The following is a 119,317-nucleotide window of genomic DNA, read 5'->3' on the forward strand; positions in this document are numbered from 1 at the left end:
AAGTTTAGTAAACTTAAATAACATATGTTATATGAGTAATACGCTCATTTACAAGAAAACGGAGAACGTTTGGATAGAGTGTTATTTGAAATATTATAAAATAACTATTATTATATTTTTTACGATATGATGTGTGTGACATAAAAAAATATTTGAAAGATTAAAAAAATTTGATTGAAAAACTCATTTGTAATGCAAGCACGAATATTTATTTCAGATAATGACTTATCCATTAATGTTTTTATACAACTATATGACTACACCATATAGATACTTGTTCTCAAATCGACCATTTGACTCCCCATTTGTCAAAAAGACCAGAAATTTTGAAAGAACAATCTAGGCAGGGACCATTTTCAATTCCTTTCATTGCTCAATTCTCAAGCTAAAGACAAATTCTAACATCCCTACTTGAACAATACGTGGTGTTTTCTTAGCTGCCTGCCCAAATGTGCTAAACTCGTACTGTCCCAAGCCTCTCAATTAATGACCTCACCTGCATGTCCCCAATTATATATATATGATTAATCTTTCCTACACTGATAGTTATATATATACATATAGATCAATCATCATTTCCAATTATCTTTTTTCGAGCATTCTTTTTACATCAAAAACACCAATAAATAAAAGTCTTTGTTACCATATTGTCATTTCTTCTTGTCTTGCATATAATGGCCTCTTTTATCTTTTTTGCCTCTTTATTTTTTTTTTTTCCATTTTCTTTCTCCCATTGGCATGTTCCCTCTTGCAATCTCTTAATTTGTATGTCACATAAGTGAATTATTGGCCAGCATTTCTTCAATTTGTCAACCAAAAAAATGCCTGTTCAAATTCTATGTCTGTGCATTATTAATTGAGTTGAGTATGACATGTCATGATTTATTAATTAATTAAATGTTCCTTCTCTATATCAACTTATTGCATGCCAACCAAAACCACAAATTTGTACAAAGTCAGCCAATCTTCTTGTGAGTAATGTTCATCAAAGTCACATGTCATGACTGGCAAGTTGATCACATTTCCTTTCTTCCTTTTTTTTATTCAAACAAATGACATAAGGTAAAGAAATAGGTTGAAGAAATACCAATTAAACTAACTAATATGGTTAATTAGGACTTTGGTGCTTGATGGAATGAATATGGCAATTTATGTAGCTTTGTTATTCCAAGAGTGCTTGTGTTTTTTTCTAATCATGACTAATTTTCTTGACAAGTTCATCATACAAAGCAAAGTGCACCAAGGCAAAGATTTTTAGATGGCACAAGGGTTTGAAAAAAAACTTGCGTGAAAGACTGAAAGTACAAATTGAAACTTTCTCCTAAAAATCCATTTTGGAACTTGTCAAGCAGCATACATGATGAGGTAATGAACTAAGATTAGATTAAATTACACCATACATAATAGTACTGAAACTGATTTATCTTGGACATCATTTGGATGAATACATTGGAAGAATTCAAGTTTAAGTAAAATTTTCTCGTTTGGATTGTCATTTTCTAGATTCTTTGTAGAAAAATATATTATAACGACTTAACGCATACGAAATAAAAAGCTGTTTGACTAAATGATCACGAAAAACGTAAAATTTTTTCTGAAAAAACCTTCAATCCGAACAGATATTTCCTAGAAGGAAGGTAGAAGCTTGGGTGCAAGTAAAGATGATCAGTCAATTATGATGTTACACTTGTTACAACCAAACTTCGAATACAGAATACAGACTGAGCACCACACACCAAAAACTCTTTTGACTTTCATTTCATAGGTCATTCATTAATACTGCGACGGATATCTTAGGACAAAATTCTTTTACTTTTCCTCGGGAATTGACCATAATCTTCTCAAAGCAAAGATTTTATCCTCAAGCAAGAACAAAAACCTTTACTTTTTCCCCCTAGGCCTTGGCAATTGTCATGGGATTTGGGATACATTTTTGTTGTTGACATTTTCTCTCTCTTTTGGCATTTTTGTTTTACGAATTTTTGTCGATTTTATCTCTCTTTTAGCATTCTAACAGATACACTTAACCCAAGAAAAAGAAAAAAGAAGGCAAGTGTAACACTAAGGACCTTATATAGGGTGGCAAGTGAAATTCTCAAAAACCCCATATAAGATTTGTGGAATTATCCCTAGAAATTGACAGGCAAAAGCATAGAGCCTGAAATTTTGACTTGAGGTGTCTTGAATCAGGGGATATGGTTGCTCGTTGGCAATTTGGTGGGCCTTCAAGTTCAATATGATTATTATCTTTTTCTTTTTCTTTAATTTTTTTCCTCACTACCCTTTCCTTCTCCATGGAATTATCATCAGGAAAGATGCAAATTGAATCCCTCTTTCTTTAAGAGAGTGTCTAAATAAAAATTAAAAGCAGCTGATGATTATCACTCCAATATTTCACAAACAGAACCCAAGTATAGAAAAAAAAAAAAGGAAAGAGTTAAATAACAAAAGGAGAACAGGTTAATTGTCTGTAGGAACATTTCTTGGAAGCATTATTGTATTAAACTTGCCATTCTGAAAATAGAAAGTTATTGCCTGATATGTTGGTTTCTTCTTCTTTCAAAATTTTTTATCCTGATATGCATAGGACAAAAATCTTTGTGAAGGGATTTGATGTAGGAAGAGGAATAACTGATAACTTGTGGGGAGTGTCCAAGAAATTATTGCAAGGAACCTGTAAAACAGCAGACATCTTGGCATAATCAGTGGGAAGAAGATTTGAACATTTGAACAAGATTCTTGGGATTATATTAAGAGGGATAAGGGGTTGTCTCCTGGCATTATTGGTGAGTGGGGACTCATCGAAACATAAATATTCTTTCAACTACTTTTGATTATAGCAGTCAGTACTACTCGCAAGTTTGTAACTTGAGCTGTTTGATCCAAAGGATGAAGATGATGATTAGAGCAAGGAACAAAAATGAATTGAAAATCCTTAGTAGTATATTGCTTTTTTACAAAGTTGGTGGAGAGAATGATTAGGGACCCAACTTTAGTACAAAATGGACCTAAAACATGAGATGTACCATAATAAACAACCAAAGGCAATTTCTGAAAGACAGCTAAGAATCTAATAAGTTTACTGCAATGTTCAAAAAGACACAACTTGACATTAACAGAAGATCAGTTGCTTTCTCTTTTTTCACAAAGTGCTTTCACATCCTTTGCCCTACTCAAGCTTTTACCACTGTTCTTAACTTATTGCTCTTTTAAACATGTTTTGTTTAGTCTTTTTGGCAGAAAGAGAACTGACAGATGTTTTCCCTCACACTCTTTTTGTTTTCAAAGTGAACATTTTGAAACCCAAAAAGAGTATTCTTTCTTCTTCCAATTGTTTGTCCATTCTGCCTTTCTCATATGTATCACTCTCCCTCCTTTTTTTCCGACTACCAACTTTTTAGAATTGGAAGAACAAATTGTTGTTGTTTTTGGTTTTGTTCCTTCTCTAATCTAATCACATTTCAATTTTGTTTTTAGTGAGATTCTTCATTTGGCATTGGACTACTTGAAAGAACAAAGAGATGCATACTACTATCATTTTGACCAAAAGAATAAAGAGTGCGCTTGGAAACAATTTTTGCGTAGGTTTTTAAGGTTATATTAAAAAGATAGTTAAAAAAATAAAGAAAAATATTTAAAAAACGTGTTTACGATGCATTTAATAGTGCATGCTCCGAAAACAACTCTTTTACGATGCATTTAATAGGGCATGCTCCGAAAACAACTCTTCAGCTCACGTAATTCAATTGAAAATTGAATAAAAAAACTTTTTTGTGAAAATGTAAGTAATGTAAACTAAAATTATCACTAATGAACCAGAAGAAATTGAACCACAAGGAAAACATAGTGATTAACTCAAGAAAAACATATAGCATCAACCAACGTATACTCCATCAAAGACCATTTAACACTACTATCGCTTTCAGACACCAACGGTTCCAAACCGGTCTGCAAACCATTCCTAGAAGTGGATGAAAAGAAGAAGAAAAAAACCACAAGACATCAAAACCTTCTCTGAACCAAACTGACACAAATAGTACTAAACCAAGTGGTAGGACAGCGTACGTGGGAGCGGTCACCATGTTTGAATACAAAAGCAGGCATGCACTTGATTGAATTTTTTTTTTTTTTTTTTTACATGCAATGGAAGTGACATTATTAATTCAGAGACCATTTGGATCATTCACAGCAACACATATAGGACTAGAGGTCTTTTCGTTTTCCATAACGCAAGGCCGCATAGAAAAACACCAAATCCAAAGAGAATGAATGCATTTAAAAGCGAAAGGACAAATGTTGTAGTACCAAGGAAATGTCTAACAAGCACCAAAGTTGGCAGTAGCATTTAACATCCATAGGAAGAAAAAGCCAGAGACGAAGCAAAATGTACACATTGTAGTTTACAGGAAGAAAGTATTGACAAAAATATTCATAAATAACAGCTGTCCGCATTGCACACTTTCAATCCCCTTTCAGTATGTATCTTTCTAACGCCTCTCCCCCAATTGTCTCACAAGATATTTAGAACAATCCAACCACAAAAGTTTAAAAAGAACCCAGAAAGAAAAAATCCAACAAATATGAATAATAACAAAATCCCAGAACTTTTGAACTCATTATCCAATGCTACTATCAACCAAGAAAAGAAAAATGATTGTATGGATGAACTAAAAAAAAAAAGAACCCTCCTTGATCCCACTTATTATGCATTGCAGTCTCCTTGTGAATTTGGTCCAAACACCTCAAGAATTTGCAATGCTATTCCTCACTCTGACTTGATCTTGGACCTACAGAGAAGCTTCTTCTTCCTGGAAGTTTGATTATCAAATGTAAGCACAATCTTGCCTGGTTCCCCAATTTTATAGCTTCCACTGATCACTGGTTCATCTGTTGGTCCAGACTTTCTTGACTTTTGTACAATCACAGTGTAGCCACCCTCAGCACTCGGTACAAATTCAGCTCCATGAGTTACTTCCCATCCTACTACTCTTACCTCCCACACAAGAGTGCTGCCAGCCTGCGTATCCAACAATCCCAAGAAATCATTAGTTAAAAATCATTGCTTTATCATATCTACAATTAACCGAAAATGTTATAGAAGACAAGCACTAATTATTACCTCAGTAGCTGGGAATTCAACGGTTTGCTTAGATGATGGCTTGATAATTTCCTCTGTTGCAGCTTCAGCAATAGTAAATTCTTGTTCGCCTCCTCTGCTAAGACCACCATACTGTACAGGTACTTGTTCAGGTGCTATGTACCTGATATTTCACCAATCCAAAAAAAGTACATGTTACATTGATATCAGGCATGTATTCAGAATTGGGAAAATTAATTAACCAAGCAGAGAGAAACGGGCAAAGACTGCTGCTTACTTGAATAGGGTCTCAGCAGTTTTGGAAGGACCGGCAAATACAAACTTGCTCTTGGTCCTTGTGGTCAAGAATGGACTGATCATCCTATTGTAGGCCACGTACCACCATGGAACATTGATGAACACCTACACAGAGATCACCAACATCATCCCACATGCGAATCAATTCCAAATTTAACAACCAACCCTTGATTCATTAATATTAATAAATCAAATTATCAAACTCAATAACAATTCACAACAAATTTAGGATCTGAAGAACAAAGTCAAAAATGGATATGAACCTGTTTGGCAACAAATTCAGGATAATTGTCCTGCAACAATTGGAGGGCTTGATTGGTGGCCTGTCTCAACTCCTTCTTGAAGAGGAAGAGTCCAGGGGAATTCTTGAGATCATTGACTTGAACGATTGTGTTGATCCCATCAGGATGGAAGTCCAGCTTCCTGATACTCTTCTCCAAGAACTGAATTCGCCACCTCAGGAACTTAGAACGCTTGTCAGCATCAGCAAAAGCGTTCTGATACAATTCCTTATCCTGAAATTCACCAAAAGCGTTGTAACAAACGGGGTGTCCTTCTTTATCCACTCCATGCATGTAAACAACCTTTTCCAGTCCACTCCCAACACCTTCTTCCTCCAACAGTCCCTCAATTCCAAATTCTTTTCGCCAGGCGACAACGCTTTTGAGCATGGAAAAAGCATCCTTGACCTTGAAGTCTCTTGCCCTGAGGAACTTGAGAAGGATCACGTCACTTCTCTCATCGGCCAAGAGAGGAATTCCCCATATGGATACTTCCTCCGGGCCCTTTGGTTCCTCCACGACTTCCTCTTTTGGTTCCTCCTTTGGCTGCTCCTCCACCTGAGCAGCTGCCTCAGGAGCGGGGGCGGCAGGCGGGGTGGTTTCTTCAACTATGGTTTCCTTGATTTCTTCAGTCTCAGCCTTTTCCTCCACCTTCGCAGCCACAACAGGGGCAGGCTGTGGCTCTGCTGATGGTAGTGTGATGACTTCCTTCTTTTCTTCAACAACGGGCTCGGCCTCAGGCTTTGGTGGTTCCTCCGATACAGGTGGAGTGACTTGAGCAGCAGGCGCCTCGGCTTCAGCTTCCTTCTTCTCTTCAGTTTTCGTTTCTTCAACACCTTCCTTCTTCTCCACCTCTTCAGTCGGTTTTACCTCCTCGGTGGCAGCCGCCGACGCCGCGGTTTCAGCCTCCGGTTCTGGCTTCTTCTCCTCCTCCGGTTCTGGCTTCTTCTCCTCCTCCTTAGCCGGAGCAGCAGGAGGCGGCGGAGGCGGGGCAGTGAATTCATGCTTGTCAAGCGCCTCCCGAATCAACTTTTTGAACTCATCAATAGCCTTCTTCTGCGGGTCAGGCAATTCTTCAACAACGTTGGTTTCTTCCTTAAATGAAGCAGATTCAGCAATCTTCTCCTCAGCCTTCTCAGCCTCAGCCTCGAGGGTCTCCACGGCAGCCTCTTCCGCCGGCTTCTCCATTGCCGCCTCCGACTTTGGAACCGGATCAGGCTCCGGTTTTGGGCCCACCGTTGATTCCTTCTCAACAACAGCCTGAACATCGGATACCACCACCTCCGCTGGTGCCTCTGCTGCTGTATTCTTTGTTTCCTCCGCCATGTCTAACAAGTTTCTTTAGTAAAAGAAAAAAAACACAATCAAAAACCCAAGTTTCTTCAGTAAGAGAGAATTTTCTGGAAAGCAAGGAAGTTGTGAGGGGAGAGGGAAGAGGGAAGAGAGGAGGGGTTGATGGGCTTGAATTTGGGAAGGATTTGAGGGGTTATCAGGTTATGGGAAATGAGGAGGAGGCTAAATATGAGAAGCGGGGAGGGGACTAGGGGAGGGGGTTTAGAAGGGGAAACTAGTGTGTGAGTGTGTGAGAGAGAAAAAGGAAAGGGAACAGACTGTCAAGAGGGGAAACGTCTGTCTTGACGGGAGAGAGGGAGGGGCCGAAGTGGGATTGCCAGCTCGTTACCACTCTTGTCGTGGGGTCCACACCACTCATACCACTCTCTTAACCGTTGATATAGCTATGATTCATTCGTTCGTTCAGCTTACAAGTCTACAACTACAACTACTACGGAGTAGGCAGCGGTTTTGCGTATAATTGTGGGTAAATTACACCAATAGTCCCTCGAGCTTTTTTAAATTAGGGCAAAAAAAAAATTGGGCAGCCGTTAAACTATTTTCTGTGTCTGCTTCGATCATTAAACTATTTTTTGATTCAAAATGGCCACTGAAAAAATACTTTAGTGGCCAAAAATGTACAAGCAAAATAGTTTAGTAGCCATAGGAGATTTTAGGTTTGGATTGAGAAGTACAATAGACATATTTACCCTAAAAATTTGACATGTGATTTGCACTTTTTGGTTTGTTTTTAAATTAAGAACAAAATCAGATGAAATGATCATGGAAATGTTTTAATTAGTTAGTTGAGTAGTTGAATTGAAACGAAAAATAATTTGATAGTCAAAAGTAAAATTACGAAATAATTTAATAGCTGTCTGCTATGTTTTGCTCTTTGAATTATGTGCATAGACAAAAATTGTTTGGAACTTTTCAAAAATAATATTAAAGTATTTTTATTATGTAATGAGATAAAAAAAAAGTTGTTGGAAGGATAAAAAATTGATTATAAAAAAGTTATATAATGCAAGCAAAAGTTTTTTTTCCAAATAATAACATATCCGAACAATTGAAATGTTTCTTATATTTGAAATTTTTTTGCTTTGTGGTTTTCTAAGCATAGTATTTTGATCCCAAGTTGTATTTCGGTTTATTTCTACCTCAAAAGGACATGGACACATGCAAGAGAAAGATTTCAACTGATAAAAAAGGAAAAATGAGTTTTTTTGGCTTCATCTGTCATCGTAGTTCCTTCTTGCCCTTGAGGTGTTGGATGTGGTGCGCGTTGTGTTTGAAATTGGTTACGGAGTTCGTGATTAAAATACAGTGTTGTGAAAATATATGTAGGACTAAAGTATCTCATTTCAAATATTGTGGGTTAAATTTGCAGAAGATGAAAATGTTAGGGACTATTATGAGAACTTTACATAATTGCGGTGTATATACCTGTACTGTATATGATAGAAAATAATTAATTAATTTTTTGTCAAAAATAATTAATTAATAATTGTGTAGAATCTTGTGAATTCTGTGATACATATCTGTCTCGACATCCATAAATGGATCTTTCGAATTTATCAAACTTATGCTTGCTATTTTTGGCTTGTAACGCTTAATTTGAATCTGTTTCAGTTCGAGGACGGCGGTTAGAAAAGAGTTTTTCTTTTTTTGGACGGAAGTAGAGGTGACAATTTGTCCCAACTTTCAATGGACTATCCATGCCAAAGGAACTTTGGACGGAATGAATATTATAATTTGATATTGGGTTTAAAATAAAATATATCTTAATTGTACCCATTAATTGATGAAAAATATTAGAAAATGTTGAGGTTGACAAAATTTCTACATGGTAGATCTCAATAAATTTTTCTTCAGTCATTTTCTTTGTATTTTAAATGTTCCAATATTGTACAAAGAAATCGAAGCAGCGTTCGCATAGGCTTAACTTACATCTAGGAATGCCAATTTCTCTTTGGGTGATCAAAGAGAAGGATCCCTTCTCGCTGTGAGCTTATCTTGTAATTTTCTATTCAATTGCATAACTTTAATCAAATGTTTTATGTTATCGAATATCAAGGCAGCTGAGTAGTTGTCCTAAGAACTTTGCATAGAGTGTAAAATGAATTCATGAAAATATAAATTTAAAGAAATTTAATAAATAAAAAATATTAAAGTTATTTAAAAAATAAAAAATGAATTAAAAGAAAAAAATATGTAGAAAATAGATTTGGGTATTGGGCGGGATCAATCTAAACCCATCCCAAAGTGATCCCGCCCAAGTTAGTTTCAAAACACATATAGGTAAGGTTGAGCCCAAACCCATATGACTCGGTTCCATCTCAAACCCAAGCAAATCCCGCCCATTTTGTCACCTCTAGGCAGAAGGGACAAGACATATACCTCAATGAAGCAAAAATATTTTGTACTCAAAAGAATAAAACTTATAATCCGACCATCCAAGAAAGGTTACACGAATGTCATCTCCATATTTTGGTTAATTGTACGTTTTAAAATCACTAGACTAACGTCTTCTCGACTTGATAAGAAAAAAAAATTTAGCAATTTATCACTCTGAATCAATAATATACGTTCATTTTCAGCCGAAAATGAATATTCTATTAAGTAGAAAACAAATCCAAACTGTTGCGAAGCTTGATTCGAAGTTTTGCTTTCACATTTAGTAAGATTTTAAAATTTAATTTCGAACTCAACTCGATCATAAATTTGATAGGTTGGAGCTCGATATGTGCAAGTTTATTTTATTTTGAATTTTTTTAGAAATAATACATAGATAAAGTATTAGTATATCAAATGAAAATAAAAAAAGTTCTTTTGAGCCTTATTGAGTCAAATGTTTATAAGCTCAAATTTTGGGTCGATAATCTAATCCACTCGTAATAATTGTTTGAGCTCTGTTCAAGCTCATCATACTCTGATTCAAGTCAAGCCCAAAACAATTGAAATAAATGGTTGCTTTATTTACAGCCCTAGAGCCAAGAAAATGAAATGTGGACTTCTGTTGTAATAACTCCATAAAAATAAAATATTAGCTCGTGAATTGGATATTGAAACCTAAAAAATGATATTTCCAATTAACCGAGTGTTGTATGAGCTAAAATGCAAATCAAGCAGAGGAGACAAACAATTTTAGTAGTTATTCTTGTACCTTGTGTAAGTGAAGTATATTTTACATGCAATCTTACAATGGCTTCTTTCAAAATTGAGAATTTTTTTCCTCTAAGAAACAAATATTGAATTAATATAAAAAACGGAAAAAGTACTCTTTCTTCTTCTTCTTTTTTTTTTTTTGTGAAAAAGATAATTATCATTAGGTAATTGCAGTCACATATTGCTTCGACTAATGGAATCTACAAAGTCAAAACAAGTAATTCATTGTTTAGCTTTCATAAGTAAGGTAGTTGTAGCAGAATCCCTTGCGCTATTATTATGCAAATTTCTCTTATTTGTATGGATCTGTTTAACAGAAGAATGAGGACCAAAATATTGAACGTTAGGCTGTTAAGGGACCTATAAGCAATAAATGTAGAAGGACCAATTCTCACGAATTATAGAATGATGATGTGCCGCTTTAATCTTCACTTAACCACCAATTAAGTAACTAATGCAGACAAAGAAAAACTAATATACACAAAGAAAAATTGGAAGAACTTGTTGACATATATATAGTCTTCTAGAGGCTTAAGTGTACTCTTGGGCGATGACACTAGTGAAGTTCCATCTTGTGAGGTTCATATTCATCAAAGAAAATTTGCAGAAGTGATCAGAGTTTCATGAGATGGTACATTTACTAAAGATGCCAAATATTTTAAAAAGCACTAATTAACGAAGAATTTAGAGAAGTTGGTAGTTTTTCTGATGTTCTTATGCTTTTTATTTTGTTCAGATTGCAATTTTTCAAAGGAAAATTTTTACATTTTTCATGATTACGTTTTTCAATCATTTTTTAATTTCACAAATATGAAATCGCTATAATACATTTTCCTACAGAAACTCCAAAAAATTGCAATTCAAATGGCAGCATTTTGACGTAAAAGGAGGGAATATTATGGTTAGAAAATTCACTTTCCATGTTAACTGAAGAATTATTTACATTCAAGAGAATTTGACAATAAACTAGGGAATATCATGAAAAAAAATATTACTTTTCAGACATTTTTATAAGCTTCTACGTCATTTGTCACTATCAACATATGAAAATTTTAATTGGAAGTTTCATACTGTATAATCAAGGATCTTCTAGAGAAGATATACTTTTCAATTGATTACCGGATAAGATTTGGTGAAAACCCCATTAGTTTACTTAAGGAATAAATACCGTCAACTTTCAAAACAATGGGCAAAAGTTTTGTGGTCGATGCTCAAATTTTCTAAACCTCATGGGTCAACCCCTCAATCAAGCTCGTTGAAGAAAAATTGTTACCTCGAGTTGCCGCTAAATTCTTTGAAGCTTAAAAGCTCTATTTCTCAATTTGAATTTCCGAAATAAGAACACTTAAACTTGCGTTTTTTTCTTGAATCTAGGCTTAAGACATTTTGATAAGTTTATGAAAAAAACATATATGGTTTTTAAAAATTTTTTTAGCAGGTGAAAGATAGGATTTAAAAATCGAAGATATTTCAATAAGTTTATGAAAAAAGCAAATATTATTTTTTAAATTCTTTTTTTTTTGATAGAAAAGAAGTGAGATTTAAAAAGCAACGAAGGAAAAAAAAAGAATTTAAATTGAGGACCTTTAATTTCAGATGTCTCAGACTAATTAAGACATCCTCGGCCATATATGGTTATTTTATCTGTGAAGATAACATTTTATTTGTGTATACTAAATTTTTTTGGCCATAATTGATGTGGCTGTTGTTTTTGATTAACTTTTTATGCACAGAATGTATAGTAATTTTTTTATAATAACAATTTTGGATGTATATCACATATATGTATGATTTAAATTTTAAATTTGAATTTATATTATACAGTATGATCTAAACTTGCTAGCGAAAAAAAAAACTAACAATAATGTATAAAAAAGTATAAGTTATCCTTTTTTTTTATTTTTTATTACCCACTTTTGGGTCGAGAAATCTGTGAGCGAGTCTAGAGATCAGCCTATTGTGGTACGTACATGTGATGGACCTTTCAGCATGCCAAAATGTAATCTGACAGAAAACGGTGGTGCAATGTACTTTGGAACATGTTGGCGTCAAACATTAGAGATTAGAGGGAACAAAAAAGAAAGCAAGAAAGAAACGGAACAAGTCGGACATTCCTTGGTACCCTGACACGTTTTGTCCGGAGATGCATATCCTTTTACGCAACAGGCTGGCAATTGATCCAACGTTGCTTCAAAGATTTAACAACTAAAAATGCCGGCTTATTAGACCATTGTGTCAACGTAATTATTAAACAAAACATTATTCTTATCTTCTTTAATTAAAAAAATTGTTTGATATCTGTGTATGATTGATAAATGTAATTTCTGTCATTACTGCAGATTTTAATGAAATTATGATATTTTATTAAAAAGAATTAACAAAATTGTTTGCACAAAATCCCAAAAAAAAAAAAGAAGGAAAAGCTGTCTTTTTACTCAAAAGAAGAGAAAAAAGAAAATAGTTGTAATTCTTAAGAAAATGGTTAACCACTAAATTAACGCTACATCGAAGAAAAAATTGCACTAGGTGACATATGATATCTACGTGGCTAAATATTTTGTTCTTCTCAAGTAGCTTAAATTTTTTTTTTTAATATAGAAATTAGAAGTCTCTATTAAGAAATTATTTGTATTATCTATCCAAAATAAAGATAGGAAATACAGAAAATATGTCTATTACATATTACTACATCCCATTTACTAATTTCCTCATATCTTTGTATTAATTACCATCACATACTTACCACACACATTTGGCTTTTTCTGAATTGTTTTTTAATTTAAAAATCAATCAGAATCCAAAAGCACCTATTACTGCTTTTGCTGTTTTAGCTTTTTCTTTAAAAAAAAAATTTAAGAAAAGCTGTAAACATATTTTGACAAGCAATTTAAAACAAAAAAAAAGTACTAATTTTTTAGAATCAAAAACTAAAATTAATTACTCGAAATCATTTGAAAACAGACCCAATATCTACAATTTTTTTTTTTTTTTTTGGAAAGACACCATATCAAATATATATATATATATATATATATATATATATATATATAATATTTATGCATGTATCTGCAACGGTTATGAACTGTGAAGTTGAGGACTCGTCCGTGGGTGTGGTGTGGTGTGGTGGACCATTAGCCCTCCTCCGTCTTTCATGCGCTAAAGGAATGGAAAGCTGTTGACTGCTTCTTCTTTGCTGTCTTCAAATCTTTTGCAGATTAAATATAACTACAAAATCTAAAAACCTGTCTTTATTTTATTTTTTTTTTGAATTTTGTATCTGAGTGGAGAATATGTACAACCAACAAGAGTTTACATGAAGGGGTCCAGCTTGTCTGGATGGATCCGTTGGGAATATGTTTTCCTGTTTTCGCTTTTGTTCTTTTTTTTTTTTGTTTTTGCTTTTCATTCATGAAAAGTTTTTTTTTTTTTTTTTAAAAATAAGTTCTTGAATGAAAAAAGACGAAACTGTTTGATGATTCATATACAAAAGTATGGTTGAAAGCTGTGTCATGATAAGTGATTAGGAAAGACATGAAAAAAGCATTCTCGTGTTGGGTGAACACCTTTTTGTTTCTTTCTTTTGCATTTTTAACAAGAATATCGAAGGGGCAAAGTTTGTGGGGCAAAAAAAAGAAAGATAAACAATAGATGATGAAAGTAAAAGCAAAGAATAACGTAAGGGTTTTGAGCAAATTATAAGTAATTACTGCTTTTCTTTTCTTTTTTTGTATACGATTCGATTCTAAGGATATCTCAGAATCCAAATCTTTGGAGAGAAAAATATGCACTTATTCTTTTTGGTTAATTGGGATATGCACCCCTCAATTTTCATCATTTTCTAGTTTGCGCTCTAAATTATCAGTTGTAGCGATTTAGTACCTTATACGATCAATTTGTGGCACATTGTTCAAGTTATTTTGAATTGAATGAATTTTTTGTAATTATTCTTTTAGTAGAAACAATTTAGCACTCATAATTTGCATTAGTTGGCAGTTGTTCTCTTATCCATTTAGGAGTACTAAAGTTTATTCAGTAAAAAATACTTATCAAATTTATCATTTTTGATCGGTTTTTAGCAGTGTGCTAGAAATTGATTGTATAAAGCACTCCAATACTATAATTGATAATTTGGAATACAAGCTACTAATCACTGATACTTTAGGGATGCAAATTACAACCATGTAGTTAAAATTCAGTCCAAGATAAAAACATTCATCGAATTTGAGGCTGATTCGAACTCGACAAAATTGAATCGAGGCTCGATTCGAGTCGTTTGCAGTCCTAAATGATGTTACTACTGATCTTTTGAATGATGTTATAAAATGGAAATTTAACTGACAGGTATAAGACATAACTAAATGCGCGTCAATTCATCTTATTTGATTGTCAAAAGGAAAATTCATGGGAATTAAGAGAATGATGAACTTCAATTACCACAATACTACCAAAGCTGTTTGTTTCATTTCAAGGTTCAAGTTAGTCAAGCTGCAAGTATTTTATATTTTTCAAAATATTTTTAGAATTTTATAGTGTAATCTTTATCTTTTGTTTAGATTTGTAGTATCTATTCTTTAAATTTTTGATATCTGTGTATGTTTGATGATTTTAATTTCTGCCATTAATCTAGATTTTAATGAAAATATGATGTTTTATACCCAAAAAAAAAAAAAAAATATCGAGCCTACCTGATTTGATGGTACTTAGCCGGCCACTTAAGCCATGGGGACATCAAGGCATCAATTACATGAAAACAGATAGAGATTAATTTTGGGTCTGCCATCAATTTCTAATTGAGGTAGTCCCCTATCTGACAATTGTGTTGGAACCACCCAGTTTTTCACATGTATCATACATTAAGCATCAGTCAGCAGAAATTCTTGGTCTTTCTAATTTCATCAGGATCTACCATTTGTACCCCCAATTCATTTGATAATTTCTTATGTTCTTCTACTTCTCTTAAATAAATGGGTTTTCTAATCAAATTAAGACGAAATACAAGCGCGATAAAAAGTATATATTAAAGCTACTAATTAGTTATCGATTTTGCCCTGCAAAAAAAAGGAAAAAAAATTAATTGTTCTCAGTTTTCTTTCACATTTTTTAAAAAAAATAAACCACTAGTCAATGGAAGTTAATTGTAACTTTATATTTATTCAAAATCAGAAATTGCAAGACAGAAATTAAAATTTTTAGTCATTTAATATCTTATAATTTGCAGGCTATTTGTCTAATTATATGTTCATATCTTATGATTCTAGAAAAATAATGTCCTTACACATTAAAAGTCTATTACATATTTCCTTGTAAAATTTACCAGTTTAAATTGTTATTTTTAAGAGTGTTTATAGAAAAATATACTATAATAAATTAATGCATGTAAAATAAAAAAAAATTAAAAAATTTACTCGCAGAAAACGTGAAAATTTTTCTACAGAGAATCACGGTCCAACCTATCCCACTAAAAGTCTCCTAATATATGTTGTCATACACGGGTCATGCTTTCTGATGCTTAATTCGTGGCAGTTTTTGGCTCTTGTATGGATTATAAAACACGAAAAAAAGACGGCGTGTTCACTCTGATATGACATGTTTGTAAAAATCAAAATCTGAAACCCTGTTGATGAATAACTGGATAGAATTTTTTTTTGTACCACAGAATAGTTTTTTTTTCTGGGGTCAATCTGCACTCATCTATCACAGTCTATTTTTACTCTTATTCTAGTCTATGTAAGAGAAAGGACGCAGTTGGGCTATTGGAGAATCAAAAGAGACTGAACCATCATCGAACTAGATGGATGCACTATGCACTCTTATGAAGTTACGCCACTTAAGTGACAATTACATATAATGACAAGTGACCTCTCACCCTATCAAGTCTTATAGATTACGGTGGTGGTGACTAATAGTTCAAAGAGCCGTTAGTTTTGTACATAGTACAGTTTTATATAGTCAACTGCGATAAAAAGGATAACCTGATTTCTTTGTATCGGTTGTCCTAAGCACCAAAATTCAGGCTGAATTGAAAGACACATGTTGGAAGGCCAACTGCCGGTGCTCGTTTGTTGTGGCAAAGACAATCGACACGCTTAGTTAGGAGAATCCACTTCAAAATTGATGAATTAATTTTCATGCATGACTACAGTCTTGGATAGAGAAGTGGAATAGGACACATCTCATTCATCTTGAGAGACAAATTTTTTGTTTTAATCATGCATACAAGAGACAAATGCATGGAAAAATTGGAAGATCATAATTTACTGGTTGAGAAAATACAATTAGTTTTGGTAATATGTGGCCTGCCAATTCTTTTAATGAATTGCAACTGCCGGCAATATAGTTGGATTATCAATATTTCAAGTATTATACTGCTTTGAAATGGATTAAACCATTAAGTTTAATATATGTCATGCATTCAATGGTAAAAGTGTATACACCATCAGGGTATAAAAGATTAATTTTTTAGAGTAAATCTTATATAGACTGACGTGGTAAATCATACTAAGATATTTTACACTTTATCATTCATTACTAAGATATTTTAGGGATGAGTAAATCTTTTATATATATATATATATTGTATATATATAGACACACACACACTTTATCATTCATTACTAAAATATATATATATATAGACACACACACTTTATCATTCATTACTAAGATATTTAACTGGATTATGTGAGTTTGAATTCACCGAGAATCAGATCATTCGGAGATGTTTGGATAATACTTGGATCATTTTGTTTACAAAATTCTAAGATATGTAATCAAAGTCCAATTTTCACCTACCAAACACATGCAACTAACGCGGCTCTTGGAAAAATTTCATAAAGACTGCAGCCGCAACATACCTAAGTTTTCCTTAATCTGAGGACGAATCATTTCATGATTGGCTAACAGTCAATTGGATGATATCTGCTAAGTACCAAGAAGACATGTCCAAACTCCAAATCCAAAACAAGGTCGAACTAGACAAAAATACAGTGCTGCAAAAGCATGGTTTTGCCATTTTCATAATGTTGGAAGGCAGTGTGAAGTATCAAATGAAAAGTGAAAAAAGCAGTGTTTTCTGTGGCATATTTCTATGGATGACATATAGAACACCTCAGACAAAGAACGGTCTTTATTTTTAGGTATAGGGTGAAGGACCAAAATAGTCCATCACCTTTTTAAAAAAATGCTTTTGTGGTCCCTGATCACACATAAAATAATAGAAAATAGTCCCTTACATATCACAATCACAAGCGTCCCAATTTGATCCCAAACCCTATTTCTGATAAAAAACTTTTTTTGACCAAAAAAATGCACATCAAACTATCAAGGATAAAATAAGAACAAGAATAACACATTTTCCTTAGAAAAGCCTTCTTACCACCACTTCTGGAGGAGGAAGAAAGGAGGGAGGGCTTTTTGAGGAAAACTCACTCTGTTTGGATTAGCTGTTTTTGGGGTGTTTTTGAAATATTTTACTGTAACAGTGTATATGAAAAACTTTTACTATAGATGTTTTTTGAAATATTTGATATATTGTATGGATGAAATATTTTTTGAGTTATTTTTGTTTGTGTATTATTGTAGCAATGTATTTGAAAATTTTGTTTTTGAAAAATAGGGCAATCCAAATAGACTTTGCTCCTATTTTTCTCCTGAAAGTATGAGCATATGACTGAGACGTGTATTTTTTCGCTAGAAATTTGGTCGGAATTATGTCATGGGCTTAAATTGATACGTGAGGAACTATTTGGCACCATTTTACATGTGTGTGTGTGTGAGAGAGAGAGAAAGAGAGAGAGAGAGAGAGAGGAACCATTTTGGTCATTTTCCCTTTTTGGGTATTCTAACTCGATTCACTTGTAACTACAAAGAAGCTATTTTAGGGGTAAGAATTTTGATATTGTAAAGTTGATCCTATTGACAAATTTGCCTCTAACTTGTTTTCTTGTAAAACCAGTATTATACCATAGACCTACAACATATACATTAGGCTAATCAAGAGAATTTATACACGAAGAGAATAGACACCAATTCAAGCCAAACATGCAATACATACACGTATGTGCATGTACAGAGTTGCCTAGATAATGAATTGAAAAACTTCCCACTTTTTGTTGGATTTCTTGGATGACAGGTATACTACAATATTTTACGTCCCGCTAATATTTGACGATTATCCTACACTTATAGCAGCATTGTTGAGGCAGTCCGGTAATTAATTTCTTAACTTGAGAAACTATATATATATATACTCCTCATGACAACATCCCATGAACAATTCCTAAGTCGGATTTCCTTCAACTCAACGGCAAGAATCAAACAATACCGTCCGTGGTACAAATGAAAGTGACCATCAACGGACTTTCTGTGGATAAGTTTCCCAATATTATGTCAAAAGGAATAAAGCTAGTAGTGCCATCCAGGACATAGATACTTTTCAATTTTGTCTTTGTGCCATGTAGTGTTTTTTTTTTTTTATGTTTAGTTCAGATTACAAGCTTCAACCTATAGAGCATATGTAGAATAATGACCCCTGCGGAGTGCGGACCAGGGATGGACCTTTGGCAACTAGGGAATACCATGAAAATAATCCCTGATATGGACAGGATAGTTTGTAGATTGGAAAATATATCTTTCACGTGGTGATAATAAAGAAAGGCTCTAGGATTAGATCTTTCGTTACATTTTTAGTGTTACATTTTCTGTCATACCATTTATTAAAATGATACATGTTCCTTCATTTCATATGCATCAATTGATTGATGATTAATGGAGAATAAGCATATTAATGGGTTAGATTTTATCCAAATTTAATCCATACCCAATATATTTGGGAAAGATTTAGATTTAACTTTTCAAAACCAAACCTTACTGAGACCTAGACCCTATAAGAGAATCATGGGTTCGGATAGGATCTGATTTTTTATAATTTATATCCGAACCCGAATCCAAATCAAACCCTGCTTAAATCCATATCTGTGTTGTGTGTGTGTGTGTGTCTATATAAATATAAAAGTCAAAGTAAATGCAAATAAATGAAAGTGATGTAGATGAAATTTTGAAACTAAGTAGAAGTAATTAATAATAGTTTTTTCCTTAAATTCATAATATTGCATTCAACTTCTTGAATGTTAATTTTATTGTTCGAAAACAAAAATTGGATGATATTTATGTTATTTTTTTTAACTCTATGTATTTTAAAAATATTTTTACTTTATTTTTTACTGTATATTTAAAAAATACGAACGGATAACTGTTGAATATTTAAACCCATGAGGGTGCGGGTCTCAGTTTACTTTTTCATACTCATGAGAGTCTGGGTCTAATCGTGGGTCTAACTAAAATAATTATCCTTGTTGATAATCATTGAACCAGCTCTTCTGTGGATTTTTCTATTGTGAAATCATTCTGGCGCAAAACTTTACATTTATATTTCCTTAAATAGTCCAAAATACCAAACAATGCTTTAAGGAAAAAACAAATACATACCAGTCGATTTCTTAAGGCGTAGAGCTGGAAATGGCGATGATTAAGGAACAGTTGCTCAAAAGATATATGGTCCAACTGCCAGTTGTAATAATCGAATCATTAGATGCCACCAACAACACCAATTGTCCATTCTCCCAAAAATGCACGTTACCTTAAGTACTTATCAATTGATTGAAATGTTTATACAACTTCTTAGTATCTACGTTCTTTCAAGAAAATGGAATTTTTTTTTCTAAATTATCTACGTTGGATAATAGCCAAGTCCACATATCCACGTGGAATAATTGTGGTTTCGATGAATATTTATTCAATATATAAAGGGAGAGCAATGTAGTGCTGCGAAAGCACACAGTGTCACTTTTTAAAATTATTGATTTACCCTTCATTATAAGTGCAAATTAGCCCCAATATATTCTAGAAAAAGAAAACCCTCCACAATCAGAAAAATTTATCTTTTTGAGCTCAAAGTACAACTCCTTGACACTAACTCCCTCGTATCCTATTTTTTTCTCCATGATTTTTTTAAAGAATTAATCTTCTATACATTGACAGTGTATATACTTTCATCATTGAATGCATGACACATGATTCGAATTTGAATTTAAAACCCAAATTCTGTACATGTATCGTGCATCAAATCGTGATATTGTGTACACTGTCAGTGTATATAAGATTTACTCTTTTTTAAATACAAAATCTTTCTCTAAATCAATAACTAGATTTTTAAGATAAATATGTATATGTCTATCACGATATGCAATTTAATATGAAAAAAATAATCATACGTTTTCTTGAAATTATAAGCACAAATTTTCTGATGTGCCAAAAGCACTAGTACACATAAAAGATTGAACTCGAACGAAAGAACACTAAGAAAAGCATACCACGGCTTCAAAGAACCATGCATAAAATGCAAGAGACAATTTCTACATATGGCCGTATTACAAATTTGATCCTTCCAATTTTTATGTTAATTTTCACTAGACGTTGTTTTCAATGCTAATTGTAGGAGTTAAAGCGGAATATTGTCAAGCCATAATCAATAGATAGGCAAATGGGTCTACAATGTTTGGATTGAAAATTATTTGGAAAAGTTCTTTAGATTAATACCGTTACATGTGTGTTTGGATAGCAATATTTTTCCCAAATGTTATGTTGCTTGTATCACAATTATATTTTTCAATCAACTTTTTTATTTTTCTAACAACATTTTTTTCTCACATATATCACATTACAAAAAGCGCTATAGTAATTATTATAAATAATATATTTCTAATAATCTCCGATCAAAACAAACTCATTAATTTGATGTGTATAAGATAAGAAGATGATTCATAAAATAAAATGATGATTAAAAAATATGTTTATGATGCAACCGACAATTTTTTTCTAGTTAATATTAGTTCATTTGAAAAGGGTTATTTGGAAATAAAAGAAAGGACAAAAGGGAAAAATAGTATCAAGGCCCAAAGTCATCACACAAACCCCATGTTTGATTATGTCTTTAGACTGAAGCTCAAAGGGAGCAGATCCAACGTTGCTTACCATTGGATCTAGGCCATGAAGTAAAATGATAGCCCAGTGTAAATTTGTATTTTGACACCAATAACTAGACTAGATTGGGGAGTAAGTTTAGGTGTCTGCCTGTAAAAAATGATTCTAAATTCCAATATTTTAAAATGATATACGCGAATATGAAAATCTCTAAAATTAAGAAGCTGAGTTACTGATTAGATTATTTTTGTGGCTTAAATCGTACGTCATTTAATATAGGATTTTTCTAAGTTTAGGTTCCTCTTTGAGTTCTGAATTTGACTAACCAAAAACCAATTGAAATGCACTACAACAACATTAGAAAGTACTGATTTTGTCTTTTCAGACAAATAGACAAAACATTCTTCAAATCACGTGGCTTTTGGTATCAATTGTTTGGATACATTATTTTTTTAAATAATAATATTTCATTTACGTCATAAACACGTTTGTTAACTCACCTTTTTATATTTTCAATCACCTTTTTATTTCACATACATCACATCATAAAAAGTGTTACAGTAATTATTTCAAATAATGCTCTATCCAAACAAACTAAAAATTTAATTTCCGTTAATAGAGATTGGCAATCATCATGCTGTTTTTGTATATTCTGCTAATGATTGGACTAAAGTGGGACAGAGTTTAAACCTTTAGAAAGCAAAATGTCCCGAACTTTAGTTTGAAAGGGATCAAAGTGAGAATTGAGGTATAATACAAAGGTGCAAAATGAAATTAACCCAATTGCTAAAGATGCAAAATTTGCATAATCATATTGTCTGATTAATTTAACAACCTATTTAAAAAACCTTATTGGATAACATAAATTTTGGATTAAAGATTTTCTGAATATAAATCATTATTGCCACGATGTAAGATTTTTATTAAATAGTTATGAAGCTTTTTCTCAATGGGCAAAAGTTAAAAGTATTTTTCTTTGCGAAGGTTTAAAAGGTCTTACAGTTAACATATCCTATGAGACAAAGAAGGCAACGCAATTTTGGGCATTTTTAATAATGAAGCCCAAACTTAATCTAATCACATAAAATAGTTAGTTCAAGTAGGTATTAAATTTTTCAAAAATTATTTTACTTATATTATAAACACGTTTTCCAATCATTTTTTTTTATATTTTTAAATATTTTTTATGTCACATACATCACATCGTAACAGATAATTATTACAGTAATTATTCCAAATGACATTTCAAATAATACTCTATCCAACCACATTCATTGTGATTACAATGCTGGATCATGTTGTACCCTGGTGATCCACTACTTTTGACCCGTTAAAGTACACTCTCAAAATCCAGGATTGAACCATCCTAGACAAACAATTTTTAGGCCAACTATGAATTCTTTGGGTAATAATTAAATAGAGCCTGTAAAATTTGAGACCTACAAGAGCTCAAAAATACACACAAAATTCCATTATGTTGCTATACAATTCTAAAATAACCCCAAACGTGGCTAGGTTCCATTTCCTCCTCCATCCTTCTCAGATTCTTCCATGAGGCAGCTATATATCAAGTAGCTTTGGGAAGAGTATTCACAATTGCCTAAGCAGAGCAATGTCCGGTGCTGCAAATACAAAAAAATCCTTGATCTCCATAGCTCATCCATAGCTGCAAATCATGCCAACCTTTTTGATGTGGTTAAAATATGTATTTGTTGAAGACTGATCACTACACCATTGAACCTCTGCATGTAGACAAACTTCTGTACATACAAACTTTAATGCATCCCATATTGCTGCTATACACAAACTTCTGTACATACAAACTTTAATGCACCCCATATTGCTGCCAAGTTTATAGGATTAATCTTCTATACACCGACAACGTATGCACTTTCACCGTTAGATGCATGATATATAATCTGAATTTGAACTCCTACAAGTCACCAATGGATCTATCAGCTAAACGTCCTTGAGAACAGTTCTGGTCATCTCTTTGCTCTACATATTTGTATAATTTTGATAGATACACAAAGAAGATTAAACCCACAGTACCTATTCCAGCAAGCAGCCAGTAGAAGTAATCGATATGTGCATGATTTAAGTTATCTAAGAACCAACTTTCTCTATCCCCTTGACTTGTAGCTTTGTCAATGATTGAGACTAGAAAACTGCTCAAGAAATTCCCTATGCCCATGGCACCATAGTAAAATGATAGGCCTACGCTTCTTAACTCAGTAGGAACCTGATCATAGAAAAACTCTTGCATTCCTACTTGATTGAAAACATCTGTGAGTCCAAATAATATGTATTGAGGCACCAACCACCAGAAGCTCATAGGAAGTGTTGCATTGGGAATATCTACCAAACCACAATCTTGAGCAGTTTTGAGTCTTCTCATTTCTACTAGAGCTGCAACAACCATGTTGATGACTGAAATGGCCATCCCTGCTCCTATTCTTTGCAGCGTTGTTATGCCGGTGGGATTTCCAGTAAACCTTCTTGCAATTGGGATGAAAATTCGGTCATAGATGGGAATGCACAACACTATAGTAATGGGGATGAAAGTCTTGAGCGTGGCAGCTGGAATGTCAAAACTTGGACCAATTGATTTGTCCAATGTGGTTGCTTGCTTGAGAAACAATGTGGAGGATTGAGCATAGGCAATCGTATACGTTAAACAAGTGATCCATACAGGAAGCACCCTGAGAACGTTCCTTGGCTCTTTTGCTTTGGTGGATATTACACTATTATCTATTGAATAATCATCTGCTGCAGGCAATGCATCCTTGAGTAACCTGTTTGAAAAATGCAGCACTAGAATATAAGACTAAAAATAGCAGAGATTAGTAAAGCTTGTTCTTTGCAGCGTTACCGTGTTAATATAGACACTAAACTTGTAACAACATTCATTCATAGAACATGAAGTTTAGCTAGTGGATTTGTTATCTGGACTGAATAGATTAATTAGGTAGCATCATAAAACCCACTGACTGACTTTGAGGGATTTTTTTGTTCTTGGTCTAGTTATATCCATACCTGTTAGTTTCTTTATTACCTATCTTAGCAGGAAAGATGTAAGTTCCTCTTCCGAGTAGAAAAGCAATAAGCCCAAGAATCATAGCAAGACAAGGAATTCCAAAACCAATTGTCCAATTTATGTTGTCTTGAATGTAGTGCAAGATCAAGTGTGATGTTGTAGAACCCATGCATAGGCAACAGAGCCACCAATTGAAAAATGAGCTCTTGGCTCTGCTCTGTCCTGGATATCTTCCGTCAAATTGATCAGCTCCAAAAGCTTGAATGCAAGGTTTGTATCCTTGAGCCAAAGCAACCAAATAAAGTGAAACAAAAAAGAAAACTTTGATTCCTGTATCCGGGCCTGATTTCTTGGTCATGTCGTGGTACGTTGGGCTATTAATGAGTGTCGCAGACAGGCTCAAAAAACCGAGTCCCTGCAAAATGTTCAACCAATTTCACCTCAGACAATAACAGGTGCTTGAAATACTGAAATTTGAAACAGAAAATTGTAAACTAACCAAGGTGTAGAGAATGGAAGAAACTATGATTGATCGGTAGCGGCCAACGAAAGAATCAGCCAAGTATGCTCCTAAAACTGGCACAAGTGATGCTACACCGGTCCATGTATTGACATTTGCAGCAGCTGTTGCCAATGATTCTCCAATTGGCCCGGTAAGATAGCTTATGAGATTGGATTCTAATCCAAAATACACAAACCTCTCCAGAGACCCTCCAACTGTAGATTAAATTCAGCCAACTCAATCAAATTCCCATTCTTATGAAGTTCTGCTGATGATCAGCTTGAATTCTGCATACTCTTTATTTTGCTTCTTACTAGTTGTTACTAGTTCTTAGAGAAATGGACAAAAGAAAACATTCTTAAGAAAACTTTCAGCAATATATATGCTTACCAACCTAGCATGAAAGATGCTGATCTCCATCCACCTGGGCTGCCATTGTCATCAACATCACCATGGTCTGCTTCATTTTTGCTCTCGAGGAATGGAATCTGGGATTCCATGATTCTGCTTCCACTCATCACAGCAGAGATAAACCGAAAATGGGACGGTAATGGCATTTCTTTTTCCTTTTGGTGGGGAAGTAAACGTTAACGGCATCTTTTTGTCCTTCATGATTGGGTCAAGTGGATGAGGAACCATTCGAGACAAAAGTTGATAGGGAAATGGGCCCTTAATCATTATTATGATGCATCAATTACTTGCACTTTGATAAAGATCGAGCTTCTTAAACTTGTTTTAATGTGTTTTTGTATTCAATCCCCGACCAAGGTTCTGTTTTTCTATTAAATTGATGGGTAAATAATTCCAACTGTCACTTATTTTCTCAATTCTCATCAAGATTCCATCTGTAGAACCAACAAAGACATCTTGGCTACCTGAATTGTCTCCCTTTAGAGCTGGTGGTAGGTAGGATGGAAGCAGATATTTTAATTTGAAGAGGTGAAATACATGTATATATAAACTTCTGAAATAATATATAATTTTTTTTTGGGAAAATGACCTGTTTCATCCCTCACATTTCGTAAAAATATTCTTTTCGTCCCTCACATTTAGAACGAAGCAAATTGGTCCTTCACATTTAAAAATCCAAGCTTTTACATCCTAGAAATAAACTCTCGGTTGTGAATCAAACCATCTAACAATCCAGTTACAAATTTTGGGGGTAGAATTGGTAGATCACTCGCAAAAACATATTTCCAACAAATAAATTAAAATAATTAAAAAATCTTAATTAAAACCCATTTGCTTCTTCAAAAGAACGAAATAGTGCTAAAGCTCTCAAGCACTAAACCCTAGCACTATTTCGTTCTTTTGAAGAAGCAAATGGGTTTTAATTGAGATTTTTTTCTTGCTTTAATTTATTTGTTGGAAATATATTTTTGCAAGTGATCTATCAATTTTATCCCCAAAATTTGTAATCGGATTGTTAGATGGTTTGATTCACAGTTGAGAGTTTTTTTCTAGGATGTAAAAGTTTGGGTTTTTAAATGTGAAGAACCAATTTGCTTCGTTTTAAATGTGAGGGACGAAAAGAATATTTTTACAAAATGTAAGGGATAAAACAGGTCATTTTCTCTTTTTTTTTTAAAAAAATAATTTTGGGGGCAGATAGTATAAAATTCGTAAGAAGTACTTTTCAAAATTTCTAAAATTTTAAGAAGAAAAATTGTAAATATCTAAAACTTGGGGGCGGGGCCCTTCCTGTCCCTCTAGTAGATTGGATCAATTGGATATCTGATCTAATTCCATTATTCATTTTTAATTTTTATTTTGTAGGTCTTAAAAACTAGAATGAGACCATAAGAGTATAGGCATACCCCAAAAATTATGTAAATGATTTGTTACTAATAATATGGATTTTACTGGTCCAATTGAATTAACCAAATTTTTGTCAAAATGCAAAGCATTTTTAATATATATTTTTTGTTTTTTTTCACAGAGTTGTATTCCAATTCAAAACAAATAAAAATGAATACTTCGTTTATGATTTTTATGGCAATATTTACAAATTAACTTAATCCCTCACACAAAAATGCTAGCATAGAAAGAAAATTTAGACATAAGCAATGATAGCAAAGTGATAAAGCTAGTATAGATTAATGAGTATTAACGTTAAAATTTTATTGTATAAAATAAAAAAAATAATAATTAAGAGAATTGGATTCGATATCCAAGTATCCAATCATGTAAGCTTGCCATCCATATGTGATCCAATCCCATGAATTGAATATCCGTATGGAATAGACTGAATTATGTAGACTGTGATTTTACTCTAAAGAGACTAGATGCATAACATGGTATTTTTATTCAATATTCATCAAAATCCATTTATGTTAAAAAGTTTTAAACTAAAAGAATTAATCAATGTGTTTATTGGAAGTTGTCAAGAACAGATAAAAAGGAGATGTTGGAATTGACTTTGCTGCCATCATTCGTTCGACCTGGATCTTTCTCCAATCTCCAACTCTTTCAATTCTAGATGAAGAGCCAGCCAGCTTTGCCTCTCAAAATTTGAGGCTTCAGATGGATAAAGTTATGAGAATATCATAGCAAAATTGGCTGCTTTTCTCTTTTTGATAGAAAAGATCATTTCATATAAACAGATCATGCTGTTGAAAAACGCAAAATTTGTACTTGAGCGTTCCTTTTTGGTTATACGATGATCAAATGGTTGAATCTTGCCCCATAACAGATCATGCTGTACCGCAGTGGTAACCTTGATAACAGCATTTCACGGTTGCCTAAATAGAGCAGTGTCCAGAACTCCAAATTTACAATCATTTCTTGTTTTCCAAAGCTCAACCGCATTTGGGGATATAGCCAACCTTCTAACTTGACAATTATATTGTTTGAACAATGATGACCATACCATTGAATCTCCTAGTGCCAAGCAGACGATCCGCTGGACTGCAGCAGAAATCGATTGAAGAATAAGCACTGCAAAGATTGTGCTGCAGCTCCAGAGTAAACACATTGAGGACCGGTATTAGACATAATCCTCAATGCAGCAATCTATCTATCCTTTCTGCATAGTCTACTTTAATACATCTACCATTATTGAATTGAACTCCTAAGAGTCACCGATTGGCCTACCCACTAAACCTGCTTGAGAAAACTTCTCGCCATCATTTTGCCCCACATAGCTGTAAAATTTTGATAGACGGACAAAGACAATTAGAGTCATTGCACCTATTCCAGCAAGCAGCCGGTGGAAGTAATCAAGATGTGCATGGTTCAGGTTATCTGTGAACCAAATTTCTCTTCCTCTGTCTTGTAGCTTTGTCAATCATTGAGACTAGAAAACTGCTCAAGAAGTTCCCTATGCCCAAGGCACCAGAATAATATGATAGGCCTACACTTCTAGTTTCATCAGGGAACTGATCATAGCAAAACTCTTGCATGCCTACCTAATTGAATACATCTGCAAGTCCAAATAGTATGCATTGAGGTACCAACCACCAGAAGCTCATAGGAAGTGTTGCATTGGGAATATCTACAAAACCATGACCTTGAGCAGTTTTGAGTCTTTTCATTTCGACTAGAGCTCCAACAACCATGTTAATAACTGATACGCCCATCCCAGCTCCTATTCGTTGCAGCATCGTTATACCAGTGGGGTATTTTGTAATCTTTTTGGCAATTGGGACGAAAACTTGGTCATAAATGTTGGATTGAATTGTAATTGGTATCAGATAAGATTCGTGAATATTCTTAATGTTTGAATGTATATCAATTAGAGATATGATAGGAATGATTGTTATCTATTAGTGGTTGATAGATATCTGTTAGTGATTGATAGGTGATAGGATAATCAATGACCTTCTTGTGTAAAGCCTATAAATAGGCATCGGTACCATCATTAGTCTGCATCAGAGAAATAAAGAAAATCTTCCCAAAACTCTCTCTCTCTAAATTTCGTTCCTTCAAACATGGTATCAGAGCAGGGATTCTAGGATCTCTGCTCCAAAGTGTTACTCTGATAATTTCTTCAACAACCAGCCATGGCCGAATCGTCTACGCTCACGGACGGTGGGAAAGGACAAGCTGATGTAGTTCTAGAGGATTTTGCCACTCGGATGGTGGAAGTCCTGAATAGCTGCCAGAAGTCTACACCGAGCATGGATTCGTCTTCGGCTCAGATCGGCATCAAGTTGGATGATACCAACTATGCCTTATGGTCCCAAATTGTCGAGATGTATATCTCAGGGAAGGACAAATTGGGGTATATTAATGGTGAACTCCCTCAGCCGTCACCAACAGATCCAGCGTATCGACGGTGGCGAACTGAAGACTCTATCGTGAAAGGGTGGTTGATAAATAATATGGCTCCATCCTTGATCGGTACCTTCGTTCGTTTTCCCACAGCAAAAGCGGTATGGGATGCTATTGCTACCACATACTTTGATGGAACCGATACATCCCAACTGTATGATCTGAGGCGGAAGGTGACTAGACTGAGACAAGCTGGTAGGCTGATCGAAAAGTACTACAACGATTTGCAAGGTTTGTGGAGGGAGATTGATTTTCGTCGGCCGAACCCGATGGAATGTGCTGCCGATATCAGCAGGTATAATTCTCTCATACAGGAAGAGAGAGTCTACACTTTCCTCGATGGGTTAGATGACCGACTGGACCAGATTCGCAGTGATGTTCTGCGGATGAAACCATTTCCAACAGTAGAAGAGGCATATGCCTATGTCCGACGAGAAGACAGCAGACAATCGGTGATGATGACAGGGGGAGACCACTCAATCGGCTCTGTCATGGCTTCCAAGGGAAGGAAGAATGAGCCGATTTTAGTACCCCGAGCCGAGATGCCAACTGAGGAAGTTAATTGTGCCCACTGCAATAAGAAAGGGCACACACAAGATACGTGCTTCAAGCTGCACGGATATCCAACATGGTGGAAAGAGCGCAAAGGGCGAAATTGGCAAGCTGATCGACTGAATGTTGCTGGTCAGAACGGAAAGGTGGCCGTTGCAGTTGCTGATATCAATATTGCCCAGGTGCACTCTACGTCTTCTACCAATCAGCATCAAGGTATGAACTCCTCACATCGACGCGATAGTAATTGGATTGTCGATTCAGGAGCCACTGATCATATGACCTATGATCCAACTGACTTCTCATCCGTAACTCAACCACGACGGTCGAAAATTTCCAATGCTAATGGTGTGCAGTATCCAGTTACAGGAGCTGGAACTGTTACTTTATCTCCGTCTTTATCTCTACCGAATACTTTATTGATTCCCTCACTGTCAAATAAGTTACTATCAGTAAGTCAAATAACTACTGATCTTAACTGTATGGTACTGATGTATCCAACCTTCTGTCTTCTTCAGGAAATTCTCACAAAGGAGATAATTGGTCGTGGTACTAGGAGGGGGGGATCTATATTACATTGATGATTTCAGTATCGGTAGAGCCAATCAGACAAGGAGTACTGATAACACCAAAGAACGAGAGATTCGACTGTGGCATCAGCGACTAGGACATCCTTCTTTTGGGTATATGAAGCACCTTTTTCCAGCACTTTTTTTCGAGTATCAAAACTGCCGATTTAAAATGTGAGACCTGTGTATTAGCCAAAAGTCATAGGGCCTCATATCCTGTCAGTTTGAATAAGTCGAATACACCTTTTGCTTTAGTACATTCTGATGTTTGGGGACCATCCCCGATCACTTCATCTACTGGAGTCCGTTGGTTTGTAACTTTCGTAGATGACTGTACTCGAATGACTTGGTTGTATTTGTTGAAACATAAGAATGAAGTTCTTGATATTTTCAAGTCATTTTGTTCCATGATTCATACACAGTTTTCAGCAACAGTCAAGATTCTTCGATCTGATAATGGTGGTGAGTATGTTAATCGGCCACTACAAGAGTTCTTTAATATCAATGGTCTTATACATGAAACATCATGCACCCAAACTCCACAGCAAAATGGAGTAGCTGAAAGGAAAATTCGACATATCCTTGAAATAGCAAGAGCATTACTGATTGGTGCCCATGTTCCTCGCCGATATTGGAATGATGCAGTCACAACAGCAGTCTATTTATTGAATAGACTGCCTTCAAAAGTTATCAACTTCCAGACACCGCTGCAAGCACTGTCTCAACATTTCACTCTACCATCGGTTCTAATGCTTCCGGCACGGGCGTTTGGTTGTGTAGCATTTGTTCATCGGCACAAGAATCAACGAAGTAAGCTTGATCCCTGTGCTGTTTGTTGTGTCTTCGTGGGGTATGCAGTGCACAAGAAGGGCTATCGGTGCTATGATCCAACCACTAGCAAGATGTATGAAACCATGGATGTTACATTCTTGGAGTCGGACACATTTTTCTCCTCGGCATCCAATTCTTCCCTTCAGGGGGAGATAAGGGATACAGAAGAAAAGAATTGGCCAGGATTAGCATGGCCGTGCTGTCCCACTGATTCTGTCGGTGAAGCTACTGTTTCTCCCATTGCCGAGCCCACGGAGCCCACTGCCGATGGAACCGATAAAGCTGCTGATGAAAGTACGGTTGCTAGCTGTCCTATTGATTTTGTCCGTGGAGCCGTCGATGGAGGAGCTGCCGATGGAAATGCTGATGCTACTGATGAAATTGTTGATATAATCCCTCCCTCTTCAGTACCTAACTGCATGTCTCCTGAGAATGTTCCTGAGGTAAGTACTCCTGCTGATTCTAATGTTATGTTAGATACTACTGCAAGATATGTATTACCTGACAGATCCAATCGAGGTAAGCCACCGACTCGGTACTCTCCAGAAAGTCATGCAAAGCGATCAAAGTATTCCATTGCCAATTATATGTCCACTCACAGGCTATCTGAACCTCTTGAAGCCTTTGTGAATAATGTGTCGTCAACTGACATTCCAAAAGATGTGCATGCTGCTTTCAAAGATCCAAACTGGACTCAAGCAATTAAGGATGAGATGTCGGCATTGCAAAAAAATGACACATGGACTTTGGTCCCATTACCAGATGGGAAGAGGACGGTGGGATGCAAATGGGTTTTCACAATCAAGTATAAGGCTGATGGATCAATCGATAGATATAAAGCTCGTCTCGTGGCTAAAGGATACACTCAGACCTATGGCATCGATTACCAAGAAACTTTTTCACCAGTGGCTAAATTGGATACGGTCAGAGTACTGATATCTCTTGCGGCAAATTTGGATTGGCCGTTGCATCAGTTTGATGTGAAGAACGCTTTCCTGCATGGGAATCTGGAGGAGGAAGTCTACATGGATATCCCACCAGGGTGTTCTACAGTATCGAAAACAAATACTGTGTGCCGATTACAGAAAGCATTGTATGGACTCAAACAGTCACCACGTGCTTGGTTCGGCCGTTTTACGCTAGCTATGAAGAAGTATGGTTTTCAGCAGAGTAATGCCGACCATACTCTTTTCCTAAAACATCGGCATGGAAAGGTAACTGCCTTAATAATTTACGTCGATGATATGATTATCACAGGCAATGATGAAGAGGAAATCTCCAAACTACAAAACCAGCTGGCGGCTGAATTTGAAATGAAGAGTTTAGGGAATCTCAAGTATTTCCTGGGAATTGAAGTGGCAAGATCGGCACAAGGCATCGTCCTATCCCAGAGGAAGTATGTACTTGATCTGTTGGCAGAGGTTGGGCTCCTGGATTGCAAACCTGCTGACACGCCAATTATGCTAAGCCACAAGTTAGGAGAATATCCATATCAGAAACCAACTGACAAAGAGAGATATCAAAGATTGGTCGGTAAGCTGATCTACTTGTCACATACTCGGCCCGATATTGCCTATTCTGTCAGTGTGGTCAGTCGATTTATGCATTCACCCAGTAATCGGCACATGGAAGCTGTGATGAGAATTCTTCGGTACTTAAAGGGTTCTCCTGGGAAGGGTCTCTTATTTTCCAAAAATGGTCATCTTAATATTGATGGTTACACTGATGCCGATTGGGCAGGAGATGCTACCAATCGAAAGTCAACCTCAGGTTACTTTACATTCGTCGGTGGTAATCTAGTTACTTGGAGAAGCAAGAGACAAAAGGTGGTAGCATTATCAAGTGCAGAAGCTGAATTTAGAGGCATGGCTAGAGGTATGTGTGAGCTTCTGTGGCTCAAACGGCTGATGGCCGATATCGGTTTTTCTCCTAGATCTGAGATGAACTTATTTTGTGACAACAAAGCTGCTATCGATATCAGCCATAACCCAGTTCAACATGATCGCACTAAGCATGTTGAGGTCGATCGGCACTTTATCAAGCAGAATCTTGAAGAAAAAATAATACGACTTCCGTTTGTGAGATCTGAAGATCAACTAGCTGATATACTCACAAAAGCCGTGCCGACTAAGGACTTTTACAACTCACTCGGCAAGTTGGGCATGCATGACATCTATGCACCAACTTGAGGGGGAGTGTTGGATTGAATTGTAATTGGTATCAGATAAGATTCGTGAATATTCTTAATGTTTGAATGTATATCAATTAGAGATATGATAGGAATGATTGTTATCTATTAGTGGTTGATAGATATCTGTTAGTGATTGATAGGTGATAGGATAATCAATGACCTTCTTGTGTAAAGCCTATAAATAGGCATCGGTACCATCATTAGTCTGCATCAGAGAAATAAAGAAAATCTTCCCAAAACTCTCTCTCTCTAAATTTCGTTCCTTCAAACAATAAATTGGAATACAGAACATTATGGTGAGGGGGGGGTGAAAGTATTAAGTGTGGCAGCTGGACGAAAATTTTTGCCCTATTGATTTGTCCAAGGTTGTTGCTTGCTTGAGAAATAATGTAGTGGCTTGAGCATACGCAATTGTATATGCTAAACAAGTGATCCATATAGGTAGCAGGCTCAGAACACTCTTTTGCTCTTTTGTCTTGCTAGGGAGTGCCATAATATCAGTTGAACAGTCAATCTGCCCCAGGCAATACATCCTTCAGAAACCTGTTGAACAAGCATCAGCAAATTTGACCAGAAATTGTAGGAATTAGCAACCGATAATTTTGTTGTCAGTAAGGCACTATTACAGACACTCAAATTGTAACGCATCCTTAAAATTGTGGTATGTAAGAAATTTGCATTTTAGAACTTTAACGGCTTCTCTATGTAATCATTTGTTGAATGACATAATTGAATGTGAAATACTAAAGGAAAGGAATAGAAGATTCTTGAAAAGGTTGGCTACAAAACGCATAATTTCTGTTCACAAAAGAAATTGGACCTATTTGTTGAGATATGCAACTTTTCCTACATATTTTGCTAGATTATGTTTGATATCAAAATAATTTAGTTATTAGAAAAATAAGGATATTTGTTAACAAAAGATCATGTTGGTTTGTTAACAGATATTTTAGATAAGATTTGCTAGTAGAAGGAGATTATATTTTGTTGAGATTTCTAGGATAATTGTTAGTTGGATATTTTGCTAGTTTGTTTCATGTAATCACTATAAATAGTGAGTTGATGAATGTAGAACAAAAAGCTCATTTTCTACCTTCAATACAAGTCTCTTATAAGCTTTTTTTGCAACACTAAGGTGTTGTTTCTTAGTTTATGCCCCAAAAAACCAACAAAGTGGTATCGAGAGCATAAATCTTAAGGGCATGTTTTTTTTAGAGTGAGTGCATTGGTGAGGATCCTTTATAAGTTCAAAGCCATGACAGGAAAGAACTTTTTGTCAAATATTTCAACTTTTAGTGGTGAAACTTACCAAATTTGGGCCATAAAATTTTGGATTTATTTGGTAGTCAATGATCTACGGGATATGGTGGAGACGAATTTTGTTTTATCAGCATTTGAAGAGCTGATGGACACACAAATTAGAGACCACAGAGTTGCAGTCAGACAGATATCCAAGGCCAGCATTCACATATCAGTTTTTGATGCCGTTTTCACAAAGAAAATGGCTGATGATTTGATTGAGAATAAATTATTCTCAATTAAAATAGAAAGGAGAAGTTTCACTATGAATTGGTCAGATTTTGACAATTCTAAAGTGGAACATGATGATGAAATCAAGAATCCAGATCCTGAAAAAATTCAGGAGGAGATCATTGATAAGTCAGGAGATATCAGATTGATTCCTGATATTTATCAAGATTATAACATTTCTGTTTTTGGGTCTACAGATTTTGATGGTGATGGCAAAATGAAGAATCATGCAAAATTTCATATTTTCTATATAGGTTCAAACATCGTCAAAAGATGTTCCATTTTAAACCTATGAGAAGGTTATTTGGAAACATTAAAAAAAAATCATCTTTTATGTGGAGTTTGGCATGAGAAGACAAAAGAAGAAGTTCATTGCAAGGCTAATCATCAATTGCAGAATTTCTTACAAAAGTCTCGTCCAAAACAAGATTCAAAGATTTGAGAAGACAATTCAAAATCTGCAGCAAAAGTGGCAAGGAGGAGTGTTGAGATATGCAACTTTTCCTACATATTTTGCTAGATTATGTTTGATATCAAAATAATTTAGTTATTAGAAAAATAAGGATATTTGTTAACAAAAGATCATGTTGGTTTGTTAACAGATATTTTAGATAAGATTTGCTAGTAGAAGGAGATTATATTTTGTTGAGATTTCTAGGATAATTGTTAGTTGGATATTTTGCTAGTTTGTTTCATGTAATCACTATAAATAGTGAGTTGATGAATGTAGAACAAAAAGCTCATTTTCTACCTTCAATACAAGTCTCTTATAAGCTTTTTTTGCAACACTAAGGTGTTGTTTCTTAGTTTATGCCCCAAAAAACCAACACTATTTCGTTTTCCTTTCTTAAAGGGTAAAACAATGAGTTACCTTTTCCGCTAATTGGATAAGTTATTTTGGAAGATTTATTTAAGGACTCCATAATTTATTGTATGGTCAGAAAATCCACTGATTTTAATGGATTTTCTTTCTGGTCCGGTAATATTTCCTTACCTGTAATCTTGAGATCTTTGTTGAGTTTTCGACAACAAATGTTCTTGACACTCTTCTTGACTGCTTGATGCCTGTGCACTATTGCTCAAAGCATCACCCCCTTTAGCTATGTCCCACTTGATCCTCCCATAAGGGCTCTCTTCATCACCTCTTTTAACATAAAAAAAGTAAGTTCTATGTCCAAGTAAAAAGAGAATTAGCCCAAGAATCATAACAAGACATGGAATCCCAAAACCAAGTGCCCAACTAATATTGTGTTGAATATAGTGCAAGATCAAATGTGCTACTACAGAACCAATGCATAGGCCACAGAGCCACCAATTAAAAAATGTGCTCTTGGCTTTGCTTTTTTCCTGATGTTTTCCGTTGAATTGATTAGCTCCGAAAGCTTGAACACAAGGTTTATATCCTTGAGCCAATGCAATCAAGTAAAGTGAGACAAAAAAACAAAACTTGGTTTCATGTATCCAGTCCTGATTTCTTGGTTATGGCTTGATAGCTTGAGCTGCTGAGAAATGTTGGACTAATTAATGCAGACAGACCCAAAAAACCAAGTCCCTGCAACATTCAGCATTCTAATGACCATAGAGCTCGAAGTATGTACAATTCCAAAGAGATGGAGACTTGCTATTTTCACCCCCTTATTTGTATTTGGCTCTCCGTTTGAGGTTTTGATCCTCTGAATGGAATTAAAGTACCCATATACTTCATTGCATTCACAACCACTCCCTTCTAGTCACATTGTAATTCGGGTAACAAAAATGCAGATAGTGTTATCTTTTTGTATGAGTAGAAAAGTGCACAGGAGTTACATTAACAAACAAGGAAATGCTTGTAAACTGACCAAGATAAATAAAATGGAAGCAATGATAATTGATTGATAGCGGCCAAGGAAAAATCAGGCAAATATGCTTCTAAAACTGGTACAAGTGAAACTACACCAATCCATGTATTGACATTTGCAGCAGCCGTTGCCAGGGATTCTCCAAGTGGTCCGGTAAGATAGCTAATCAGATTAGATTCTACTCCATGATAGGCAAACCTCTCCAGAGATCCTCCTGCTGCAGATTAATAAAGCCAACTCAATCAAATCACAATACAATCTTAGGAAGTTCTGAAGATGATCAGGTTGAATTCTGCATAAACTTTATTTTGCTTCTTAATAAAAACTAGTTCTTAGAACATTTGGACGAAAAGAGAGTAATGCTTGAAGAACTTTAGCAATCATTGGGAAAATACTTCAGTAGTACTTTTATATGATTACAAACCTAGCATGAAAGATGCTGATCTCCATCCACCTCAACTGCCCTTGTAAATGCTTGTATCGGTATCGGCCGATATGACGAACCATGCTTGTAATAGATATGAACCTGGACTGCTTCGTTGTTGGTCTCCAGAAATGGAGATTGAGGCTCAAAAAGTCTGCTTCCGCTCATCACAGTGGAGATGATGCCCATACCAATGAAATCTAGCAGAACATTAGGAATATAATGCCATCTTAGCCTTGTATTATTTGGTGAAGTAGATGAGCAGCATATTTGTGATAATAATTAATTCAGAATGGGCGTAACTACTCAATCTTGCATAAAACTTCAGCCTTCTTAGACTCATTTTAATTAATATGACTCAGTGTGCAACGCTAAAGATTTATAGGGAAAGGTATCGATGGTTACTTCAGTCACCATCTTAAACAAAAAAAAGTTGTATATCCTTGACCAGGGACTTTTTAGGTTTGGCTAAATTTCCTCGTGGATCAGGAGCTTGTTTCTTCTTGGTGTTAATGTTTTCCACATGAATCAGGAGTTTGTTTTGTCGTTTCTAGACTTCCTCGTGAATCAGGGGATGTTGGAAATGGAAACATAAGAGAGTTCACTCAATAAAAGATTCTCTACAAGGTTGTTTTCATATCTATGGTGAAGCTGAAAATTACCTAATAGCTTTTCAGTACATCAAATTACAATCTCATGGTGAAGCTGTGCTTTTGTTCCTATGCACAGTCTCCATTTCCTATCCCTTCAGGTAAAATTGGTCTGAGGGGCGTTCATTGCTAAGCTTCTTGAAACTAAGCCTGCAGAAATATTAACCATTTCTTGGAGTTGGCCGCCACCCATTCTTCTTTGGAAGTTAAAAACGAATGGAGCATTTAAAGGTAATAATCTGTGATATCGTTCTGGCGGAGGTGCAATAAGAGACTCAACAGGTGGCATATTACTAGTAAAAAAAAAAAAAAAGCATTGCTCATAGGAGCAATGGGATTTTAATTGATATTGATTACTGTGATTAAGTTTCATGAACAGCTAAATACAGAAGAAAGTTTTTCAATCTTGTGAAAGACTTCGCATTTGGAATGCCCTCCAAAACTATCATTAAAATTTGTAGTACAATTTCGATTTTACGGCCATGTCATGACTGCAGCAGAAACACGTTAGTCATCATTTTGCCCCACATAGCTGTAAAATCTTGATATATAGACAAAAATGATTAAACCCACAGCACCTATTCCAGCAAGTAGCCAATAGAAGTAATCAATATGTGCATGATTTAAGTTGTCTGAGAACCAACTCACTCTACCCGATTGACTTGTAGCTTTGTCAATCATTGAGACCAGAAAACTACTCAAGAAGTTCCCTATTCCCAAGGCGCCAAAGTGAAATGATAGGCCTACACTTCTTAATTCAATAGGAACCTGATCATAGAAAAACTCCTGCATCCCTACCTGAATGAACACATCTGCAAATCCGAAGAGTATGTATTGAGGAACCAACCACCAGAAGCTCATAGGAAGTGTTGCATTGGGAATGTCTACTAAACCATAATCTTCAGCAGTTTTGAGTCTTTTCATTTCGACTAGAGCTGCAACAACCAATGTAATAACTGATATGCCCATCCCAGCTCCTATTCTTTGCAGCATTGTTATACCAGTGGGGTATTTTGTAATCGCTCTGGCAACTGGGACGAAAATTTTGTCATATATTGGAATGCAGAACATTACGGTGAGGGGGATGAAAGTCTTAAGTGTGGCAGCTGGAATATTAAAATTTGTCCCTATTGATCTGTCCAAGGTTGTTGCTTGCTTGAGAAATATTGTCGAGGCTTGAGCATATGCAATTGTATATGTTAAACAAGTGATCCATACAGGTAGCAGCGTTATAACATTCTTTCGCTCTTTCCTTTTGCTAGAGTGTCCAATGTTATCAGTTGAAAAATCATCTGCTGCAGGCAATATATCCTTCAGAAGCCTGTTCAACAAGCATCAGCAAATTTGACCAGCAATGGTAGGAATTACCAACCGAAGTTTTGTGTGTGTGTGTCAGTAAGGCACTATAACAGACTCTAACTAAAGTCTGTAAAAGTATCCTTAAAATCATTATTATGTATGAAAAATTCATAGCAATGAATTTGCATTTTAGAACTTTACCTACTTCTCCATGTAATCATTTACTGAATGACATAATCGAATATATATTAATAAAGAAAAAGAAGAGAAGACTATTGAAGAGGTCTTGTAAACAATGCAGAACTGTTTTCTGCTCACAAAAAAGGAAAATAAAGGACCTATTTCATTTTGCTTTTTTAAAGGGTAAAACAGTGAGCTACCTTCTCTGGATACCAGACAAGTTAATTAGGAAGATTTATTTAAGAACTCATAGTTTATTGTATGGTCAGAAAATCCACTGATTTTGATGGATTTTTCTCTGGTCTGGTAATGTTTCCTTACCTGTAGCCTTGAGATCTTTGTGGAGTTTTCAACAACAAATATTCTTTGCACTGTCCTTGACTGCTTGATGCTAGTGGTCCATTGTGCAAGGCATCATCCACTTCTTCTCTGCCCCAATTTATCCTCCCATGATAGCTCTCTTCATCACCTCTTTTAACAGCAAAAAAGTAAGTTCTATTTCCAAGTAGAAACAGAATCAGCCCGAGAACCATAGCAAGACATGGAATCCCAAAACCAATTGCCCAATTTATGTTATCCTGAATATAGTGCAAGATCAAATGTGCTGCTATAGAACCAATACATATGCCACAAATCCACCAATTGAAAAACGAGCTCTTGGCTTTGCCCTTTTCCTGATCTTTTTCAATGAATTGATCAGCTCCAAAAGCTTGAACACATGGTTTATATCCTTGAGCCAATGCAATCAAGTAAAGTGATACAAAAAACAAAACTTGGTTTCCAGTATCCGGGTCTGATTTCTTGTTCATGCCCTGATAGGTTGAGCTGCTGGCAGATGTTGGAATAATTATTGCAGACAGGCTCAAAAGACCGAGTCCCTGCAAAATTTTCAGCCTTATCGCCAAAGAGAGTAATAGGTGGACTTCTTGTCAATATGAATTAAACAAGAATACTAGTATCGTCGCACTCACAACCACTCATAATCTCATTTTTTCTAATCAAATTGTAATTTAAATGGCAACTGAATGATAGTGCCATTAACAAACATAAGAATGCCAATAACAATTCCTAAAAAGAAAAAAATTGTAAACTAACCAAGATGTAGAGAAGGGAAGTAAAGATGATTGATCTATGGCGGCCGAGGAAAGAATCAGCCAAATATGCTCCTAAAACTGGCACAAGCGAAACAACACCAATCCATGTATTGACATTTGCAGCCGCTGTTGCCACGGATTCTCCAATTGGTCCGGTGAGATAGCTAATGAGGTTGGATTCTACTCCATAATATGCAAATCTCTCCAGGGATCCTCCAGCTGTAGATTGATTCAGTCAACTCAATCAATCCAGTTCCAAAAAACTTCTACTGGTGATCAGCTTCAGTTCTGAATACGCTTTATTTTGCTTCTTAATCATCACTAGTTCTTAGAATATTGGACTAAAGAAAAAAAAAGAATGCTTAAAAAACTTTAGCCTTCAATGATAAAATACTAACCTAGCATGAAAGATGCTGATCTCCATCCACCTGGGCTGCCCTTGTAGTCAACATAACCATGGACTGCTTCATTTTCAGTCTCCAGAAGTGGAGTTTGGGGCTCCAGAACACTGCTTCCGCTCATGACAGATGAAATCAAGAAGAAAATGAGACGGTGATGCGATCTCTGTCGTTTATTATTCAGTCAAGTTAGTGGACAAGGAATCGTTATAATGGAACTGGAGCCTCAATAATTACAATTGTACCTCACTGTTAATGCATGCTAAAAAGTTCAACCTTCTTTAAACTTATTTTAATCGGTATTCTTGGATAATATATTCCATCCATGTCCCAGTAGGCTTATTTTATTAATGCAGATTTTCATACTTTGTTAGGCCTGAATTGTGGATTCAGAAATCAGAACGGTTGGTTTCTTCTATCACTCTGTCCTGATTTTCAACGGCTTACATCAATTGTTGTAAACAAGTAGAAATTATTGATAATTTTTCCGAAAAAAACCATAAACTGGTTACTCAATTAACTAGCCAGACACCACAAACTCAACTCTACAGACCAAAAAATCATTAGAAGGCTTAGGTACTGCCAGATTGCAGAGAACAGTTCATGATCCAGATCTGGCCAACCCGAAGTCGCCGGATATTCGGCTATCATTTTTGAGAGCAAAACATTGTTTAAATTTGAATTGCATCGGATTTGGTATATGAACTGTACTCTGCAAGCAGCAAGGGAGTTGGAAATGAAGGTCGGAGGAGGGTTTTTTCCGATAGTGGATATGAGTGTGGATTTAGTTACGAGCTGATGGTGATCGTGGAGGTGGTGGTGCTCGCTGAGGCGGGAGTGCGTTATCATTTTCTAAAGGGTTTTTTTTTTTGAAGGACCGTTTTCGAAAGGGCTGATGACACTTTGTGGTTTCAACCAAAGTGGGGTGTAATAACACTTTGCTACTCTCAATGAAAACAATAGACACTTTACCCATTTGAAAATATTTTATTTGGTATTTGTAGCAAGTATTTCATTTGAAAATGCAAAAAAATAGACTGCTTAAATATGTTGACAATTTTACCCTTCTGTTGTTGACTAATAACATACTGTTATACTGCTAATAAATAATGGTAATTTATAAAGACATTTATTGATAATCGAATTAGCACTAGAGGTTTTCTTTAGAAACAGCACTCATTTAGGGGTGTTCAAACTTCCAAAAAATTGAAAAATTGGCCATTCCAATCTAGATTAGATATCGAATATTAATATTTGATTACAAAATTCTCAATTACCGGCTCAATTATCGAATTTTATGTATTAATATATATTATATAATATATTACATAATAATATATATCATAGACTATTCTATTACATAATTGGTGTTATGACTTACGATTAATCTATAGAATCAATTTGACTAAAGATAAACTTACAAATTAAGGGTAGAAATGTCAACATATTTAAATAGTCTATTTTTCTGCCTTTTCAAATAGAATACTTGATGCAAACATCGAACATAATATTTTTAAATGGGTAAAGTGTCTATTGTTTTAATTGAGGGGGCAAAATATTGTTATACCCCACTTGCAGGGTGAAGTGTTATTAACCCTTTTCTAAATCTTATTATATCCATAAAATGCCTAGTGGCTCTCAAATTATTATGAAATTGAACTTTTAACCCTCTAACTATTAACTGCACAATTTTAGCCCTTCGTCTGATTAGAACGCATACTCTTAGCCCTTCTTTCCACTTGAGTTGTTGTGTCCAAAAATAGCAATTCGCACGAGGCACGAGGAGATAGATAAGGGGCTTTTTCATCTGCACATGATATGTGCTAGGTTAAAATCATTTTACTACCAAATAATAAACTAATTCACACAAACAACCCTCGACAAAAAATTTTGGTTGCAGTTGGTTGAAGGATCAAAGATACCTCGAGTGAAACTAATGTTCTTTGATCCATGATGGATTGGATAATTAGAAGAGGGGATCATTTCTTTGACCCATATACGGTGTATGGTATGTCCTTACAAAACTCTTAAAGTATCTCTATTTAATCATTTTGTAGATTTGTATGCCAAGGTGGGAACAACTTATAAAATGGTGTTTATTGTGGGTGGTAATGAATGTTGGGTCCGAGTGTTCTGAAAAGTGGTTGGTAGTGATTTTGATCTTGGGGTTTTGTAGTAAAAAATGACAAGTAATGCGGTTGTGACCTCTTCAAGTGAATAGGCCATAGAGTAGGGTTTAAGATAATATATTGATTCGTATATTATTAGTTGTTGATTAAAGCAGACAGTTTTTAGTAGAAAAAAAATTAGAATCTAGTACAAATATAGGGTTTTTAAATTGGATTATTGATTGATTAATTAATTGATAATGGTTTGTATAAGTTTTCAAAATTTATTTTTAAATTAATTGATAATTGCTCAAGGCTTGAGCACCGAGTAGGTAAGATCATTCTTATCTATTTCATTTAAACAAAAAGAAGCACATTTGAAACAGTGTACTCAGTTCTTGTATGTCTTGAATTAGATCTGCTATCCAAATTTCCTTGTGCCTCTTTCCATTGATCTAGTTCCAGGAAGTGTTTGTTTGAGACTTCTACTTCTATATACCTCCACCTCTGTTCTGCAGCCTTCGCTAGTGCAAACTTGATAGCTTCAACTTGTTGCTCTGAGTGGCTTCTGATCACACCTTTTTTGTTATATCATAATCAAATGGTTGAATCTTGTCCCATAACAGATCATGCTGTACATTGTATAGGAATTATTTGCACAAAAATTATTTGCTTGTATTACAAATACATTTTTCAACACAACTTCTTATCTTGTCAATTACCTTTTTATCTTACATGCACCATATCGCAAAAAGTACTACATTAATTATTCTAAATAATATTTTAAATAATCTCCTATCCAAACACACTCGTTGATTGATAACAGCATCTCACAGTTGCCTAAGTAGAGCTGTGTTCAGAGCTCCAAATTTACAATCATTTCTTGTTCTCTAAAGCTAAACCGAATTTGGGAATAATGCCAACCTTCTGACGTGCTTACAATTGTATTGGTAGAACAATGACACTATACTATTCAATCACCTTGTGCTAAGCGGAAAACCCTCCGTACACGAGGCACGGACTTTGAACTTCACAGTGTACTGCAGCAGAAATTGGACAGTTGGAGAATAAGTACTGCAAGGATTGTGCTGCAGCTCCAGATTAAACACATCCAGGGCTGGTAGTAGACATAATCTTCAATGCAGCAATCTATCCCTTGTGCATACTCTACTTTCATACATCTAGCCGAGGAGTTGAACTCCTAAGAGTCACCAATTCGCCTACCCGCTAAAACTGCTAGATAACACTTCTCGCCATCATTTTGCTCCACATAGCTGTAAGATTTTGATAGATGGACAAAGACAATGAAACCCACTGCACCTATTCCAGCAAGCATCCAGTAGAAGTAATCAACATGTGCATGATTCAGGTTATCTGACAACCAACTTTCTCTACCACTTTGACTTGTAGCTTTGTCAATCATTGAGACCAGAAAACTGCTCACGAAGTTCCCTATGCCCACGGCACCATAATACAATGATAGGCCTACACTTCTAATATCATCAGGGACCTGATCATAGAAAAACTCTTGCATGCCCACCTGATTGAACACGTTTTCAAGCCCGAATAGTATGTATTGAGGAACCAACCACCAGAAGCTCATAGGAAGTGTTGCATTGGGAATATCTACTAAACCATAATCTTGAGCAGTTTTGAGTCTTTTCATTTCGACTAGAGCTGCAACAACCATGTTAATAACCGATAGGCCCATCCCAGCTCCTATTCTTCGCAGCATCGTTATACCAGTGGGGTATTTTGTAATCTTTTTGGCAATTGGGACGAAAATTTGGTCATAAATTGGAATGCAGAACATTATAGTGAGGGGGATGACAGTATTAAGTGTGGCAGCTGGAATATTAAGTTTTGTCATAAATTGGAATGCAGAACATTATAGTGAGGGGGATGACAGTATTAAGTGTGGCAGCTGGAATATTAAGTTTTGTCCCTATTGATTTGTCCAAGGTTGTTGCTTGCTTGAGAAATAATGTAGAGGCTTGAGAACTCGCAATTGTATATGTTAAACAAGTGATCCATATAGGTAGCAGCCTTAGAACATTCCTCTGCCCTTGCTCTTTTGTCTTGCTAGGGAGTGCCATAATATCAGTTGAATGGTCATCTGCTCCAGGCAATACATCCTTCAGACACCTGTTCAACAAGCATCGGCAAATTTGACCAGAAATTGTAGGAATTAGCAACCGATAGTTTTGTTGTCAGTAAGGCAGTATTACAGATACTAAAATTGTAACTTATCCTTAAAATTGTGATATGTAATGCAAATTTCTTACCAAGGAATTTGCTTTTTGGACTTTTAACTACTTGACATAATTGAATGTAAAATAATAAAGGGAAAAAAAAAAAGATTCTTGAAAAGGTTGGCTACAAAATGCAAAATTTCGGTTCGCAAAAGAAATTGGACCAATTTCATTTTCCTTTCTTAAAGGGTAAAACGGTGAGTTACCTTCTCTGGTAACTGGATAAATTGTTCAGGAAGATTTATTTGAGGATTCCATAGTTTATTGTATGGTCAGAAAATTTCTTTCTGGTCTGGTAATATTTCCTTACCTATAATCTTGAGATCTTTGTTGAGTTTTCGACAACAAATATTCTTGGCACTCTTCTTGACTGCTTTTTTTTTTTTTTTTTTTTTTTTTTTGTCAAACCTCTTCTTGACTGCTTGATGCCTGTGCTTTATTGCTCAAAGCATCACCCCCTTTAGCTATGCCCCACTCGATCCTCCCATAAGGGCTCTCTTCATCACCTCTTTTAACATCAAAAAAGTAAGTTCTATGTCCAAGTAAAAAGAGAATTAGCCCAAGAATCATAACAAGACATGGAATCCAAAACCAAGTGCCCAGCTAATATTGTCTTGAATATAGTGCAAGATCAAATGTGCTGCTATAGAACCAATGCATAGGCCACAGAGCCACCAATTAAAAAATGAGCTCTTGGCTTTGCTTTTTTCCTGATGTTTTCCGTTGAATTGATCAGCTCCAAAAGCTTGAACACAAGGTTTATATCCTTGAGCCAATGCAATCACATAAAGTGAGACAAAAAACAAAACTTGGTTTCCTGTATCCAGGCCTGATTTCTTGGTTATGGCTTGATAGCTTGAGCTGCTGAGAAAAGTTGGACTAATTGGTGCAGACAGGCTCAAAAAACCAAGTTCCTGCAACATTTTCAGCACCATATCACCATAGAGAGTAATAAGAGCTTGAAGTATGTACAATTCCAAAGAGATGGAGACTTGTTATTTTCACCCCCCTTATTTGTATTTGGCTCTCCGTCTGAGTTTCTGATCCTCTGACTTGAATTAAAGTACCCGTATACTTCATTGCATTCACAACCACGGCCATCTAGTCAAATTTTACTTCAAGTGACAAACATGTAGACATCTTATTGTTTGTATGAGTAGAAAAGTGCACAAAAGTTACGTTAACAAACAAGGAAATGCTATAAAAGTAAAATTGTGAACTGACCAAGATATAGAGAATGGAAGCAATGATAATTGATCGATAGCGGCCAAGGAAAGAATAAGCCAAATATGCTCCTAAAACTGGTACAAGTGAAACTACACCAATCCATGTATTGACATTTGCAGCTGCTGCTGCCACGGATTCTCCAAGTGGTCCAGTAAGACAGTTAATCAGATTAGATTCTACTCCATAATAGGCAAACCTCTCCAGAGATCCTCCAGCTGTAGATTACAGCCAATCCAGTCAAATCATAATGATCAGGTTGAATTCAGCATAAACTTTGTTTTGCTTCTAAATCATTACTAGTTCTTAGAAAATTGGACAAAAAGAAGGTAATGCTTAAAGAACTTTAGCAATCATTGGAAAATACCTTAGTAGGACTATGTATTTACTTTTATATGTTTACTAACCCAGCATGAAAGATGCTGATCTCCATCCACCTGGACTGCCCTTGTAATAGACATGAACCTGAACCGCCTCATTGTCAGTCTCTAGAAGCGGAGATTGGGGCTCAAAAATTCTGCTTCTGCTCATCCTCCACTGATGCTCATATCAATGAAACCTAGCAGAACATTAGTAGTCTTCTAGTATTTGTTCAAGTAGATGAGGAGCCATATGGGATAATAAATAATTCAAAATAGGCGCCACTAATTACTGATCTTGCTTAAAGTTCAAGCTTCTTCAACTCATTTTAATTCGGGTTAAATGCAAAAAATTCTATGAACTATAATATATTTTGTTGCAGTTTACCTCTCAAACTATTTTTATAGGTGCTTTGCCCCCTTTTATGATATAGTTGGACAAATCTACCCATTTTATCTTAAGCATTGTTATTTTTCTTTATTCCCTATCATTTTCTTTTTAGATTCTTCCTCTTTATTTTCTTTAAGCACTGTTTAATTCAGTATACTAGATTAATCAAAACTTATTTATTTCTTAATTTCTCATGTCAACATTTTATAAAAGAATTCTATGGTATAGAAGACTTTTTTTTTCCAAATGTTGAAGTCAATATCATTTAAGAAATTAAACTATTCAAATATATAAGAACAAAATAGAGATAATGATTAATCAATTATGAATAGTATTAATAACAAATAAAAAATGAAATACTATTGTTGTTTATTCTTATCTTTTTATTTCACTTCAAATAACAATTGTTAACTTTTCTTTCTTACGTGATATATAATAAGTAACTTTTGTTATAAATAGTTGAGTAATTGTAAACTCTAATTGGTTTATAGGTACTTAAATTATTGAATTACTGGATTAGTACACTTTACAATATAAGCTACATATATTTTATAATAACAAAGAGTTTATGATATATTATTAAGAACGAATTTAACAAATCAATGAATTAAAACAGCAGTTCAAAAAATATTAAAAATTCTGATGTAAGTCTTTTAGCATTGGAGGGAAAAAAATAAGAAAATAAAAGGAAAAAGAAATGGGAGAAAAGGGAAAAAAATAAAAAAAAAGAATAGAGAAAAAAGAAAAAAAATTTAAGATAATAAGGGTAGTGTTGTCCAAACGTATAATTCAAGGGAGCAAAATGCCTATTATTATAGTTTAGGGAGTAAATGGATCTACTAGTTTTTCAAATATTATAAAAAATTTTGAAAAATACTCTAAAAAGTATTTTAAAAAATAGTCTAAATTTTTTTAATATTCAAAAAAATCACAAAATATATTTTAAAAACTCTACTACTCTTAAATATTCCAAAATATTGTCTAAAAATATCTCAAAATATACTCTAAAAATTCTGCTACAGTAAAATTTTTCAAAAATACTTTCAAAAACAGCTAATCCAAACAGAGCGTTCCTGGGAGTTTTTTTGCATTTAACCCTTTTAATTACTATGACCATGTCTGCAATGCTAAAGATTTTGAGGGAAAGGGGTTGGTGGTTAGTCAACATCTCAAGGTAGCAAGAAAATGTATCAAAGCATGCTTACCTAAATATGATACTACTTGCCCAGGAAGGTTGAATTAAGACCATAGTATAATGATGTATTGCTGTCCTATCCTTGACCAGGGCCTTTTGAATACTTAGTTTAATTACCTAGTAGATCAAGAATTTAGTTTCTTTTTGGTGTTAATGATTTCCACATGAATCAGGAGTTTGTTTTTATCTTTTCTTGGCTTCCTCGTGAATCAGGGGATGTAGAAAATGGAAACACAAGAGAGATCACTCAATAAAAAATCTATACAAGGTTGTTTTCATATTTATGGTGAAACCATATATTACCTAATAACTTTTCAGTACATCAAATTGCAATCTTATGGTAATGGACAGGAAAACGTGCATTGCATCCATTGCTTTCGCGACAAATTTGAACGATACTAAAGGGAATGCATAAGTTTTTACCTCCTAAGGAGGGAAGTTCTGCATTTAGTGCTCAAAAAAAGCAGTGCTTTTGTTCCTTTGCAGAGTCTCCATTTCCTTTCTTTAAGGTAAAATTGTTTAGAGAGGCGTTCAGTGCTAAAGTTTCTTGATACTAAGCCTGCAGAAATATTTAATCATTTCTTGTAGTTCTCCCCCACCCATGCTTCTCTGCAAGTTAGAACCCAATGGAGCATTCATCAAATGTAATCCAGGATATCGTTCCCGGGGAGTTGCAATAAGAGAATCGACAGGTGGTTTATTCAGAGCCTTTACTAGTCATTACTAGTAAAATGCGGAATCGGAGCAGGTGCGGTTAAGTTAGGTGCAACCTGGACAGGTGGAGTTGGAAATTTGATGCAATTGTCCGGTTATTATATTTTTTTAGGGTAAAATATCAAAAAATTTTCTGTGATTTGTTGAATATTCAATATAACTCTCTTTGATTTGAAAACTTAGACTATAGTTCTAATTTCGAATAAATTAAAAATTGGGCCGAAAGCATTCAATCTAATGGCTGTGTGAGAAATGTCAATATGGTCTCAACTATACATGAAATGCTTGTCGTTCCATTTTCAATTTAATCGAAATTGTAGGGAGTTATAGTATAGTTTTCTAAACCAGCGGGAGTTAAATTGAATAATTGGCAAACTACGTGGAGTTCATTTATGTTGAGGTTGTATTGACATTTCACATAAGGACATTAGATTGGATGCTTTTCGTCTAATTTTCAATTTAGTTGAAACCACAGAGAATCATAGTATAGGTTTTCAAATCAGAGGGAGTTAAATTGAATATTTAGCAAACCACAGAGAATTTTTTTTTTTTTTTTTTGTATTTTACCCTCTTTTTTACATAATATGATATACTTGTATGTAACTTTATCGTGTACAACTCAATGGATTGTTATCGATGAAATACAACAACCGTACCTAACTGCTATGGTTGTGTTAGGTGGTGTTATCTACAATTGCTGTATTATGAGCATAGGAATTTTTCATTGATTTTTGATGATTGTGATTAAGTTTCAGCAATAGCGAAATATAACTCTTGCTGAAGAAAGTCTCAATCTTGTGAGGTTTGTAGTATAATTTTTCATTGATTTTGGGGTACCCTCCAAAATTATCATTAAGGTCTGTAGCATAATTTCGATTCACGTCCATGTCACGAATCTATATGTTAAACACTAAGGAGCATTAATCATTAGGTGATGGACGAGGAATCTAAACTTGTACCTGTTTATCTTGAAATCAAGTATGCCACTTTTTTTTTCTTTTGCAAAATGTTAATATATCATTAATATGAAAATATATCTGCATATTTGTACACTTAAAGGGTACATAACCTAGTAACTTTCCGTGCCTTTCTTCCAACCAAGAGGGGAAACCATATTCACACGAAAAGTTGTACATAACCTGGATTTTTTTGTAGTTGCAGAAAATGCCAACCTTCTGATTTTGTCAACAAATTTGTTGGTTGAACAATGATGGGTATATCATCGAATTCCCTCATGTATGAACCATGTAGAACCCCAAGACATAGACTTTGGACTTCACCACATTCTGCAGCAGAAACATGTTAGTCGAAGAATAAGTGCTGTAAGGATGCTGGTGCAGCTCTAGAAGAGGCACATTTAGGACTGATACTAGAAAATCGCCAGTGCAGAAGGTTATCCTTTGTGCATAATCTAACTTTAGACAGCTATCACACAAGCTAGTGATCTCCTACGGGTTACCAGTCAACCTACCTGCTAAACCTGTTTGAGAACACTTGCCACTATCATTTTGCTCGACACAGCTGTAAAATCTTGATAGATAGACAAAAATGATTAAACCCACAGCACCTATTCCAGCAAGTAGCCAATAGAAATAATCAATATGTGCATGATTTAAGTTGTCTGAGAACCAACTCTCTCTACCCCGTTGACTTGTAGCTTTGTCAATCATTGAGACCAGAAAACTACTCAAGAAGTTCCCTATTCCCAAGGCACCATAGTAAAATGACAGGCCTACACTTCTTAATTCAATGGGGACCTGATCATAGAAAAACTCCTGCATCCCTACCTGATTGAACACATTTGCAAGTCCAAATAATATGTATTGAGGCATCAACCACCAGAAGCTCATAGGAAGTGTTGCATTGGGTATATCTACCAAATGATAATCTTGAGCAGTTTTGAGTCTTTTGATTTCGATTAGAGCTGCAACAGCCATGTTAATAACCGATATGCCCATCCCTGCTCCTATTCTTTGCAGCATTGTTATACCTGTGGGGTTTTTTGTGATTGTTCTGGCAACTGGGACGAAAATTCGGTCATAGATTGGAATACACAACATTATGGTAAGAGGGACGAAAGTCCTAAGTGTGGCAGCTGGAATATTAAAACTTAGCCCTATTGATTTGTCCAAGGTTGTTGCTTGCTTTGTAAATAATGTGGCCGCTTGAGCATATGCAACTGTATATGTTAAACAAGTTATCCATATAGGAAATAGCCTTAGAACATTCTTTGGCACTTCTGTTTTGTCAGAGACAGTTGAATAGTCATCTGCTGCAGGCGATACATTTCAGAAATCTGTCCAACAACATTTGACAAGAAATTGAGGGTATTAGCATGCATTGCACTTTCTATTGAGCACCAAGTTAACATGGATGCTAAACTTGTAAAGTGTTCCATAGCATAATTTATGATTTAAATCAAATCTACGAAGAAAATTCTTGTCAATGAATTTGTGTTTTGGGGTCACCCTAGTTGTCTATCTGACCATTTGCTAATGACATAATTCAAAGAGGAGTTACGATATTTAATGACCCAAAAAACTCTTGAAAAGCTTTGATACATAATTTTGCTTTTATAAAACAAAATTAGAACTGTTTAACTTCCCTTTCTTTAAGGTTGAAACAGATAAGTTAATTAGGGTGAACTGAAACAGATGAGTAACCTTCATTCCAGTCTGGATAACTTTAATGGGATGAACTATTTAAGCACTCCATAGTTTGTATATATCATCAGAAAAATGATAAAGTTTGAGACATTTTCTTCTTCGTCTAGTGATCTTTCCTTACCTGTAGTCTTGAGATCTTTGTCGAGCATTTAACAACAAATCTTCTTGGTACTCTTCTTGACTGCTTGATGCTAGTGCTTCATGTTGTAAAGTATCATCCGCTTTATCTAAACCACACGTAATCCTTCCATATTGCCTTTCTTCATCACCTCTTTTAACAGGAAAGAAGTAAATTCTGCTTCCAAGTAAAAAAAGAGTCAGCCCAAGAATCATAGCTAGACAAGGAATTCCAAAACCAAGTGCCCAGTTTATGTTATCTTGAATATAGTGCAAGATCAAATGTGCAGCTGTAGATCCTATGCATATGCCACACGGCCACCAATTGAAAAATGAGCTCTTAGCTTTGCTCTGTTCCGGATGTTTTCCATCAAATTGATCAGCTCCAAAAGCTTGAACACAAGGTTTATATCCTTGAGCCAATGCAACCAAGTAAAGTGAGACAAAAACAAAACTTGGAGTCCTGTTTTCGGGCCTGATTTCTTGTTCATGCCTTGATAGGTCGAGCTACTGGTAGGTGTTGGAATAATTATTGCAGACAAGCTCAAAAGACCGAGTCCCTGCAAAATTTTCAGCCTTATCGCCAAAGAGAGTAATAAGTGGACTTCTTGTCAATATGAATTAAACAAGAATACTAGTATCACAACCACTCATAATTACTCATTTTTTCTAATCAAATTGTAATTTAAATGGCAACTGAATGATAGTGCCATTAACAAACATAAGAATGCCAATAGCAATTCCTAAAAAGAAAAAAATTGTAAACTAACCAAGATGTAGAGAAGGGAAGCAATGATGATTGATCTATAGCGACCAAGGACAGAGTCAGCCAAATATGCTCCTAAAACTGGTACAAGTGAAACTACACCAATCCATGTATTGACAGTTGCAGCAGCTGTTGCCACGGATTCTCCAATTGGTCCGGTGAGATAGCTAATGAGGTTGGATTCTACTCCATAATATGCAAATCTCTCCAGGGATCCTCCAGCTGTAGATTGATTCAGTCAACTCAATCAATCCAGTTCCAAAAAACTTCTACTGGTGATCAACTTCAGTTCTGAATATGCTTTATTTTGCTTCTTAATCATCACTAGTTCTTAGAATATTGGACTAAAGGAAAAAAAAAAAGAATTCTTAAAAAACTTTAGCCTTCAATGATAAAATACTAACCTAGCATGAAAGATGCCGATCTCCATCCACCTGGGCCTGCTTCATTTTCAGTCTCCAGAAGTGGAGTTTGGGTCTCCAGGACTCTGCTCCCGCTCATGACAGACGAAATCAAGCAGAAAATGGGACAGTGATGCGATCTCTGTTCTTTATTATACAGTCAACTTAGCGGACAAGGAATCTTTCTTTAAAATGGAACCGGAGCCTCAATAATTACATTTGTACCTCACTGTTAATGCATGCTAAAAAGTTCAACCTTCTTTAAACTTATTTTAATCGGCATTCTTGTATATTATATTCCATCCATATCCCGGTAGGCTTATTTTATGAAAGCAGATTTCATACTTTGTTAGGCCTTAATTGTGGATTCAGAAATCAGAACGGTTGGTTTCTTCTATCAATCTGCCCTGATTTTCAACGGCTTACATCAATTGTTGTAAACAAGTTGAAATTATTGATAATTTTTCAGAAGAAAACCATAAACTGCTTACTCAATTAACTAGCAAGAACCCACAAACTCAACTATACCGACCAAAAAATCATTAGAAGGCTTAGGTACTGCCAGATTGCAGAGAACAGTTCATGATCCAGATCAGGCCGACCTGAAGTTCGTCGGATCTGTAGTCATCAATTTTGAGCGCAAGAAATTTTTAAAATTTGAATAAAATTTGAATTGCGCCAGATTTGGGCTATGAATTGTACCCTGCAAGCTGCAATTGCGAAAGCCAGTAAGGAAGCAATTAGCAATATTAGGGGTGGTTGGGAATGAAGGTTTCTCCTGGTTGTGGATATGGGCATGGAGTTAGTTATGGAGCTGCTGGTGGTGGTGGTAGTGCGGCCAGCTGCGGTGGAGCTGGTAGTTTGGAAAAAGAGCGTGCTGAGCTTGAAACGGGGTAAGTTACCTTTTTCTCAATCTTATTATATCCATGTATTACTTTTTCCTAAGTTGGGTTTGTGACAATTATGTCACTAAAAAAGTCAGGATAGAGAATATGTTTTCATTCTAATATTGTCCATTTGAGACTCATAACAAATTTAGTTAATCCCTAAACTTTTGAAAATTTGACCGGTATGATTTTTTAATTAGGAATTACAATGTGTTAAAAAGGTTGAAAGACATATTAATAATTTTCCTTTCATTAGTCTACACAAGAAATATAATAAAATTTTGAGATTCTATTAATTTAGAAAACCCATAAAAATTATGTGAGAAATTTATAACAAGTTGCACATTAAAAACACTTCAAATAAATTTCTAAATATATAGTTAAGAATTTATAATTTTCAAGTTTTTAAGCCATTGATCTTGAGAAAGAAATAGAAAATTCAAAAAAACTTGTATATAATTCATAAATCTTTACTTCATACACAAGTACTTTTTGAATTAAAAATAATTTTTGTATTTGATAAAACCTCAAATGAGTTTGTAAACATAAACATCTTGTCTTTTGTTTTTCTCATTTTCAATCCATCAATCTAAATAAGAAATTCTAAAAATTCTAAAAATTTTGAAAAACTCCTCAAATTGATTGAAAACACTTCAAAATAAAGGAATAATATTTTTGGCTTGAAAAAACTTTGAATACATTTTTAAAACTAATTCTTTTTGTACATTAAAATACCTATTGTTATATTGTGTTCATCAAAATTATACATTTGTACAATTTGTCTTCATTTTCAACCTTTTATTACATGCTTTCATTTTTTTGTTTTTTTAAAAAAAGATTAGGACAACAAATGGCACTTTTGGAACAAAAATGTGTTCTCTATTCGAAAATGAGTTTTTAAACAATATCTTTTGAAATGGGTTGACAATGTTACAAAAAGTTAAAAATAGGGGAGGCAAGTGATATTTTTTAAAGTTAAGGGGCTCTAGGTGAAACTGTCACAAACCTTAAGGAAAGTTTTTGAAATTATCCCTAAACCTCATATCCATGAAATTAGCTTTAGGAGAGAATTGTAGTTTCCGTCCCCCAATATTTAACCTATGTGTTAAATTAGTCCTTAGTGTTTCGTCTAATGTAAATTTGGTCCTTATAATTTCTGATTTTAAGCACATATAGGACAACTAATGGAATTTCAAGAAAGGCTAACTATCAACATCAAATTGCTATTAGTCAACAATTTTGAATTTGCATTTTTTGTCCCCAATATTTTGATTTTAAATAATTATATTTCCTTAAATTTTAAATCGTGATATTAAAGGTTTTAGGATGAAATTAGATGCAATTTATAACGAAATTCTATTAAATGGGTAATAAGAATTCTAATTTAATTTAATTTTTTTCCATTTTTATTTAATTTATTCTGCCATTGATATATGATATACTTATTCTTTTCTTTGAAAAATTAATCTCAATTTTGATATAATATAAGTATATTATTGTTTTATGCTATTAGTAATTAATTGACAATGAGTTCTATCATTTTTTGTAATGTTTAGTGATAGCTAAATAGTTTGGCATGTTAATGGATAGAGTTTAGATTGGATCCCTTTGATCCAGATCTAGACCCATTAAATTCAATTAGACTCAAATCCAGATACAGACCCTTATGGATTTGAAAAAATAAGTCTAAACCCAAACCTCCTGGATTTGGATATCCAATGGATATCCGTTACATTTTTCTAAACATACTAAAGTAAAAATTTATTAAAAATATGTAGATTTAAAAAAAGCATAACGCTATCCAATTTTTATTTCCAAATAATAAAATTAATATTCGAGAAGTTGAATGCAATATGATGAATTCAAAAGAATAACTATTAGTGATTGCTTCTATTTATTTTTAAAACTTCAACTGTATCTACATTCAATCTTTCATTTATTTGTCTTTACTTTTTCTCCTTTTTCTAAAAAAATTTATACTGATTACAATGACAACTAAGATTAGTTTGAAAAAAAATCATGAAATCTTACTGTATTAGATCCAATGACCATAGAATATTAAAATATTTTATAAATTTACTAATATATATAATTTTAGTATATATACATGGGTCTGGATAGAATCCTGTATGGATTTGGATTTGGATATGGATATGAATAATAGAAAACCATACCCTACCCAGACCCATAACTCTTTTACAGGATCTGGATCTAGGTAGGGTCTGGGTATGAGGAATTAAATCCAAACCCTACCCAAATACATTGGGTTTAGATTGGATCTAGATAAGATCTGATCCATTGACATGTCTATAAACAACTAATGGAATACCCTTTAAAATATAGAAAAAACTATTCGTAAATTAAGTTTTTTTTATGAGTTTTTCTAATGAGTGTCAGTGCGGCACTTGTTAAGATATCTAAATTACATATAACTTATCATATGAATGCAAACACTAATAATTATTACCCTGCCATGCATTTTTAAACTTTCCCTATATAGCTTTTTATTTCTAAAATATTAAAACTTGAACTACATCTTAATGACTTGGCGCTTGTTAGATAATTTTTTGTTTTCGCATTTCAATTGGTTATCAATTGAGTTTGAAATGAATTTGGTTTCAAAAATTAATTGAATCATTAAATGATTATCAAGGTACCGGATATTAAAATAAATATTTTAAAACTATAGTAATGGAACATTTTATTTTAATTGCTAGGAAAGACAAGAAAATGGAAAACAACAGTTTTTCTAAATATTCTTAAAAGCACTTCGCGTTATTATTTACCTTGACTAGTTTTTATGATTATATTGACTAACTAGAAGAATTTGAAGCCCACATGCACAACATATATAAGAATTTATACAATAGCTACTATAATAAACTTGAGACTAATTATGCAAAAGAGAACAAGAATATGAGATTTAGTGCATGAATAAATAAATAAAAATAAAAAAAGAGAAAAATAAATTTAATTAGAATTTCTATTGCCCATTTAATATAATTTCATTCTAATTTGCATTTCATTTCACTTTAAAATCTTCAATGTCACTATCTAAAATTTAGGAGAATATAATAATTTAAAATCAAAATATTGGAATCCAAAATTGTAGATTCAAAATTGTTGACTAACGGCAATGTGATGTTGACTGTTAGTCATTCTCGAGTTTTCCATTAGTTCTCGTGAATGTGCCTCCATTAGTTGTCGTGAATGTGACTAGAATAATAAACTTTAGGAGCCAGATTTGCTTTAGATGAAACATTAAGAACTAATTAGTACATAAGCCAAATATTGGGGATCAAAACTGCAATTTCCCTTTGTTCTAATGATTGATTCTTACAATTGATTATAATGATTGATTCTAGCGATTGAATACAACAAATTTCAGCACAAGTAACGGTACAGAAGTTCGGCCACAAGTTAATTTATACTTCGGAACCTTTTTCCATGCCATTTTGTTGGCTATAGGTGTAAGATTTTGCTAAATGGACAAATGAAATTAAACCCACAACACCTAATCCAGCAAGCAACGAATAGAAGTAATCAAGATGTGCTCGATTTAAGTTGTCCGAGAACCAACTTTCTCTACCGTTTTGACTTGTAGCTTTGTCAATCGCAGAGACAAGAAAACTGCTGAAGAAGCTGCCTATACCTGTGGCACCATGGTAAAAAGAGAGGCCTAAACATCTTAATTCAGTAGGCACCTGATCATAGAAGAATTAATGCATTCCTACGCGAATGAACACATCCCCTGGTCCAAGTAATAGGTATTGAGGTGCCAACCAGCAAAAGCTCATAGGAATTGTAGCAATTGGAATAGCAAGCAGACCAAAATCTTGAGCAGTTTTCAGTCGTCTCATCTCAATCAAAGCTACAATGACCATGTTTAGGAGAAATGTTGCCATGCCAATTCCTTTTCTCTGAAGCATTGTTATGCCAGAGAGATAACTTGTTATCCTTGCCGCTGGGACAAAAATTCGATCATAAATTAAACTGAAAGGAATCATGCAATGAATATCCGAAGTGCAGCAGCTGGTATAGTAAAACTTTGCACTATTGATCTGTCTAGTGTTGTTACTTGCTTGGTAAATAATGTCAAGCTTGAGCATATGCAATTGCATAGGATAAAGAAGTAATCCATATAGGGTGCAGCCTTAGGACTTGCTTTATTTCTTTGGTTATGCTAGAGGTTGCATTGTTGTCAGTTGAATCATCATCTGCAGAAGGCAATTCACCATTGAGAAACCTGTCCATAAAATGCTATTAGCAAAATTCCTAAAAATGATTGATTTGAAAACCAGAATTGTTTTGTGTACCAAGGTTATTACACAACTCTTCACAAACGAAATTTTCAATGCTTTTGTGTTAATGGTAGCATCATTTGTTGATAATTGGGTTCAATTCATTTAGATTTGATGGAAAAAACTAGTGTCTATTCGGGTTTTTGAATTCTGTGATTTTTGAATGATTTTCCTCCTGTTGTATTGTTGTTGAGCTATCTAAATCGCTTAGATGCCTGCTCCACAGTTTACAGGAGCATATCCATACAACAGAGGGGAGTAGCAAGAAAATAGAATTGAATAACTTTTTCTTACATGTAATTCTGAGAGCTTTCTCCACTGCTTGATGCTGGATCTACAATGTGCAAAGCACTGATGCCTTTCGCAAATCGCTTAGTAATCCTGCTACAAGGGCTCTCTCCTTCATCACCTATTGTGCTTGAAAATTGATAAGTTCTACGTCCCAGTAATAATAGGATGAGCCCAACAATCATGGCCAGACATGGAATCCCAGAGCCGATTTCCCAACTTATGTTGTCTTGGATGTAGTTTAAGATCAGGTGTGCTGCTATAGGACCAATGCCCATGACGCCAAGCCACCAGTTAAAAAATGAGCTCTTGGCTTTGCTTTCTTCTGGACGTTTTCCATCAAATTGATCGCCTCCAAAGGCTTGAAGAAATGTGCTATATCCTTGTGCTAGTGCAACCAAATATAATGAGCCAAAAAACAAAATTTGGATATGCATATCAGGCTCTGCTTCATTCTTGGTTCTACCAGGAGAGGTCGAACCTCTGCTCACTATTGGAGTAATGGTTGCTGAAAGGGTCAAAAACCTAAGTCCCTGAAATGTTACATTCTGTAAATTGCTGAAAAGATGTAAAGGGAAATAGAAAATTAAGGCACCAACTGAGATGTAGAGAATGGAAGCAAAGATGACTGATCTGTAGAGGCCAAGGAACGAATCGGCCAAAAATGCTCTAAAAACTGGTACAAGAGAAACTACGCCAATCCATGTATTGACAGTAGCAGCAGCTGTTGCCACAGATTCTCCAAGGAATGAGATTTGATTCTATCCCGAAATATGTAATCTCTCAAGATTTCCAGCACCTAAAATATCAATTAAGCCAGCACAATCAAAACAATTTCTAATTAAGCTTTTACTATCATCAGCTTCAATCGTGTTGACACTCAGGCAATGAATAGGAGGACAATTGTCCCGTTTGCAATGCTTAAAGTCTATAAAAGTGTTAATGTAAAAGTGTAAAAGGAGGACAATTGTCCCGTATGGTAAAAGTGTTAATATATGCGGATAGCTTTGTAAGTAGTGTTTCTCCAACTTGTACTTTCGAGAAAAGTTAATTTGGGTGGACAGCCTTGCCAAATGATCCCAGACTTCCTTTGCCGAACTGAACTTCCCTGGGTGCATGCCAATTGATGGCTTTGCAGAATTGTTTATCCAGGTAATAATTCTAGCATTAAATATATCCCACTCAGATTTTAACTTGGCATAATTTCAGTCCCTTCAGTTGGTTTCCCTACCGTTGAATCAACATACTTCCAAACTTCTTTACCTATTACCAAATTGGTGCCATCTAACTTCACCGAGATAACCTGACTTGAGTCAGAAGCCATTGCTTTGAAATGAACAGATCAGTACAATCACAAAGAAATGTGCAGATTCTTAGTTACCAATTACCAAAGTTGGCGAGCATATTGGAGAAGAGACTAATTTGTACAAAATTCTAATTCCAGAGAAAAGCATAGTTAAAGCACAAATAAGAAATAATAGTCACGGCACCAGGATCAAGTAGTCAAAGCTAATCCTTGAAGAAAACAAATTGGCTCTTGATACCATGCATGTTAATAAGATAAACGGACAGAAGCTAAAGAAACCTGGAGAGAACATCATCAAACAAGAGTTGTAGTAATACCTACATATAAATATAAACAAATAACATTTATTTTTTTCCGTACCGCCCAACTCATCCCTCCCCCTAACCAAATATCATAGATAACCCTACTTACAAAATTATATCCTAGCATATACATTAAAAAAAAAGTATTTCTTTAGAGCATCAATTGTCTAGTTAAAATTTTCCATATAGTTATCACCTACTGTGTTTTAGTGATAATGTTTGTGATTTACTGACCTAAGATCAAAGATGCTGATCTCCATCGGCCTGATTTGGACTGTATAATTGGACAGCCCTTACAATCAACGTAACCATCCGCTGCTTCATTGGCTGTAGCTAGAAGAGGATTTGTGGGTTCCATATTTCTGCTTCCACTCATCACACTGGAGTGGATGCCTAATATTCCATAAAACTAAGCATTAAAAAATTGTATGGTACAGGAAACTTGGAAAGCTTTGGAGAATTCAAATGATCTATCCTGTGCTCATATTTTGTTTGGATATGAGAAAAGCTATTTTGAAGCATGTTCGTGTGTTTTTAGCTTACATACAATAAAAAGTACAAAATTATTGTCAGAATTAACTTCAGGTATATCCAGATTGCCAAAAAAAAAACCTCTTCAAGTGCCTCTTAAATCTACATTTAACCTTTCATAATCAACATAATGCTCGACTTCTTCGTTGTCAGTCTCCAAATTTTTGCTTCCGCTAGCTTATCACAATGGAGGTGATGCCAGTATGGAATGAAATCAATCAGAACAATCAGGAGTCTAAATAAACTGGAGTAGATGAAAAGCCATTTTGTACAATAAATAAAATGGGAATGGGGCCTTAATAACCAGAATGGACATCACTTCTCCAGCTTGCTTCCAAGTTCAAGATTCTTAAACTCATTTTCGCCAGTACCTCTGGTGGTTAATCACTGGCTTGCTTTGAAATTCAAGCTTCTTAAACTCATTTTAATCAGTACTTCTGGTGGTTAATCACTATCATAAGGTAACCAAAAATGTAGGAATGCATGCCTACTGTCACGGTAGAATTAATTAATACCGTAAGTATAATAATCTGTTGGTATCCTATCATTGACCAGGCCCGGTTGATTGTTTAGTTTTCCTCGTGGATTAGGAACTTATGGCTTCTTGGTTAATGTTTTCGACATGAATCAGGAGATCGTTTTCTTGACTTCCTGAATTAGGGGTTCTTTTACGGACTGAGTAAGGGGTTTGGAAAATGGGAATATAAGAGTTCAAGTAAACAATTCGCACACATGTTTTCTTATGTAAGTGTCTCTGTCATGTTTTATTATTATTATTATTACTATCATTTTTCATTCACACACATCTTATTTTAATTCTTTTTTATTTTCTTTAGTTCCAACAACTATCAGCAGAGTAAGAAATAAAATATAACAGGCTTAGGAAAAGAATATATAATAGAAAACAAAAACTACAGCAGAAAATTCTCTAGTAGATTATGACCTTGCTCTGAGTTGCTTTAGATTTTATAAAATCTGATTAAAAACACTGATTATAGAGAATAATCATAACCACAAAAGTTACTCTTTGAGTGATTATAGATTTTAGCTTTTTTGGTTATTAAAAAATCTATAATCAAAATGCAAAAACAATTGAGAATATCACAAAAATTTATTATCCAAAAATTAAAATCTATAATCAGTGAAAATAACCAAACGACAACAAGCACTATGTTCATAAGACTAGTTTCTATAATCAGTTAAAATAATCAACTGAGAACAAGCCCTATATTCGTAGAGCTAGTTTATACATCTATACCATGTGTAAAAGCAAAGTGACCTATAGTGTTTATATGTTGTGGTCAATTTTTGAATTTTCTTCTGTACCATTAGTTGAAATCCTGGAAATTTATATGATTATCTAAACAATCTTATGTGAGGACTCGTGTTTTTATTTCTTAATTTAGCTATTTTTATAATTAATTGCCCTAGTTATATTTAATAACCCTAGTAGTGCATGAATTTTTCTTAAGTTTCGATTTTTCGCGCGCACGTCTTAAGTTCGCGCATTCCGCGTAAGTACGCGTGTTTCGCGTCGGAGCGGCTAAGTGGAGATTTAAGAAACTTATACTAGACTACTAAGAGTGAATAATTATAGTGTTAAAGGAAGTACACTGGAGGTTTAGTGCACAAGTATAACAAACAAGAGAGAAAACGGTGGTACGAAACCCGCGTGCGACAACTATTAAGAGTTGACTTTTTGCCCAACACTTATGGCTACTATTCCATTCTTTCTGCCCAAGTTTTAGCACACAAACCTCTCCCATCTCTCTCCATTTTTCGGCCAGCAGCCCCAAGGAAGAAGAAGGAAAGAAAACTCCATCCAATCTTGCACCATTTCACCTCTAAATCTTCACACAACTCACATACCACTTGGAGAGCAACTTTAGCTTGGAGAAGGGCTTCATCTTGCGGGTTTTCTTGGGAGTTTTTGGTACAAAATTTCTGGTTTCTTCAAAGCTAAGAGGTAGCCTTCACCCACCTTGAATCTTTCCAATTTTTTCTCAAAATTGGAGCTTTAATGGCAAGGGTTTGAAACCCAAGCATGAAACTAGGTAGAGGACTTGAGGAATCCATTTGATTTGCTTTAATCTTAGGTAGAGGTCTTGAGGTGGCCTCTAGGAAGCTGGCTTGAGGTGTAAATGCTTGAATATGATTGTTATGTGTGTAGATGAGTTAATTATGGATAGAAAATGAAGAGAAAATCGAAGGAAAGTTGGTGCATGGACTTGGCCGAATCTGTCCTGTTATTGCCTTGTCTTTATTCAAATTTTTGATGCTCAAATGACTTTGGAACTGATGTAGATATGTTGTATATGGTGTATAGAAAATTTCTACCAAAAATCATTTGATTTGGTTGAGCAAAACTTGAATTTTCGAAATTGAAAGAAATCTGGAATTGGGTTCTAGACAACCTAACAGTGCCCATTTGATCGAACATAACTCTTTGTACAAAAGTTGAAATCGAGTGCCGTTTGAGGCATTTGAAACTAGACATTCTTAGCTTTAAAACGGTATAAAAATCACTATCTAGTTCATTATTGTGTGAACTACAGTGAACTGATAAAGTCGGATGTTCTGTTCAGCCTGTTCATTCGAATGGAAATGAGAAACTGTAACTTGAGGCCTGATTTGGAACTACTTGTGAACTGATTTTGGAAATGATTTTTTCTGATGAAATGTAGCTTTTGGACCTGATGAAATGTAGCTTTTGGAATCTAGTTTCCAAATCCACCAACCATTCTCAATTTGAGTTTGTATTGAGTGATATATGGCAAGATTTCTAAAATGCGACAAAACTGGAAAACTGGAAACTTTTCCTTTCTTCTTGGCCGAATGGTCAAATCTGATTTGAGAAGTTATATTTCGAAAATCTTGATGTTAATTACCTCTAAACTACTTATTAAGTGTTTCTGGACCCTTGGTTTCAAAATGGAATGACTTGGGACTGATTTCATAGTACTAAGCTTTCGGAAAGAAAGAAAAGGTTGAGATGGCAGATTTGCTTTGGGAATTTCACGAACTTTGATTATTTTGTTAACTGCATTTCCACGTGAGTTTTCACATGAAATTTGGTAGAGATGTAGTTCACATATGGAAGATTAAATGTACCAAATTTGATGTATTTTCAATGTCATTTCGATGACCAAATAGTACCTCAAAAATGCCTTCTCAAATCTGGAAAATGACTGGACAGGTCATGAAAGTCGACCAACTTTGAAATGATGTACCTCAATATTCAAAACTCCGAATTTAGTTTCATTTATTGTATTTGAAACCTTGTTTGGAACTCATATGGTGTTACTAATTTCGAAGGCTGATTCACTTTCTGTGAATTTTACCGAATTTCCAAACATCACCGAATAACCATGGTTGGTTCTGTCTTGTTAATAAGTCAGCGACTTTGAACTGAAAAATGAATGCTTTCTGTTTGGAATCTTGAAAAAGTGTCTTCTAGGAACTTTTAAACTTTGAACCTAGATTCCAACGGTGTAAAGTTTTCCATTTTTGGACATGCCAAATTCAAGATCTGATTTTTCTAAATTTGACGCACAAAACTGAAATTTTTCGATTTCTTGGGAAATGAGTTTTTGAAAACTCAACACCTTATCCCGATATCGATATATCGTTTTGGACCCGATTTCATGGAGGATACAAGTCTCCTTTGTGACTTTAAAATCCTCACTTTTGAAACTTACATGTCGATAGAGTAAAGCTCTTTAAGATATTTTCTTAATCCTAAACTAGTGGATATTCTTACTTGGGTGATGCATGATTGTGAATAATAGAAAATCGATATTTCTTCAGGCGCTCACGAGGACCTTCAAGAGAGTCTCGGAGCGGACATCTAAAAGCATATTTGCTCGTTTTTCACTTTTGAATTGGTGAGTGTTCCTTATAGGTGTACGTGACTTGAACAGTTTTGCTACATGTTTACTTCATAATTATTGTGTGTTTAAATGTTAAGTGCACCCTATAAATGCTCCTATGTAACTGTCCACCGTTTTAAGGCGAGTGTGTACTTTATCTCATTCGAACTACTAAAATAAAAAATTTCTACCATTAACTGTGAACTACTACCATTTATCGATTTACTTGATTACTTGTGCATGTTGTAAGCTCTAACCTGAACTAGATCCTGCCCTTGGTTACTAACCTGCTCGAGCCAGGATTGGGATCGGTCGGGTAGGTTGGAACCCTGGGCCACCATTTCGGTATACTCGAGTATTACCACTGGAGGGATAAGGTGATGGACAGACAAACCGAGGGGATCATTGGAGTTATAAGGTGAAGTGGATTGAAATCGTTTCAAGTGAACAACGTATCCTTTCAATGTGTGTTTATTTCTGTACAATGATAAATGTCTCATTTTAATGTGTCAATGTGAAATCTTGAACCGTACATGTGTTATGCTCAATTTACTTGATTTATTAGAACTGCTTAGGTTTTGGAAATTCACTGGGCTGTTTAACTCATTCCACGCTTTTGTTTTCCTTAACAGAGTTCAAGACCGAGAGTGCTCGCGAATAGTACTAGATTTTTTTCTTTTGGAGACTTTAAATTGTATTATAGCATATGACTGTAGTAAATATTTTTTTGGATTGTATTTAAGTTTGAAGGTTATCTAATTTTAATTTTGAAATGTTTTGGAGTACTTTACTTATATACTGAAAATATTTGAAGTATTTCTGCCTTTTGAATTACGGATTGTAATGAGTCCCGACGAGAGTTGGGCAGGCGTTCCACCAATACCCTTGGATTCGCCCTTGGGAGAAGTGGGGGCGTCACAGGTGGTATCAGAGCCATTTCGCGTGGTCTCTGCGCGGGGTGAGTTTGGACCAAGTGGTGTTATGGTCTTTATTATGTGAATGAGTAAAGACTTAAGTACTCTTCTAAAGTGTAAACTGTGAATCATGAATATGATAGGTTTAAACCCTTTATCTTGATACTTGGGGAAATTATATATGTCTGTTGGGTAGGAATCTCAAATATGGTGATTTACTCTTGGGACTGGCCAGTTCGAGATGTGAATTATCTTATTTCGGATTCTTGTACCCGAATACTTAAGAGTTGAGGGCAATGCTAAGAACTTGAGATCTCCATTTGCAGGGAATAAGAACGAATCGATATTTCACGTGAATAGTTACAGGAAACCAATAATTGTTTGGCTAGGATGACACAACAATTAAGAGAGAGAGGTGGAGAAGATCGTGGCCCAGAGAATCCTAGTTGTAGGGAACGAGAATCATCTAGTTCCAATTAATCTAATGAAGCACTATTTTTGATCTTTTGTAATGGGACGATGAGAATAGGACTTAAGAGTTCGTGCCTTGGAGATGCATGTACTTTTGTTAATCACCTGTTTACTTTTGTTTACTGATCTTGACTTGGTATGTACTTTACTTGACTGTAACTTGTGTTATGATCTGATGAACTCTAGTTTGTGTTTGACTTGTACGGTGATAATGTTATTTGTGCAAGTGATTTCATTTTCTTTAGAATTGTTACCAGTATGTGTGTATAGTTCAGTTATGACTTAGTGTGGGGTTTATACATGTGCACATAGATTAGTTGTGAGTATGGAAACTAGAGGACAACGTAAGGGACGTCAACTCAGACAACCCCGAAATCAAAGGGTAGATAATGATTCTGCTATTGATCAAAACACCGAGCTAAGGGCTGGGAGAGGAGATGACCAAATGGGATTAGTTTTAACTCACATGACGGATGTACTAGAACTCTTAGTAGCTCAACAGGGTCAGGGGGTTGGACAAGGAAACCAACGTGAAAAACCAATGTGAAAACCAAGAGATAGGGGAGGATCGAGTTTTGGAATGGTTTTAGAAATTCTTTCCACCCAAATTTTCTGGAGGACCTGATCCAGAAGTGGCTGAAAATTGGTTAGAAAATATAAGAAATATATTCGATGCCTTGAACTACACAATAAAAAGACAAGTCACCTTTGCTGTATTTCAACTTGAAGGAGCAACGCGAACTTGGTAGAATGTTATAAGAAACAAGTGGGAAAGAGATCAAACTCCAAGAACTTGGATAAACTTTGTACGAGAGTTTAATGAGAAGTTTCTTCCTCCACTAGTTCAAGAAAAGAGAGAAGACGACTTTATAAAGTATCGTCAAGAAACTTCGAGTGTGGCTGAGTACGAAATACAATTCATGAAATTATCTACATATGCTCCAGAATTGGTGGCAACGGAACGGAAGAGAATAAGACGGTTTATCCAAGGATTAAATTTAAAAAATCCAAATTGCCCTTGCTGCAACACAGATTGAAATATTTAGTGACGCTCTTGAGAAAGTACAAAGGGTAGAGAGCACCAAATCCCAACTGAGAATCTTTCAAGCGAGGAAAAAGATGTATCCGATAGTAGTAATTATCTTGAAGTACCAAGAAAAATCGGACTGCCACCTAAAGTTAGAAAAGGAGTGGATAGAGTAAGACTACCACTTCCTTCACCGCTTATGATAAAGAAATTCGAAAAAACTAGGTCACGAGGAGCTCCAGTAGGACAGATACAATCAAGGAAAATTTTGCAGGCAAGTTAAGTCACAACTCCTCATCTGACATGTGGATATTGTGGAAGGACGAATCATACTGAAAAAGACTTCTGGGTGAAGAGGCGAAAGTGTATGGGTACCAACCATAAAGTTCACGACTGCCCAAAGAGGTATCCACAAGAAAATACTATTCAACAAGGAAGACAAGTCAATGGAGGAGGAAACTGACCAGTGGCACCTGCAAGAACATATGAAATGATCACACAACAAGGTTCAGGGTTATCTGAGGTTGTGAAAGGTATGAATTTCGAGAACGAAATTCTTTTAAGGGGGAGAGGTTGTAAGGACTCGTATTTTTATTTCTTAATTTAGCTATTTTTATAATTAATTGCCCTAGTTATATTTAATAACCCTAGTAGGGCATGAATTTTTCTTAAGTTTCGATTTTTCGTGCACGCGTCGTAAGTTCGCGCATTCCGTGTAAGAACGCGTGTTTCGCGTCGGAGCGGCTAAGTGGAGATTTAAGAAACTTATACTAGACTACTAAGAGTGAATAATTATAGTGTTAAAGGAAGTACACTGGAGGTTTAGTGCACAAGTATAACAAACAAGAGAGAAAACGGTGGTACGAAACCCGCGTGCGACAACTATTAAGAGTTGACTTTTTGCCCAACACTTATGGCTACTATTCCATTCTTTCTGCCCAAGTTTTAGCACACAAACCTCTCCCATCTCTCTCCATTTTTCGGCCAGCAGCCCCAAGGAAGAAGAAGGAAAGAAAACTCCATCCAATCTTGCACCATTTCACCTCTAAATCTTCACACAACTCACATACCACTTGGAGAGCAACTTTAGCTTGGAGAAGGGCTTCATCTTGCGGGTTTTCTTGGGAGTTTTTGGTACAAAATTTCTGGTTTCTTCAAAGCTAAGAGGTAGCCTTCACCCACCTTGAATCTTTCCAATTTTTTCTCAAAGTTGGAGCTTTAATGGCAAGAGTTTGAAAACTAGGCAGAGGACTTGAGGAATCCATTGAGGAATTGAAGGAAGGGCACCACCAGGAGTGGAGCCTGCAGCTTAATTTGACTCAACACGGGGAAACTTACCAGGTCCAGACATAGTAAGGATTGACAGACTGAGAACTCTTTCTTGATTCTATGGGTGGTGGTGCATGGCCGTTCTTAGTTGGTGGAGCGATTTGTCTGGTTAATTCCGTTAACGATCGAGACCTCAGCCTGCTAACTAGCTATGCCGAGGAATCCCTCCGCAGCTAGCTTCTTAGAGGGACTACGGCCTTTTAGGCCGCAGAAGTTTGAGGCAATAACAGGTCTGTGATGCCCTTAGATGTTCTGGGCCGCACGCGCGCTACACTAATGTATTCAACGAGTCTATAACCTTGGCCGACAGGCTCGGGTAATCTTTGTTTTAATCTTAGGTAGAGGTCTTGAGGTGGCCTCTAGGAAGTTGGCTTGAGGTGTAAATGCTTGAATATGATTGTTATGTGTGTAGATGAGTTAATTATAGATAGAAAATAAAGAGAAAATCGAAGGAAAGTTGGTGCATGGACTTGGCTGAATCTGTCCTGTTATTGCCTTGTCTTTATTCAAATTTTTGATGCTCAAATGACTCTGGAACTGATTTAGATATGTTGTATATGGTGTTTAGAAAGTTTCTACCAAAAATCATTCGATTTGGTTGAGCAAAACTTGAATTTTCGAAATTGAAAGAAATCTGGAATTGGGTTCTGGACAACCGAACAGTGCCCCTTTGATCGAACATAACTCTTTGTACAAAAGTCAAAATCGAGTGCCGTTTATGACATTTGAAACTAGACATTCTTAGCTTCAAAAAGGTATAAAAATCACTATCGAGTTCGTTTTGTGTGAACCGCAGTGAACTGATAAAGTTGGCTGTTCTGTTCAGCCTGTTCATTCGAATGGAAATGAGAAGCTGTAACTTGAGGCCTGATTTGGAATTACTTGTGAACTGATTTTGGAAATTATTTCTTCTGATGAAATGTAGATTTTGGAATCTATTTTCCAACGCCATCAACCATTCTCAATTTGAGTTTGTATTGAGTGATATATGGCCAGATTTCTAAAATGCAACAAAACTGGAAAACTGGAAACTTTTCCTTTCTTCTTGGCCGAATGGTCAAATCTGATTTGGGAAGTTATATTTCGAAAATCTTGATGTTAATTACCTCTAAACTACTTATTAAGTGTTTCTGGACCCTTGGTTTCAAAATGGAATGACTTGGGACTGATTTCATTGTACTAAGCTTTTGGAAAGAAAGAAAAGGTTGAGATGGCAGATTTGCTTTGGGAATTTCACGAACTTTGATTATTTTGTTAACTGCATTTCCACGTGATTTTTCGCATGAAATTTGGTAGAGATGTAGTTCACATATGGAAGATTAAATGTACCAAATTTGATGTATTTTCAATGTCATTTCGATGACCAAATAGTACCTCAAAAATGCCTTCTCAAATCTGGAAAATGACTGGACAGGTCATGAAAGTCGACCAACTTTGAAATGATGTACCTCAATATTCAAAACTCCGAATTTAGTTTCATTTATTGTATTTGAAACCTTGTTTGGAACTCATATGGTGTTACTAATTTCGAAGGCTGATTCACTTTCTGTGAATTTTACCGAATTTTCAAACATCACCGAATAACCATGGTTGGTTCTGTCTTGTTAATAAGTCAGCGACTTTGAACTGAAAAATGAATGCTTTTTGTTTGGAATCTTGAAAAAGTGTCTTCTAGGAACTTTTAAACTTTGAACCTAGATTCCAACGGTGTTAAATTTTCTATTTTTGGACATGCCAAATTCAAGATCTGATTTTTCTAAATTTGACGCACAAAACTGAAATTTTTCGATTTCTTGGGAAATGAGTTTTTGAAAACTCAACACCTTATCCCGATATCGATATATCGTTTTGGACCCGATTTCATGGAGGATACAAGTCTCCTTTGTGACTTTAAAATCCTCACTTTTGAAACTTACATGTCGATAGAGTAAAGCTCTTTAAGATATTTTCTTAATCCTAAACTAATGGATATTCTTACTTGGGTGATGAATGATTGTGAATAATAGAAAATCGATATTTCTTCAGGCGCTCACGAGGACCTTCAAGAGAGTCTCGGAGCGGACATCTAAAAGCATATTTGCTCGTTTTCTCACTTTTGAATTGGTGAGTGTTCCTTATAGGTGTACGTGACTTGAACAGTTTTGCTACATGTTTACTTCATAGTTATTGTGTGCTTAAGTGTTAAGTGCACCCTATAAATGCTCCTATGTAACTGTCCACCGTTTTAAGGCGAGTGTGTACTTTATCTCATTCGAACTACTAAAATGATAAATTTCTACCATTAACCGTGAACTACTACCATTTACCGATTTACTTGATTACTTGCGCATGTTGTAAGCTCTAAGCTGAACTAGATCCTGCCTTTGATTACTAACCTGCTCGAGACAGAATTGGGCTCGGTCGGGTAGGTTGGAACCCTGGGCCACCGTTTCGGTATACTCGAGTATTACCACTGGAGGGATAAGGTGATGGCCAGACAAACCGAGGGGATCATTGGAGTTATAAGGTGAAATGGACTGAAATCGTTCCAAGTGAACACCGTATCCTTTCAATGTGTGTTTATTTCTGTACAATGATAAATGTCTCATTTTAATGTGCCAATGTGAAATTTTGAACCGTACATGTGTTATGCTCAATTTACTTGATTTATTAGAACTGCTTAGGTTTTGGAAACTCACTGGGCTGTTTAGCTCATTCCACACTTTTGTTTTTCTTAACAGGGTTCAAGACCGAGAGTGCTCGCGAATAGTACTAGGTTGTTTTCTTTTGGAGACTTTAAGTTGTATTATAGCATATGACTGTAGTAAATATTCTTTTGAGTTGTATTTAAGTTTGAAGGTTATCTAATTTTAATTATGAAATGTTTTGGAGCACTTTACTTATATACTGAAAATATTTGAAGTATTTCTACCTTTTGAATTACGGATTGTAATGAGTCCCGGCGAGAGTTGGGCAGGCATTCCACCGATACCCTTGGGTTCGCCCTTGGGAAAAGTGGGGGCGTCACATCTTATCCATTCCTTTAACAATTCTAAACCATAGATACTTTTATAGTTATCCACCAAAAAAAAAGGTTTTTTCTTCATCTATTTCGTTGAAAATTGCAAAAAAAAAAAAATTCTTTATCCATTCCTTTCACAATTGCAAAAAAGTTCTTTCTTTGTCCACACCTTTCACTCACTTATACTTTGACCAAAAAAAAAAAATGTTTCTTTCTCTATCCACTACTTTCATAATTACAAGCCACTTCTACTTCTACAATTATCTATAAAAAGTTCTTTCTATTATCTTGAATTCTTATAGACTTTTGGTGCTCTGTTCTTTATAATTTCTATTTTTTATTTCAATTTTTTGTTTCATTTTTTACTATCAAAATAGATTTAACAAATGAATTTCCTAATAGTTGCGCACGCATCAACTATCTTAAAACAATAGTTAAAATTAGTAGTCCCTCCGTCTAAAAAAATCAGGCCTACTTCCATTTTTACACAAATTAAGATGTTTAAAACAACATAGTTAAAGTAATTATTTTTGCTTAGTATTCACCTAATATACCCCTTCATTAATGCAAGATGACTCGAATTAGTGCAAATCAGTGGCTCATTTGGAACATGACTTTTCTTTTTGGGTTAGAGATTTACATTAAATATGGGCATATTATTTAGCTTATAATTTAATACCGCTGTTTAAAAAGGAAACATGCCTATAATTTAGCACAGAATAAAATAAAAGTACGCCTAATTTTGTAGGATAGATGGAGTATGTACTTACCACTTCACAACCTCTCGCAAGATATGTGGCTTAAAAAACAGAAGATGCTTGTTATTATGCATAATTTACACTGAATTTATAATTTATTTCTATGGTATCTAAAATTTTAAATAAGCTATTTTAGTGTAGATTTAGTGAAGCATATTCGACTTGTTATCAACAAAATAAAGTTTATCGATAAGTTTATTAATGTTCTTCACATATTCCTAATCTTTTTTTTTTTTTAAGTTACTTGTACCTAATCTTCAATCAACAACATTATGTAACACATATTGTGCTAAAGTTTTTTGAAATAATCTAGTATTTCCTATGATACATGAACATCCTAAATTAGTGACTTTCAAATGTTATTATACAAGAAAATTTATTCTTAATAGATTAATTAATCCTATAGAAGTATATGTTATAACTCATAACACTTTTTTTTTGAATGTATAACTTATAACACTATTTATTAGTATCAGTATACGAAGTAATATAGTGGTAGGTATATAGCAAATATAACGTGTAAATTTGTTAATTTAGCCGGTAAATGGGGATTTAAGAATTGAATTTCAAAAACTATTTCCAAACTATTTTACAAAACTCTAAAGATGGATATTATTTAGTTTTACCAATCCACAGACATTTGATATCTGAGTTAGATTGGATCAACTAGTTCTTTTTTTTTTTTTTTTTTTTGGGGGCTCAAGTTTGAACGTCCCTAGCTTTGCACCCGTTACACAAAGCCGAAAGAGATTCATTCCAAGAAATTTTTGCTAGGTTGGAGTTGATTTTTCCGCTGTTGCTAACATATCTTGTGGAAACAAAGTCCGTGAAGGCTGGAGGACCAGTTATTTCCTATATTAGATTATCATGTGGCTATAACTTACAAGAGAGATTCACGCTTGGGCAACCTTCATTTGTTATAATACGACGATCAAATGGTTATATCTGTGTTCGGAAATAGGTCAAGAGGTGAGAAGTATTTTTGGAGTAAAGGTTAAATTCATTAATTTATTCCACCCTTTCTGTTTTTCATTTTGGTACTTAAAAGAGTCACAGACATATATATATATACACACACACATAGGTCATACATATATATATCTATGACCTATATATGGATGAGAAACATTGGGTCTGTTTGGTTTCCATAATTTACAAAAAAAAAATTCTAAAATATTATTCAACTTGTATCATAAATATAATTTTTAACTTTATTTTTATTTCACAAACATCACATCATAGAAAAATATTATAGTGTTCATTGAAATAATTTTTTTCTAAATAATCTAAGAGAGAATTTTAGACAACTCATTTTTTTTTTATTTTGTAAGTGAGAGGTCTTGAATTTAGGACCATCTATTTACAATTCCTTCCACCTTATCACCCAATCCAACCCTTACCCAGCTCACTACTTAACTAACTCATTAACAACACTTCAACTTATTAAATAACTAAGTAGTACGGTGATAGCTTTGAGGCGGAATTTCAATTTACCAAATGTTTTCATTCATACCCTCCAGGGCACAATAAAGTCCTAAAAAACTCTCTCAAATAATTCATCTTTGGAAAAACCTTACCGTTGATATTACATAAACAGCTTCGAAACAATAAGATTTGCTGTCAAGTAAGACTGCAAACGAGTCAAGTCGAGTCGAGTTTTGACCTAATCGAGCCGAGTCTTAACTTATTTTTATTGAACTCGAACTCGAGCTCGAACTCGACGAGCTGACAATCTAAAACTCGAGCTCGAGCTCGACTTGATTTGAGCCGAGTTCGAGATCGAAAAAATAAAAAATAATTTTTTTAAAAAATAAATAAAATAATATTTTTTTCTTAAATAAATAATAAAATATTAAGGATATATATGTAATTTTACTATTAAAATAAAAAAAAATATATATATACTATTAAAAAACAAATAATATATATATATATATACATATATACACACATACACTCGAGCTAGCGAGCAGACTCGCGAGCTAACGAGCTTAATATTGCTCGAGTCCAACTCGAGCTCAATATTGATCGAGCTCGAGTCGAGCTTTACTCGAGCCGCTCGCAAGCGGTTCGGTTCGTTTGCAGCCCTACTGTCAAGTATGAAACTGTAAAACACCCTATAATTCCAATTTCTAATCCAATATGGATTAAGTTAAATGTTTCCCTAACATTTCCTATTCTGAGACTTATTTTCTCCTCCTTGTCTCTAAAATTCATCCGGTCAAAATTTTCTCTAGCTTTGCCATGGGAGATAGACTAGACAAATCTGGTCTCTTCCTATCCAAGGGAGCCCTCTCTCTAATTTTTAGTTTTCTTTATTTAAATAAATTCTTTCATAAGGGCTTTTGGCGGGATAGTCTTGTTTCCTCCTAATTAGAGATTCTTCTCTCATAAATTGTTCTAATGAGAGTTTTATTCTCTCTAACTAAGTTTTTCATTATGAGAGTTTTTTAATTTTTTTTTTTGTGAAATCTGATATTTTATAAGCTTAGTATCTTAGATCTAAATTTTTTTGTTTATTATTGCTAGATTTAAGATTCTTTTGGACTTGAACCAGTTTTTAATTATATTTGAATGTTCAAAAACATGCGCAGACCTATTAGATTACAATGATTCATCTGAATGAAAGATATATTGGAGTATCAATGCTGTCTTTAGTTGTATTGATTCTTTAGATCAGTTATATCCATTGATTTTTACATTTATATATATCTGTGTTGTGTTTGATTTGATGTATTTTCTCCATTAGTACAGATTTTTTTTTTAAATTATTCTTTCTATATATATGAAAAAAAAATAGTGGTTTAAGCTTTGCTGAACTCTTGATTGCGTACTTATCAAATAAGTAGCTGTTTCAAAGAAAGACAATTCAAAAAAAAAAAAAAAAAGAGTACGTTGGTGTACTCTGCACTTGAGTGCTCATGGTACATGATACTTGAAGCTTAATGGAGAAACTATTTTCCCTGTTTCATGATGACAAGAAAGAAAACGATTGCAGGACAAGCCTTAATGGAGAAACTATTTCCCCTGTTTTCATGATAACAAGAAAGAAAACGATTGTAGGAATTTTTAGAGTTGCGGATTTATCACTATATTAAAATCATGGAGGTGATGATCACCCGATCACAATATTGTATGTCAATGTCTCGCATACCTAGGGGAGTAGCTAAAGCAGTTGACAGTTCAATTGAACGGTTTATACGGGAAGCGGTTATTGATGCTAAAGGAAACCATTGGAAGTCTTTTTTTTTTGGTCAATTGTCACCATCTACATCTACTCTTACTCCTACTTCTAATCTAGCCTATACTAGGGGGTGACCCAATATGGTCACGGAAAACCGACGGAACTAAACCATCATCGGACCATATAGACATGGATCTAAGTAAAGCCACATTAAGTGACAACTTTTTGATAGGAGATAAGGTTTGAATTTTTAACCTCTCACCCCTATATTAGGGGGTGACCCAATACGGTCACGGAAAACCGATGGAGCTAAACCATCATCGGACCCTACAGACATGGATCTAAGTAAAGTCACATTAAGTGACAACTTTTTGATAGGAAGTAAGATTTGAATTTTTAACCTCTTAGCCCCGTACTTAAAGGTGGTGGCCAACTCCACTGAAGGAAACACTGGAAGTCATGGAAGCAATTATGTGATTCAAAATTCAGAGGAGGATTGGACCTACTGTCAGCAGAGGAACAGAATGGAGAACTACTATGCATGGAATCCTACGTATACCCTATGTACTTTTAGGCCCTAAAATTTTAGCACGAATCAAATGTATGATATGTTTCACACAAATACTTCAAAGATACTAAACTCACACCCCTCTATTATTGTCTATCGAGATCTTGCATAATTGGTAATATTAATGGTCAATATTATTGATTCATAGCACGTATTGCATAGCGTAAAGAATACCATAATTTTTTGCCCATTTAAATATATTTACACAATTATTAAGGGGTCTAAGTATGTTGGTTTTATTTGGGATATTAATGAAACATTTTAAGAATATACAGAGTGCTAAATGCTTGTAATTTTTGCATCCCGTCAAAGTTATCAAGCCGGACCTACTCTATGTTATCATGCATGAATCAAATTAATGGAATTTATTGAACACAATATTAACTAATAGATTTCCTTGTTTTTTTTTCTCCATATTTGCTATTGATTAATTTAGGCTAAAATTATATGATTTTTTATTATAGAGTCCAAAATGGTTAAACATGAAAGTCTTTTATCCAATTAATTTCCTTTTCTCATACTCTTGTTAAATTTAATTTCTACATGGTATTCTAATGCATTCTTTTCTCTTTTTATTTTTTCTAGAAGTCATCTCAAAAAAATCCAAATCTGAATTAGTCTCCCAAAAGGAAAACAAATTTCCAATTTGAAGTCTCCTCTTGAAAGGCAAACCATAAAGTTTTCCAAACACCATCTCTAGATTATTTTGTTCCAAATAAACTTAAGAGAAAAATGCAATTTTGGTACCTAAATTTTGACGCACGAGTGCTTTTAGTCCCCAAATTTTGGACGAAAACAAATTTGATACCCGAACTTTCAAATTTTGAGCACACTAAGTACCCTTGACGATTTTTTCCCAAATTGTTACCGGAAAAAGCCATGTGACAGTCACGTGTCCGGCCAAACTGGAATAAAAAAAGGCCAAAAATGCAGTTTTGGTACCTAAACTTTGACGCACGAACGGTTTTAGTCCCCAAATTTTGGACGAAAACAAATTTGGTACCCGAACTTTCAAATTTTGAGCACATTAAGTACCCTTGACGATTTTTTTCCAAATTGTTACCGAAAAAAGCCATATGACAGTCACGTGTCCGGCCACAATTGTATAAAAAAAAGGCCAAAAAAATGTCAAATGCCATTCTAATACTAAGTATTAAATTTAAGGACTAATAGCGTAATAAAGAATAAATCCAAGGACTAAATAACATCACACGAGTCAACAAAACCCAAGAACCGATACAAATGAGCTCCAATTCCAGTACATTAATCCCACCTGTTTTTTCATTGTGTCAGTATCCCCTTCTCATTTTGTAGTTTCTTGGCTGGTATTGTTTCTTTTCTCAATATGCACTAGTCCACAGCATCATTCTTCCAAGATCGGAGTGTGCCGCTGGGACGGCTTATAGGAATAAGACCTGCGAGCCGAGGAAGTTCGCAGTTCCCGAGTACAAATGACTTCAGACAGCATAGGAATTTATCTAGTGGAAGATCAAATGCAGAGGTCTCCAGAAATCCTGGGGTAGAAACATCTCAGGAGCTTTGTGTCCCGTTATTACACAATGTCATAGAGAAGATGAGCCGAAATAAAAGCACCTCAAGGCATTAATTTGAGACCAAACATCTATTTTTGGTCCATACTTGAGTTCCAAATTATCGTCATACACCTTTGATTGCTTCCCTATTGGATGACCCATTTGTAATTGTTCTTCTGGAAATTTTTCCGAATCAGCTGCTTGCTGCTTTGTCCCGAGGACTAGTTCAAGTTTCTTGTATCAAGTTAGGTAGCAGAATACATGACCAGCTCAAGTTTCTTCAAGTCAACTTAGGCAAGAGAAATAAAGGATTACGCATCATTATTTACACCTTTGTGACTTGATTCTTAGATTAATGTACTGGAATTGGAGCTCATTTGTATCGTTCTTGGGTTTTGTTGACTCATGTGATGTTATTTAGTCCTTGGATTTTTTCTTTATTACGCTATTAGTCCTTAAATTTAATACTTAGTATTAGAATAGCATTTGACATTTTTTTGGCCTTTTTTTATACAATTGTGGCCGGACACGTGACTGTTATATGGCTTTTTTTGGTAACAATTTGGGAAAAATTGTCAAGGGTACTTAATGTGCTCAAAATTTGAAAGTTCGGGTACCAAATTTGTTTTCGTCCAAAATTTGGGGACTAAAACCGCTCGTGCGTCAAAGTTTATGTACTAAAACTGTATTTTTGGCCTTTTTTTATTCCATTTTGGCCGGACACGTGACTATCACATGGCTTTTTCCGGTAACAATTTGGGAAAAAATCGTCAAGGGTACTTAATGTACTCAAAATTTGAAAGTTCGGGTACCAAATTTGCTTTCGTCCAAAATTTGGGGACTAAAACCGCTCCTGCGTCAAAGTTTAGATACCAAAACTGCATTTTTCTCTAAACTTAAACTTGATAAGGAAATTTTGGTCAACCAAATTCTATTTCTTAAAAACAATCTTAAGGTCTGAGTTACATATAAAAGTTGAATAATATGAATTCCTGATTGGGAACGTAAGAAAGTCAATATATTTTTTAGAGCAAATTACAAATAACCCTCTGTAATTTCATCTATTGCCACATAGCCCTCCTAATATTTTAAAATGTCCATTTCACCCTTCTATGATTTCATGTAAAGTAGAAATTTGATAAAAAAAAAAAAAATAGCCCATGTAATGTCCTTAGTGGAAATACCCATAATGCCCTTACTTAAATGGTGAATCAAATGATGACTTAATCACCTTATACAAAATATAGAAGGATTAGACAGATAAATGCAAAAATCATAGGAGGGTAAAGTGCATATTTATGTAAATCATGAGGGGATTAAATAGATATTATGATTTCATCACATACACTTTTGAAATGCATCTTACATAATCTCAATAACTAATTGTGCATTCCATCTATCTTTCACTTTATACAAAATCATAGGGGGACTATATGGCTATTTTGAAATCTTAAGGGGGTCATCTAATGTTACACAAAAACTACAAAAATTTATATGTAATTTGATCTATTTTAATTCAATTAAACTTTACATGTCATCCCTAAATGATACCTAACTGCATTTTATTCTATAATATAAGGAAATTGACTGCAAAGAAAATATATTCCTAAACAATAATCTCAAAGTTAGCATTTCCTAAATATCATGGCTAGAAATTATAGAATATGCATTCAAATTAAAATTATAGAAATAAATGCTCAAATAATTCATAGGTTTGTGATCTTATTGTTTTTTAATACAACAATGTAGCAATAAGAGATTTTAAAAATGATATCTTATATTTTAATTTGTTTCATGCACAAATTTATCTTTATCAATAGCCAAGAAGTTTTCACTTTACACAAGAGGTAAGGGGTTAGAATACAAAGCCAAATAGCTGACTTGAAAATTTTGTTGCGAGAAATCCCATCACAAACTCATATCCTAATTTTCCTTGATGTTTGGAACATTTCTTCAAGAAGCCACTAATCTCCTAATTCTCCTTGGTGTTTGGAATGTTCCTTCTAGACGCTACATATAGACGACTATTTATCTCAACTTTTTTTATTAAATTTGTCGGACAATGATTTTTGAAAGTTTAACATATTCTTAATACATTTAACACTATTCGACTAATGATGGTGTAAATATGCTGTAGTGTTTATGCCTTTTAAGTTGCCTATTCACTTTTGTGTTTATTGAAATTCCATTGGTATAGTTTTGTATGTCCGCATTGCTTAATTTTTGGAGAGTACGCATGTTTTTTTTTTTCAGCATCCTTCTTAATCCTTATGGCCTTTTAAGCGCGGGGTTAAAGAATATTTTGTAATTAATTAGAGTACTGAAGCATTGTTAGGGTTCAATTTATGTATTAAAAGTTTAACCATGAGTGAATTTTAAATTAGTACTTCTATTTATTGTGTAATTTTGTTTTTACTTTAGCTTATAATGAAACTACATGTATACTCTTGTAGATTTAATTTATATAATCTTTTATTGTTACTTTGATATTCAACATGGGAAAATCATTCAAAATATCCTTCACATTTTGTCAAATCAATTTTTTTTCATCTTTTACCTTTAAAATAGTAACTTTACATCCCACACAAGATCAAGTCAGTAAAATTTGGTTCCAACTTAGATTTTCGACCACCTTTTACCTTGAATCCATCACGTGACCCATACATTGTCTTTTCTTAGGGATTAAAAGATTAAATCTCATTTGTAGTTTAAAAAAAAGGAGCTAATTCATATTTATTTTTGCCCCTAAAAAAGTAGAATCTGACCCAAACTATATTTATTTACCTTTAAAAAAGTGGGATCAAACTCAATTCATATTAATTTTGTTTCCAAAAAAGTAGGATTTGACCCTTTTCTATATAAAAAAGACTGCAGGTGGGTCATGCGGTGATTTCAAGTTAAAAAGTTGTCAAAAATTTAGGTTGGGATCAAATTTTGTTGATTGGAATTTGTAAGGGATATAAAATTAACATTTTAAAAATAAAGGGTGAAAAAATTCATTTGGCGAAATGTAAGAGACGTTTTAAATGATTTTCCCATTTAACATTATAAAGCAACCGCATTCCATATCTAACTATATTTTATGAGGAAGTTTAGTTCCATAAAATTCTTTTCCTAACACAAAACGTCATCATCAATAGTATACAAATACCCATGCTAATGTTAGAGGGTACTGGATTTGAATACATATTGTAATCCTTATTATTTATGACAAGGGTATTATTGGAAAGTGAAAATTAAATTACTAAATTACCAAACCATATTGATGCTTTTAATATAGTATATAGATTTTTTTGCAAGAGAAGGGTGGAATTTAAAAAATGAGGAACGAGTAGGGGATTAAAACCTGTAATTCCTTGACCCTTAATTTTAACCATTAGACTAAGGCCTTTTCGGTCACATAGCTATTCCAGCAAGTAGCCGATAGAAGTGGTCAAGACATGCTCGATTTATGTCTTGGATTCAAGTTGTCCTATTCTCCTATCCGTTTCTTCAATCCCATCCCTCCCCTACTTATTTTAAAAAAAACTTTCACTACCCTCATGACTTGCAGCTTTATCAATCGCAGAGACAAGAATACCCCGTAAGAAGTCCCCTACGCCTATGGTACCATAGGAAAAAGAGAGGCCGAAACATCTTAATTCAGTAGGCACCTGATCATAGAAAAATTTCAGCATTCCTACTTTAATCAGTACATGTAAATCTATACATCAGAATCGTTTTTGATATTATTTGGTTCCCTATAAATGTAAGATTTTGCTAAACAGACAAATGGAATTAAACCCACAACACCTATTCCAGCAAGCAGCCAATAGAAGTAATCAACATGTGCTCGATTTAAGTTATCTGAGAACCAACTTTCTCTACCCCCTTGGCTTGTAATTTTGTCAATCATAGAGACCAGAAAGCTGCTCAAGAAATCGCCTATGCCTATGGTCCCCTGGGAAAAAGAGAGGCCTAAACATCTTAATTCTGTAGGCACCTGATCATAGAAGAATTCCTGCATTCCTACGTTAATCAACACATCAACTAGTCCAAATAATAAATATTGAGGCGCCAACCACCAAAAGCTCATGGGAACTGTTGCATTAGGAATGTCGAGGAGACCAAAATCTCGAGCAGTTTTGAGTCTTTTCTTCTCAATCACAGCTGCAATGACCATGTTCAGGACAGATATTGCCATGCCAATTCCTATTCTCTGAAGCATTGTTATCCCAGAGGAATATCTTGTTATCCTTCTCGCAATTGGGACGAAAATTCGATCATAAATTATGCTACAGAACACTACAGAAAGGGCGATGATAATCCGAAGTGCTGCAGCTGGTATACTATAACTTTGCCCTATTGATCTGTCAAGTGTTGTTGCTTGCTTCGTAAATAATGTGCAGGATTGAGCATGCCCAATTGTATACGTTAAACAGGTTACCCATATTGGAAACAGCCTTAAAACTTCCTTTATTTCTTTAGTCTTGCTAGAGGTTTCATTAATGTTTGTTGAATCATCACCTGCAGGAGGCGAATCATCCTTGAGAAACCTGTCCAGAAAATGCTACATTAGCAAGGATGATCAGAAAACGTGGATATTGGCAAGCACCGACCACATGCAATGAGTACCGCAAGACAGCATCAAAGGAATACGGGAAGGGGTTGCCTGAATTTGGAACTAGGATCTGAATATGGAGCAACAATCCAATGCAAGTTAAAAGTTTAATCCTTGGTTTTAAAGGGAATTTACTGCCAATCAGCTCAAAATTTTGATTATCCTTATTTTGTCTAGAAAGGTGTATTTCTAAACAAGAATTGTTTTGTGTGCCAAAGTTATGAGTGACACATTTTTTCAGTGAGATGGATGATACAATCATTGGTTGATAATTGGGCTCAATGCATCAGATTTGAAAATAGATTTAGGGCAAATTACACTTTACCCCCTGTGATTTAGTGTTTTTGTATATAATCCCCTCATAGTTTCAAAAAATATACATAACTCCCTTATGATTTGGATTAAAGTGTCAAAGTAACGAAATTTGCAATTTATAACGGAGTCATCTAAAATATCAAAAATACCTCTATATAAAGTTAAAAATTATTTATCAACCACATGGGAATTATATGTATATTTTGACAACCATAAGGGGATTATATAATAAAGTATTAAATCATAAGGGGGTTTTATCGTAAAATATAAAATTATACGGAATTAGTGCGTCATGCATATTATGTTTATATATTTTGGTCATTTCAGCCATTTTAATTTTTAAATAAAGATAATTTCGACATTTTTAAAGATTCCTTTACGAACAATCATTTCCGTTATTTTGAGACTTTAATCCAAACCATGATGTGAGTTATGTATAGCTTTTAAAACCATATGAGGGTTGTGTACAAAAAACACTAAACCATAGGGGGGTAAAATATAATTTGCCCATAGATTTACAATAAGGGAACTTGATTTTCTTTCGGATGTGCTGTTTTGGATTCGAGCTTAAATCAAATGCCTGCTTCATATGTCGAAGAGAATAAATCTATGAGATCAACTTTTAATCAGATCAATAAAAAAAGAAAAAAGAAAAAAAAATCCTTACTCGTCATGCAGAGGGCTTTCTTCACGGCTTGATGAGGGAGCTACAATGTACAAAGCACTGATGCTTTTCTTGAATCCCTTGTCCTTCTTCCCATAACGGATTTCTACCTCTTTATCACCTATTGTGGCAGGAAATCGATACGTTTTGTTTCCCAGTAAAAACAGGATAAGCCCGACTATCACGGCCAGACATGGAATCCCAAAACCAATGCCCCAGTTTATGTTGTCCTGAATGTAAGGTAAGATTAAATGTGTAGCTATTGCACCCATGGCCCCGACACAAAACCACCAGTTGAAGAATGAGCTCTTGGCTATGCTCTCTTCCGGATGTTTTTCATCAAATTGATTGGCTCCAAAGGCTTGAAGAAAGGTGTTATATCCTTGCGCCAGTGCAACCAGATACAGTGATCCAAAAAACAAAGCTTTGATATACTTATCAGGTGATTCAGGCCCTGATTCATTCTTGGTTCTATCTTGGAAATCTGAAGCTCCGGTAACTATTGGAGTAATCGTTGCAGAAAGGGTCAACAATCCGAGTCCCTGGACCGTTATATCCTTGGTATCAGTGCAGAAAAGATGTAAAAAGGAAAAAGAAAGCAGAGACACCTACCAAGATGTAGAGAATGGCAGCAATGATGATTGATTTGTAGCGGCCAAGGAAGGAATCGGCCACAAATGCTCCAAAAATTGGTACAAGTGAAACTACGCCAACCCATGTATTGACATTAGCCGCAGCTGTTGCAACAGATTCTCCAATTGGCCCGGTCAGATAGTTAATGAGATTTGATTCTATTCCAAAATATGCAAACCTCTCAAGACTTCCTGCAGCTGTAAATCAATTACGCCCACACAGTCAAAAAACCATTTCATATTAAGGCTCAGTTTACATTTTTCCCAAGTCTCAGCTGCAATAATCACTTCTTCTTCCTCTTAAGTCGAGTGGAAGTTCTCCGTTCCTGCTTCTTAATTCGCAGAATAAACTACAACAAAGACAAAAGAAAAGGGGAAAAAAAAAGGAGTTGATAGCTGAGTACCTGTTGCAGTAATATTAGTGTTTACTAACCTAGGATGCAAGATGCCGATCTCCATCCACCTGATTTGGATCGTTTAATTGGACAGCCCTTGTAATCTGTATAACCATCCAGTGGTTCATTATCAGTGGCAAGGAGTGGAGTTTGGGGTTCCGTGCTTCTGCTTCCACTCATCACTCTATAGGGGATGCTCCAATTGGAATGAAATCAAGCATTAAACTATTCAATGATTGCATGAACAGGACTTAAAGGAGCAGCTTTGGGGAGATTAAAATGGCATCTCTGCCTCAGTTTTATGCAGGCTGAGGAGTTCTATATTTTTTGAAAAATGAAATCCACAAAAGCTAAAGTGAGAGAGGACGAACAGAATATTTTTCTACAAGTATGGGATTCTTTTTTTTAATTTTTGATTTTTGATTCAAGAAAGACTTTACAATGAAGGGGGAAAAAAAAAGAAAGGCAAGAGAAGAAAGGTTTGACAGTCAGAATCGCATACTTACCCAGCAGAGCCAATGTACCTTCTTCTTTTTAACCAATATTTTAAAATCCGAACCGTTGAATGAATTGGATGAGTTTCCAGTTCAATTAGTTCAAAGATTTTCCTTTTTTATTCTTTTATCATTATGTAAATTGAATGTCTTTAAAAGTAAAAAATAAGCAGAGAAATTTAGTAGGAACTGGTTACAAAATTCGGGTTTTTACCCATTTTGACCAATTCGAGTTGGATTATTCAAATCATGAATTGGCCATGACACTAGTTTTTAAAGAGGTTTGACTGGTTTAATTGTTTTTTTTAAAGACATTCAACGTGATTCGAATAGTTCAATAGGCTTGTCCGATTCAGTTTTTGAAACACTGTTTTTAACTTGAAGGATAAGGGGTCGAACTAAGTATGATTTGCTTGGCTGGTAGAGAGGTAGCTTTACTTTTGGGAGTAATTTGGAGGGATAGTACAAATGAAGCCAGGACAATAATGGAGAACATGGTCCTAGCTAGCTGACTCATCAAAACTAGGCCAGATTAAATAGAAACTGCTGGTTCAACACTCAAGCTTCACAGTATGAATTTTGACGCTAATGATGTTATTCTCTTGGCTAAATATGTTCAAAGGTTAGTTTGATTACGTTTCACAAAAAGAGAGGAGAAAAAAATACTGAATTGTTGGCCTTTTAAAGACATATTTCACTACCGAATTTGGTAATAGTTGTCATTAACGTAATTTTGCTGTTCAATTTCACTTCTTCTTGTATTCAAGAATAGCCCAAAACGTCTAGCAGTTAAAATTGAAGTTCCAAGAATTAGAAATTTTTAGGATCAAATCCCTTTTTCCCTTATTATTTCTTAAATTCCGTCTTTTCCTACTAAAAACATTATTAAAAAATAAAAAAAAATTGAAGAATAGCCCAAAAAACTTGATTTACTTTGGCATTAATTCTTTGACGATTTTTCACTTGTGAAAAATACACCAATTCTTTAAGCATAATTCTTAATCCCACACGCAAGCTTTTAACTTCTCATGTAGAATTATTGTTCCTCCAATCAATTCTCCTTCCACTCCTATCAGATGTCAAATGAAAAATACACTACTAATTCTTTAAGCATAATTCTTAATCCCACACGCAAGCTAGCTTTTAACTTCTCATGTAGAATTATTGTTCCTCCGATCAATTCTCCTTCCCACTCCTATCAGATGTGAAATTGATCTTTTATCGCATATTCTTGTCACCCCTTTAAAGATGTTGGATGTGGACGAGACGAGGATGGTACAATCACTGAATCAATTCGTTGGTTCTTTCGGATATTACACATCATGTGTAGAGGCATCAGGCTTTCCACTCCTATTGGCCTGTTAGACGTCGGATTGATGGATGTTGGATATGGGGACGAGGATGGGATGGTAATTGAATCAATCAATTGGTTGGTTCTTTCGGATATTTCACATCATAGATAGAGACATCAGCTGTCCAATGAAAGGGTGATATGCACTTATCATATGGCATTTAATAGTTGTACTCCACATCCAAATTCTATTATGAACACACAAACAATTAGTATGATCACTTTTTCCCTTTCCAAGTCGTTGATAATCTGCAATTTTATTGACAATTTAATGCCGAAAAATCAAACAGGAAAAGAAACAAATTAATTAATTGGAGGGATTTATGTTATACATGTTAGTTAGCTTCATTATACATAAAAAAAATTTGCATTTCATTTATGTTTTGTTTTTTTTTTTTTTTTTCACGCAGACTATAGTCTCCATTTTGATGAAGATTTTAAAGCTGTGAAATTGATGTTGCCCACAACTCTCTACCTTAGTCATTATCTTAAGGGTAAGTACAAAAAAACACACCTTTAATTTTGATGTGTATAGTTTAATTCCTGTGATTTGAAAATTTATAGTTTAACCCTTTGTAGTTGTAGTTAGAGTGAAACGATTAGAAATTTTATTAGATTTAAGGGCCAAGTTTGAAAAGTCAAAATTTTCAAATAAAATTATTATAGAATTACAAAACCTCCCTTTAATATCAGGTTAACATAATCTTTTAAATAAAATTTCAAAGCGAACTATACTTTTAGAAAATTTTGAGATAAGAAAGAAATTTTAGGAAAAAACTCTTTTGCTTCATCTTAAATACTGTCTAATTATTGCTACCACTGTGACAAAAAATAAAAAAAGGTTAAAGTGTACATATGCCAAACTATCCAAACTAGGGAGAGATTTATTCAACGCTTATCTTAATTTGCATTTTGATGTGGATGCACTCATTCTACCGTAGACATTCATGATTCATCTTTTGCTATTGACTACAGTCCCAGAATTATAGAAGTTCCGTAACTTAACCCAAAACTTTCATGACCCAAGACTTTACAATGCTGGAAGGCACTTCAGTCAGCGACATAATTTTCGCTTATGGTCAGCCAATGGAGTGCTACAGAGACTAGACTGACTAATTGATGTGATAGGTTGAGGAGTTGCAACTAGAGCCGCTACTCTTTAATCAAAACTCCCCTTGAACTCGATTAAGGTTTGAGTTTGAGCAAATGAAGTTGAGCTATTAAAATAAATTCTAGAACAAAGAAATTTAACTCATTAACTCATGAGTTAATTCAAATACACACATATATATATATAATTTTTTTTTATTTTAATAGTAAAATTGTATATATATTCTTAATATTTTTATTATTTATTAAGCAAAAATGGCTATTTTATTCACTTTTAAAATATAAAATAATTATTTTTTTATTTTTTTAAAGTTTGAGTCTGAGTTTAACTAGACTTGAATTTGAAGTTGAGTTCGAACTCGAATATAATAAAATTGAGTCAAAACTCGATTTGATTAGGGTAAGACTCGACTTGATTAGGGTAAAACTCGACTCGATTAGTTTAAAATTCGACTCGATTCATTTATAATTCTATGGCCCTAATTTTTCTGGATTCTTCTAAGCTCTGGTAATTAATGGAGTAATTGTTGTAAAAGGGGCCAAAACCCCGAGTCCCTGAATTCTTATACTCTGTCTTATAATGAAAATTACCCGGTATTGATAACTGAGATGTAAAACGGACGAGGAAAGGTAGACAAAAAATGCTCTTAAGTCCCTGGAGGCTAACAATACTTCCAGCCGAGACTTTGAACCACTTGCAACAGATTCTCCAATTGGCCCGGTCAGATAGCTGATGAGATTTGATGATATTCCAAAATGTGCAAACCTCTCAAGACTTCCAGCACCTGTAAATCATTAATGTCAACTGCCTACTGATGAATCAAAACCATTTTCAAAGCACACAATTGTTGCACTTAGTCAATGGATACCATACAATTGTTGCGTGGTCTAAACATTTTCCTCCAAGTCTCAACTATAATAAGTGTAGCACTTCTGTTTTCCTGATTCTTAGTTCTTGGAGAAATTATGAAAAAGACGAGAAAGAAAAGTAATGTTGGTCCAAAACTATTGTTTACTGACGTAGGATGGAAGGTGCTGATCTCCATCCACCTGATTTGGGTCGTTTAATTGGGCAGCCCTTGTAATCTCCATAACCATCCACTGCTTCATTATCAGTGGCTAAAGTGGAGTTAGAGATTCCAAGTTTCTACTTCCACTCGTCAAACTGGAGGCCATGCCCAATATGCAATGAATGAAACCAAGCAATAAGCAAATTTAGTGACAGTATGAAACCCATTTACCAAACATATCGTAAATATGCATTCAATGTTATGTGTCACATCAATAATATTAATAAGTGGAACTACGTAGTTTTGCATTGAACAAGAAAACTGAACGGATATAATGGATAGAGGATCTTGTCAGAAAGAAATGGGGGAAAAAAATCAGAATCCTGCCATGATGCTTGGAAGGCTAGTAAATTGACCACATAACCTTAGATAGCTATGCCAACCTCGCTCTCATCTCAAATGTACGTGAGTTGTCTTAGCATGTGTTGGGATTTGGTTGATACTGTATGCTCACTGTGCAGACAAAATAGGACAAATGGGAAGCCAATGCCCGTGTACAAAATATATAGGGACATGCCAAACCAAGCTCATATAGTTCGAGTCTCATAATTGATACCTAGGTATGAATACGAAAATGAAGCTTGGATTCGATTACCAACTCTATCAATAGGAAAAGATGTACAACATAAGCTACACAGCATCATGTAAATTACTCTGATTTAGAACTATAAAACATGAAAACCTAAAGGACAAATGGAAAAAGCGAAGTCAAGTGAGGAGTCCAACGGTTCAAATGGTAAAGTAGAAAGGAAGCAAAAGAAAGAAGGGCAAATTACACTTTACTCTTCTGTAGTTTAGTATTTTTGTACATAACCTCCATATAGTTTCAAAAATTATACATAACTCTCTCATTATTTAGATTAAAGTATCAAAGTGATAGAATTTGCAATTCATAATGGAGTCACCTAAAATATCAAAAATACCCCTATGTAAAGGTGAAAATTATTTGTTAACCATAGGAGGGCTGTGTGTATATTCTAAAAACCATAAGGGGGTTATATGATAAACCATTAAACTATAAGAGGGTTATATGGTAAAATATAAAACCATACGAAATTAGTGTGTCATGCATATTATATTTATATAGTTTGGTCACTTCACCCATTTTAATTTTTAAACAAGGGTAATTTCAACATTTTCATGGGTTTTATTATGAATAATCATTTCCATCACTTTGACACTTTAATCCAAATCATGAGGAGGTTATATATAGTTTTTTAAATCATAGGAGAGTTATGTATAAAAATACTAACTACGGGGATAAAGTGTAATTTGCCCCCGAAAGGATAGAGATGATGGAAGTAATAATGTTTGTTTTGTAGAGGCTAGGAAATGAATAAGCAACAAATGCTCCGCAAACTGGCATAAGGGATCCTAAACCTATCCACAACATTTCCAGCTGCAGTTGCCACAGATTCTCCGAGGGGTCCCCTGAGATAACCGATGAGATTGCATTCTACCCCACGAAATACAAACCTATCAAGACTTCCACTACCTGTTCGATTGAATTGAACTTCTCTGTTAATTAGTTAAACTTGGTATGCTTGCATATTTATTTTTTTCAGTCCTTTCATCACAATTTCAGTTCATTTTTCACACATAAACCTATTCAGCTTCTTCCAATAGGTGTCTGCCAACTTGAAAATTAAATGAACTAACCAAACCAGCAGAGGAAAATTGGTTGAAAAATAGAAATTTTAGTTTTTGCTTCTTCTAATTAAAGGCAGGACACAACCAAACCTGAAATATTGTGGTCCAATTCAACACGAGCATGGTCTGACTATCTGAGATTGTACACTAGCTCTTTTGATTCCTACTGACCACTAAAGTTGTCACATTTGATGAATTGTCAAACTACTTAAATTTTACGTATATATTTTTATTCAAGGTCATAATTTTTTATAAATACTTTAAAGTTTTGTAGTCATATGTTTGAAAAGCTAAAAAATACATATAATCATTGACTACAGAATAAGATGGATCCTTTTTTGAATACTCATTAAGTCTAACTCTCAGGTATTATTTCATCAGCTTAAAGATCTATTTACACTTTCCGAAAAGTTAAGCTATGTTAAAAGATGCTCTGAGCCTTGCTAATTGCTTTAATACTAACTACAGCAACATTCAGCGTAGACAGGTCCGCAATATCTGTTTGTGCCGATTTTGACAGTATCTTTAGCTCGTAATAAAGTGGTTTCTGCAAGAACCCTTTAATGTATTTTGTACTGTTTCCTCTTGATGAAATTGTTACTTTTATTCATAGTTATTAAATTCGGCTAGACAAGAAACCTGGCACGGGGATAGAGTGGGTGGGTCACTGAAATAATATTTATAAATACAAAATGGTAATTTTAGTATACATAAATTATCCAATAAATGCTTTTAGAGACTAATTATTTTACGTAGACAAATATATAATGAACATATAACTATTAATAGAAGACTTAGGGTGTGTTTGATAAAATTGAAATCTAAAAACTGAAATCTAAAATTTAAATCCATTAAGTTATTGAATTATTAGGTACTAAATCTAATACATTTGAATGTAGTGAATATCTTGTCACTTATTTTTTGGAGTAAGTTTTGCTTAGAAAATTCAGTGCCACTTAATAAATTTAGATGTTCAATTTTTAGTTATCAAATGCTTCTAAACAGTTAAGATCTGAATCTATTAAATTTAAGTGCTGAATTGAGTTATCAAATAGGGGTTTAATTTCATTTTATTGTACTTTTACATAATAAATTATATAGTCAAATATAAAACAAAATTATGTCACTTGTTTACAAGGATATAGCATTATTTTAATGGGAGGGAGGAGGAATGGGTTGGATGGTTTAAGGGGAGGAGATATAAGTGAGAGGTCTTGAATTCGAATCCTCTCATTTACACTAATATATATATATATATATATATAGCATTATTTTTATTATTTTATTTTTGTTTAAAATAATAATTTTCTAACTACTCAAGTATTGTCACATAATGACAAAATTTTGAGTTTAAAAGTTAAAAGGATTAATTGTATAATAAAAAGTGAACAACTTTATTTAAAAAAATAGTTAGTTATCAAATAAAAACTAAGCAAGTGGTAAAATCTTATGTATATTTATATAAAGATCTAATCTTCAAATTTTATCAAAAACATATATATATTTTGTTTAAAAAATAAAGACCTAAGCAGAAAATAGGATGGGTCCTAGTTGAACGATAGGATGGGTCCCACTTGAATGATCAAATAGGTTTGACTGGGTCAACTTTTTATCTGATTAGTCATTCGGCTAAACAGTTCAACCACTCTTTTATAGGATCTATATTTGACATTTGGATAATTTTGACAAATTATAAATGCTTGCATGAATTTTTTTCCAATTTCATGTATAGTCTTATTTTGTACATTTTTTCAAACAGGTCTTATGGATTTAGTCATATTAAATAAGTAATTTTCATTTAAAGTTTAAAACATCATAAGAGATATAGATAGTTTTATCATATATATAAATGAAATATATTTAGAATGTCATCCAATTTTCTAGTTTTTTTTGGCTCCAGCTATACCTGGCAATTAGGCGAGTTGGGCGGTTTTTGGGCGGATTGATATTGGGTTTTCATTTAAATGGGTGACACCCAATCCGCCCAATTTTAGATTGGATTAATTTTGGGTTGGGTCATATTGGGTCATCTCAAACCCATGACCCAAATATGACCCAATATATTAATTAATAGATTTTGATACATAAACTCTCTCAAATACATTTTCACATACAAAAAAAAAATTTCACACACATAAACACATTTTCACATAGATAGACATATTTTTACACACTAAAATACTCATAGACACACACACTCACTTCTTAAACTCTTTTGAAATACATTATTTTTACACATACAAATTACAATACACTAATATACTTTCACAAATACACACACATACTAACTATTTAAACTAGTTGGATGAACTCACTATTTTTTATACAAGTAAGAATTTTCAAATTGGGTATAGTTTTGGTCCAAACTAAGAGATCGAAGCAACAATTTTGGGTGAACAAAACTAAGAGATCTCGATGAAGTGATCAATAAATGGGGGGGGGACTTGTTTTTTCATTTTGAATGAAAAAAAGAAAAAGAAATAGAAGAACAGTAGGATGCATTTTTCCGGAACTCGGCAAAAGGATGGATGTGAAGAGCGAAAAGTACAAGGATTTTCTTTCTTCTTTTCTTTTTTTTAAAAAAAATCCTACTGACATTTGTGCTGCACCGTTCATTTCTCAATTTTTGTTCTTTTTAAGCATTACTCGTTGATCATCCTTCTCAGTGTGTAGTAGTAGTATATATATATGATAATTATACATACCAGTACATATATGGGTTTTGCTTGATCCAACAAGGCTGGTCATTTTTTTTTGTTTCTTGATTTTAATTTGTTAATTTGTTTTTTTAACTTAAGTTGGGTAATGGGTACCCAACACAAATACCCAAACCACCCAAAATATATATGAATTTTTATTACCCAACCCAAAATTAACCCAAAACCCAACTTACCCAACCCAACCTCTCAAATTAGTGGGTGGGTTGGGTGGATTGTTGGATTTTGGGTATAATTGTCGGTTCTAGCTCCAGCCATCCAATTGAACTCAAGCGACTTCACCGTTTGAGTTTCAAAACACTAATATTCTTAACTAATGTCCGCGTGGTACTACAATTAATGTTAGGGTTAATTTCACATACCTCCCTTGAGGTTTTTGACAATTGGAGAAAGCTCCCCTCAAATTTTAAAAATTACACCTACCTCCACTATTTTCACTATTTAAGTAACATTCTAGGCCCAAAAAGCTATACTTTTTTCTCAAAATTTCTATAATGCCCTTGAATTATAATTCACAACAAAAATATAAAGGAAAAAAAATGGTTCACAGTCTCTATTTCATTTATCTTTACTTGCTATCACTATTATCTACTTATCAACAATCAAATCACTATTAAATAAATACTTATCTTTGTTCCAATGCTCCTCTTTTACCTAAAAATTTTTGATACAGATCATTGTATCAACTATAAACGCTACATCAAATACCCAAAAACTTACCTACAATCTCATATCAATATCAGATTTTATTTAATACACAACAATATTCGTCACTATCTCTAAATTTCAATTCCATGGCTGCCACCTTTTTAATACAAAATAATCTAAATCATCACTACTAATATCAATATCCAATATACTCCATTGGCACAAAGTTCAAAATCAATCAAATTCTCTCTATAGGAATAACATCAATAATTGTAAATCAAAACTAAAAACACAATGCAGTTATAAATATATACCAAGAACACTTTTTTTTCATGGCAACTATACCAATATAAATTATATTTAGTTCTTCTTCCACTTCCTATCCTTAATTTTTATTTTTTTTATCACTGTCACTATATTCATTTCCATCTAGTTTGATAATGAAATTAGCACTCAATTTGTCATCTGACAATTTCAATTTGCTAATGCCTAGCAAAAATTGGAGACAAAAATGGGTACAAGGAAACTATTTAATAATAAAAAATTGAGAATTAGAAATAGATACCAAGATATGTAAGTATTGGTGATTTTATTAGTGGTGACAGTACACATTTGACTGATAATAATAAATAAATGAGTTTGAAAGGAAAACAGATATAGGAGGAAGATGATAGATAGTTAAATGGGAAAAACTGTAGTTTGAATTATTGGTTGATAATAAATGAGAAAGCTTTAACATTTGATAGAGTTTTTCAATTAGTTGACAATTAATGAAGGGTATTGTTGTCTTTTTATCACACCAAGGGAGGTCTTTGTAATTATATAAATCTCAGGGGAGCCGAGTGAAATTGTCGAAAACCTTAGGGGAGGTTTATGAAATTATCCCTTAATGTCATCTCAATAGGGGACGAAGTGTCATTTAAAAATATGAGGGGAACTAAGTGAAATTATCATAACCTCAAGGGACGCTTGGGAGATTCCCAAACAAAATAGTATTTCTAAGCTAGAGGTATGGGCATTTGAGGGATCTTAGACTCTTTTATCTACTTTACATAAGGAATTAAGGATAAAGGAACTTTGACATTGCCAGGTTCATTTCTGAAGTTTGTAAATTCTCTAACTGGTCATACAAATATAACACGTAGAATAGTTAATGCCTTGTGATGATGCATAAACATAACCACCAATTGTACTCTACCATGTGACAGTAGGGGCTGCTCATTAAGGAGAAAATCATTTTTCAATATTTAGGCACATGCTGCGTCATACCTGTAAATGCCTCTATTTTGGTATTCTTCTTCTCATCCTAAATTCTGTTCTAATTCCAAGTTCCCATTCTCTTTTTCAGGTCTTATTTATTACATCTGCTATCAGAGCTCATAATCCTTGGATAGCCACATTGAATCCAGTTCTGATGGCACAAGGCATGAGGATTACAATCTCTAGAAGAACATGTTCGTGAGCAAGATGCTCGGATTGAAGAGATCTTAGATCACAAATCTTTAGAAAGGAAATTAGTTGAGGAGAGGATGAATTCAGTCACCTTAGTTACCTCCTATCTCCCTCTCATTTTCATTCACCATATGCACAGACGACACAGTGAAACTGTCCGATTGAAACAATTTCGGCTGAAACGAACAGAGCTAGAGTCAAAAAGAAAGAAATCAAAGGCTAGAATTTGATTATGGAAGTTTGATAACTCGTACAAATTACATCAAAGTTCTGCAAAAAGAGGCTAGCTATTATGCTTGAGCAGTCCTTTCAAGACTAATATTTTCCTTAGAGAACGATTTTTCTAAGAAGGCAAAGGCTACTAGACCTAGGAAACCTAGTCCAGCAAGAAGCCAATAGAAATAATCAAGATGTGCTCGATTCAAGTTGTTAGAAAACCAACTATCCCTTCCATTTTGACTTGTTATTTCATCAATGACATATATGAGCAAGCTGCTTAAGAAGTTCCCTACTCCAAGTGCACCAAAAGAAAGAGAGAGGCCAATGCTTCTTAATTCTGTAGGTACCTGATCATAGAAAAACTTCTGCATTCCCACAACGGTGAACACATATGCTATTGAACACAACATATTTTGAGGCACCAACAACCAGAAACTCATAGGAACTGTTGAATTTGGGATATCAATTAGACCATATTCTTGAGCAATTCCAAGTCTTTTCTTCTCAACTAGAGCTGCAATAACCATATCCAGTACAGATATTGTCATCCCGATTTTTATTCTCTGGAATTCCGTTATTCCCGAGGGATTTTCTGTCACAATTCTTGCTAATGGCACAAAGACTCGGTCATATATTGAAGTGCAGCACATTGTCGTAAGTGGGATGAACACCCGAAGGGAAGCTGATGGGATATTGAAGCTTTGCCCTATTGATTTGTCCACTCCGGTTGCTTGCTTGGTAAAAAATGTGGGAACTTGTGCCCAGGCAATTGCGTACATTAAACAAGAAGACCATATGGGGAGCAGCTTTAGAGTTTTCTTTACTTCTGTATGCTTACTCCTGGAGGAACCTGAGATGATATTGTCCTTTGTATCATCTTTCTTTGCATGCAAAACTTTGTTGAGAAACCTGATGAGGAAATTCTGCATTAATTAAGGTTTTTGTTTATAAATGGAAAAAAAAAAAGGATATAACTTTCAGAAGAAGAACCTTACGTTCCTATTTTCATCATGCATTACAATAAAGCAGTTCCAAACGAAAAACTATCTAATCCATCAAGTGATGGCACTTAAACTTATCCTGCTCTGATAAGCATGTTTCTTACTCGTGAGCTTGAATGATTTGTTGAGGATTATTTTGCGAAGCTTCTTGATCGTCTTCATACGAGCAAGGGCATGTATCATCTCTTCTAATAGCAAAGCGGTAAGTTCTATGTCCCAGTAAAAGTAGGATGAGCCCAATTACCATTGCTAGACATGGAATTCCAAAACCAATTCCCCACCCTATATTTTCTTGAATGTAGGGTAAGATCAGATATGCTAAAACAACACCAAAAGACAATCCAAAAAGCCACCAATTGAAAAATGAGGTATTGGCTTTGCTTTCTTCTTGATGTTGTCGATCAAATTGATCAGCTCCGAAGACTTGTATGGTGGATTGATATCCTTGCGCCAATGCTACCAAGTATAGCGAGACGAAAAATAAAACTTGCAGTTCAGTAGATGGGACAGCTGCAATCCTGCTCGTTTCTTGATTGTTTGAAATAAGTGCAACTGCTAGGGTCGAAAAGCCGAGTCCCTGTTCGTTCCATTCATCATTAAGAATGCCATATGCAAATGAGACATTTTCTATATGGTTTGAAGATAGATATTTCATGGTACATTGTGTTTAGAAGCACAAAGTATATTAAAGCAGGAAGGCTATAGACACAAGCGGATTCGTATCTGGGACAGACATGATTCAATTTCAACATGTGCTAATGTGTAAAGAATGATCGACATTTGAGATCGAACTGTTTTACTGACGATGTATAAGGAATATTTATGAGTTATAGGACAAATTGCTAAATACCCTGTGGTTTTAGCTATTACTACTTGACCCTTCTAACATTTTAAAATATCCACATATTAGATATTACAGTTTTATGTAAAGTGAAAATTTGATAGAGAATAGTATCCATAAAATTGTTAGTTGAAATAGCAATATTGCCTCTTACTTAAGTAATAAACATAATAAGAGGCTAAACACTTTGCATAAAATTATAAGAGAGTAAGTGAATATATACAAAAAAAATAAAACGATTAGAATACCACGAACAAATCCACTATGAATACCAACCACAAATGCTTACTAATCTTGGCGTCTATTTACAATTTTCTCTCTTTCATTACTCTTAAACAGTTTCTTTGCATCTATTTTTGTTTTCAATTTTTGGTGGGTATTAGCAAATTGAAATTGTCAAACAACAATTTCAGTGATGATTTTATTGTTAAACTAAAATTAAGGGTGGGAATAGAAGAGGGACTAAATAACTTATGATTGTTGTGGAGAAAAATATTCTTAGTATATTTATAATTGCATTGTGTTTCTATTTTCATTCGTAATTATTGGCGATGGCATTCCTACAGAGACAAAAATTGACTAATTTTGAATTCCATACTGATGAAGTGTATTAGGTGTTGGTATTTGTGGCGATAACTTAGAATATTTTGTATTAGAAATGTGGTAGCCATGAAATTGCAGTTTAGAGATATTGATGAATTCAATATTTGTTTGGTGTTAAGCAAAATTTGAGTTTAATATGAGATTGTAAACAAGCTTTTGGCATATGATGTAGTATTTTTAGTTGATTCAATGGTTTGCACTGGAAGTCTTTAAGTAAAAGAGGGATTTTGGAGCAAATATAAGTGTTTATTTAATAGTGATTTGGATGTTAATAGGTAATTAAACACAGGTGATAGCAAACAAGGATCGATAAACGAAATAGCTAGAGACAATTTGAAACATTTTTTTCCTTTTATTTTTATTGTGAATTATAACCTAAAGGTATTCTGGGATTTTTGAGAAAAGGCCTAGCCTGCTCGACCTACAACGTTACTTAAATAATGAAAACAAGATAGGCTGAGTGTAATATTTATAACTGAAGGGGAACTAGATGCAATTGTGAAATTATCCCATTAGAATTGACCCCATTCATCAGCTCGGTTGGTTGCACGTAACTAGAATTTTAGGTACCATCATTAAGGCATTAAGCATACCCAAGTTGACAACACATCTGATCTACTTTTGTGGATTTTGAAACGATAACAAGGAAGTGGACATGAAAATTGGAGTAGAGACACATGTATAGTTGTCTTAAATTGCAAAATACTGGTCCCAAGCGAAATAGGGACAGTGGGTTGCAATTGCAATCATAAGAGTCAAAATCTTGGCATGGCTGAAAAAGAAACATAAAAAAGAAAAAAGATCTTGGCCTTGTAAGAGAAGTAAGTTGACCAGATGACCTAGATTTGCCTCTCATCTAAAATGTAATCTGTCTGGGCATATGTGGTGGGAGTTCGTCCAGCACCAACTGCCTGTGCTTGGTACGCAGACAAACTAGTTAACCATGCATACACACCACGGCCACATGCCAAACCAACTTCACATAGTTTCAAGTCTCATAATTGATGCGATTACCAACTCCAGTGGCAGAAATAGATTGATAAATTAACATATATAGGCCACATAAAATTGTGTGTTTTACGTGAATTTCCCTAATTATTTGCCAGATTCACACTGCCATTAGGCACTGTGAAATTTTCCTATGAAACGTAAATGAAGGGACAAATGGAAAAAACAAAGGCAAGTGAGAAGTCTAGCACAATTAACTAAAAATTGTTCGAATGGAAGAGTTAGGGGGGAGGAAGAAGAAGAAAGAAACAAACCAGGATGTAGAGGATGGAAGAAATGATGTTCGTTTGATAGAGGCCAACAAATGAATCGGCAACTATTGCTCCAAAAACTGGCATCAAGGATCCTAAACCTGTCCACAAATTTACATTTCCAGCTGCAATTGCCATGGACTGTCCAAGCGGCCCCGTCAGATAGTTTACGAGATTGCATTCTATCCCGCGAAATGCAAACCTCTCAAGACTTCCACCACCTGTTCAGTTAATGCGGAGTTACTCCCTTTCATCAAATTTCCAATTCAAATAGGTGTGCCCACCAACTTATGAACCAACTAAACTAATCAAAACCGACTGAGGAAAATTAGGTGAAAGATATAAAATTTTGTTTTTGATCTTTCTAAAGGCAGGAAGTTACAAAATCCTGTTACATTATGGCCCAATTCAACGTCTAGATTTTGGAGTCTAATTTGAGTCATTAATGCAAATAGCAAGTCTGAAATTTCTAGAGCTTCAACTCTATAAATCCTCTATAAATATTCATGGTCCTGCATTTTTTTTTTCACTTTGCTACTATGGATTTAAAAAAAGAATTCAAAGAAAGTAACAAAAAAAAGATTCAATAGAAAGGAAGAGCTATGAAAGAATGGTACTTAAATTCATCTATACACTACTCTTTTGCATACCAGACACATAAAGATATCATATTTAACCTTGTTTCCTGACCTAGGATTAAAGATGCTGATCTCCACCCTCCTGATTTGGATCGCTTAGACGGATAGCCCCTGTAATCCACATAACCTTCCAGCACTTCATCATCATCCCTGACCAGAAGAGGAGTGACAGCTTCCAAGTTTCTGCTTCCCTTAGCTGTGGAGATCGCCATGTGAACTCAACTTAACTATCTTACAAATCAAACCACGAAATAGTGTAACCTTATTCCTACATATGCATGTATGCTCTTGATCAAATACCCCAAACTCTTTCTATTCACTAATATGCTGCATGTGTTTTCCTTTCTACTTACAAATTTCTAGATGGGGAAAGGAAGTGAAGTGAACATAGATCTTCACTACTTGGCTGTATCGAGATTGTCTACTGATTGGTTTCTTTGATAGTAAAGAAGATAGTCCAAGTGCACGCCAAAACAAATTAGAAAAATTACATTTTAAATGAGCATCTTCAGCACTCACCAATGAAGAGCAAATATGTTAGCGTGCGCGACAAAAGGAGATATACATCAAATCACCAATAATTCAATCGATACTAAGTTCAGAAAAAGACATACATGAAGGTTATAGTATCAACCAACGTCACTTTTCAACTTCATGTACTATTAATCAACTGTTAGTTGGAGTTTGAAGATAATGACTATATGAACAAGTCATTAAGGAAGAAACTTGATGTGTGCAGAGTTATAATTTATAAAGGCCAAGCTTATAAATCAAAGAAATTCATATATTTTGAACTTACCAAGAATATTGCTTTTAACACGACTTTTGAACAGTCACTCCTACGCTAGTGAGACCCCATTGTCCTTGCTCACTTTTATTGTGGTATTTTATATGACATTCAAGCAATACTATAGACATTGTAACTTTCAATATTACAAATGCATATAAAATTGTCTCAATCAATACTTGTATCATTTGAGATTTTATAAATTAGAGAAATTATCTAAAAATCAAGTGTGGAAATGCTTAATTTATAGGGATAATTTCACAAACCCCCTTGAGATTTTTAACAATTACAGAGAGCACCCCTTAGGTTTTAAAAATTATATATACCTCCCTTACTTTTACTGTTTAGTAATAATGTAGGTCCAATGAGATAGATTTTTTTTTTTTTACAAAAATCCTAAACTGCCCCTTTGTACAAAACTAAGAAAAATATAGTATATTCAATCATTTTCTTCCATGCTTTGTATAAATCAACAAACCTAATCCCTAACAACCATTCAAGCATAAGTATATATAGTATCCCTAACAAACCTAATCCTAAAATCAAGTAACCATTGAAAAAATTCTTAATTGTATATATAGTATCAATACTTGCTAAGCAAATAAAAAAAGAAAGAAAAAAAACACATACACAAACACCATTGGCAACCAATTGTACCCCAAAATTAAATATTAATGTTCAAATGCCTTTTCAATACAAGCTAATCTGACCTATAACAGCCATTATAACCCTTTTATGGCCTTAAAAATATTAATATCCCAGAAATAGAGAATAAATTCTACCTCCAGAGTAAAATCATAATAAAAAATTTCTAATCCAATGAAAGACATCCTTTTGTAATTATTGGCATTTTATAAAAGTTTTTCTTGACAGCAAATAAAATATGATAAATTTCATATCTTTAGTTTTTTTCCCTATTTCAATCACCAATTTCATTATTTATTTCTCAATCACTGTGAGTCTCTTCATTTCCTTTTAATTTGACACGTAATCTACTCTCTCTATTGATTTTGTAATTTTAATTTGCTAATATCCACAAAATTGAAGATAATAAAAAGAGATTATATTAATTAGAAAAGAGAGGGGCAAAATAGACAAGAGGTAGAAAAATAGATTTTTTTTGGGTTTTGCAAATTTATTACCTTAAATTTAAAATTGTCTACCAAGTGGAAGGCATTATAGGTATTTTACTATGTCAAGGGAGGTAAGTGTAATTTTTTAAACTTGAGGGGAGCCGAGTGAAATTGTCAGAAACCTCAAGGGAGGTTTGTGAAATTATCCCTAATTTATAGGGATAAGGAAATGAAATAACGATAAATTTAAATAAATTAGCGACTAAGAGTAGTCCGTAACATTTTTATTTTCCTTTTTTTGTATTACATGGGTGCAATTGTCACTATCGTTGGACAAACAAGGGAAGCAAGCGTCATCTTAAAAATTTGAGGGGAATTAGGTGAAATTATAATAAACTTCGAGCGGAGGATTTTGAGATTAGTCCTAAATGAAACGCATTTCAAAGATAGAGATAATGGCAATTTAGCGATCTTAAACCCTTTTATCAGATTTACATTTTGCAATAAAGGAACTAAGTGAAGTGTGAGATTCTTTTCTCATCTTTGTTACCTAACTAAGCATACAATTATAACATGAAGGGATAAATGCTACCTTTGTCACATCTCAGAATATCCAACGGTACTTTGGCAAAACCTCAGAAGGTCCAAATATAATTAACAATTTAAGCATTAAACCTGGATTTCTCTGCCTATACACTCCACAACCATGTAAGATGAATCCCATGCCCCGCATTCAATTCTGGATCACTAGAATTACCACCAACTTTAGTGAAGGTGTTTAATCTAATTGTATTTTTATACAACGAAAAAATACAATTTTAGTTTCCAATATTTAGCACCTGTACTATTTTAGTTCTTAAAGTTTCAGCAAATATTTCAATAAGAACAAATCTGATCTCCAATGTATCCAATTTAAAGTAGATTTACGATAATTGAAATTTTTTTCCAATTGCTAACAAAATTTAGTCACGTATAGTCATGTATTCATTAAATTGAATTTAAAAATAAAGAAGCAAAATAGCGACTAACTTTAAACATCAAAATTAAAGACTAATAACTCACATGCCAACACATGCATAACTAATTAATTTGTAAATTTTTTTTGTTAAACTACAAAATTGAAACCAATCGAAGTACTCGGTTCATTGATTTAAAACTCATTTTCTCTCTCTATCTTTACTGATGCCAAGTAAAAAACTCTAACACTCGGTTTCTAGATATAGTTTAAAAATTTTTCTTTTTTCTTTTTTTTTTGTTTTCTTGGTTAATTAGTTACACACATGCTGTTATGTGAATTGTTCTTATTGTTTAAAGTTTGTGACTACATTTGCATTTTCTATATGTATAATTAATTTAATGAACATGTGAGTTGAACATGACTATATATAATATCACCAATTGGAAAAATCTGTTAATTATCCTAAATTTGTGTCAAATTGGAAACATTGGGGAGTAGATTTACTTTTACCGAAACATAATGACTAAAATAGTAAAAGTACCAATATTGAGGACTAAATTTGTATTTGCCAAAACTTTAACCATTAAAACCGCACTAGTGTCAAATATTAGGGATCAAAATTATATTTCTCTCTTTGCAGAATACAGAGTAGAGCAATCAACAAAGAGAAAAAATATTGTTGGGTGATCAGAACTAAAAAGAATTAAAACAGTGAAATTTTCCTATGCTATTTCAATCTCGGGATACAGTAGTGCTAATTAATAGAATCATAACATCCACATTCTCTCAAGAAAATATGCTTGAGAAGTCTTCAAAAGATCATTTTTCTCGAACAAGATCTTGCAAAGCGGCAAAAGAAAATTAAACTGATAGCTCCAAGTCCAGCTAGAAACTAATAGAAGTAATCAAGATGTGCCAGGTTCAAGTTATCAGAGAACTACCTATTTGTGCAAAATCGACTTGTAGTTTTATCAATAAGATAAATGAGAAAACTGCTCAGGAAATTCCCCACGCCTACTGCACCATATGATAGAGAGGGCCTCAGACTTCTAAATTCAGTAGGCACCTGATCATAGAAAGACTCCTGCAATCCCATTTGGGTGAACGCATATGCTAGTGAAGAAAAAGCATTCTGAGGAACCAGCCACCAAAAGCTCATAGGAACCTTTGCATTTGGGACACCAATGAGACCATAATTTCGAGCAATTTCAAGTCTTCTTTTCTCAACTAGAGCTGCAATAATCATGTTCAAGATGGATATCACCATCACGATTTTTATTCTTTGAAAATTTTATACTCCTGAAAGATTTCTTGTCACAATTTTTGAAATTGGTATGAAAGCTCGATCATATATGGGAGTGAAGCACACTGTTTGAGATTGGAATGAACATCCTTATTGAAGCCGATGGGAGTTGGAAGCTATGCCCTATTGATTTGTCCACAGTAGTTACTTGCTTGGTGAATAATGTGCGAGCTTTTGCCCAGGCAATTGTGTACGTTAAACAAGTAGACCGTATAGGAAGCAGCCGTAGTACTTTCTTCATGTCGATGCCCTTGCTGCTGGTGCAACTCGACATGGCATTATCCTTTGTATTATCTTGTGTTGTTGCAGGCAACATTTTGCTCAGAATCCTGACAAAAGTACTCCATTCGTGGCAAATTTACTGTTGGAATTAGAGCATAAATTAAATAACAACACTTGTATTTAGTGCTGAAAAAAATGCTTATAATCCTCATTGATCAGCTCTTCATGTATGAAAGTACAGGTACAAACTTAACTCAATTATCTCGTAAAGAACCTCAACAACAAAACTAGAAATTGAAACAAACTGGAGCTAGTCAAAATACAACAAACAAAATTTTATTTTTTAACTTTATCTACGGGAACTTGTTAAAACACCTTTAACTATTTTAAAAATATAACCCAAAACTTCCAAAAATATATACTTATTTCCCTATTTTATCACCACCCTCTATAACCAATTACTGCTCTCACCTCATCCACCATTGCCTCGGTCACTTCCGTTGCCCACCGCCACCTCTGCAGCTGCCTCCTTTCCCTCTCTCCCTTCTCCTCCTCCTCCACCTCCACCTCCACCTCCATGGTTCGCCGTTGTGGGTTGCGGTCGCATTTGTTCCACATCCGTCAAGGCATATCGGTTGAATATCGAGTGATACGCATATTATAGCACATAAAATTTTTCAAAAAATCTGAAAAAATTACTAAAATTAGAAAATGTCAAAAAAGGCACAATCTGAAAAAATATCCAAGTTAACACCGAGTTAACTTGGATATATCAGCCGATACCATGCATCACGGATTCGAATCGACCAATATTGGCCGAGTCAGAACGAGTCACTGAAGATATGGTATTATTCGCGATTCGGAAATCGATATTGCTAACCATGTCCATCACCCTCCTTCCCCACCACCGCCCGTCATCCTCCCCCTCTTCTTCCCCACCACCCATCAACCCCCTCCCTCTTCTTTCCCTTCCTTTGCCACCCTCTCTTCATTATATAAAAATAGAGTGAATCTTATAGACACTGACATTACATACATTATTACGATTGAATACATGACATTTGCAAATTTTCGTCATCCTCCCCCTCTTCTTCCCCACCACCCATCAACCCCCTCCCTCTTCTTTCCCTTCCTCTGCCACCCTCTCTTCATTAAATAAAAATAGAGTGAATCTTATAGACACTGACATTACATACACTATTACGATTGAATACATAACATATGCAAATTTTGTGTTTCAAATTCAAATTCGAATTATGTGTTATATATCCAACAGTGAATCCTTCCCCACCACTGCTCGTCATCCTCCCCCTCTTCTTCCCCGCCACCCATCAACCCCTTCCCTCTTCTTTCCCTTCCTCTGCCACCCTCTCTTCATTATATAAAAATAGAGTGAATCTTATAGACACTGACATTACATACACTATTACGATTGAATACATGACATATGCAAATTTTGGGTTTCAAATTCAAATTCGAATTATGTATTATATATCCAACATTAAAAGTGTATAGAAAATTAATCCTATTGGTTCAAAACTTTTCAAGGCATCACAGGGAGGGGTAGAACTTGTAACCTCCCATTGGTATTAGCAACCCGCTTACCAGCTGCCCCAAACTCATTAGTTACTACTCTCTCACTTTGAACGGCTTCATTTGAATCAATTTTCCAAAGAAAAAAAATAGAAAAGGAAAAGGACCAAAAAAAAAAAGGGTAAAAAACAAAAAGGTCTCCTGTGGTAAGTCTAATTAGGGGTGACAATTTTCGACACGACCTGAAAACACGACACGAATCTAACACGAAATTAATGGGTTTGGGTTGAGGTTTCGGGAATTCAGGTCAGAATCGGGTTGGACCCGATGAACCCGAAAAGAAAACAGGTCGATTTCGGGTCAACCCGTGGTGACCTGATATGACCCGATATGACCCGTTTACGAATTAAAAATAATTTTATCTAACTAAACTAAGTTATTCTTTTTTTCAAAGGTATTAATTACTTAATCCTAAATGAATTTATTTAATTTGTGTGAAGTTGAAATTATTATATTTGGACAAATAATATATTATATTATTTTTTACTTTTATACTGTTTTAATTTATTTTATATTTTGTTTGGGATAAAACACTTTTACGGTGTTTAATTTATTTTAGATTTGGTTTGGAATTATTTATTTAAATTTTTATTACTTGATTATGTAATTAGTTTTGTGAGAAATTGATTTTATTAGAAATTACAGTGATAAATTAATAAATTAAAATTAAGTTTCGGGTCATTTCGGGTCGACCCGTCAACCTGAAATTTTCGGGTTCGGGTCAGCATACCTGACCCGTCACGGGTTGGCGGGTCGGGTTCGGGTCAACAAATTTTCTGCCGGGTTGACCCGAACCCGACCCGCCAACCTGATTTGGACCCGAATTGCCACCCCTAAGTCTAATACACAGAAAAATCCCCTATGGTTTCAAAATATACAACACGACACCTCATGCTTTGAACTAAATTGTAAAGCTGACGGAATCCGTTAAATTTAACGGAAATGACTTATTGGAACCTAAAAAAAAATTTTATGCCTAATTTTTATCAAATATACCTATTCTACCCCTTAACCCTCAATTCTCTCTATTTAGAGAATAAAACAAATGATTTTTTTGAATTGTCTTTTGCTTAATTATATCACGGCATTTTATCCATTTCCGTTAAGTTTAACGGATTCCGTCACATTTACAATTTAGTTCAAAGCATGAGGGGTCGTGTTGTATATTTTGAAACCATAGAGGGCTTTTCTGTGTATTAGGTTCATCACAGGGTACTTTTTTATTTTTTACCAAAAAAAAAAAGAAGTTGAGAATCGATCTCACATATTCCTTTCTCGTTGGTAGGGATTTTCATATTCCGGTTTCAAGCAAGTAATAGCTGTTGACTGACAGGGAATCATTCATTTAAAAAACAAAAAGGAAAAATAAATTTAAAAGAAACAAATGCACTTTCTTATTTGCATAATCATTCATCCACTCTCACTAGCAATCTCTCTTCTTCTTCTTCTTGTTTTTTTCCTTTTTTTTTTGGGCTAATGTTATCCATTAGGGAGAAAATTCTTAATTTGTGATGAAAAACAAAAGTTATACTACAAAGGGGGTGATTAGTGAAGTAGCTTCCACAAATGTGATCTTCGCATTTGTGAAATGCGAGTTCAGGTACCTCGCATTTCACAAATGCGAGGTAGGTGCTTTTAAAAAAAAAGAAAAACAAGCTACGGTTCTTCAGTTGGGAGCTCAAGAGATCGCATTTACAAAATGCGAGCTTATTTCCTCGCATTTCAGAAATGCGAAGTACTCAAGCTTTTTTGACCGAAAATTGGATTCTGACCGCAATTGTCTAAACTCAAGCTTCAGCCGTTTCAGCCTCCAAGACACGCTTCGGTTTCCCGCTTCAGCTCAATTTCGAATCTAATTTCTTAGCTGCTACCCATCAATTCCTCGCAGCTGGGTTTTGTTTGTCTTAGTTTGTCCGTCTATTTTCGTTTCATCTTCGCCGCTTCACCACACAGCTCGCCGCCGCTGCATTTCTAAGCTGCTACCCAGCTCAGATTATACCAGGTTTGTTTATCCTTGTTCCATTTTTTTGTTTAAGTTATGTCGTTGTTGATTATTGGTTTTTGGTTGCCCTTCCGTCCCCACTTGCCTCTGTATAATGAATATGTAGTGCTGTAATTTTTAAGCGTATGATCCGAGCTCGAATCTATAAAACCCAGAAGGATCCGACCTCGGATCGTTTGAAAAGCCAAAAATTAAAACAGCTGATCCGAGCTCTGATCCGACAAGTTCGTGTTGTATCCGAGACCTCGGATAAACTTCTGTTATAGTTGATCCGAGCCATGTCGGATCCGAGGACTTTTTGATCAGATACGACCTCGGATCTATTTAGGTGTTGGTACTAAACAGCTAAATTCCAGTACTTCACTGCTAAATTGCACCAAAGGCCTAAGTAAAAGCCTTTTTCTTTTGGTATTATCTGAAAACTGGAGTATAGTAAAAAAAAAAAAAGCCCTCGGTCTTGAAGTTCGACAGCCTATCTAATGGTCCCTTCTGTCACTTAATTCAGTAATTGAACCATGCCATTGTGGAGTTGTATTATAATCTGATATTGAAGCATGTAGAAAGTTTCCCTTGCTTCAAGTACTTTTATTTGGTTCATTGGGACGATATTTTGACACGATTGGTTACTTGGTGAAGTGAAGTGAGAATTTGACAGAATCTTCCAAAACATGTTTTTCAGTTGTTGAACACTTCTTCTTGTTTGTCTTGCTAGGTTAGTATAACAGGGTAACATAGATATAATAAGCATGACTCGTTCAATAATAATCTCCCTTGTCGGAATAATAATAAATGCTTGAACACCTCCCTTGTCAGAATGGGACACCAAAGTAACCCCCTTGCGTGGACATTTTTTTATTTTCTATAAGTATGTTTTCTATACCTATGTTATCTAGTTTACCAAGGGTTAAATTCTTTGAATTTAGGTGAATAGATCCAAAAAGGTATATCGGAACAAGCAAGATCTACGGGAACGAGGTGGTTCATTTGAACAAATCCCTCATTGCACCCCAGATCCTCTGCTCCAGTACCTTATGTTGGGTCTGTGTGAACTCCATCATATTCATATAGGTGCACATCGAGTTTTCGAAATAAGCCAGGAGACTTGAAGAGGCTTTGATTGGTACCACTAGGAAGTTGTCTGCAGAAGTGCATCTTCAGAATCTTCGGCATATCATTGGGTAAGTCATGTAGTTTTCAAGTAGATTTAATTGTAGACTTGCACATGTTCTAATTTATAAAACCTTGCTTGGATTCGTTTTATTTTGAATTCATGAATGTAATGTGAGACCTTGTAGTATAGTATATTTTTTAATTGCATGTTATGGTGGTTGACAGTGGAGCATACGAAATTATTGTTGTTTCACATTCTACTGTGTACATTATATTATTATTGCAGGCTTAAGGAAAATTCGCAGTTGGTTGTCTTCTATAAGATGCTTATTGTATGTCAAATTATTCTACCGTATTTGTAGTGCTGTAAATTATCTCATATTTGATGTCTTGTTTGAAAATCGATGTGCCTATGTTGGTTGGCAAGGAGTTTTCGCCCAGTTACAGGGGAGACTCTGTCAAAATTTGTTTAAAATCTTTTTGGGTGTTTTGGTTAGTGATTGCCTTAAGAGTATAATAAGACAAATTGGCGGCAATATGGACTCAAAAGGGGGGGTGCTTCTTTCCGTTAAATAAAACAAGACATCCTCGGAGATATTACGTACTATTCAATTTAATTAGGAGTTGTTGAATAACTTTTTGGCATTTGGATGATGATGATGTATAGGCGGTTAGAGGGAACATTAACTTAAAATGTTGACTAAAAATTTGTATACAAGACAAACTGGAATCACATTTGCTTGTACTACTACAAATGTGAGTTCTCCTTTGCTTGTACTACTACTTGTACCTTAAACACACATTTGCTTGATTAAGGTGAGTTCTCCTTTGTATCACACTTGAAACAGTAACAATGGATAGGGATTGTTATCTGATGTATACTCTTCTACCGCATGAGCTACTTATTTTATTCCAAAATAGGGATTCTTTCCACACGTATGTCTATAGAAAGACCTCTGCGCGTGTCTCTTTATTGGGGAGGTAAAATACACTACGAGGATGGGTCAATTTGTTACTTGCCTCGTATGTGCAACCGTACATTCTCTTTACGATGCAGGATTGGATATGATGATTTGGTGGATAGAATCTATGAATATATGGGGGTCGATAGGGGGCTGTTTAGGTTGAATATATTTCTCCGCCAACCTTGTGGCCGGAGCTCTTATAACGTGTCCCCAGTGGTTGACGATGAAACTCTTGCGATAATGTACGATGTATGGAATGAAATTGTTCCATACACCGCAGAACTGTATATCGAGAAGGATGAAAAATTCCAAAATCCTCGAGTCACCGGGACATTCATTTCACCAAATACTAATTTAGGTCCGATGATGTCACTTGTCCATGCATGCATGGATCCGACAAGATTTCAACCAAGCTCTAGTACAGCAGTACCTGAGACGGCATCGGTATCAGAATGGGCACATGGAGATTGTGGTAGGGATTCGTTAGAGCCACGTCTTACATCAGGCTTAAGGACGCAAGTTGAATCTGTTCAGGGCCTAGACTCGATTCAAAGTTTTAGAGATCCAGAATCGCCGGATCATCTTGGTAGTTATGGCTTGGATTTCACTGCCGGTCCAAGCCATTGCAACAGCCCCCTAGATGATGATTTGGAGCATGACGTGGAAGATGTAGAGGAATCTGAGTCGGTTGATGTGTCAGGCAGTGACTCAGATGGCGAAATTGGACAACATGGAGTCCACCTGGATCTTGAGAACCAACAGCCTTTTGATGCATCTAGCAACCCCCTGTATGCTCCACGAGGATTGAAATTCTTCTCTAACCTTGGAAACATAGATGAGGACGAGTATCTGACAGATGACGATGAGTTGGAGCGTATTGTGACATTTAGTGAGGAAAATAATAATATAAGGCTGCATATGAGATTTGAGAGCAAACAACAGTTGAGCAGGGCTATTAGAATGTGGTCTATCACTCATAATAGGGAGTTTAGGGTTGTTGAGAGCAAGAGAAACACCTGGGTTGCCAAATGTAAATCCGCAATTGAAAGGACCTTCACCACTGAGGCCGACTCATTGGAACCTCCATGCGACTGGTGTGTCCGAGCAGTGAAGAAAAAGACACACGGATTGTGGCAAATAACCAGGTGGGTGAACGATCACAATTGTGTGGGTGATTTGATGAGTAATAGCAACGCTAGTCTAACATCTTCGGTTATTGCTAGACACGTTGTTCACAGTATTGAAGACGATCCTGGGTACAAAGTAAAGAACATTGTCAGTGATGTTAAAAAGGTGCTGAAGGTGGATGTTTCTTATAAAAAGGCTTGGTACGGCAGACGCAAAGCTATTGAACTTGTTTTTGGTTCTTGGGAAACAAATTTTGCCGAACTACCAAAATATCTTGACGCGCTTGTGAAGTCGAATCAGGGTACCGTTATCAGGTGGTTACACCATTCTGATAGCACGGATCACGTGAAGACATTTAAGTATGTGTTCTGGGCCTTTGAACCGGCTATTGATGCATTTCACATGTGTCGGCCGGTAATATGTGTTGACGGCACTCATTTGCGTGGCGAATATAAGGGCAAACTACTTGTTGCCGTGACACAGGATGCCAACAACCACATTATTCCAATAGCTTATGCCATAGTCGACGAGGAGACCATTTCTAGTTGGTCTTGGTTCATGGAGCAACTTAGATACCACGTCGCCCGCGATCGGTATCCCATTTGTGTCATTTCAGATCGGCATCCCGGTATTATTCATGCTATGGCACATTTTGACTATTGGCAAGAACCTTTGGCCTTTCATAGGTTTTGCCTACGACACGTTAGGAGTAACCTAATGACTCACTTCAAAGGTTTGAACCTAAAAAAGTTGTGTTGGGCAATGGGAAGGGCCAGACAGTTGCGCAAGTGGAGGGCATTAAAACGAGAATTAAGGAGCACGTTTCCAGATGCATGGACCTATTTGTGTAACATTGAAATCGAGAAGTGGTGTCTAACTCATGACGGTGGCCATCGTTGGGGTATTCTCACAACTAACATGTCCGAAAGTTACAATAATGTACTTAGAGGAGCACGTCACTTGCCTATCCGGGCTTGTATTGATATGACTTTTCATCGGACAGTAGAGTTGTTCAGAACAAGAAGGAAGGACGCCAGACATTGCCGTAATCCATTTCCTCCAAAGATTTGGCGAAAGTTTAAGAATTCGGATCAGAAAGCGGGAAGCCACAGGGTTGTTGAGTTCGATGGCTCTTCCGGGGTGTATAAAGTGGTGACAGGCCGCCGTGTGGACGGTAAAGGGGGCAATATACAAACGGTCAAGTATTTGGAAAAATCTTGCTCTTGTGGTAAGTGGCAGTGCTACCGACTTCCCTGTTCCCACGTGTTGGCCGTGTGCAGGCATCGCAGGGATAATCCTGGGGCGCTGGTAGATCCGCAGTTAACAAAAAGGCGATGGACAGTTCAGTATTCAGGAAAGTTTAACCCTTTGCCACATCCGGATACTTGGCTCCAACCGGATTGGGAGTTGCAAGCAGATCGCAGTAAATATGTTGCCCGTCGGGCGGGGAGGGTACGAGCTAGAAGAATTCGGAATGAGATGGACGAGAGAGATCCAGAGGAACCAAGAAGGTGTACAAATTGCCATCAGCCGGGTCACAATAGAAGAAATTGTCCTAATTTTAGAGTTTGACATCATCCGTTTCAGGGATAGGAACCAGTGTACTGAACGTTTGCTATGTCATTTTGTTGGATTATGGAATTAATATGATTCATGAGACGATATTCTCTAATATCAGTACTTTGGCTCGTAATATTTCAGTGTCATTTTAAGCATCCCACTATTTAAAGTGTTGCATTAGTTTTAGCAACTACCAGTCTACTAATACTATGTGTAGTAGCCTTATATGTTACATAATGCATTTGCAGCTATTGTTTTCTATATGGCCGACATTCCTACACAAGCAGCCTTGCATCCGGGGCCATTCGTGTATGATATTATCTCAGCAGGCACTGCACACCGGGCACATTCTATATTTCACGGGCACATTGTAGGTGAGCAGCTTGATGTCAGGCGATGTGATAGGCACTTTTGGGAGCATACACCTATCCCTGAGCCCGTTCTAAAGTATATTCGATTGGCTGGCTTTGAAGGGGTGCTTGACTGTGGATATATGATGCTCGATCATGCTTTGATCACTAGTTTGGTGGAGCGGTGGCGGCCCGAGACGCATACATTTCATCTCCCCGTTGGAGAGACTACGGTAACGTTGCAGGATGTGGAGGTTCTGTGGGGTCTACCCATAAACGGTCCTCCAGTTATAGGGATTGATACTCCTCATACTGTTGAGGAGTGGAGGAATTTATGTGAGGAGTTGATTGGATTTTATCCAGCGATGTCAGATTTTGATGGGCAGCGGCTTAAATTAGGATGTTTATCTAGAGTATTAGATACAGAGTTGACACCTGATGCTTCGGATGTCCAATGTAGACAGCGGGCCCGTGTATACCTGCTCCTGCTATTAGGCGGTCATTTATTAGCAGATAAGTCCGGTAACAAAGTCCCCCTATTGTATATGCCATTACTACGAGATTTGGAAACTGTTGGGCAATATAGTTGGGGAAGCGCGATATTAGCAACTCTGTATCGATCATTGTGTAGCGCCACATCTCCCTCTAGATCGGCAATTGCGGGACCATTAGTTTTGCTTCAGGTACATTTCCTCCAGATTCAACGTGTTAAACTTTAACTAGGTGATGATTATACGGTCAATTAATACATTCAAATATTATAAATTACAGCTATGGGCGTGGGAACGTATACCAACAATGCGCCCTGATCGTGTGCAGCCGTTAGAGCACTATCCTGGTCCATATGGAGCTCGGTATGTATATATCAAATATATTTTTGTAATACTAATACGAATCAACTATCTCCTTTAACAAATATTTTCCCAATTCGTTCCCTCAGGTGGAATGTTCAATTTGATGTACACAGAGTGGCAAGACATGTTGTATCTGTATTCCGAGATCAGTTGACAGGCTTACGTGCCCGAGAGGTACACTAATTGTCTTTTGATGTCATTATGATTGGTCTTTGCCGTTATATTTCAGTAAGATGTTTAAAATTTATATATATATGTTGGTTGTATGGCAAAAAGATTATGCTTGAGTATCGTCAAAATGGTTGGATTGGCAGGGAGTTTTCATCCGGTTATAGGGGAGGTGCTGGGAAGATAAATTAAAAATTAGATGTAAAAAATGAGAATAACTATTGTGATGTATTGTATGTATGGCGAAATGGAATAAGTATTGGCTTTGCAGTTTATATGGCAGCCGTACTCGGACGATATTCTCGCATCTCTGCCTGCATATTGTACTGCAGGACGCGGCATTTGGAGATCGGTCACGTATCTCATATGTTGGAAAGTTGTCGAGCCACATCTTCTGAATCGAGTTATGAGACAGTTCGGATATCATCAGCCCGTGCCTGATCTAAGATTGACCGATAATCAACAGGCACTGCATTCTCTTGATCGTCGTGGCAAGGGAAATCAAGACTGGATAACTAGACATGCAGCATATATTGATGTGTGGACTGATCGGCCTATGCATGTGGAGGACGGTGCTGTAACTGAAGATCCTACCTATCCGTCCGATGAGTATCGTCAATGGTATCGCGAGCGGACAGTGCTATATATTTCAAATCCTACTAGGCATCCCGTTTATCCGGAGGGCTTTCAGGGTGATAGCGCTAGAGCACAATATCTAGTAAGTTTTCCTTACAATTACTGAAAGAGATCCTTCAAACAAACCCCAAGTTGTTAAGATTTAACTCTATTCTAGCCGACTCATCCCAGCATTATATCTCCAGATGGATGCTATGTCTCAAGTATATTACATGGCTGAGACCTGTCTCGCACAGAGTGACGAACAGCACACGAATTATTTTAATGCCATGAAGGACTTTGCATCCATGACATTGGAAACTGTAGGGGAGTCATCCCGACTTGCATTTCGCCCTCCACGAGTACCCCAGCAAATTCCGCAAGCAGCAGACCCTCGTCGCGTTGAAAGAGCTCCTAGGAATGTTCACGGTGGTCAGCATGGTGGTGGACGCCGTCGTAGACTCCGGTCACCAGACCCCACCGTCCAAACTGGATGTGATGGAGGGTCACAGGCTACCGAGCATCAGGGCATCCCTAGGTCCATTGGCCATCCTAGGTCGCCAGTGCCTATGGCGGAGTTTACGCCTCTTACAGACTTACATCTTGCAAGCGGTGAACAACATGTAGGAGGTATAGATGAAGGCCCAAGTTCTCAAGCTATTGATGCTAGACTTGAGTCACAGATTACTCAGGTCGATGTTGCGATCCCAGTCCAGCCACGTCGAACACAGAGAGTGCGCAAACCCAGAGGATGTGGCACTCATGGAAGACTTGGACATCATTGATATGCTCCACCGGCATTTTATAGTTGTTGTTTGCTTCTCTTTTTGTTTATATTCTTTAGTTTGGCGAATAGTAGTTTTGGTATGTAAAATATTTGGACACATTGCTGGAAATATTGGTTGGATTAAATGTTGTGCATTTTGGGTTTGCTGGCAGGGAGTTTTGTCCACTTTTAAGGGGAGACTTTGTCAAATTAAATTTTAAAAAAATTTAATATTACTCAAACGGAAGTCACAATTGTAATGGAATTGTAAATAACACATTGCAATCAGGAAATGTGATGATTTTAAATTTAAATATGATAACATGCGCATTAACTAACTACTTGAAAGGAAGGTGAACAAAGGTAAAAGCGAAGTTAGCCAATTGAAGGTGAAGCTCTGAAAAATAGCTGTAAAACCTGTGAGAAAGATGTAGCAAAACGGCTCTGCCTGTTGACGGAGGAAAGAGACAGATCCGCGCCTCGGATCTGTCTACTGATAATGGATACGAGCTCGGATCAATATGATCCGAGGACTTTCCATTTTCATCCGAGGACGGATCCTAAAGACTTCAAAATCACTTACGCCAGGAGTACAGACGAGGCCTCGGATAGGTGTTGTTAATATGGATCCGTGCTCGGATCCAAGTGATCCGTGGACTTTCCAGCTATGATCCGAGGTCGGATGTACGATGACCTCGGATCTCTTACTCCAGAAGTAGATCCGAGGCCTCGGATCAGTTTTGTTAACACCGATCCGCGCCTCGGATCCGTGTGCAGCAACACCTACGCTTTATTTTTTACGGCTTTCCTAAATTTGTACAATTTCGAACCCTTAAATAAGCGAATGTCGACATTTGTAAATGGCAGCCCCCTTGTTACCCAGTACTTGATTCATTGGAGCAGAAAAGTAATAATATTATTCTTTAATTTAGGCATCAATTTCTTTTGTCATTTAAGCATAATTTTGTCTCGGATTTGGCCTTATGGTGAGGGAATCAAGCACTTACTAACGAAATTAAGTGAAAATGACAAATATCATTAATCATGCAAATTTCCAAGCGAGGTAATTTTTCTTATTTAACCGAATATACTTCATAAAAACTAAAAATCCTAATTGCATAATGGTTCATTCCAAGCAAAATGAGGACTAAACCTTCCCAAAAAACATATAACATTCTATCCAATGGAAGAAATAGACACTTAAGCATGGAACATTTTGGCCATTGATTTGAAATATTGGAAAACTTTTGCCTGGAAGATCAAATTTTGCCAGAGTAATCTAAATAACGTTGGATGAAAACTCCCGACCAACAACCTCAATTTCACGGAAATTAATCTCATGACAACATTTCAGAGACAAATTCCAACATTTTTAACCATACACAACTGCAATTATACATTTCAAAACACAACCACCCATAAGACAAAGTAATCACTCCCCCACACTTAAAATCTACAATGCCCTCATTGTACAGACATGTAGGAGACAATGAAACTTCCCTCAAAATGAGTGGTCATGCAATTTGATGCCCTTCAAACCTCACAATCATCCCAATTCTGTCCAAAATGAAACAACAAGGGTACCAAACTACATAAGTTGGACAAGATAATCCAATAAGAAAACTACAAAGGTTGTCTTAACAAAAGAAAAGCAAAATAGAGAAATAAAAGATCCAAGCCGCAACGGAGCGTCATGGCTGCTCGGAACGAGGGTCTATTGCCTCTTCCGCTCCATGACGACCCTGTGAGGTACCAATATGGCCCTCCTCCTGATGAGGTGTCGGAGTACCAATATGGCCATCCGCTCCATGAGGACCCTGTGAGGTACCAATATGGCCCTCCTCCTGATGAGGACCCTGTGAGGTACCAATATGGCCCTCCTCCTGATGAGGTGTCGGAGTAGGCGACCGGCGGATGTTGAAGTGTTCTTCCATCGCCCGAAGACGGCGATCATGCCTGTCTAGTCGCTCCGTCATCCGTCTCTCCGTTTGATCGATACGCTCGACGACTCGTCCCTCCATACAGCAAATGGCATTTAGGAGCTCTTGCCATTTTGATCTCGGAGGAGGTGGCGGTCGAGGAACAGGAGGAGGAAGAGCTTGCTGCGCCTCCGCCTCTCGAGTTTCCGCTTGTGGTTCAGTGTGCGGAGGAGGCTGGGCGGAAGTCGATGCCTCTCCAGTGTCTCGAATAAGAGCAGCTCCAAAATCCGTAGGAATGTCCAAAGCTTTGAGTATAGAGGTATTAACCTCCTCGACAGACCTAGTGACGATAGCTCGCTCGGTTCCAAGAGGAACCTTGACCTTCTCAAAAATGAGGGATAGCAGTCTTGGAAACCCGAAGCAGGTCTCGCCGGCCCTCATGCGAGCTGTAGTCCGCATATAACTGATGATAATGCTGGGTAGAGGAATGCCGGTCAGCTGCGCACCTACACCATGCATCATCTTGTCCAAAAAGTAGAGATCACTATTGCGGAGCTCCCGTTTTCCACTTTTTTTTGGTACCACATTGAAGGCAAACAAGTAGAAGATTAGGTGGTACCTATGCTCGAATGAATCGGCGTAAACTGTAAGCTTCTTCGCAGTTCCTCTCTCTCTATACTGGCCCTTGAGGCGTCCAACTGCCTCTCCCACCTGCCAAGGGTCTCGCGCCTTGAACTCCTTCGTCAATTTGATATCTTGTCCTTCGTCTTTTAGTTTGACGAAGCATCCCAGTGTTTCCCGAGTTAGAGCCACTCTCTTGCCTCGAACCCACGAGACGATGAGATTGCCACTGTGGCTTTCTTTGTTTTCCACGTTGGCATAGAACTCCCGGACCAAGGTTGGGTAGTAATGCTTGGGAAGTTGTAAGATGTTCTCCCAACCAAGGCGCTTGAATGCTGTGGAGATGTGGTAGTGTGCATCCACTTCCGGTGCCAAGTGCTTCTCGATGATAATCTCCTTGTCTAAGCCGAATTCATACCATTGTTGGTTTTCAAGCGAGGTGAATCGAGTGGTATCGTAGTCCGGAGGTGGCTCGTCACGGCTAGTAGACGCGGTCTTCCGGCGAGAGCGAGGTGGCGGCTCTGGTGACGGAGATTCCTCTTCAGGTGACTCCTCATGCAAGGAAGGTGTGTGTTCCTCTGTCGACGAAGATGGAGGTGTCGGTGCTCGAGACCTTCTTGTGCGAGCCATAATACCTATACCAAAAGCAAGATGAACCTTCATTAGAAATCGTAGAAACTTGCTCGCACGTATTAAATAAGAATTTAAAAAAATTTCGGCAGAGTTTCCCCTTGAAAAAGGGCTAAACTACCTGCCAACATTTACCAAAAATTCAAGCAAAAAATCTACTTAAGACCTCACAAATACAATTCTCACATTGAGAATGAATATTACCAACAAGGTTGTCATGATACGCTAAATACTTCCAATACTTTGACAATTAAAACCATTTGTAAGATTGGAATAAAATTTGAAAGTAAAGTAGACTATCAATGACACTATGCTATAACATTAAGCTTCAACCATCAATTCATCGCAGCGTCAAAATATGCCTTACGAAAAACATCTTCAATTCAAACAATTCTCAACTTTTGGCACTTTGCTTCAAACCAATACATAACTACCCACTATACTTACCACAATTTATCATCAATTTGCATAAAGATGCACTTATTTCAAGCAAACAAATGCAAATTATACACCAAAACAAGAAATTGCAAACAAAAGTCTAGTGTGCTTTCATGACAAAAATTATAAAATTTCTCACCATATTAACAAATTTCTCAAATCTAAGCAAACAACCATAACTAAATGTATATATTATCCCTAATGTAACACAATTGTATCAAGAAATTTCAACAAATAAGCTTTTATCACAATTACTCAAAAACTTTAAAAATTATGCAAAAATAGGAATTATAAAATCTCAAAAGAAATTGCAAATTGTTACCTCAAATGTAAAGGAGGATGCTGGAGGATGATAATGATGAAAAATGAGGGAGAAACAAGTCCGATTTTACCCACAAATCAAACAAAATCCGTGCGGCCCAAAATTGCCTTTTGAATATCAAAATCCACTTTTGATGATGTTTTGTGGTGAAATAGCTTACGGTTTATGATCATACAAGGGTTAGGGAGGTGTTTATGGTGAAGGATTGGAGATTTGATAGATTAAATAGAAGATTGGAGAAAAGGGATAGGGTTTCGGTGAGAAGAGGGAAGAAATATTTGAAAAGTGCAGAAACGAACCCTCGTTTCTGCTTTATCCGCGAACAGATCCGAGGTCGTATTTGTTCTTGTAGTCCTCGGATCCTACATGGCTCGGATCCACAAGTGCTGAAGTTTATCCGAGGTCTCGGATCAAACTGGAACTTGAATGATCCGGGCTCGGATCTACTGTTTTAATTTTTTCCGCTTCAAACGATCCGCAGTCGGATCCTTCTGGGTTTTATAGGATACGAGCTCGGATCATCACAATTCTGCACTAATTACACCAACTGCAACTTTCCAAACATTTTCTCCCTTTTCCGACTAATTCCAAATAAGCTACAAAACTCATGAATTTTTTGAATCCACCAATCGCTATTTTAAATGCAAAAGAGGATTATTGTTAGTCTTACTGTTCTCGAGTGAAATGAAATTCACACAACTTTACAGCCAAGAAATCATAACTGTGACATATTTAGTGGTAGTCACTTTTAAATATTTACTAAAGTTAAGAAGTCCAAATACGTATTAATCAAACGTCGGAAAAGAATGAAGGAAGGTTACTAACCTCGCATTTTGCAAATGCGAGGTATACAAGACCTTGCATTTGCTAAATGCGAGGTCAGCGTACCTCGCATTTAGCAAATGCGAGGTACGCTGACCTCGCACTTGCTAAATGCGAGGTACGCTTCTTTTTTTTTTAAAAAAAAAATTTCGGTGGTCTCGAAATTCATCTCAACTTCGCATTTAGCAAATGCGAGCTCCTTGAGCTCGCATTTGCCAAATGCGAAGACCCCCAAGATAGAAAACCATACACAAAACGCCCCCTTTGTAGAATTTTTTTAAATTTCATCATATTGTTAGAAATTTCTCTTGTTTCCAAGCTGTTTTCTAGGCTTGGAGTCATTAGAGGAAGTGACAGTTTCAATTCCTTGGACGATTGAAGTTTATCTAGTTACTTCATTCAGAAACCTGTAAATCTTTTGTCTCACCAGAATGAAGTTTGAGAAAATGAATTATCCTCACTCGACTG

At 35.3% G+C, this 119,317-nt stretch overlaps 6 protein-coding genes and 3 pseudogenes across 10 annotated transcripts; all 9 read right to left on the reverse strand.

The window, feature by feature from the left end:
* Nucleotides 1–4,313: 4,313 nt before the first annotated feature.
* LOC113748948 (patellin-3-like) lies at nucleotides 4,314–7,213 on the reverse strand. The gene is made up of 4 exons (XM_027292554.1): nucleotides 5,659–7,213; nucleotides 5,376–5,500; nucleotides 5,120–5,261; nucleotides 4,314–5,017 (listed from the first exon to the last, which is right to left on the reverse strand). The coding sequence occupies exons 1-4, from the start codon at nucleotides 7,000–7,002 to the stop codon at nucleotides 4,766–4,768; spliced, it is 1,863 nt and encodes a 620-aa protein (XP_027148355.1). The 5' UTR covers nucleotides 7,003–7,213; the 3' UTR covers nucleotides 4,314–4,765.
* A 15,782-nt stretch (nucleotides 7,214–22,995) lies between these two features.
* On the reverse strand, nucleotides 22,996–37,091 carry LOC113750394 (annotated as a pseudogene).
* Nucleotides 37,092–38,059: 968 nt separating this feature from the next.
* Nucleotides 38,060–40,647, reverse strand: LOC113750395 (protein NRT1/ PTR FAMILY 5.10-like). Its single transcript, XM_027294372.1, has 4 exons — nucleotides 40,524–40,647; nucleotides 40,127–40,344; nucleotides 39,353–39,909; nucleotides 38,060–38,873 (listed from the first exon to the last, which is right to left on the reverse strand). Exons 1-4 carry the CDS (start codon nucleotides 40,645–40,647, stop codon nucleotides 38,060–38,062), a joined length of 1,713 nt encoding a protein of 570 aa, XP_027150173.1.
* Nucleotides 40,648–43,832: 3,185 nt separating this feature from the next.
* On the reverse strand, nucleotides 43,833–46,638 carry LOC113750396 (annotated as a pseudogene).
* A 3,442-nt stretch (nucleotides 46,639–50,080) lies between these two features.
* LOC113750397 lies at nucleotides 50,081–52,816 on the reverse strand (annotated as a pseudogene).
* Nucleotides 52,817–57,698: 4,882 nt separating this feature from the next.
* On the reverse strand, nucleotides 57,699–59,516 carry LOC113750398 (protein NRT1/ PTR FAMILY 5.10-like). The gene is made up of 3 exons (XM_027294373.1): nucleotides 59,387–59,516; nucleotides 58,199–58,916; nucleotides 57,699–57,849 (listed from the first exon to the last, which is right to left on the reverse strand). The coding sequence occupies exons 1-3, from the start codon at nucleotides 59,514–59,516 to the stop codon at nucleotides 57,699–57,701; spliced, it is 999 nt and encodes a 332-aa protein (XP_027150174.1).
* Nucleotides 59,517–80,615: 21,099 nt separating this feature from the next.
* Nucleotides 80,616–83,999, reverse strand: LOC113749191 (protein NRT1/ PTR FAMILY 5.10-like). 4 transcript variants are annotated; one of them, XM_027292864.1, is made up of 4 exons: nucleotides 83,629–83,999; nucleotides 83,176–83,393; nucleotides 82,567–83,105; nucleotides 80,616–81,519 (listed from the first exon to the last, which is right to left on the reverse strand). In XM_027292864.1, exons 1-4 carry the CDS (start codon nucleotides 83,768–83,770, stop codon nucleotides 80,688–80,690), a joined length of 1,731 nt encoding a protein of 576 aa, XP_027148665.1. In that variant the 5' UTR covers nucleotides 83,771–83,999; the 3' UTR covers nucleotides 80,616–80,687. The 4 variants fall into 4 exon arrangements, with proteins under 4 accessions (XP_027148665.1, XP_027148666.1, XP_027148668.1 ...); XM_027292865.1 differs by having other exon boundaries at nucleotides 83,600–83,751; XM_027292867.1 differs by having other exon boundaries at nucleotides 82,567–83,062; nucleotides 83,176–83,545; nucleotides 83,629–83,717.
* A 10,169-nt stretch (nucleotides 84,000–94,168) lies between these two features.
* LOC113749192 (protein NRT1/ PTR FAMILY 5.10-like) lies at nucleotides 94,169–99,140 on the reverse strand. 2 transcript variants are annotated; one of them, XM_027292870.1, is made up of 5 exons: nucleotides 98,696–99,140; nucleotides 98,009–98,226; nucleotides 95,407–95,879; nucleotides 94,649–95,210; nucleotides 94,169–94,258 (listed from the first exon to the last, which is right to left on the reverse strand). In XM_027292870.1, exons 1-5 carry the CDS (start codon nucleotides 98,853–98,855, stop codon nucleotides 94,175–94,177), a joined length of 1,497 nt encoding a protein of 498 aa, XP_027148671.1. In that variant the 5' UTR covers nucleotides 98,856–99,140; the 3' UTR covers nucleotides 94,169–94,174. The 2 variants fall into 2 exon arrangements, with proteins under 2 accessions (XP_027148671.1, XP_027148670.1); XM_027292869.1 differs by lacking the exon at nucleotides 94,169–94,258 and having other exon boundaries at nucleotides 94,336–95,210.
* Nucleotides 99,141–102,398: 3,258 nt separating this feature from the next.
* LOC113750399 (protein NRT1/ PTR FAMILY 5.10-like) lies at nucleotides 102,399–103,565 on the reverse strand. Its single transcript, XM_027294374.1, has 3 exons — nucleotides 103,429–103,565; nucleotides 102,831–103,093; nucleotides 102,399–102,694 (listed from the first exon to the last, which is right to left on the reverse strand). The coding sequence occupies exons 1-3, from the start codon at nucleotides 103,563–103,565 to the stop codon at nucleotides 102,399–102,401; spliced, it is 696 nt and encodes a 231-aa protein (XP_027150175.1).
* Nucleotides 103,566–119,317: the final 15,752 nt, after the last annotated feature.

Source organism: Coffea eugenioides, chromosome 10, assembly GCF_003713205.1.
Source record: "Coffea eugenioides isolate CCC68of chromosome 10, Ceug_1.0, whole genome shotgun sequence".
NCBI lineage: Eukaryota > Viridiplantae > Streptophyta > Magnoliopsida > Gentianales > Rubiaceae > Coffea > Coffea eugenioides.

What these genes read in the sequence shown, in the direction of transcription:
- LOC113748948 (XM_027292554.1), bottom strand. Translation starts at nt 7,002, where the DNA reads ATGGCGGAGGAAACAAAGAATACAGCAGCAGAGGCACCAGCGGAGGTG. An exon ending in CTGAATTTGTTGCCAAACAG is followed by an intron (nt 5,501 to 5,658) that starts GTTCATATCCAT and finishes ATCTCTGTGTAG; the next exon opens with GTGTTCATCAATGTTCCATG. An exon ending in ACTGCTGAGACCCTATTCAA is followed by an intron (nt 5,262 to 5,375) that starts GTAAGCAGCAGT and finishes GTGAAATATCAG; the next exon opens with GTACATAGCACCTGAACAAG.
- LOC113750395 (XM_027294372.1), bottom strand. Translation starts at nt 40,647, where the DNA reads ATGAGCGGAAGCAGTGTTCTGGAGCCCCAAACTCCACTTCTGGAGACT. An exon ending in CTTCCCTTCTCTACATCTTG is followed by an intron (nt 39,910 to 40,126) that starts GTTAGTTTACAA and finishes AAAATTTTGCAG; the next exon opens with GGACTCGGTCTTTTGAGCCT. An exon ending in CAAAGATCTCAAGGCTACAG is followed by an intron (nt 38,874 to 39,352) that starts GTAAGGAAACAT and finishes CTTGTTGAACAG; the next exon opens with GCTTCTGAAGGATATATTGC.
- LOC113750398 (XM_027294373.1), bottom strand. Translation starts at nt 59,516, where the DNA reads ATGGCTTCTGACTCAAGTCAGGTTATCTCGGTGAAGTTAGATGGCACC. An exon ending in AGGGACTGAAATTATGCCAA is followed by an intron (nt 58,917 to 59,386) that starts GTTAAAATCTGA and finishes CTGTGGCAACAG; the next exon opens with CTGCTGCTACTGTCAATACA. An exon ending in GAAAGCTCTCAGAATTACAT is followed by an intron (nt 57,850 to 58,198) that starts GTAAGAAAAAGT and finishes TTTTATGGACAG; the next exon opens with GTTTCTCAATGGTGAATTGC.
- LOC113749191 (XM_027292864.1), bottom strand. Translation starts at nt 83,770, where the DNA reads ATGAGTGGAAGCAGAAGCACGGAACCCCAAACTCCACTCCTTGCCACT. An exon ending in ATCGGCATCTTGCATCCTAG is followed by an intron (nt 83,394 to 83,628) that starts GTTAGTAAACAC and finishes ATTGATTTACAG; the next exon opens with CTGCAGGAAGTCTTGAGAGG. An exon ending in GAAAGCCCTCTGCATGACGA is followed by an intron (nt 81,520 to 82,566) that starts GTAAGGATTTTT and finishes TTTTCTGGACAG; the next exon opens with GTTTCTCAAGGATGATTCGC.
- LOC113749192 (XM_027292869.1), bottom strand. Translation starts at nt 98,855, where the DNA reads ATGGCGATCTCCACAGCTAAGGGAAGCAGAAACTTGGAAGCTGTCACT. An exon ending in CTTCCATCCTCTACATCCTG is followed by an intron (nt 95,880 to 98,008) that starts GTTTGTTTCTTT and finishes TGGAACGAACAG; the next exon opens with GGACTCGGCTTTTCGACCCT. An exon ending in CAAATCATTCAAGCTCACGA is followed by an intron (nt 95,211 to 95,406) that starts GTAAGAAACATG and finishes TTTCCTCATCAG; the next exon opens with GTTTCTCAACAAAGTTTTGC.
- LOC113750399 (XM_027294374.1), bottom strand. Translation starts at nt 103,565, where the DNA reads ATGGAGGTGGAGGTGGAGGTGGAGGAGGAGGAGAAGGGAGAGAGGGAA. An exon ending in GTAATTGGTTATAGAGGGTG is followed by an intron (nt 103,094 to 103,428) that starts GTGATAAAATAG and finishes TACTTTTGTCAG; the next exon opens with GATTCTGAGCAAAATGTTGC. An exon ending in GTTCATTCCAATCTCAAACA is followed by an intron (nt 102,695 to 102,830) that starts GTGTGCTTCACT and finishes TGATTATTGCAG; the next exon opens with CTCTAGTTGAGAAAAGAAGA.